Source organism: Corvus hawaiiensis, chromosome 13 (genome assembly GCF_020740725.1).
Source record: "Corvus hawaiiensis isolate bCorHaw1 chromosome 13, bCorHaw1.pri.cur, whole genome shotgun sequence".
In the NCBI taxonomy this organism is placed as follows: Eukaryota; Metazoa; Chordata; class Aves; order Passeriformes; family Corvidae; genus Corvus; species Corvus hawaiiensis.
This window is the reverse complement of record NC_063225.1, coordinates 11,436,803-11,579,957: the sequence shown is the minus strand read 5'-3', so window position 1 is coordinate 11,579,957 and position 143,155 is coordinate 11,436,803. Positions and strand designations below refer to the sequence as shown.

The 143,155-nt window shown below is 49.5% G+C and overlaps 1 protein-coding gene and 1 long non-coding RNA gene across 3 annotated transcripts in view; both read right to left on the bottom strand.

Moving 5' to 3' along the window:
* The window catches only part of LOC125332393, an 8,673-nt gene extending 5,770 nt beyond the window's left edge, over nucleotides 1-2,903 (bottom strand). The window contains exons 1-2 of the long non-coding RNA XR_007206473.1: nucleotides 2,738-2,903; nucleotides 1,142-1,303 (exon numbers count right to left, since the gene is read on the bottom strand). This is a non-coding gene — a long non-coding RNA (uncharacterized LOC125332393). The remainder of the gene's footprint in view (nucleotides 1-1,141; nucleotides 1,304-2,737) is intronic.
* Nucleotides 2,904-98,612: 95,709 nt separating this feature from the next.
* Nucleotides 98,613-142,693, bottom strand: SMAD6 (SMAD family member 6). Of its 2 annotated transcripts, none has more exons than XM_048317926.1 (4): nucleotides 141,253-142,693; nucleotides 138,553-138,609; nucleotides 136,748-136,858; nucleotides 98,613-104,700 (listed from the first exon to the last, which is right to left on the bottom strand). In XM_048317926.1, the coding sequence occupies exons 1-4, from the start codon at nucleotides 142,007-142,009 to the stop codon at nucleotides 104,159-104,161; spliced, it is 1,467 nt and encodes a 488-aa protein (XP_048173883.1). In that variant the 5' UTR covers nucleotides 142,010-142,693; the 3' UTR covers nucleotides 98,613-104,158. The 2 variants fall into 2 exon arrangements, with proteins under 2 accessions (XP_048173883.1, XP_048173884.1); XM_048317927.1 differs by having other exon boundaries at nucleotides 136,781-136,858; nucleotides 141,253-142,692.
* Nucleotides 142,694-143,155: the final 462 nt, after the last annotated feature.

The window sequence follows — 143,155 nt, the reverse complement described above, 5'->3', positions numbered from 1 at the left end:
GTTGACTAATTGCAATTACTATAGAATTTAGTCAGTAGTTTTTATGTTGTGGTGGATCCCCTACATTAAAACCAACAGTAAAAGGCCACTTCTTCATTTTTGAGGTTTACTTAATTAAGTTACTCTCTCTCTTTTTTTTTTTTTTCTTAAATTCTTTTAACCTAAAATGCATTGAAGGCCTCATGAAGGGACTCTCATTCTCATCTGAACCAAGAATCCTCTTTAAGGCAGCAGCAGCAGCAAGGAGTGGCATGGAATTATTTGCCCATGAATAATATGTTAATATTTATACATAGCTTGCTTAGATAAGGGAAACAACTTGAAGATTTATGGGAGAAGCTCTGCATGGCCATGCTCTGTGGAGCGACATTTCAAGCTCCACGTAGAATCCCAAGTGTTGATTTTGCCTCCTGACAGTTTAATGTGTAACCCAAGAAAGTGCATTCTTCAAGATAAAAAGGGGAAAATCAAACCACCACAATCTGCCTGCTCTTCCCTTCCAGGGGTTTCACTGCATTTTGAACAGAGCACAGTCCCTTTACTGTTGGGATCCTCAAACACAGCTGAACGGGAGAGAGTCCACAAGCTGTGCATGTAAACATACAAAAAAACTTGGGTTTATTTTTTCCTTTAAGTCATCTTCTGAGTCCTCACTGTTGCAAAAATGCAGCTTTGCCTTTTCCTAACATTTTCATAAAGCTCAAGTCCTACTTGGCCAGTAGAAATGGCACAAATGGGAAGAGAATGACAAGGAAAAGCTCCGTGTGTGTGAGAGGAGGGATGTTTACCCCTTGTTTGTTTGTTCTGGGGAGAAATAAAGTGCTTTGTGTGAAGGCTCTTTGCAAGTGAGGCTGAAACGCTCTCAGGGCCCTGTAAAAGCATTGCCAAGTTTGTCAGCAGAGGGGAAAGAAATCTGGGCAGGCTGCCCTAAATTAAAACTAAACTTAAATCCAATTCAGTTTAAATACACAGTGTAGTGTTTGGTGTGGGGGCTGAAGGCAGAATTACCAACTCAAACATTGCAAACTCCTGGGTTAAGACCCTTTCAAATGAGTCTGAAATTGTAGCAAATAAATTAAAATAATAATGTTGTTTCCTTCCTTCTGCTTTTGCTGCGTGTCAGAGGGGTCATGTTTCCTACCTTGTCTTGGCCCAGGTGAGAGCTGAGCTGAGCTGAGCTGAGCTAAACGTGGAGGTTCTGATGCAATTCTGTGCTTCTGGGAGTTAAGGATTTAAGGAACATCACCTGTGTGAGTTTGCAGTCAGCTCCTGAGGGGAAGGGACAGTGCAAAAGAAACCAGAGCTGTGGAGAAAATCCAATTAATTATTAATTTACCTGAGATACTGAACAAATTAAGGATGCTGCTTTATTGTAACACATTGGGATCGTACACATTTATTCTTTCTTTTAGGATAAACTAAGCAGCATAACTTGGATCTGAATCAAGATTTCAAACCAAACTTCAGGGCTGCCTGCATAAGGCTTCTTGTTGATTTTGATATGAGATTTAGGGGATTTTTTTAAAATGGAAATGTCACGTCACTAGTTATAAGGCTTTCTGTAATGTATCAAAGTAATTTTTTCAATATTGGTGGTCTTTCCCCTCCCAAGCTGTTGAGAGTAGAATTGAAAATCACGTGCTCCAGCACTTAGAGAGACCCTGTGAAGTGAATGGAAGCCAATTTAGACAGCTGGGTACAGCCTTGAGAGAAATTTTCAAAGGCACACGTGGTTTTTATGACCTTAGGACTATTTCTTGCCTTTAAAAATCTCTTTCATAGCTTAACTTCAGACACCTCTTCACAAAAGCTCTGTCCTCTGTTTGTTATCAGCACTTACAGATGTCCTTTATAGATTTACCGATTTGAAAGTCCCTGAAACAAACTGTGAGTACTGGAGGGGGGAGTGAAAAGCAAGGAGATAATTTCAGTTACCTAACATTTATTTGACTTAGTCATGCAGAATGGGATCAGTGCAGCTGATACAGAACGATGATTAAACCAAAGCCTGAGTCTTTATTCCCATGTGATCACTGCCATTATCTCTGCTATCAGGGTTGATCTGACAGAAACTTTTATTTAGAATCAGCCACACTTCTTTTCCCCACCTACCCCAAAGGCACCAGAGTTGTTTGCAGCTCCCCAACTTGCAGAAAGTAAAATGTAATTTATGCCTCCAGTGCAATGAGGGAGCTGGGGAAAAGAGATCTGGCTTCTTTATTTTGGGAGGCCTGATACAAAACCCATCACAGGCAGGAAATCTGGGTTTGTAAAGAATCCCAGAATCCCAGAATGGTTTGGGTTGGAAGGGACCCTAAAGTCCATCCCATTCCACTATCCCAGCTTGCTCCAAACCCTTTCCAACCTGGCCTTGGGACACTTCCAGGGATGGGACAGCCATAGCTTCTCTGGTTGGTGGAGAGTTTGAAGGTCCTTGGTTTGAAAAAACCAGAATGCTGTATCTCAGTTACTAAATGTTCATTGATTCCTCACTTTCTCATACACATTCATATTTCAAAATACATATATATTTCAGTATCCCTTGCAATATTGCATAATTGTGGTGTAAGCCCAGAAGCCTTGACCTTTTGTAGGCAAACTCCTGAAAGTAAGGATATTTTTATAACAAGAAGTACAGAAAATATTGGTAATAATCACTTTAGACTAATTTCACTATGCTAACACTTACAGGATATGGAATGTGCTGCTAGATAAAGGTTAATGGACAGGTCCATACCTCAGCTCTGGTCCATAGGGAATGACCTCCTGGCTGACCTTTCTTTTAGTGAAGCTGCCTTAGGAGAAGAGAAATGGTCCCCTCACCTCCTGTGCCATCACTGTCTCAGTCCAGATGCAGCAATGACAAACCAAAGGGTTAACCGAACTTGCCAAAGGGCTGCTCCATTCCTAAAAGAAAGGAAGCCAGGTTAGAAATGAAATTTGCAAAGATGGCTGTGTTCAACTCTGATTTCTGGTTTGGGGTTTGCATTGCTTTCTGGCTTGTTTCTTAAAAACCAAGCTTGCTGAGGTGGAGATTGAGGCATGTTTGAAATGAGTCAGCTTGTTTTTAGGTCTTCTGACAGTTCTGAGAGTTACCAGTTTTCATCAAAGACTGTTGAGCTGTGACCTGAGGATCTCCTGGGTCTGAAACATCCCGACCTCAGTGGTCCCCAGTGGCTATAGAAAGGGGGCTGGGGAGCAGGGGGGAGGAGGCTGTGAGGGTGCTGTGAGCAGGGAAGAACACCCAAAATCAATGTCATTTCTTCATCACCAATTTGGGCTTTGATGGAAGAAGAATCCTGAAAAGGACCATTGCTACTGAGGCCTGGAGAGCTCTGCCAGGCAGGATGACCCCAAAGCTGCTGCAGTGCAAGGCAGGATTTGAGTGGATTTATGGAAACTGAGAGTTCAGCCTTTGCTCTGCTTTGGGTTGGTATTTGGTAACCTGAGGGACTCTTCTATAGAGCAATTTGGATATTCTGGGCCCTTTATTTTATGAATTATTGGCTTCATTTTATAAAATACCTCTGAGGCATGAAGGAAAACGGGGCAAGTTGTGAAATAATTCTCTGATTGGCCACTCAAAGCCCCATGAGATCCATTATTGTGACAGCAGATCTCCCTGTGGTGTGTGCAAACTCAATCCCCACTTCTGTGCTGTCATGGCAAAACTCACATCCAGCACATCCTCCCAGCCCCTTTGGGCCTTGGCCCATCTTGGGGCTACCTGAGGTGTGTGAAACAATGTTCTTTCCCTGCTTTTGGGACATGGAGAGTCCTGAAGTCCAGGAAGAAATGTGAAGGCAGCCACCCAGATGTTGCTGCCACAATAAGGGAGACAGAGCCTTTTGTCTCTGCTGTCACTAAAGCTACAGAACAAATTATCTGATTTGTGCATGGAACAACATTATGTGTCTTTCCATTGTGTGCAAACATTTCTCTTGCTTAAAATGCTACACTTAATGGAGAGGTTAGTCCTGAAAGCTACAACGTTTTTCAGTGTAATTAATGCTGGAAGAGACCGAGTCAACAGTTTGCAAGTACAGAGGATTAAACTTCCTGTTGCTACTTGTATAACTCTATAGATTATGTGCAGTGCTTTGCACAAGCACAGTAAGACCTAAATACCTTACAGTCTATTCATCTCTATCAGATACAACTCCCTCCTCAGCCTAAATCATTAATAAATGCTGTGAGAGTCATTAACTCACCAAAACTGATGAACACTGGACAGTTGAGATAAATTCAAGGAGCAGAAAATTGACAGCAATTCAATTCCCATTCCCATCCACCCATTGTCACTCTCCCAAAGGAAAAAAAAAGAAAAAAGGCAACTAATTGTTCAAATGACAATGGGGTGATGATGAAGGCATAAAGCCCTTTGAGAGAGAAGAAATTCCTTATGAATAGACTGGAAAGGCTGAAATTCTGCAAAGGGAGAAGGGCAGGGCTGAGATGCAGCTGAGCTACAAAGAACCACAGAACCATTAAGAAAAGACCTCCAAGATTGTGGAGTGTGAGTGTTAATCCAGCACCATAGGAAAAGGCAGAGGTGAGGAGGAAGGGAAGGACAAGGGAAGTCAGGTGCAGCCTTGCAGGAATGGTGGTGGGATGGTGCAAGGCAAGGGCAGAAGTGGAAAAAACACCGTGGTGGAGGAGAAGACCAAAGTCAACAGAGCCCCTGGTAGCAGGGCAGGAGGAACTTCTCTGGGGGAAAAAAGATGTGTAGATACAGAGGAAAAGAGATGCTGAGTTTTTGCAGTGCTAACAGTCTTCATTGGCCTGGGGACAGGGGGAGATGGACTGACAGGAGTCACAAACAGGAGTCTGACAACAGAGAAAGTCCAACCTGAGGGTCCCTGTACACAAACAGGAAGGTGGGTGCAGGACTGAAAAGCAGAGAACGCAAAAAGGCAAAGGTGAAGCTGAGAAGGGGTTGGATTTCTTTGCCTTTAAGAGATGTTATAGCCAATGATGTTAATTTTGTGTGGTGCCAAAGTCAATGTAAACTGCAGAGAAAATCAGATCTGTAGTGGTCGAGGATGTGGAGAAACAGTCTGTTGTATATTTAACAGGAAGCCAGGGAGATCAAAGAGTTTTCAAAATGGTTTTGTTTTTAACTGATACCCTGGCTTTATTTTGTTTAGATTGAGCTGGGGGCCTCTCTGAAGAGGATGAAAGGAGAACAGAAATGTGTAACAAAGACATTTCCCCTCTCCTTAATAGTCAAGGGAAGTTGACATCCCTGTCAAGCAATAGCACCATTATATGCAGGGCTGCAAGAAAGGAAGCTATTTTATCCTTGGGAGGAAAGAGAAATGTTATCTTCTAGCAAAGAGGTGAAGTTCTGCAGAAATTCAGGGCTGTGAATAGACTGTTATGACAGGGTGCAATTTGATTTCCAGTGAACAATGCGTGTCCCAGGCCTGAACACTCCTCAGCACAGATCAAACAGAGCACAGGGACAGCCTCCTCTCTGGAAACATACCCTTCCAAACACTCTGCTTGTTTTAAGAGTTAAATTATATTTTTGCTTTTAGCTATTTTCAGCTCGACATGAAGGGATGGTTTTGCATTAATGGAAGTGGCAAAGTCTAGCCTGTAATGAATTAAGATAGAATAACATGGGACTCTGCAAAGAGAATTCTCTAAAAGATCTTCTGTAAAAAGGAACATCTTGTAACACTTTTGGAGCAGGCCTTGGACACAAAATTTTTGAATTAATTAAGTGTATGCTTAAATCTGCCTTTGCTGATCAAAACACTGAATCATCTTTATATTTTTTTTTCCTGATGCAGAATGGGTTTGAGTGAATACTTGAACATGTATTTGTTTTGTAGGACTTTGAATCTGATGTGCATCAATGCCATGCTTCAGTTTCATCCTCCCAGTTTGTAGGCAGCCTTATGAAGCTAAAATCTTAACTTCCAGTTAAAACAGGATATTGAAGATGACAGATTAGAGGATACAAGAGGAAGGGGCTGTGCCACAGGAGGCACATAAGCCCTCTCTGCGTCAGAATGAGGAACAAACAAGAGACTGTTTCCCATTTCTGCAGTCGCAGCTGATTTGAGTACCAGTCTCAGCAGCCCCTGCCAGCGTTGCTGCAGTTAAGGTGGTGCCAGTCTTTCAATCAGAAACCATTTAATAACTTGGCCACAAACACCTGCTTCAAACTGAGACTTAGCATTGAAAATTATCAGTCCTTCAGCAATTCTGAAGACATTTCCCTCCTCCCCTCCCAAAATCCCACAAGTATTTTCATGCAGAATTATCCGTGATAGATAAAGTTTCCTTTTGGGTCGGTATCCCCATCATTTCCAAACCCTTTTGTACCTCTGTGTGAGCTGTGCTACCATCCTGCTCACGGAGAGCTGCACTCCTTAGATGAAGCCTTCAGTGCACAGAGCATGACAGGAATCATTTATGGTAGGAGTTACAGCCTCTCAGGTAGATTCTAAATTCACGTATATTCATTATTTCCCTTTTGTTGTATCGTGCAGCTGACAGAGCAGATCAGAGCGATCTCAACATCATCTTCACCACCACAGGCCTCTTTTCTCTCCCTTTTCTCTCTCTCTCTGTTCAGGCTGCCAGCTAAACCTGTATCTTCACAGTTCACCCAGTTTGTTCTTTTTCTGCTCATGGATGACTTTCCATTTAATGTAACGGCTTTAGGAATGTAGGAGTCACCCATGCCTCAACACCTTTGCCTGCTGGCAGAGCCCTCTATCCCTATCCTTATCCAAATAACTCAACCATTTGGCTCCATCAGAGGAATGGTGCAAGGCTGTGTCCCAGCCCTGGGAGGTGATGCCAGGGTGGGAGCAGTGTGGGTTACCCCTCCTTCCCTGTGCTGTGCAGCCCTGATGTGAGAGCAGAGAGGCTGTGAAACCCCATCTTCCTTTCTCTACCACAGCTGTGGTTGAGTTGATGAGTTTTTGTTCCCCTTTCTGGCATGTGCTCCTACTCCAGCTTGAGCCTGGCTCGGAGGGATGGAGCTGTGCTTCCCTCTGCGCTCCCATGCCATGGTGGCACGCTGGAGGCGGTGAGTCAGGCAGCCTTTCTCACCCACAGGCAGCTGCCTCTTGGCTTTGTGGTCTCTGCTGAAAAACGTGAGGAACCTTCATTTCACTGACCTTAACCCAAGGTTTTCAGTGCTCCCCGTGTGACTGAGCTTGCCCTCGCTCCGTCCTTTTGTTTTCAAACCCTAAAGCCTCTTTAGTTTCGGGATTACCCGTGGCTCTCACTGGCAGCTGTTGTTGATCACCTGGGGATCACCCGCTTTCCTCCTCGAGGCCGAGCCCATGGATTGTTTGATCCATTTGATCCATGCTCGGATGCAGATGGCGCATCCAGACCTGGTGAGAGGGCAGAGCACGGGGCAGGAGCCAGCAGGAGAACTTCCCTGCTGCAGGGAAGAGATGGCTCTGCCCTGAACCAGGGCCAGCACCTGCAGAGCCCAGGCTGTGCTCAGGAGCTCCCATCCCTTCCCAGAAGGGCATTTCTTCCACACAAGTACTCAACAAATGTTTTTGGCCATTAGCCATTGGTTATCAGCTGGAGGGAGGGGGAGGTGAAATGGCCCTGGAAATCCCACAGAAATGCTGAGAAAAACGAAACTACCCTCAGAATACTTGGCGCCTTTTTTTTTTTTTTTTTGTCTGTCTGAATAAAGGAAATTTTTCTACTCTCATCAGAGAGAGGAAGAAATTACATTGCCTGTAGTAATGGTGCCCAGAAGGAGGAACTAACCTGGTTCACTCTGGTGGAACAGAGAGCAGAAAGTTGTTGAAGTGTGGAGGACTCCTGTGCTGCTCACACTGGCTCCTCCGAAACAACATTCACCAAATCAGCACAGAAAAATGCCTGGCACCAGGCACTAACCCAGGATAACACAGCCTAGCAGGAATGCAGCCCTCAGCCCGACATTCCTCTGAAGATGCGCAGCATTCCCTAATTCACTTGACTTGATTTTAAGGAATAAAAAGTAAATTAGACCGTAAAATACACAGTTGTGTATACCTAACACCTCTCAGGGGCTCCGAGCAGTGACCCTCGCTGCCTGCTCCTGTCTGACTCCCTCCTCCCAGGTGGAATTTCCCCAGTGACTGCACAGGCAGCACAGCTGTGCTTGTGCCCGGGGCTCCCTGCATGCCTGGGAGATCCTGCTGCCTTGGGAAGGGTTGGATCTACCATGGGCACGATGCTGAGGCAGAGCAAACACGTGCCTGGAGTTTCCAGCCCTCCTGCTGCCACCGAAAGGTCTGGGGAGCCCCACGATCCTTCCCCATCTTAACCAAGCCTTGAGGGATGGCCATGCTTTGTCTGGAGGGGTTTTACAGCTCTCAGGGCCCAGCTGTGCTCCCTAGGGACCAGGCAAGACTGAACAGGTCACAATGTCATGAGGAGACCTGTCTGGAAGTCAGGAAGGGCAAAGGAGCCCATGGTCTGGCCGGAGGCTTAGGAAGATGACAATCTGTACACTCAATAGTTTATAATTTCCGAAAGAACACCTTACTCTATCAGTTCCCCCTCCTTTGTCATCAGAGAAAAACTCACACTTTCCTAACTGAAAGTTCAGTCTAAACATAAATGTCACTGAAAGCCCAGCGAGACCTTTGCTTCTCTGGTTTCACTCTCCTGAGCTGTGGGGAAGATTATGCAACAGGAACACTGGGGTGACTCATCTTCTGGCATTGCAGTAAATTAGGAAATGTTTGCTGCGATGTTGTAGGGCTTTCTACCGGCTATTTGTGGGCTGCTTCTTTCTTTGCCAGTGTCTCCAAATCCCAAGTGTTGCCCATTGCCCTTGTCTGAGCTAGGAAGAGACTCCTCAGTAGGTGCTGCAGCTCAGCTCTGGGGCAGAGGGTAACAACAGCAGCTGTTGGAAGGAAATGATGGTAAAGAAATTCTGAATGTCCTTGCTCAGCATTTTTTTCCCGCTGTGAATATTTCTTGCAAGTCTTTGAATCACTGGCTTTGTTTCTGTGCTGTAACTCTCAACAACACTCTCACCCATCAGGCACTAAGGGGGTCAAGGAGATTTTCCTCCTGTGTTTGTTCCTGAAGCACGAGGCTTGTCAAGATCACAGACACTGTTCTAAGAGAGTCTGAATGTATTAGAGGAAGGACAAATTGAATGTAAGAAAAATCATGTCAGTCGCATCCCTCCTTCTTTGCATCTTCTTTTGGTGTAAGGTTCAAAATACATATATACTTGTCTTGAAGCATGAGAATTCACACGGTGAGCTTTCCCTTGTGAATTCTCATAATTCTTCCTAATTTAGGGCAAGGATTAATTTTTGGAAGGAAACTGCAAAATAAAGAGAAATACTAATATAGTGAGATTGAAAGTAAAACCATGAGGATTGGAAACACTATGAAGGACATTAACCAGACTGTTGATTAAGATATGTGATGCCATAAATAACCCTGATGTAAAGATGTGAGCCTTTGTCGCAATTTCATTTCTTGAATGTATTTGTGTACTTGTGGTACATATTCTTTAAGGATTAGAAGAGAGAAAGTCTTGCAAACACTTAAAGCTACATCAGAAATTCCACAAATGCCCCCTGGTTGTTTGCAAGCCCAGTCCTGAGTTAAGACTTTTCTGAGCTACACAACCTATTATGGTTGATATAAACTGAAATTTCAGGCAAATAAAAAGGGGCATGAGCTTCTCAGCTTGCTCATTTTTTCCGAAAAAGAAAGTATGAACTTATCTTGCCATAGAAATCAAATAAGGCATCAAAGCCCAATTTCCTAAGGATGGTATCTATCAGTTTCTTTGAAGCAGACATTTTTATGACCAGCAATGTTAACAAATCCAAACTAAGTATCCAATCTGTCAAGGAGAAAAATAAGTTTAGAATGAAAGTAAGTATCGCTCGTTAAACTTTAATAGTGAGGCATTTAAAAGAAGAAAACCATCCATTATAATGTTGGTGGAATAGTGTGTTGTCAAATTCCCCAGAGAGAACTTTTATCATGATGTTTAAATATATTATATTAAGGGATGGCTGTTACTCTATTCTCTAAACCGGAGACTTTCTAGAGGAAAAGTTTAGGAGCAATATATATCCAGAGGTGAAAATTTCCCTATTGCCCAGCAATTAAAAGGAACTATTGGATATTAATCCCACCTGTCCCAAAGGATGTACTGGGGGAAGAGTTGTGCTGAGGCAAAGCTGAACGAAGCAGTGTATATTCAACCTTGAAGAGGTTATTCCATTTTTTTTTGGAATCTGCAGGATCAAGGACTTTTGTGATTAGTACCTGCCACTAGAAAGAGAGCCGTTGTTTTAGGCTTGGTAATGAGTTTAGACCCTTGGTGATAAATCCTCAAGGAGAACCTTTGCCTGCTGATCACATCCCAGTTTTGTGTCCTGATTGATCTCTGGTTTGTGCAGGTGCACACGGCCATGGCACATCACCAGCATCTCTTGAACAGTGTTTCCTATCCTACTGGAATGCTCCCCTTGCCATGACTGCATCCCCCATGTTAAACACACCCTCTTCCCTGACTCCCATTGCTTTTTTCAAGGCAGAACTTGTTCCACGTTTCCTTTCCTACCCCCTCACTTCAGTGACCACATCACGACTCAAGTCAGCCCCGCTTCTACCGAAGCAGAGCTTTCCCTTTAAGGCCTGTTTATTTTTAAAAGATACATGGGAGTGATTCCATTTTTGTTGTCAACTACTTCCACACCCAGAAATCCATCATAAGAAATGAAAGGGAAGAGCTGCAAAGCCTTGGTCCAGCTTTCTCCCCGGGAATCTTGGCGCTGTAGGGGCCAAGAGCCCCAGGCACGGTGGTGTCCCAGCTGATGGATGCAGTGCTCAGCCCTATCTCCAGCAACTCCACCAGCCTTTGAACCAAAGATTACCGCCTCTGCAATCTTTAAGGATTTAATACTTTTAATATCACTGTCTCATCTCATTTTCTTTGGTTGCAAAACACTATGAGGTCACTACAACAGTTGAATGTGGCTCTCAGAGTTGGTGCTACAGCTCTGCCCTGATGCCAAGACTTGCTGAAATCTTTGCCAAACTTTCATCACTTGAGCTGAAAATTTCATGTCAAAGGCCTGCCATAGTGTGGTTTGCCTTGAGGTTTTATTTACTCTTTTGATTTAAATGAATTCTAGTGAAACCATTCTGGAAGGAACCAGAGAAGACACAGACCTTATGATCTGTCTGTCAGTTTACTGTGGCCCCCACAAAAACATTTATCACAGACTTTATTGCCATGTCCTTGTTTTCTCCTCAGTTTCTATCAGCATGCAGGCAAGACATTAAGGGGTGAATAAAGGCTGCAAGGTGATGGAAGCTATAACCTGACAGCCCCTGCTCCATTTGCTGCAGGAGATGGGAAACATGAACTGAATTAAGGAGGAAATTAGAAAGAGAATCAAGTTAATGCATCTGAAAAACAACCTGGAAAAAATGTCTGTAAAATCTTTGCCTCTGTCATAGAATTTTGGAGTAGAATTAGGCAAGTCACTTGGATGAAAGATTCCCACATCATCACTAAATATACATTCCACATTCACCAAGTTCCTGCATGGATCTGAAGACAGCGGGGCTTTGAGAAGCTGCAGCACTGCAAGGGACCATGATTGCTCACACATCATGTCCAAACCCAAAGCTGGTGAATACCCTTAAAGTTGATTTCTCTCTGCCTCAAATGTCATCTATAACCCAAGCAAATGCCACCCCCACACCTCATAGGGGAACGTGAAGAATAAAATTTGCTAATGCCTGTCATCAGTGCCCAAAGAGCACTCCCAAGGAAATGAATAATTCTGTGTTCGGAGCAGGATTTGAATAGTGAGCAGTAAGTGAGGCATGGGGGCACACATTGCACAACCAGGAAGAACAGGAGGGTGAATAATGGTTCACTGAGCAAGTTTGTACATGCAAAGAGACAGGAGTCCTACCAGGAAAATTGTGCAGAGCCAGAGTAGAGAATAACACCGTAACACAGGGGCACAGGAATGTTCAGACTTAGGGAGCATCCTTCTTTCTCAGTGGCCCTTCCTACCTTTTGAGAACCAGACTGCTGAGTGCTTGATTTTGATACTTAAGTGCCAAAATAAGTCTTTCTCTGAAAAAGCAGCATTGCTGAGATCAGAGACAAGGTTTGCACACAACAAAAAGAGTTGGGGTCACTTTGGGCTGGAAAAGATTTCTTGCTTTTCAGTCTCTGCCCACAAATGGTGCCCTGCCTACACCTCTCTGAACAATTGTCTAGAGAGTTTCCTGTTCTCAGAGCTGCCACAGACCTGGGCACAAGCTGCTGTGTTTACCTCCACTTGTGTCACTCTTCCGGGGACACCAGCAGGCAACGGACCCCTGGAAATGTTCCACACACGGATGAGAATAAAGGCCCACAGCTTTTTGGTCAGCAGCAGTGACTCAGGTTGGAGTTCACAGCAGCATATTTCATTTCTTCTGCTTGAGATTTGAGTAGCTCTGTTCCACCTCCATCCACAACAGCCTTGATTCTGCCCATGGCAAATGGCAAAACTCCCACTTGTTGCACAGGGAGTGGTGTTGGAGCACTAGATTTTTTTTTTTTTTTTTTTTTCAGCTGGGTTGTGCAGAGACTTTTTGTCAGGCTCGGCAGGAACATTGGGAATATCCAGTCATCTGTGTGAGTCCAAGAGCAGCCAGAATATGGGTAGGCAAGGAATCTGCTGCTGTGACCCACTATAAGGCTGTGGACCTTGCCTTTGAAGCAGGGAGTGATGCCTCCGTTAGAGCACCATCCACGGCAACTCTGGAGCTGTTCCCTCTGCAGCTCCCATTGTTTTAAATGGATTTCAAGGTGCTCATCATCTGCCAGGCTTGCACTTCTGGTCCCAGTCAGCTGACTAAAATAAAAGCATGAAAAATGGAGTAAATTGGAACTATTATTTGTCACACACCTGGCAGTACAAGGACCATCTTTCAGAATTTGAGTCCCTGGAGAATGTGCTTTCCTGCCCCACTTTCCTTGGAGATGCACACAGTGAGTCCCAGCCACTTACATATGTGGAAAAAAATTGAATTTTAAAGCAAGTGATCGTAATCCAGGGAGACCTGTCAACCTTGGATGTATCTCAAGTTTCCCTTCCAAGGCTGCTGCAGTAATCCCCTGTTCATAAGGCTGAAGGCCAGGGAAATCAGAAACTTGTGGTCCTTGTGCATGGCCTCTGCACAGCTGGGTTTTCCCTCCTGGGTCAGCCTTTAAAAGGACTTAACCAAGGCTGACAAACCTAAAATTAGATTTACCAGCTCCAGAAGGAGTGTGAACATGTCCCTCCTGTCTCAAGGTTGCCTCTGTATCCAGCCAGGGCTAACTGGAAACCAGAATTGTTGCATATCAGGAGCTGTGGGGACAGACAGGCAGGAAGGGAGCACAAATAAATGTTGGTTTGAGTTGTGTCCGTGCTTCCACTGACTCCACCAGGTTTTGGATCAGGCCCTACATGGGAATAAGGGTAGTGGGAGACTGTCCTTAGCACAGAAGTGCCGTTACACTCACAATGAATGCTATTAAATGACAATTTCCTGTCCGCTGTGGTCCTCTGTGTGTCTTCTCTGCCAGCAAATCCCACGGGGAAGGGAGTGTCTGTTATTCCATGTTTGTTTAGTGCCTCGTACAATGAGGCTCTCTTCCAGTTGGGGCCACTTGATGCTGCCACAATACAAATAATAATGATTCTAATAATAAAATGCAGACTTCAATGGGCCAAGCTGCTCAAAAGCATTGGCCTTTCTTGCTGACTTGCTTCCTTCCCACTTCCTCGCTTCCTCCTCTGGTAGAAGAGCTCTTCTACATCATCAATTCCCAAAGGTGGTTGTCCTCAGTGTTGTTTGGCTCTGCAGGAAGCACCATTGCTTAAGACACTTGGCTTTGTTGTTTTTTTTTTTTTTTTTCCCACTGACACGTTGCAGAAATTCTCCTTCCACCCCCTTCACTTCCGGGGAACATCCATCCCTTTGGATCATCATCTCGGCCATGGCACCACTTGCATTTTCTCCAGCCCTAAAGACAGGAAAGAAGTGGAGATACCAGCCAGGGGCACAGGCTGGGAGGAGCTGGCAGAGAACAGAACAGAATCATGGAGGTTGGAAAAGCCCTCCAAGCCCATGGAGTCTAGCTGTTCCCCCAACACTGCCAAGGGACACTGAGCCATGTCCCCAAGTGCCACATCCCCATGGTTAAATCCCTCCTGAGATTCCTGCAGCCCCTCCAGCTGCACAGTGGGGTTTCTCAGCAAGGACAACACCCTGGGCACAGGATTAGGGAGCAGCGAGTGCTGGGATAACTCCTTCCCACAGCACTTTGTAGATGCAGCCAGTTTAGCTCTGTGTACAGGGCTGGTTTCAATTTGGCTTCTCACAGAGCACTCTGTTGACAAAAATGGCTCTTGGCTAAAGTTCTTCTTTGTTTTGGTTGGAATTTTCCAAGTTTTCGGACAAAAATGCACATGAGGAGGGTTTTGATTTTCTGTCACTTAATCTGTTCCTCTGTTGGAAAAACGGAAGCTCAGTGGAAAATCTGACAGCTAAATGTATGTGAGCCCTCAATAAAAAGTTACAAGAATCAAGGAACAAAATTCCGTGAAAAAATTTTAATGGCACAACCATTTTTGCAGAGAATATATTTAACATTTTCCAACCAGCTTTAGCAGTGACCTGTAATTAAAGAAGAGTCCAAGCCACAGGGTTCAGAACCAGACTTTCCCAGAATTTATGCATGTCTGGGTTTGGTTGAGTCCAGTATGAACCATGGCAAGAGCTGGGATCCAACTCCCACTTCTCCCAAGGCTGGACAGAGGTGGTTTGGAGGCATCTCTTCATTCAGGGCATCCTGCTCTGGCTCAGAGGAGCTGCCACCCTGCCCGAGCCCTGGGCAGGGACAGCAGGACAGACAGAGGTGTCTGTGCAACTCCCAGTGTCATCTGGGAATGCTCCACACCCTAATACAAAAACCCTTTGGAAATTAAAGCCAACTACAGAAAAAATTAAGAGTGAAAGAGAAAAGGAAATAAGGAGAGGAAAAAAAAGGAATTGCACAGGTATTTTTCAAGAGATGACAGGATTTGCTGTCAAACCACAAGCTGACTCAAGGATAACTCAAAGAGATTCCTCACTCACCTCTGGCTGGGAGTAGGAGAGGTCATTAGCACTGCCAGGCTGTGTCCAGGGTCTGGAGAAGGGTCTGAGATCTCTTTGCTCTTGGTGCAGTGGGGAAACATTTGTGCCACCCTCAAGGTATGTATTTCTCTGTTAGATATTCTGGGACAGATTTCCACGCTGGCTCCACATCTTGGGTGCTGACCTCCTTAGAAAATCTGTCCCAGCCAGGTGCTGCCAAGTTCCTGAAACACTGGCCCTGGGCGATTTTGGAAATATGGCCACACCTGTCCTCGTTTCGCATCACTATCAACTCCAGCAAATCTTTAGATTGGCCTGATTTCAGCATTGTTTTGAATCCCTGCTGCCAGGTGTTGTTTGGGGAAACACGCTGTCCTTGCCACAATGCATTCTGTCTTGGAACAACTTAATCTTGTGTTTTGGCCCCAAACCAAGGGGCCATTCCTAAAGGCTAATAGAACTGCTTGGTTTATTGTCTTGCTGGGAACACACTGGGGTGGTTGGAAAGGGATCCCAGAGTCTGATAAAACCAGGCTACCTGTCTTGCTCCTTGTTGAGACTGGTTGGGGCAGGCTGCCAGCAACAGCTGTTTCTTAATTGCACAGACACTTATCTTGTTCTGACACCACATGCAAACATTAATGTCTTTCTGCAAATATGAATTTGGAGATTCATTCTGTGGGCTTTCAAAAGCTGTGTGTATTTCTTGGTCCATCAGAAGAGACAGATGGAGGGGCAGAGACTTGGGGACACATCTGAGCAGAGACACACACCTCCTGTTACCTGGTAAGCTGCTGACACAAAATGGTCTTGTAGCACTATTTCCAAGCAGAGGTGCCAAAGGCCAAATGCCAAAATCAAAACAATATGGGTCAATGTATTTGAAGGAAAGAGGTTGGCACTAGTTGGGCTAAACACAGCACACACCTGCCTGAGGCTGTGGGGGATCATCAGATTCCAGGATGTTTTGGGTTGGAAGGACCTTAAAGATCATCCAGATCCACCCCCTGCCATGGGCAGGGACACCTTCCACTACCCCAGGGTGCTCCAAGCCCCATCCAACCTGGCCTTGGACACTTCCAGGGATCCAGGGGCAGCCACAGCTTCTCTGGGAATCTGTGCCAGGACTTCCCCACCCTCAGGGATGTTTGGTCCAGCCAGCAGCACACGGCTCTACAGCCACCCACATGGCTCTCCCTGCTGCCTCCAGGGCTTCCCCCTGGACTGCCTGGGCCTGGCCAGCCCCCCAGGCCCTGCTGGTGCTTACACCAGTGTAAAGCACTGGTTACTGGAGCCCTGGACGTGTCTGTGTCAGGGCAGCCTTGGTTTCTGCAAGTCTTCCATGAGTGCCCCTCCACCCACGCCTGCTCTGTGCCCATCTCTAATTTTCCACCCGAGGAAGCCCGTCTGGCTGTTTGGGCGGGAGCCTTTCTCAAGGTTCCCAGCTCTGCCTGGCTTTCAGCAGAGAGTTTTATTTTTGGTGCTAAGCCCTAAAGCCAAAACCCCGCTCCTCCCTTTGCTCTGACCACCGGTGCAGGGAGGCTGCTGTAAACAGGCTGGGGAGGGAGCAAAGCACAGCCCCTGCTGCAAGGAGGGCTGCAGAGATGGTGTGATACACCCCTCTTGCTGTTCCTAGGATTTGTAATTAAGGTCTCCCTGGTGGAGACATGAGATCAGCAGGAAAGGGGACCTGGAAATATCTCTGTTCCTTGGTTGAGGCATGACATTTAAGATTGCCCCTACTAAAGAGAGGCCTTGACGAGAAAACAGCAGCTGGAATAGTCATTGTTGGTCATCAGCTGTCTGTCTACCTCTCACTCATCCTCAATCCCATGAGAAATCCTATGGAATTTAACAGGCTTAAACAATAGCTTCCACATAGATTAAATTGAGGCACTGCTCTAAAAAAATCCCCACAATGTATGAGAGTGATCTTTCTAAAGCTTCCTTTCAAAAATCTGTAGTGGGTTAATCCTTCTGCATTACATTAAATGTATGATTTAAATGATTCATAAACAAAGGTCAGGTCTGCTCTGGAAACTTTCCCTTGCACAGCTTCTCTGCTTGGGAATATGGATTTTCACCACATTTATGGACCAAAACCCTACACAGTACTCTTGCCACCAAGCTAAGACAGATTTTTGGTCTTATGGTGTTCTTCCATAAGGAAATATTTCCTTTATCTGTTCAAAAGGCAAAGGATCTGATAAAGCCATTTCCCTTCCAGACCCTGACACATGATGCGTAACCCTGGTGGGCCTGAAACGATCTTCACTCAAATTTTATTTCCCTGTTTCTGTTTTCTTAGTTGCACTGGGTTCTTTTGCTTTTCCCTTTCTTTCTTCTAAACAAATGAATGAATGAAACCCCACACATGGCACACTCTGTTTGCACAATGTACAACTTCCTAATTTCTCTTAAAAGCAAGAGTGAAACTTCGCAGCTGGAGCAGAATGGGGCTGGGCAAGCATAGAGAGGAAAGCAGGCCAAAAGGGAATGGCACATACAGCAAATGTATCTGGTGCCTGAGCCACACTGAGGCACTAAAATAAGCAATTGTACTTAACTAAATCTTGAATGCACTTGATGTTAAACATACGCTAAAGGACTTGGTTGGACTTTGTGATCTTGAAGGTCTTTTCCAAACTTATTTGCTGAGTGCCCTGGATGACACGGGGAAGCAGCAATTTGCTTTATTCCTGCCCAGACTGGCATTTGGTGGGTGGCTGGGAGCTTGCTGCCCACTGGTGATACTGCTGTCCCTACACCACCAGTGACCTCCCCAGCAGCCCATCCCATTGAACAGGGACTGCGTGCTGGGAGCAGAGATCTGGGATTGCTCTCTGCCAAGCCACAGGGAGCTGGTGTTTCTGAATGGCTCCACTGACCAGATACAGTGAGCATTGAAATGCAACAAGTTGCCCAAAAGCTTGGTTTTCCTCCTTAACCCAAATTTCCAACCCTGATAAAAACTGGGGTGTAACACTTGGGCAGTTTTAACCTCCCAGAACCACACTGTGGTGGAAAAATACCTGGGCACTGGCTGCAGCACAGCCTCAGCAAGGCACAGTCATTCTGGCTGCTCCTTCCAGGCTAGAAAAGGTGCAAATCTTCAGGTGCAATCCCACTTGGAAAGCATCGGGCTGTGCTTCGAAGCCTTCAGCTGGGGCCAGGAGCCGGTGTCAGCGCATCCCCAGCAGTGCCAGCAAAGCCTCTCTCACCTGGCTGCCCGACACACTTAGAGGGAATATTATTGTTGTGTCAGTCAAATACTGGGGCTCCACTGAGGAATATTTTCCGTCTGCAAGGGAAAAAAGCCTCTGTGAGTTCCAGCCAGCCTGCTCAGACGGAGGGGAGTGATCCAAGGTGCCGGGTTTCCACATGCGCATACTTCCCTCCGCAGTGCCCTAGAAGGGACAGGAATTATCCTGGGCTTTGCCACGAGTGTGCCAGGGGAGTGAGGAGAGTACGGGCAGGGCATGAAAGGGATGGGAAACAACTCCTCTTTTGTATTCACAGCATTTATTTTCTGATGAAACAGTAAATCTGTCCCTCTCTCCTGCATTCCCAGCATCACACAGGCTCGAGCTATGTGGCTTACTGGAACTGGCTTGCCCAAAAGATTTTCATTAACATTTTACTGTGAAAAAATCCACACATCAGCCACACAGGCATGTGGTTTCAATCCCTTAAAACACTGATTCATTATGTGTTTAGCAAACATTTTCTCCTGCATCTGCAAATAATAGCTACTTCCAGACTTTCACTGGCCCGTGATTGCTGCTGCTGTAACGCCTTGGCTTCCCTAAAGCCAAAAAGGTGAAATTTCTTTCCAAAAGGCAGCTGCCCCTCTGAATGGGCCTGTCCTGCTGCTTCCCAGAGGGGAATGCAGCCATCCCCAGCAGCTCAGCGGGGCTGGGATTTAACCCTCTGTGCTGTCACCCTCAGAAAATGGGAGAGTCACAACTGTCTTTGGGATATCCTTTAGGGCTGCACTGGGTGAGAGGCTCTGAGAGTGCTGAAAAGGGCCTTGGTCCATCTGAAATCCTTAAAAAATAGAAGTAAATAAAAAGGAGCCTGTGGCCAGGGTCAGGCACACACCTCTGCCCGTCTGGGGTAACCAAGCACTGGCAGCACCCCTGAGCAGGTCAGCCTTTCCTCCTTGGCATCCCCGTAGGGTCTGTGCTTTGTCCTTGGCAGCGGAGGTGAGTCACCGGCAGTGCTGAAATCCCAGCTCCCGCCTGCACCCGCTCAGGGCAGCTGTTCAAATAACCTGAGATGAACAGAACCATCCATACCCTGAAAAACAACAACAGCCTCTTCTTCAGGGCTGCTTTCCTGCAGGGGTGAGGTGGCACAGCTGATGGCACAGGCACCAGGTAACCCCTGAGCCACAGCAAGGAAGGCCCAAAGGCAGCGAAATTCCTACATATTCCCTAAAAACCTGAAATCCTTCTTCTCTGCACAGCACAGACGCACCGAAGCAGATTTTACTCACTTCTCTGAGGAGGCAGAATTACTCACAGGTGGTTCTTTTCAAAAATACATATGGGCTGAGGCTGAGAACATATGGTCTGATAGCATATTAATAACAGAGAGCTGAGATTCCCTGTTACTCACACGGCAAAAAACAGATTGAGGCAAGGACACCTTTCAGGAGGAATTCCTGCTGCCCTGGCTGCATGAATCACTCCTCACCAGGTCACCCTGTTCCCAAAGCCCTGCCTAAGAAAAGCAGCCATTTATGGCTATGCAGAGATAAGGGGGTTTTTATCCCTTGTGTAGATGCCAGGGATGAAACCACAGACTTTCTCCCCCATTATTCTGGGATGAAAGCACATTTTTGTGGGATACACATAACAAAGGCCATGATGTCTGGAGGAGTTTTGGTCACTGCTCTCCTATGGTCATCCCCCAGTGCTGATGGTTGTGAATGAGGAGGATGCTCCACCACAATTCTCTACGGGGCTCACAGCAGTGCCAACCTGGGCATTCCTTACTCCAGATTATCCTTCCTTCCCAGCTCCCTGAGGATCTTGCTCTTATCTCTTCAGTCCTGGAAAAGATCAAACATGCTGCAGCTGGGAGCAGCGCTGCTTAATCCAAACAAAGCCTGGGAGGAGATGCCTCAGCCAGCTCATGCCTTGCAGCTGGGGCTGCACTCCTTCAGTGGGATAAGTACTTAGCAAAGCCAAGGGGTGGTCTGTGGCTCTCCTGCAGGAGAATTGGGTCCCTCGAGGGATAGGGAAGGCTTCTCCCTGAGGATGGGCCCAGCTCATGCCAGCAGTACCCACTTCTGGATCCATAGCTAAGAGATGCTTCTTGCAACTGTGCCCAGGATCTCACTGCTGCCAATAAAACCAGCTCAGGGTTGATGTCTGAAGTGCCCTGGTGTGCATTTGCTAAATTTATAAACTGAATTAACTGCATTGGAGTGGGGAAAGAGAATGGGGACTGGAGAGGATGCAGGAAACAATACAGATTTTATTTTTTCCTGGGTTAAAGGCAATGACTTGTTTCAGGTTGCAGCATAAGGCAGGAAAAATGAGGAAAGGAGCTGTAAGCTGATGTTTGCCGTGGAGAACCTCAGGGACACCCAGACCAACCGAAGCAGAAAGAAAAGGGCCCCCAGCTCCAGAAACAGCACCAGAAATGGGGGCGGGGGTGAGGTGAGGTGCTCCCCTCATTGCTACAACACTGGACCAATATCCCCTACTTCAGCTTAATGTGCCTGCACAGCCAATTGATTTTCCTAAAAATAGTCAATTGGAAATCACAATTTCCAATTGTGATTCCAATTCCAACTGCTTTCCAATTCCAGCCTAAAAAAGAAATATAGAAATCCCTGCCCAGCATCCTCTTCTAAAGGTCTGTATTTCCAGGGATCTGGAGTGCTGCTGGTGGGACTGGGCTTCAGGAGAGCAAAGCATAGCAACCTCCCTCCTGTTTGATCCATCCTGTGGAAAACTCAGTGTGCCCAGGGTGAAAATCCAGCTGGATAAAATAAATGTCTAATCTCTTAGAATACCCAGTAAAACAAAGGTGCACGGAAGATTGACTTTTATCGCAAATTTGCCACAGTTGATTTTTCCAGCTAAGGATGTTCCTTCTCTGCTGGGCCTTAAATTTGTCTGCAGAAAGGACTGTGGAGAGGAAAGGCAAATGAGTGAAGGTGTGAAATCAATGTACACGAACTCAATGGCCCTGAGCCTCGAGGCTGAGGCTTTAGTTGGCTGCACTTCATGCAAAAGGAGCTGAGACCCCTCTATTTGTCTCCAGGCAAGCCTGCAGACAGACCTTTCACCTTCCACCTCTGCTAATTCATCTTGGCTTTGTGATAATGGGACAACAAATTCAGCTTTTTGTCCCCAGAGTAGCTGGAATCATGGCAGGCGTGGGAGAGGCCGGGCCTGCCATGCTCTGCTGCCAGCCTGGGAGGACAATCCCTGTCCCAGAAGCTCAGGCAGGATATTTAACTTTGATATCAGCTCAAAAGATACCACAGTATGTCCACATGTGTGCTCTGAGCTGGAATATATCTGTGAACTCCCATGACTTTTAAAGGACAGGTGTATCCATTAATGTTCTGGCTTAATATTAATTCATTTATTTCATTTGTATGAGTGGCTCAGCTTTAAATAACTTATGTTTGTTACAAGAACTGTGGGCAGGAAGAGAAGAGCCAACAGAGAAGTTTCCAAGGAGACTTTGAAGTCTCTTCCAGAGCCTAAAGGGGCTCCAGGAGAGCTGGAGAGGGGCTTGGGACCAGGGATGGAGGGACAGGACAGAGGGAATGGCTTCCCACTGCCGGAGGGCAGGGTTAGATGGGATATTGAGAACGAATTCCTCCCTGTGAGGGTGTGGAGGCCCTGGCACAGGGTGCCCAGAGAAGCTGTGGCTGCCCCTGGATCCCTGGCAGTGTCCAAGGCCAGGCTGACCGGGGCTTGGAGTGCCCTGGGGTAGTGGAAGGTGTCCCCGCTCATGGCAGGGGGTGGCACTGGATGAGCTTTAGGGTCTCTCCAATGTAACCTTTGATTGTTTAACTGCTCCAAAAGCAGCCGGTGCACCAGAGAGAGCGAAGCCGAAGGCCCCAGCACTCTGTGAAACCCCAGCCCGAACTCGCCCTCGGCCGCTCCCGCCCCGCGCTCAGCCCACCCTGAGGACCCGGCCCGCCCGCGCCGTTCCCGGGCTCCGCGCGCCCTCCTGTGGCCGCCGGGGCGCAGCGCAGCCGGGCTCGGCTCGGGCTCGCTTCGGTCCCGCTCCCGGCTCTTTCCAGCGCCTCCTTTTCCGGTTTTTCCCCCTAACACAAAGGGCAGATCTGCTGCTCCCCGCTTTTCCAGGCGCTCCCACCCCTCCCGGCTGCGCGGCAAGGCTTGCCAAGGCAAGGCCAGAAAAAGAAGGGAGGAGAGTGGCTGTTCTTTTTGTCACTACACAGGCCTAGAAACGTGTCCCCATGAGGGAGGACAGCTCAGGGACCCTCTCAGGGGGCTTAATGCACCAAGCCAAGGGGATGAAAGAGGCTGCTGAGAAATGAACAGCAACAGACCAGCAATGGCAGCACCTTCCAGGGCCGGGACCTGCTGACCCCCGAGCTGCAGCTGGGCCTGAGCTAATTCAAGAGAAAATAAACAGTCCTGAAGTGCCACTTGCCCAGGCTTGGAGTGAGATGAGCTCTAAGGTGGCTTCAACTCAAACCATTCTGTGATTTCCTAATTCTCTACAGCACCAGGGAGCTGGGGGTGATGCAGAGACATCAGTAGCTCCTTGTCTCCTTCCAGATCCACAGAGCACATCCTTCCAGCCCCGCTCTTCCCCACTCTGGGTCAGACAGAACAAGCTGCCCCTCAGAAGATGAATTTCAAAGCCAGGACAAGCTGCCCCTCAGAAAACGAATTTCATAGCTGCCCAAGTGCCCAGGCTGCTCTTCCCTGCTCACTTGCCATGAACAAGCTGCACTGGATATGCCAGGTGTCCCCAGTGCCATATGCAATACCAACAACATTCCTGTGCCTCCATGGAAAATACCTCACTTGATGTGCCCTTGCTTTGTGTTTTCCCAGCCACAGGCAGGCTCAGAGCTGCCCTGGAGCTCATGCATCCATGGATGGTCTTCCTGTCCCACTATTGCTCCCAGCAGAGCCTTGCAGGAATTCATATCCACCCCTAAGTGCTGCATTTCCAGCACTATCAACAGAATCATAGATATGCTGAGTTGGAAGAGACCCACAAGGATCATTTAGAAAAACTCCTCGCTCTGCACAGAACCCCCCAAAAATCCCACCATGTGCCTGATAGTCTGTAGTAGGAATAACAACAACAACAACAACAATAATAGTAAATAATAGTAGTCCACATCAGGTCCCGAGAGCCCCAGGCCTCCCTCCTGGCACCCCTGAAAGGGTTAACAGCAGGGCTGATGCCCAGGAAAGGTAGAAGGTGCCCACAGCAAAACAAGTGATGTTCCAAGATAGTTTTGTTTGATCAATGCTATTAGACTGATAGATTGTTTGGGGAAGCTTTTTATCTCAGCCCTCACATCTGTTCTGCATTTGGAGGCAGCCTAAGAGACTGGGGGTGCAGAGCAGGTGCTGCGAGTGTCTGGTGAACATTAGGGAACGTTCACTCAGAGGCTCCAGAGCTGCCAAAAAGTGCACTGATTGGACAGATGTTACTTCATTACTGTCAACTCGTCATCCTGGATGTTTTAAGGGAACAGTTGTTTGTTAAGGAAACAGCTGTTACCAAGAAATGTGTTTTTCCTTTCCTTTTCTTGGCTGCAGGGCAGCAAAAAACCCAGGGTACCTGGGCACCTGCAAAGCTTCTTTCTGGGCAGCTCCCTGTGGCCAAGGAAGGGGCATAGGACTGGAAGGACCTTGCCTGGTTACCTGCCACCCCATTGCCCCAGGGATGATCCCTGTTAAACTCTCCTGGACGTGTTTTCCTTACCTGGTCGTCAGAATTCCCAGCACTGGAAGTTGTCTGGCACTGATGTTCCAGTTGTGGGGTGACTGCTGGAGCCTTGCAATGGAGGTGGCTTTGTCATGGGCTCCTGGGTGCTAAAACCTTTCTCCCGTCCAGCTTCAGGGCAGATCTTCCAGAAATTATCCCCAAAGTATGATTTGATTCAAGGAACTGCATGGGAGGGGAGTTGGAGCACAGTTTGCCCCACAGCTCTGCCACCTGGAGGGCACACACAGGAGGATTGGATCAGGTTTATCTGATTGGATACCTTCCAAAAAATGGGTCTGTAGGCTTCCCTCTGGTGTTCAAGCTCAGTTTCATCCAGAAATACTCATTTAGAATGTCAAACCTGTGCCTTTCAGGGCAGCCTGGATTCCTGTCTCCTCCCACAACAGCTGGGAGCACCCTGCAAAAAATGGGAGCAGCTTTGGTGCACAGCTGATCTCCTGATCTCCTCTCAGTGAGGTTCAGGAGCAACCAGGTCTTCTCCATCCTCTGGATGAGATTCAGGTACTTCACTGTCCCTGTGCCTCAGCCTCCTCTCTCCTTTGGACAGAGCCAATTCCAGCCCACAATTGTTAAGAATTAATTATTAATCCCTTGATGTCCTGTGGTGCTTTGGTGGGAGGCAGAGGTTGCTCTAAACCCTCAGTGGGGTTCTCGGTGGAGAAGGTGGGTGACACGTGGATACAGCAACAGCCCCTGGATCCAAGCCATGCAACATGGAGTGGACAGTGGATATCTGCTGGGGTACCGGGAGCACTGATTAGCAGACTCCTGCTTTTTGAGGGATCTCACCCAAAGCCAGGCTCATTTTGCTCTTCCCTGTGCTCTAACATCTTTGTCAATAAACCCCTGCAGCTGAACGGGTTGGGAACTGTGCAGCTGATCCGAGCATCCCTCTGTGACATCTCCAGACCAGGATTCTGGAGCCACTGAGTTATATCAGCTCAGGCAGCCTCTGATCAATTCTGAGTTATCAACCCGCCATCAATTAGCACAATAACTGATTGCCCTGCTCCTGCCCAGCTCTGTCTATACATCTTCCCACAGACCCGTTCTCCCTTATCGATTTTTTACCCTCCGGCTTTTCCGCTTTGATCGATTCCGAGAGGAACGTGCAAATGAGGAGTCAAACATCTTTATGACCTGAGAACTTATCAAAGGAATTCACTGCTCCTAATAACCCCCCTCCCAATGCTGGGTAAGCATTTAACAGCTGATATGTGCTGTCAGAGGGAGCAGGCTGCTCATCCAGAGGGATGGAATAGATCCTTCTTTCGGCTCATCCCGTGGCTGCAGGCAGGGAAAGAAGGTGGCTCTGCTTTACACCTCTTTATAACCTGTTCCTGTTTTTGTTTTCCCCACAGTCTCCAGCTCAGGTGCTGCTCTGGGGGGTTATGTGGCCGTAAGTCCCAAAAAACAAGGTTTTATCACTGGGGTGTCCTGCAAAGCTGCCGGGAATGGGTGGGCTCCTGCTGCTGCCTGAAAACAGCTCCCTGGTATAAGGAGAGGCTGGAAGATGATCCCATATATCAACATTTGTGCTTCAAACACAGCAGGAATCAGCCTCTGGAAGGAGATGCTGAAAGAAGAGAGAAAACACCGACAGAAGTATCGTGCAGTGCTTGGTAATCATAGAAATGTCGAGTCATAAAATCACAGAATCATAAAATCACAGAATCACAGGATGGTTTGGGTTGGAAGGGACCTTGCAAGGTCATCTGGTCCAACCCCCTGCCACGAACAGGAACAGCTTCAACCAGACCCTCTACACAGACGAACCACTGAGTGCTTTGGTGGGATTCCAGCTATGCTCAACTTCTCCTTGCCAAGCAAATCATGGGTTTAAAGGCTGCTGAAATTGATGGTTTTATAGAAATGCAGAAATTTTGATGGAGGCAGAAAGCTATCGATTAAATGAATTAATTAAATCTCCTTGAAACCAAGACACAACCGACCAAACCTGCCATGGGAGCAGCTCCTGTGGCAACACAAGTCACCTTTCAAATGTGGACCTCAGCCAGGTCATAGCCTGGAGAATCCCTCTCCTGGAGCACAGATTCCCTTCTCCTACAAACAACAGGGAGAAAGAGCCAGGAAAAGAATCCCAGCAGGCTTAGAATGAACAACAGCCAGAGAGGTCACAACCCCCTCAAACTGCTCAAGATTTGCAAAATCACATGGGACTTTTGAGTTTTAGGAGTCCCCAGTGGTTTCCTATTGAAAATAAACAGGACACTATCAGCCAGTGTTCCTCTCCAGTCCTAAAAACTGGGAATTACCAGCCTAATGTTCCCTCCTGCCCATGTCCCTGGCAAGGTGCTGCAGTACTTGAACACCAGGATTTCCTTGGGTTATTAGTGTTAAATAAAAGTTGAAAGCTCTTTGCAGTTACAGCTGGAGCCAGAGACTTTGAGGAGGAATCTGCTGAAAATGAGTTTTATATACTGACTGGCTGAATGGATAATTAAACAAATAACAAAAGTGAAATGCAATTTTGTTCTACCTCCTGGGAACATTATTGTTAGTTTATTCTTTTTATCAAAAGACCTAAGAAAAAAAACCCTAACAAAACAACAATGCAATTGAACAATATTGCTTTTGTAAACAATTTGAAAATCCAATAACTGTAAAACTTATGACATGTTATTAAAATGTCTTACTTTTTTTTCCCCTACAAGTGAGAAAGCAATTCCAATCTCAGATGTTATAATTTAATTATACACTTTAGGTTCTGAAGAGACCATAATTCTTAGCACTGAATACATTCCATTTAATGTCCTTCTGGCATGTTTGAGAAGCTCAGGCGTTGCTGAGCTTGTTGGTCCAGTCTCCCAAAATCTCTGCTCACTGGGTGCCTGGCTCTTCCGACGGAGAGCAGGAGGCCACCACACCTCCCCAGCCTTCCCCACACCTGGCTGGGGACACACACACAGCCCTGGGCTGTCATGGGAGGAAGGTTTTTGGGTTTTTCCTAAAACATCTGACAGGTAGGATGGTGGGAGAAGGTGGGAGGCACCAGAAAAACGAATTCAGTGCTGACTTCTGGTGCTGCCATTACCATGGACATGGAAATGTTGGAGCAATTCCAGAGGAGGCCATGACATGGATCAGGGGGCTGGAGCATCTCCCTATGGAGACAGGCTGGGAGAGCTGGGGTTGTTCATCCTGGAGAAGGGAAGGTTTTGTGGAGACCTCACAGCTCCTTCCAGGATCTGAAGGGGCTACAGGGAAGCTGGAGAGAGACAATTAATCAGGGACTGGAGTGACAGGACAAGGGGGGATGGGTTCAAACTGAAAGAGGGTAGGTTTTGATTAGATGTTGGGAAGAAATCCTTCCCTGTGAGGGTGATGAGGCCCTAGCACAGGGTGCCCAGAGAAGCTGTGGCTGCCCCTGGATCCCTGGAAGTGTCCAAGGCCAGGTTAGACAGGGCTTGGAGCACCCTGGGGTAGTGGAAGGTGTCCCTGCCCATGGCAGGGGGTGGGACAAGATGATTTTTAAGGTCCTTTCCAAGCCAAACCATTCTATGATTTTATGATTTGGGAAACAGGAGTGGAGGAGGTGACAAGCCCTGGCTCAGGTGGTGATGGGCCCTGGGTGGGGATATGGTGGCCTGGCTGGCAGGACAGGAGAGCTCAGCCAGGGCCACTCAAATTCCACAATGCCAGGTCCCTGTCACTGCTGCACAATCCTCGACCTGGCTGTTCCCAGGGTCTGCCATCCCTCTCCCTTCCCACTCCCACCCACTTGGATGCAGATTTGAGGGTCTTCAGCTGAGCACGAGCAGGACCCACCCCTGCAGCAAGAGTTACCAACACAAGAACTAATTGGAACAAAATTTAAATGCTAACAAATAAATAAAGGCAAGCTACAGTGAACTAGTAATAAGATACCTTCGGATGTTCATTATGCTGGATTTCCAGGCAGTTAAATAGTTTAATGCATTTCCCTTTGGCTTGCATATCAATCTCAGAGCCTGTCTGGAAGCTGTTTCCCATCCTCCCCAGTCCTACATTACTGGAAAATGTGTCGGTGGCACCAGCAGTGACTCCCACCAGGTAGGGGCTGTGAGGGCTGTGATCCACTGACAGCAGCAGTGTGGGGATAATTGATGGCAAGTGATTGCCAGCATGTGATGATTATCTCTTCGGGTTGTCTGCAAAACAATTAATGGCAATGAAAAGAATTCCTTTAATTAATCATTTCCTGTAAAAAATGCATCAGAATCAAATAAATCACCGAGTTGTTGCTAAAAATGGGTTGCTGGCAAAGGCTGTCACATGTTAGTGATGGAGCTGATGGTGAGAGAGAGGCAGCAGAGAGGCTGAAATGTAAGTGGGTGTCAATTGTCCTCCCTCCAAAGTTTGGAAATGTGGGAATGGACTGTTCTTGGGAATGGATCCACTTTAGGGGCTCGGAAATGAGAGGGATGATGGGGCCTGGGTGGCTGAGCCATGAAGCAAGAGCTTCTCACCTTGGGGATGAGCTCTCCTTGCCCCTCTCCTGTGGGAAGCAGGGTTTAATGGAGACCCAGAGGAATGTTCCTCACTGGTCTAGTCTCCGTGGCAGCAGAGCCCATGGGAATGGGAGCACAGGTTGGTGTTGGCTGCTGGACCCCACAGGTTATTTGTGCCCTGACCACAGAACCCCTTTGGCTTCTGGCCAAGCTCCAGGTTCTTCCCAGGACTCAGATTTCCACCCTGTGGTGGTCTCAGCCCAGATCCTGCTGCAGCAGAACCCCTGTAGCTGCTCTCTGTGCCGCTGATGCTCAGCCTTCAACCCTCACAGCACAACCTTGTGCCATAAACCCTGCCACACATTCCCTGGGAATGCTGTATATCCATGCTGGTGCCACCTGGATGAGCCTCATCCAGATGAGGCAGCACCATCCTGCATCCCCAGATGGCATTTAGGCGTTTGAGATGCCTGAAGGGCTCCTGCTTCCCAAAAAACTCCTTATGAGAAAGCATCTCCGAGGGATGAGCCCACCTTCAGCTGCTGCCAGGTTATGGGGTGTAAATCAGGGCTGAATTCAGCCTTCAGAGAAAACAATGGGCAAGAGAAAAAAAAGAAAACAGGTAGGTGTTAAAAATAATCATAAATAATCCCAAGCAGAAAACCACGAAAACGTGTCACAAACCGAGAGTGTTTTAAGAATGCTGAAAGTTTCTAAAATTAATTTTCTTCATTTTACTTTATTAAAATTGCTTTCATTTATCTCCCATGTTAAATATTTTATTTTTCCATATTAATGGCTGCAATTTCTACTGCAGCTTGTTTCTGTCATTAACACTGTACAAACTTAATATCATTAGTAGTTTTTTCCCTTAATTATGTGAGTGGAGAAGAAAAACATCAAAGTTTCCGTGAAATTGGAATAGTATATCTAAATTGCCTCATGTTTATTTTAACATTAACAGTAAATGAAGCTAATGGGCTTTTATATTATTAAAAGCAGCCATTTGTGTCCTGCCTGCTGTAATATATAGCAAAGCTTTAAAAGATGTTAAATAATTAGTTATTTAATAGTGATGCGCAAAATAGATCAAACAAAAGGCAAACTTCCTGGAAGCAGCAACTTCAGATCAACCCTGGGCCCCTTTGTGATGCCTCAGAACTGGGTTTTTCCTGCACGCAGCTCATGTCCCACTGTTATTCTGATTGCTTTCATCTCCTGTAGGCCCACAGGGGCTCCCGGCGCCAGCCTGGGGACAACGGAGCTGCGTGCCCGGAGGCGAGGGAGTGATGGCATTGATGGGAGTGATGGCATCGATGGGAATGATGGCACTGGGAGCAGCTCCTGCCCACACCAGGCCTCTCATGGAGAGCAGTGACCTTCCCTCATCCCTGGAAAAGGCTCCTCCACTCCAGGAGGTGAAGGGGAAGATGCCAACAAAAAGCCCTGCTGGTTTTCCCTGCAGGATTCCCAGGGCAGCCTTGAGCTCTGGGGGTGCTGGGTGTCTCCATGCAAGGCAATGCTTGCCAAGGATAATCCAGGAGTTATTTACTCCAAAACTCACACCAACAAAGGCATTCTCCCTTCCTGGGAAAATCCTCTCATGGTGTGAGCAGCAAACATCAGCGGCAGGATCACGGATGTAACGAGGAGCAGCAGCAGTGCTCCCTCCATCACTCCTCCCTTGGATGAACCTACAGATTTCAGCACAAGGACAAGCTCCAGAGCAAGCTGATGACTTATGGTCAAATTACAACATCTTAAGATGATATTTGGGTGCTTGGGCTGTCTGTCTAATGGGGAGTAGCTGCAGAATCAGCACCACTTTGCTGGGTTCCCATAACCCATAAGGGCAGCACAAGCTCGATTCCCTTATCACCTGTGATGGCACAGGATGATAATTAAACACCTCCTGCTGTCACCTCTCACCCCCTCACACTCACACTTCAGCACTTTAAACCCACCATTAACAGCCTTTATCTCCCTCTCCCATTTTTTTTCTGTGCTGGGGAGATGGATGGACTTAAATCACCTCCAGAGAGAAGGGGTGTGCAAATGAGAGCACTTCTCTCTTCCAGCCTATTAGTGCTGTTAAAAATGTGCCTGGAATTAATAATCATAACAAACTGCTGCAGCTTAAATAAAATCAATAACAAATGGCAGATTAGCAGAAGGCCTCGGGAAAAGGCTGGAAGAGGGGAGGGAGGACACAGGGAGGGGAGCACACCTGAGAATGACAGAAAGCTCCGGTGCTCCCTGGCTTAATTTAAGAAGGGATTGACTCCCAGGGGTTATTTTCAGTTTGCTGCTCATCTCACAGCATCTTCCCAAGGGTTTTTTGAGCACCAAACCACCCCCAGCCCCAGCCTCCAGCATAAGTCCAGCCCTGGCAGGCGAAGCAATGCTATTTCCTGTGCCTTGGAGAGATGGAAAACCGTCGGGATAGGGATCACTCTGCCTCTCTGCAACATGGGCTGCACATGTAGGGCTGGGAGAAAATAAATAAACTGGCCCTGTACTGCAAGCCACAGGAATTTGTTATGTGAGGAGGAGTGGAGAGGGGAGAAATCACTGTGTGGTTGTCAGTCCCATCAAGGAAAAGTAGTTCACACCAGCAGAGCATGAGTTTGCACCCAGCTGAAGGGCCCAGTTGCTCTTTCATCGCTCACAGGCACATGGCTGGACTGGAAAAAGGAGCCCCAGAAGGCAAACACAGCTTGGACAAAACGGTACAGCAGAGGAGGGTGCTGGGGTATGGATGCGGAGAGAGGAGGGGTTGTGCCAAGTGGTTTTGCTTTAGGGAAAGGAGGAGGTGGAGTGGGAGAAAAGAGGAATTACTTAGGGAGAGATGAAGTTTCTCTAAAACTTCCAGATTACAGATCTTGGGATGACACCACACTTGGAGCTTGCAGGCCAGAGAGTTCTCTGAGCCTTTAGCCCTGCCTAGAGTGCAGCAGGGTCAGTGATGCCACGGCCTCCCTCACTGTGAGCCAGGTCACGCTGCTGAGGTCCAAACTTCAACCCAAGGGACCTCCAGAAGCCAAGAAGAGCCCAGGAGCAAAAGGACAAACCATCACCCCTGGCGTGAAGCAACACTAGGCACCCTGGGATAGTGCAAGGCGTCCCTGCCCTTGGCAGGTGTTGGAATGAGATGAGCTTTAAGGTCCCTTCTGACCCAAACCATTCCATGATTATGACCTGCTCCTGTTCCCTGCTGCAGTTTTGGGGAGATCCTACACCTCCAGCAGCATCCCTGCTCTCCACCCTCCCTGTCCCACAGTGGGTACCGCTGTTCCCTCACCCAGGACAGCAGTGTCCAAGAAGCCACTGAGGGAAGGCAGATTTGTCCCTCTCTGTCCTGCATCTCCAGCCAGGAGCATGGGAGGAGCATTGGCCAAGGGAGAATAATTACAGGGAAGTGGCAGCTTTCCTTCTGCTTAACTTGCTTTGGAAGGAACAGTTGGGGGTACTACAGAAACTAATGTAAGGTAATGTAATCATTTACAGAAGATTTGTGGTAAATGAATGTTTGGCCTCTGTCCAAGCGCGCAGCCAGGGCTCATTACGCCCGAGGAGATGGCAGGGAAAGCTTTCCACGGCCACTGTTTGTCTTTCATTTCATCTCATGTCTGACCCGCCTGACCTCGCCGAAGCCGCCGAGGACTTTGCTTTTCTAGGGCTGGATTTCAAACGGGATTTCTAAAGGACAGCTCTGCAAAGGCTCCTTGTGCCGGGCCCTTGGCACAGTAACGAGCCACAGCTTTCCCAAACTCCGCCACTTCGGTGAAGAACAGATTTTTTTTTATGATTATTATTATTTTTTTTTCCACATGAAAACAGCAGCAAGGGCCCTGGGATAGGGTAACTTAGCAACTCCACCGCAGGGATTAGGAAAATTGACTCCAGACCAAACTAAAACAGCAGAGTTTCCTGTTTTGAGCCACTCTGGACTATATTAAAATTATTTATGAAAAGAGTAAGAAGGAGGGGAAGGATGGGGAGCTGGGGCTGCTGCTGGGGGAGATGAGCCTGGGGGGATTTTTTCATCCCACTACTGAGCTCGCAGCAGAGACAAGAGGAGTATCAGGGGATGCTGAGCAGGGACCTGCCCGTACAAAGGTCGGGCCAGCAAATTTGTCCCTCCAACCCAGTTAGAAAAACCCTGGGAAGCATCCCAGCACTGTTGTATGGGGCAGATCCACCACTGTGGTGAAGGAGGGGAGACTGGATGGATCTGAGTTTCTGGGATAAAATGGATGAAGCCCATGAACAAACACTGTCCCTTCATCCCATGTGGGGATTCCACCACCCCAGGGCCTGCTTTATGTGGCAGTATTGAACCAGGGGCTGGAGGAATGGGGCCACAAAGATTTTGAGGGAGCTTTTACACCTTCTTTGTCTGTTTCCATTCCAGAGCCCTGGAGATGTGCAGGGAGAGCTGTAGCTTGAGCCCTCTGAGCTGCAATTGTTCCTGGGAACCCCACCAGATCCCAGAAAGATTTTGTTGGAAGGGACCTTAAAGCTCATCCCGTTCCACCTCCTGCCATGGGCAGGGACACCTTCCACTATCCCAGGTTGCTCCAAGCCCTGTCCAGCCTGGCCTTGGACACTTCCAGGGATGGGGCATGTGGGATTGCCCACCAGTGGAGTGGCACAGCCCCCATGCTCCCTGTTTTTCCCTGCTGGAAGTTGTTCTTCCACTCCTCCCATGGTGCCCTTGTGGTCAGGATGTGGCAGCTCCATTTTTTTGGCACTGCCTTTTTTTTTTATTGTTACAGTTTTCAAAGAGCAGCTCTTGTTGAAGGGGGTTTTTTTGGGAAATGAAATTGAGCAAAATGCAGTTCTGGTTTCAAACTTCCCAAGGGGGGAAAGAAAAGCCAAGGGGACCCACAGGCAGCAAAGAGTTTCCTTAAAATTATCAGAAAGTTTGAACCAGCCTTTTCCCAGGAATGTCCATGTCCCAAACCTTCCTGTGAGCTATGGGAGACTCTTCAGGGTATTTAAAAATGGTCCCTGTTCTGGGAAGCTCCACAGATGAGAAATTAGCTGGAAAATGTCATTGCACGTTGGTTAAAGTGGGCTGAGGACCTTCCCAGCATGGTCAGAGCCCACCTGACCATGGATCACTGCTGGAGTGTCCAAGGCCAGGTTGGACGGGGCTTGGAGAAGCCTGGGATCATGGAAGATGTCCCTGCCCATGGCAGGGGGGTAATGGGATGGGCTTTAAGGTCCCTCCCAACCCAAACCATTCCAGGATTCCATGATTTCTTATCCTGAAGGAGCCATGCCTTAGACGTGGAAGAAGCAAATCCAAAAGGCAGAGAAAAAGTCCCTTGTCAGAGCCCAGCTCTCCTGCCATTTATCTTCTAGTCCTTAAGACATATTAAAATAGATTTAAAAGGATTTGAAGTTTTTTTCTCTTTAAAGAACACATTAGTGGTTTTTGTTTTAATTAAAATAGGTATTGAAATCCTCCATGAAGCTTCAGTGGAATTGTTAAAGGCTGCAGTTTCCTTACGTGCAGTGCAGCCAAAATATACTGTAGTTGTTATCTTGCAACAAGGCAGAAGCCTTATTAATTTAGTTCAATCAAATCAAAGCTGCTTTAATTTACAAAGCAATAAAATCTGCAAGCATCACTTTAGATCAAAGAACTAAAAATAGCCTAAACACAAGCAGAATGTTTATTTTGTACAATGGTCCATAACTGCATTTATGTGATTTAAAAGCTTTTTGAAGCATGTGATAATATTACATGCATATAGAATTGTGTCCTTGTTGTGGATCATTACTCCCCACAGAGACCAAAAAGCATTTGCTGTTCAACTCCTACCTAAAATATTTCCTTTTACATTATTTTTTCCCCCCCTTGCCTTAAATGGGATCTCTATGGTAATTCTTTTGTGGGGTTGTGATGCAAAATCATTTACTAAAAGGGATGGGGATGCAGGATGGCATGAAGGAAACTCAGCCAGTTTTCCAACTTTGGATGAAGGGAATACTTGAGATTTTCAGAGGTTTCTTTAAAGGAACACAACCTTTCGGAGCCCAACACCAAGCAAAAAGCAAAATTCACTGTTCTGGGGCCAAATTCCATCCTCCTACGGATCTCAGCCATATCTGAATGAGGTTCAGGAACAATGGGGCGAGCAGGGTGGTCCCATCCTGCTGGGATGAACTGGGATGTGCCTGAGATGCTCCAATCTCCTGGTGTTCCAAGGGCCTTTGATCTGGGGAGCAGCCCAGTGTGGCCACCAAAAAAGGACCAGAAAGAGCTCTGTGTTTTAAGGTTTCAGCCGAATGTCTGTAAATAATTTGGTGCAACAATGCCCCCTCTACTGTACTCGGGAAGGAATGAAAAGTATTTGCACGGTAACAAAGGAATTTAATGGCTTGGAAAATGACTGTCGTTCCGAGCATCCAACGCTGGATTTGAGTAAAAACTGGATGCTGGTTCTCACCTAACCCTTAAATCCTTCCAGATGTGGGCAGGAGGCGATATCTGGAGTGCCGAATGAGCCACCCCAGCAGACTAGCAGCATTTGCCAGCATTGTTTGTAACAGCAGTGTATCATTTGCTCCCTGCTCCATATTTTTGTAGATTTGGGACTATTTCTGCCAGAGTTTCTTGGATGATGCTTCACACCAACATCCCCGATGGTTAAGAACCCAAACCCAGAATTAAACATTTTCTCCTCCTTCTTTCCCTCAATGTTTTCCTCAGACCAGGAGATGGTGGCAAAAACAGGGACTGCCACGAAAAAGAGTTGAAATCCAGACCTGAGTGTTTATATATAAAAAAATGAGCACTGAGAAAATCAATTGCAGCCGAATGACGGAAAACTCATGGAACTGCCACGGCTTTCTAAGAAAAAACCCGACTCAGCCAGAGTCCTGTGTGCCATGGCTGGGTTTGTGAGCAGTAACTCAGCCTGCCAGAGCTGTAATAAAGGAGAATATACAACTAAAAAGAGCTTTTTACCAGTTTTTAGCAAAGTTCAGTGTTTTTGTGAACTGTTCCCGACTACCCCGACCAGACCCAGAGCTCCAGACGTGCTGGTCCGTGGCTTTTGCTCGTGCCGCCGTCCCTCGCTGACATCCCCACAGCAGAAAAAGGCAATTAAGCCAACTGGATTTTTTAAATTTTAGAGTCACTGTAAATAATCTGGAGCATGAGTTACGCGACAAGGGCGGCAGTAATTGCCGGCTTCTTCACTTTTTATTACCGGCAGCACCCTGGGAGCTGTTTTATTGGCCCATTCGGCTGGGTAAGAGCCCTGCTGGGGGACGTCCTGCCCTCCCTAAATCTGCCTCCGGGGCTGGGCTCTCCGCAGCCTCCCGCGGGCTGCGTTTACCTGGCTGTCATCACTCCTGTCCCCAGCCCCAGGGGTGATTTAAGCACTTCAGGCCTCGAGCTCTGACCGTATTTTCCACAGTGAGCCCTGGAGATCTCCGGGCATTTTCATCCCCATTTCTCCAGAATATTGACCTCGAGTGCTGCTTCTGCTGCAAATCCAGCCTGGCTGCAGTCAGTGCACCCGATGGGATTGCATCCAGCAGGAACCGAGCTCCCATTCACGGATCTGCTGCGAAACCAGCGTCCATTCAAATCCAAACCCTTCATTCACTCCTCCTGGTTTGGCTGAGGAGTGAATGAACCGTCAGCACGATCCTGGTGTAAAAACAGAGGAGCGTCCCCCTGCTGCACCTACAGCTCCAATGCCTCTGCTGTGCCTATTCCCCCCTACCCCGTGCCAGTGTTTGCTCCAGAAAACACTCTTCCTGTCACGGTGACCAGATGTAAATCCCAGAAAATGACGCTCTCCGTGGAAGTACCCAGTTGTTTACAACACTCAACCTCGTCCTGGTCCACTACCTATTAATAAAAGCAGGAGCATCTCCTCCCTCCCCCTCCTTGTCCTTGACTCCGTTCCTTTCCTCGCGGCTGCCGAAGATGGCTTTATAAAGGAGAGGAAACTTCAATGGCAGCAGATGGCAGATAAGTAGGAATGGTAAATAGTTTTAATTACTGCATAATGTAAGTGAGACAATAAAGGGGAGAGAGTGGGAACAAGCTGCTGCCATGGCAGCCCTGGAACTGTTGCGGGCCCCAATTTGTCTGGGAGGCAGCATGTGTTGCTCAGAGTCTTAGGAGGGCTTTAAAAGAGGATGCCGAAAAATATTAATTGCATGGCTCATCTGCCCATCCATCTTCACAACCGAGTCACACGCTTCCTTAATTTCAGGGGAATCGTTTTCAAATGGGAATCATGCAAATGAGTATTTTAGCTATTCATTTGTTTTACTGCAAGCGCTTTGTGAGCAAATGGCCTACAGCTTGCAATGAATTAAAAGACACGGGCACTGGAGACCGATTTTTAATACAAAGTCTTGACACAGAGACGACCCCGACCGGCAACACAGAAAATGTTGGCATAGCAACTTTGGGCATTTTCATGCAAATTGGCTCCTATATAGATGATACCAATGCAATGTTTTCCTTCAACTAATCATCATAAAATTAGTTTCACTATATTTAAATGCTCCTACTTAATGCATTATATCCATATGCATGAAATTGCCTCAGCTAATGCAGTACATAAAATGCCAAAGATACAATGAATAGCCAAATTGCAAACAGTTATGTTATCTCCCATAAAAACTCCTTTTCCTTATTGAATGTGTGGGCCCCAGAGGCATCTATCACAAATTGCTATTAATGCACATACACACACACACACACACACACACACACACACACACACGGGAGCCTGCACCCACACACTAAACACCTACATTTAAGTAACATTGAGGCTGTTATGCAACCTAAGATAAGCCCAAAATCTAAATTCAGGCTTTTTGCTTAGTGTTGTCTGCATCCCGTGTGGCTGTGTATTTGTGAACGTGCTGCTTATCAGCTTTGCAGGGTGATGAAGCTGAAGTTCTATTATTATAAACAGTTTTCTAAACTTCAAGAAATGACATTTTGCATGAAACTACCCCTGTGCACATCCCTGGGTTGCATCCCACTGCTTCTTGCAATACTCAGGTTGCTGCTGCTGCTGCATTTCCTTGCCTTTGATGATTTTATTCCAAAATCTGCTGCTAAAGTGCACTTAGGGGCTTTTAAAAAAGTAAATTTATGTTTTATACCTGGACAACAGTGACTGAAGGACAGGTTTGTCCTCCACATGTCTTTGTTTAACACTTGCTCTTCAACTGGGGACAGGCTCTGCCAACAGAGAATTCCCAGTGACTTCCCAAGGGGCTCCTAGAGGTCTTACACACAAGATGTTCCTCTCTTGTGGAGGGCTCAGTGCATCAGACAAGGTTTGCAGTGTCAGCCAGGACAGACTACAAGCATGTTTTGTCTGTCTAAAGCACTGGGGACAATAAATCATGAAGAAAATTTACATCCTGCTAAATGCTGCTGGGGGAGTTCTGCCTTCGGAAGCACTCAGCATTCATCTCCTTCTCCAGCAGGAAATCCAAAGGGAAATGAGTGGGGAAATCTCTGTCCCACCTAGGAGAGGTTTGGGATGGATGTCTGACTTCTGGGGGTGCAAGTGTCACCGTGCAAGGGACAAAGGGGACCATCACACCCACAGTGGTGTGGGGGGGTGACATCCCTCTGCTCCTGGGGTACAAAAAAAAGTCCCCAAAAGTGCAAAAGAGGAGCAGAGCCCAAGTCCCACAGCTGGGAAGGTCCCAAAGGACCAAATCCAGCATCTACACTCGATGTTGTGCATCCTTCTAATCTCAAAACATCTGATTGGTGGCATGTTTTAATTTCTCTGTGTATTATTCCATAGTATCAGGGCCCAAATACACTTCCAGGAAATATACATTTTCATGGAGTCGGTCTGGATGCTGTAAACTGGGGTGGTCCCAGGCCAGCAGCAAAAGTAACCCCAAAGAGGTGTTTGGAGGCTTTTAGGAAATCTCCAATTGTTGAACAACTCACCTGATTATGAAATCATAAAATCATGGAATGATTTGGGTTGGAAAGGACCTTAAAGCTCATCCTGTTCCACCCTGTGCCATGGGCAGGGACACTTTCCACTATCCCAGGGTGCTCCAAGCCCTGTCCAGCCTGGCCTTGGACACTTCCAGGGATCCAGGGGCAGCCACGGCTTCTCTGGGCACCCTGTGCCAGGGCCTCCCCACCCTCAAAGGGAACAATTCCTTCCCAATATCCCATCTAACCCTGCCCTGTCCTATTCCATTCCCTGTGTCCTACCCCTCCATCCCTTGTCCCAAGTCCCTCTCCAGCTCTCCTGAGGGACTGGAAGGCCGCTATAAATTCTGGAATTCCCTCTGTGTGCATCTCCTCAGTGGTTTGGTGCCACTGCACAGAGATAAACCACCTTTACCTCATCACTCAAGGACTAATTGTGAGATGATTTAATTAAAGTATACCTCTCCTTCCCCCAAGTTAGTTGTATTTCATACTGCTCTAGTAGGAGTAATTTGCAGAAATTAAGCATTGCATGTTGCTGGAATGGTACAGGTGCAATGGAAGAATAAAAAGCCCTTCCTGCAGCAGCAGGCAGTGCCACCAGAGCTCAGTGAAATATCTGTAATGACTCATTAATTCAGCAAATGCTGCACTTTGCAGCAAACATTCAAATTAGCCACAAAGAGGCTGTTTTTAAAACTTGCAGGTTATTCATAATTGCTCAATGAACACTTCATGCGAATGTATTTTAGCCCATTGGGCAAACTGTTCCCTTTGAGTATTTCCTGCAGAACGCACAATTAGCCCCAAGAATTTATGACATCATGGAATTTTTAAGGCCAAGAGCAGGATGAGGAGAGGAAGAACATGGATAAAGGGATACTGAGAGCTCTTTAGGAGAGCAGGAAGAGGCACAGACCCAGGATAAATCTAGTTTTGGCCCAACAGTTGAGAAAGGAGTTGGGAAGAAATGACTTTGTGGCTGCTCACAAGTGGCCTGGGGATGCTCCAGGACCAACCTGTGACTGATTTACACACCCACAGATCTGTGCACAACTACATTTGCCACATATTAAACACTCCAACACCCATGAAGAAGAGGGAGAGGAGAAATGATTCCTTGTGGGAGCCAGAGCACATCCCACTTGCACCATCCCCTGCTGAGAGCTGTGGCACGGGGGAAATAATCCCAACATTTACAGCTTTGCTTTCTGCCAGGGCCAACAATTTTTCAAGCTGTTAATTCGCTTCATCTTACGACTCACAAGTGCCTCCCAGATATTGGCAATCATAATTTTTATTGCCAGTTATTGTGAGAGTGAAGTGATATTTGTCTCCATGTCACCCCGGAGAGCCACGTGGCAGCGAACGAACATGGGGAACAAAGCAGGAGGGGCAGAGGCTGCTGGGGTGATGCTGCCACTGCTCTCAGAGCTGCCAGCTCTGGCAGATCAAGTGGTGGCACTGCCAGTGTCACCTGCCAGCCCTCCAAGGCCACCAGCACACAGGGGGCTGTGCAGGTGAGCGGAGATGGGGGCCTGGCTGGGAGTTCAGTCTCATCCCACAGACCAGGAAAGGGCTTGTGGGACTTTGGGGGATTTCCCAGTCCCGGTTTGCCCATCGCAGCTCATGAGCAGGCACAGGAGGAGCTTTGCCCATCACTGATGCCTCCTCTTTGCTCTCTATGTGACACAACATTAATTCCTCTCTCTTCTGCTCACATGTTACAATGGATCTTTAAAGGCCATACGAATCAGAGCCAAATCTTGCTGAAAGACAAAAGAGAGCATTTCTTTGACTTGATATAAACCACATTTTGTCTGCAGGCTGCACCAACTGAGAGAGCTTGGCAGTCACCTTTGCAAATAATATTAAATCCTGACACAGGCTCAGGACAGGCTGGAATTGCACAAACCCAGGAGCAGGGTGCCCCGTCCCACAGCCAGCCCCCTCTTTGCCCAGGCAGATTCCCTGCTCCAGGTAGGCATTTCGGCATATGAGAATATTTCTGCATTCCCAAGCACTTGATATGGGAGCACTTTCACAGCTTCCATTCTGTAGGGTTGGGAATGTGTCATTTTCCAGACCCTCCTGACTGTGGGCTGGGACACCAGATCTGTGACCAGGTCATTTGCACAAAGAATGTGCCACTGCCACTTACAGCAGGCAAGGAATGACTTTTTGGGGAAATTTGACACAAAGAGGGTCACTATCTATAAGATCTCCTAGGCTTCCCTGGCTGGGGAAAGCTTCTCTGCTCTGAAATGTGCTGGTCAGGCTCTCCCCACAGAATCAAGGCAATGGGATGGAGAAGGAGCCTGGAAAGGGAGGTGCTGCAGGCTGAAGATTGAGACCCTGAGCTCTTCCCACCCAGCAACCCCACCAAGGGGTATCCAACTGCTGCTGGATGCTTCAAGAGGCACTGGATGGTTTCCTCCCTGGAAAGCCTCTTTCCTCATAGGCAAAAATAAGCAAAACTGAGCCAAGTCTCTCCCTCCCAGCCCTCTGTTCCCCAGCCCAGGTGATGGGAGCAGGGCAGCTCCCAGTAAGCCCTCTCTGTCACTCACTTAAAGCATAATTTGATATCTAATAGCTCATTAATCTATTTTTTTTTTTTTATTCCCGCTCTCCCCTCCCCCAGATGGGGAGTGCTTATGCTTCTCCTCAGCTAAATAACTCAGGTCATAAAAGGTAATACCATGGGTAGCAGAATGTAAACAAACACATTCTACCTCAATAAACATGCTAATTTCCAGCTCTAATATTCACAAGTAAAATATCCATCACACAGCCCCTATTTGGCGAAGGCAGCAGCCCTCATCAGTCAATGAAGTAGGCTCCTGCCAGTTCACTGCAGGAGGCAAATAGTACAACTTAACTCACTTGATGATGCCCTTGAGGGGAAAACATGAGCCTCATAAATGAGTCTGGAAATGTGATAAAAGGATAATCTTGCATAAATGAGCCTAGATCATCATTACCTGCACAAACGCGAGGTTGTTTGAATGATGTGGCCACGTTTGATATAAATTAAGGCAGGGAGGAAGCACTGCACTGGTCTGGGCGTTTCTGGGGATGGAGGAGTTGGGATGTTCCCCTGGATCCCCCAATGCCATGGCATCCCGAGCCTGGGAGCTGCTGCTGAGGGGCAGGGCTTGCCTGTGGGGCTGAGACCCTTTGGGTGGGATGGCTGAGGTTGCTGTGGGACCAGACCAGGCTCCTCCTGGCTCTTGGACATACCTGGATGTGACTTTGTGTTCTGCTCCAACCAGGGGATAAACAAACGACCTCCCCAAATGGCATTAATGGATGGAAACAACCCAAAAGCACCTTGCTAGGGTGGTGAAGCTCCTTAGAACAAGAGATGACACCAAATGGCCAAAAATCTGTAATATGGGGGTGGTGACTTCATCTCCCCTGCAATTCCAAAGGCACTTCCTGCAGCACCCTGGGCTCTGCTGAGCATCTCTGATCATCTGCCTGGTCTCAAGGTCCACCCGGGGCTGGTGGGAAGCTGGGGTGTCCCAGCCCCCTGCCATGGGACTGGATCACCTTGAAAGATCCCTTCCACCCAAAGCATGCCCTGATTCTGGGATATTCTCCCAATTTCAAAGCCTTTAACACACAGGAGCTCCACACTGGCACAGCACTGTGCCAAGGCTGCTGAGGGTCACCAATCCCATGGCCAGGGGTGCACATTTTCCCAGTGCTCCCCAATAAAGCATCTTTTCCACCAACTGTGCCCCTTCCCAAAGGCACACGAGGATTTTTCCCATCTGAGCATCCCTCTGTGTGCGTGGGGATGGGCAGCAGGAGACAGGACAGCTTTCAAGCCACCTCTTTATCAGGCTTGATTTTCAGCCACTTGCTGTGGTTAAATCCCTAAAAGAATAGCCAAATAGGATTATTTTCCCACGGGATGCACAGCTTTCCAAGGAGAACACTGACGTTAGGGAACATCCAGTTCATCCCACCAGGCTGCTCGGCTCGTTCTCTGCTGGAGCACTTGGGGGATAAAGTCACTCTTGGGAAGGGTTTTAGTCCTACTGAGCAAAGGAAAAAAGAGGCAAGGAGAGCTCAGTATTCCTGCTCCCCTCCCTTAGCCTGTCCCACAGGATCCCTGTGCCGCAGTTTCCCCAAATAACACAATGTTCAACTCATGTAGGAGCTACAAAAGTTTAAAACCACTTGATTCCTCCAAAATCACAGAACTTTGAAGGATAAAGCCCAAAGCCTTCAGAAGGATAAAACCAGTTGTGCTTTACTTTCCTTCCCAGGTTCACCTCTTGGATATCACACAGTGATGACTTGTGGGGATCCCCCTGGAGCTGCCACAAGCCTTTCACAAGCACAAGGCGCTCGCTGGACTTGTTTGGATCAGTCTCTTTGCAGCTGCAAACCAAAATCTCTCACAACTGCTCCCCACATCAACAACCACGCAGCTGATTTAGGGAGCATTTGAAATGCTTGTTGAAAAAGCACAATTAAAAACACGATTCTTAATTATTTGGACTATATATTGATCTTATGGTTCCATCTGTTGCTCAGTGCTACTCGGAGTCAGTGAAAACCCGGGCTCACATCAGACCTATCGTGTTCCTGGGAAGCAGGAACAGCAGGAACCACGGGGATGGGGAAGAGGGGATTTACTCCCTGGTTTGCAGGGCAAGGACTTGCTTCCAGATGTGTGACATTCCCAAACTGTGCCCTGCAGCCACCCAGAGACAAAGCCAGGAGCCCCGGGCCCTGCCCTCTGTTCTGCTGCTCGGGATTGACCCAGCTGCTCCAGCGAAGCTTTGCTGCCTGAGCTCCACCAAGGATGCACTTCCCTCGTTTTGGTTAATTCCCAGGCTGGGATAACAATGAACATAGGTGTGTATTTATTACCTGAGGCCACAGAGTTCTAAATGCAGCAGAGAAACCTGGAAAGCCCCTAAACTACACACTAGGGTTGTGTTTTATATTCCATGAGACAAAATATTCTGTGTGCAGGAGATCACTGAACCCACTCCATTTCCAACCACAGCAGCTCAATCCCATTCGTCTGGTGGGAACTTCCTGTTACAAGAGCCTTGAACAAATACAGTGAAAAATACTGCTCCATACTCCTTTTCTTGTTGCCTTTTTTTTGGCTGCTATTTGCATTTGCAGTCACAATCCCCCTTTTAATTACATGGTGCACTGAAGGCTACAACACTTGAGAAGCTCCGAGATCCCTGGAAATGAGATGCAGGATATAAATTAGCCTGTATTTCCTGAAGATTCAGACCTTTCTATTTGAGAAACCCACATTTGCAACTGGGAAAACCCAGGACACCTCGTGTGGAGCTGCTCTCACCCCAAACTGAGGGGAAGCTGAGAAACTTCAGCGAGCACCACCATGGTATTGGGAAATCCTCTGGATTAGCACAAACTCCAAGCCCCAAGGAAGCAGATGGAGCAGCTACTTAGGGGTTAAATCTATTTTTGTTAAGTGGCTATTTGGGCTTAATGAAAGGAAAAAAAAAAAAAAAAAAAGAAGAAATCAATAAAATAGAGGAGCAGAAGTCTTAGTTGGAAGCCTTGGCTGAGAAATGAGGTGGCCGTGCCAAAAAGTGACACATTTAAGCTGGTGTGTAATTTTGATCTGCATGTTTAAAATACTTCTCCCCGTTTTTGTAAATGGAGGGGTTTGAACGGGGCAGAGGGAGGGGAAGAACACTGAAAACTCACATTTCTAATCACGACAGCTCCGGACTGTAAAATGTCCTGGCTGGAAGGGGGGGTTAAATAAGACAGGGTGGAAAAGGTGACTCACGAGTGCTGGGGATGCTGGAAGGCTGGGATGAAATGCTAACAGAGGGCTCCTGAAGGAGGTGTGAGGCTTTGAAAGAGAAGCCCAGCAGCTGGGACAGCCCTGAGGGGCTGGGGGTGACCTGCAGAGCTGTGGGTGCTGCTGGTGGTGCTTTGGTGACCCTTGGGTGGGTCCCTCTATCCCAAGTGTTCCATGCATGGAGTTCATGGTCATGGGATGAGGATCCCAGAGAGCAGCATAACACAGACCCAGGTAGAAAGAAACCACAGAGTCCCCTCCTTGGTGATGAGGATGAGCTGCAGACAGCCACCAACACAACACTCTTTTGGGTCACTCAAAAAAATGAGGCTTTTCCCACGTAATTCCCTGAGATTCCCATGCCAGCAGTACCAGTATGGATGGGGTTACTGGTCCCATCACAGCCCAGCCACGGGCAGGGTGCTGGCACAGGGTGCCAGGCTGTGGTGTGTGACACCAGACTCTCCCAGGGTGCTGCACACACGGTGACAGAGCCAAGCCCTGCACCAAACCTGGAGCAAGGACAGGTCAAGTACTGAGAATTTTTTAATAAGAAGAATTTGCAATATGGAATCATCCCGAAATGAGATTGACAATGCTGCGCTCTCATCCTGCCATAAATCCCCAGCAGCTTTTACCAGGCTTTGAATTCCTCACACCAAGAGCCAAACCAAGCCAAAGGGAACTGCCACTTCTTTGTCCTGGACATTCCCCAGGGCTAATTCCTACTTTTCATTCCCATGTGGGCAGGATGTATGTGCTATTTCTCAATGAATCCTTCCTTCTTGAGACGTTAGTGTATTTTTTTTTAAGTTATCTCTTCTCCCAGTATCTCCCATTTATGATGCCCTTTGAGTGCTGCTACTTCACCCAAGTGGGTTCCAACAAAATTTTTGGAGGTGCAGCTCCATGGTGCCCATCACCACAGGATGGAGATTGCTCGACATGGAAACATCCCAAAAAGGCTGTTTGGATTGGGATCCCAATCAGAAATTCGCCACCTGGGCCCATCTCTAATTTTATTATTTCCGTTGAAATAAATTATGGACTTAATTGGAATTTCTGGTTTGATCTGTCTGCTCCCCATGCTGCATAAATATCCCTCAGCATTTATTTTTCCCCTTGCCCATAGCTCATTATATTTTCCTGTCTTGGGATTCGGGGTTTTTATAGCAATTTTCTTCCATCTGTTGGGGAAAGTCCTTGAGGAAATGAAGATATTTGGGGGCTCTGCTTCCTTCCCCGCTCTCCAAGGGGCTCCCCAGGAATGTGCTGGGACAGGGAGGTCCCCGGGGAGCCCCGGCCCTGGCTCCTCCTCATGCACAGCCACGATTAATTACCATGGAAATGACTCTGTGCCAAAACCAGCCCCATTTTGGGAGCTGGTTCGTGGCTCTCTGCAGCTGCACCCCTGAGTTTGCTCTGTGCTTTAAGGCACGTGCAGGGAAGTTGTTATTTTGGGTACCAAAATACCGATTTTCTCACCCACTGCTGCTTTATTGTCGGAGCCTCATTCTGCCTGGCAGACACTGCTCACTTTAACTACCCACTTCAGTTCTAAAATCCCGTTCAATGCCTTTATAAAAGATTCCCCTGTGCCTCAGGAAGCTGACAATGCAAAGCAGAGGGTAGCAGGGGTAAGGAGGACAATAAAAATACTTTAAATACTAGTTTTAGAATCATAGAATGTCATAGAATCATAGAATTTCGTGAAGAAACCCACAAGGATCATCTAATCCAGCTCCTGGCCCTGCACAGGACCACCCCAGGGACCCCATCCTGTGCCTGAGAGTGTTTTCTGCTCCCTCATTCCTGCACAACCCAGGGGTGGACCTGCCTTGCTGCTCCAAGCCCCACATGGCCACCACCCAATGCCATTTTCCCTGCAGGGTGTGACACTGGGCATTGTAAAAATCACCGTTTATCCCACCCAGACCTCTGACCTTTCTCACAACAGTTTTGCCAGCCTCAGATCCTGCAGGCCTCTCATCCCTAAATCCCCTCTCTCACCCCCATCATCTCACTGGGTCCTCAGACCTCCCCAGGTCTTGCAGGGATCTCGATGATGTCCCCATGGAAGCTTCAGCCTTGAATTGAACCTCCAGACCATCTCTCCTGCTCCTATTTAAGGCACCAGTGCCCTGGCTCCACATCCCTTGTGCTCCCTTTTACCCAGGACACGACCCCAGCCGGGAATTCTTTGGAATCAGTGCAGAAACTGCACTTTTTCTAGGCTGCCTAATCCACAACGCCTTGTTTTGCTCGGAGCCTCCACTTCGTGCCCTAATCCCACTGATTGCCCCGCCTCAGCCACCAGCAGCACCCAGAGCCAGCCAGAGGCAGTTTTTGGCTGAGCACGGCGTGTGACAGCTCGGCCTCACCAGCAGCTTTACCTTGTACAAACCACACATTTCACCCCATCTCTGTGTTTTACTGAGGCAAAATTCCAGCTGTCGGGGCTGAGAAGTGCAGAAAGGGGTCGAGAGGCTTTTTTTAATAACAAATCCATTAAAATAATGGATACAAAGCAATGCCAGCAGAGCCACGCTTCTCAGCCTTTAATCTTGGTGCGCAGCCCTTACGGAGGCCTGACGGGGTATCTGGTGTTCCTGGCATTTTTCTTAATGAAAAATTAGCTAGCTGAAGGAATAACTTGTCAAAAAGAGAGGGGAGCATGTCATGCACGACAGATTTTTGCAGACGCTGTACCAGCAAGGGAAGCCAAGACAAATAGCAAGAAGAATTTTCATTGCCTCGAGTTGAATATGATCGGGATAAACTGCAGCCACTTTTCCAGGAGAAATTAACGTGCTGGCAGTAATCAGGCAGTTTGAGCTCTCAAACCACTGCCCCTTTTCCAAATGAAAATCCAATTAATTAGTCCATTTCCCCCCCTCAGAACAATCTGTGACACAAAGCTAATCCTCAACTCCCCTTTGCTTGGGGATGAAACGAGCTCCCTGAGGCTGCTCAAAGTGGTTCTGGGCATCTCTCCCTTGGTCCTGTTGCTCAATTTTCCTTTTCAAGAGGCTTGTCTTGTGATCTAAAGAACATAGGGGCTAAGCTGGACCTGGAAAGTACCAGTGTGGATGGCTGGGAAGGGTTCCTTGGTTCAGGAGGAGGCAGGAGAAGCTGTCAGAGCTACTTGAGCAGAAGCCTTTGGACTTCCCACAGATCCATCATAGACTCAGAAAATGCTTAAGGTTGGAGAAGACTTTTAAGATCATCAAGTCCAAATCAGAAATGTCCATGTGACATGGAGAAACACCCAACCACCCCTTCTGGCCCAGCACTGCCTCTCTTTGCTTTTCCAGGTTGAAGGAGAAGGGTGCAGACACTGATTTTCCTGGGAACAAGAGGCACACGACCTCTTCCCAGCATGTCCAAAGCTGTCGGCAGCAGCCAGAGCTGAGTCTCACATCCTTGCTGAGATATAAATCATGGGATGTGACGGTCCCACCAGCTCCCCACCACGGGTGTGCAGGTCCTGCACTGCCCAAACTGCTGCCAAGCCCTATTAATGAGTCTCTGATTAACCTCACGGAGTCCTTTGAACCAGCTCTAAATCAGATTACTGAGATCAGTTCTGTTAATTTTTTGGGTTCTTCACTCCCAGCTGACAGAGGAGCCTTTGTTTCACCCCAAAATGTTGCAGTAAGACCTGGGGTATCACATCCCTGTGCCTCCCATGCCAGGCCACCACGGCCCCATGGGCAGGATCCCACCAACACCCGCACAGACCCTCAATTCCCAGCTTGGAGGTTCTTCCAGTGTCCTTTTGGGTGGCACATTGGGTCGTCAAGGCCTGGGCTTTCCCACTGCTGGAAGCACTTTTGACTTCACTTTTGCTCTCAAGCATTATTCCTTGGGAGCAGCAGCACTCTGTGGGGAGATGAGCACGGCCTGGTCCGGCTGATTGATGCCATTCCTTGGAAGTGCTGGGCGTGTTCTGCCAGTTTAGTAAATAAGGATCCACCATGCCCATGAAACTTCAGCACAGCCAAGCCTGGCAGTGCCATCTGCTCCTCGTTTGGTGCCACGTTGTGGCATGCTCTGGTGTCAACTCCAGCAGCTCCCAAAGGGCTCTCAGGGCTGGGGAAGGCAGAGTCTGAGCTGCTTTTTCTCCATCAGCCCTTGGAGGACATCACTGGGTCTCAGTGGCTCTGCCTGGCATGGAATTGAATTCCAAACAGAGCATTTCTGCAGTGGGAAGGCAGGGCTGGAGTCAGGAGCGAGGGCTCAGGATAACACATCCAGGCAGGAAGATTGATTGGAGTTGTGTGAGATAGCCCTTCACTCACCCGCGATTATAATTACATTAAATTGCTATTTAATGGTTTTCACATCATCTTTGACAGTAGGTTATTTTTGTAATCTTTATTTTAAATAAACTCTTTTTCTGCCTTGTCGCTGAAACCCTTCCCTGCTTCCTCTTGTGCTTGGTGCACGAGGAAGTCAGTTTGTTTTCATTATCCCCAGACTTCTGTGTCATTCCATTATTACCACAAGATTAGAAAATAAGTAGCTCCCCCAAAAGGGCTTCTGGGTGAACAGACTTTCTGGTTAGAGCAGAATGAAGTGGAGCCTTTTCCCAGTGCTATCCCTACTCCACAGCCTGTCATTCCCTAATGCTCCCCTGTCAGAGAAGCAGGAAAAGCTGCGCTCAGAATATCCTCCCTCCAGCTCCAGCAGAGCCGCTGTTGTGGTGTTCCAGAGGGAGCTGGGAGCTGTGGGAAGCTCTGCCAGCTCTCGGGGTGGAAACAGAATCCAGACCAACGAGTGGAAAATTAATATTTCAGCTCCAAAATGCAGTGTTAAGGGCTGGGAGCTGTGATCCATCCGTGCTGCTGTGACATTCAGACCATCCCAAGCAAACTCTCAGTACTCCAGACATCCCTCCACCTCAGGGCCTGGGGTTTGGATAAAGCCCACCTCAAAATCCAAAGACCTTTTGTATCTGTCTGAACCAAAATGGAAGAGGAAAAACCTCTAGGTGGATTTGTTGGCTGGAAGCTGCTGAGTTTGAGAAGCTGGAGCATCCTCATTGAACGCTGAATCCCCAGCAGCGTCCCCTCGACTGTACCACGCTGTCACCTGCTTTGGACCAGACTTTTCCCACATCCATTCCTTCCTCAGCACGGACCACGCTCTCAGCTGGGATGGGAACCTCTCAGACCAGAAGCTTCATCACTTGTTCCCACTCAGGGAAATGGAAGATCCTCTTCTCGTCCAAAGTTTAAGAATGACTTATTTAAATAACTTACCAGTAATGATGTGATTCATTTAATATGCAGCAATGGTTTAAAAAAGGGAAAAATAAGCACTTATGGTCTAAGGATTTTACCCCCTAATTCCTAATAAAAGACCCAGATTTAAGCAGTAATTTTCTTTTAAAAGAATTACAAGGAAGTGTTTATTGACTCCCTCCTATGACCATGCGTTTTTGCAATGAACAATTTATAGGGCTGAATATCTCAAGTGACTGGTGAAAAGAAGACACAACTATCTGACACCTCAAACCCAGCTGAGAAACAAGAACAGCACATTCCATGGCCTCTGGGGTGGAAGATCTGAATTAAACACTTTCTGTCGCCACTCAAAGACACCCCAAGAGAAGCAGCAACATTTCCATGGTTACAAGAAAAGACGTAATGATTTTGCCCATGACGTTCAACAAAACAAAGCAAAAGGAAGGGTCTGTAAGCGGGTCAGGGATTTTGCACCAGCAGGAAAGGCAGCACGGGGATGCCCGGCTCATCTGGAGCTCCCACATCCCAAAGCCCTGTGGGGAAACAGACGTGGGATGGCTCCAGTAGAAGTTTTTTACAGTGAAGGTGGTAAAACACTGGCAGGGGTTGCTCAGAGAGGTGGAGGCTGCTACATCCCTGGAAACACTCAAGGCCAGGCTGGATGGGACTTGTTGAAGATGTCCCTGCTCACTGAAGAGGGTTGGACACCCTGAAAGGTGATTCCAACCTAAGCCATCCCACGATTCCCTAAGGAGGGCGATGTTCAGGAGCACAGAGCCGGCCCTGGTGGGGAGTGTGGTGGGGGGAAGGCACCTAAGGAAGCCCCGTGACCCAGCCCCGTCCCTCATTGTCCCAGCCCAGCCGCTGCGGTGTTGTTTAAACACCGCCTGTCAAACCCTGAGCTCCTGGGACAGGGCTGACCCCGGGGAGACACACGCGGCTGGGAAATGCTCTGGGTGTAATTAAGGGCCCGTTCCCAGAAAGAACAATGCTGGATCCCCGCGAGCTGGGCAGCCCTGAATCAGCAAACCCAGTCACACTTGTCACCCACACTTCGGGCTGGATCAACAGCCCGGCCGGACTAATGAGCCCGACTCCAACAGAAAATGACCTCATACGGGGCAGGACCCCGCCGTGAATTTGCTCTTTGTTGTTGCAGCCGCCTCCCTCCGATGCGGAGTAATCCCCTGGTATCCCCGCGCTCTTATGTGTACTTTACATCTCTGAGAAATGGCCTTTGTTTGTGCAGCTCAGGGCATGTTTAAATTGCCGGGCTCCACCATTAACAGTTTGTCCAGCCAGATGGAAAAAAGTGTTTCCCACCTGTATGGAAATGTGTGGGATATACACGGCTCTTTCTTTTCAGGTTAATGATTAATTTATCACTTCTCAGTCGGGCTTTTTTTTTTTTTTTTTTTTCTTTTTTCGTGATGGAGTAATTAGCAGGGCTTTTTCCTAACTAAATGTTTCTCTGTGCATGTTCAGTGAGAGCAGCTGAGCAGATAAATACCTGAGATACCAATAGAAGACAGTGAAAAAACTGCTAGACTGGAAGAAATATTTAGAAATATTAAATATTTCTAAATCCCTGTTTTTCGTTCCATAGAACCATAGAATTCTAGAACGTTTTGAGTTGGAAGGGACCTTAAAGCCCATCCCATTACACCCCTGCCATGGGCAGGGACACCTTCCCTATCCCAGGTTGCTCCAAGCCCCGTCCAACCTGGCCTTGGACACTTCCAGGGATCCAGGGGCAGCCACAGCTTCTCTGGACACCCTGTGGCAGGGCCTCATCACCCTCACAGGGAGGAATTCTTTTCCAATATCCCATCTATCCCTGCCCTCTGGTAGTGGGAAGCCATTCCCTGTGTCCTGGCAGTCCAGGCCCTTGTGAATAGAATAACATTCCTGTAGAATAAGAATTCCCTACACTTGGCTCTCAAGACACACAGAAAAGAAGCACCCCAGAAATGCACTCTGTCCTTTGGGGAGCTGGTGGCTCCTAAGGAAATGTCTGAGGATCAGGTGAATTTTGCTCTGCATCTACCAAGGCATCAGAGTTGGGGGCACCTGTGGTTCCACACAAATAAGTAATGAAACAAATAACCCTCCATGGACCATGGGGGTCAAAAATGGACACCTGACATAACTGGGCTGGGCTGGAAAGCGTCTGACCCACACAAAGCACAAGCTTTGGTGTTAAAGTGGCACTGGGACGCTTGTCACTGCACTGGGATTGTGACACACAGCTGGCACAAGACATCTGAGCTGCCAAAACCTGGGTCACCCTTCACGCACTTCTTGAAACCTCCAGCCTTGGCATCACCGAGGCCATTAGGGTAATGCACGAGATAAGGTTTCACTGCACGTATTTGTCCTCAGACTTAATGAAAACACACTGGTGTTACATTTATAGCTCTAGAAACCAGGCTCAAAATTCTATATGCCCTGGAGAGACCTTATCTGCAGCCCAGGAAGCAAAGATAACAATCACATTTAGATATTAACTTCCCCTCGCACAGGATCTCTCACTGCTGTCACGTTTTCCGCTCAGCCCCAGGGTGTTGGTGCTCTGTGGCCATGGGGGGATCACATCCAAAGGGGAAATTTGAGGCTGTGGTGGCTTTGCCATCAGCCACTGTGACAAAACCCTGGGCACGTCCCACCAGATTTGTCAGTGAGTCCTCCCAGCCGCCGCTGTCAATTCCCATGCAAATACACCTAGAGAGGGAAAAACCCCAATCACTGGATCATTAAGGTTGGAAAAGACCTCCAAGTACTAAGAATCATGGCATCCTAGAATGGTTTGGGACCTTAAAGCCCATCCCATTCCAAAGGCAGGGACACCTTCCACTATCCCAGGGTGCTCCAAGCCCTGTCCAGCATGGCCTTGGACACTTCCAGGGATCCAGCGGCAGCCACAGCTTCTCCGGGCAAGGTCATCAAGCCAAGATTTGACTGAGCACCACCACACCCACTCAGGCACAGAAACCATCAAGCAGGCCCACCAAGGGCTTTGCTGTTGCTTACAGGAATCCCCTTCCTTACCCCAGAAGCACAGGGAGCTCCCAGTCCTGCTGCTCACACACAGCCCCCTCTAGCCCCCACGATTCAGAGCCCAACACCAAAACTGCCCACTAAAATCCACACGAGCCCAATTTCATCAAGGGCCAACCACAGGCAGCACAAAGACTTCAGGTGGTATCAAAGCACCTCCTGAAGGCAACTCAACAGGATCAGAGCTGCTTTTCCTTAAACACCTGTCATTTAAGGTACGTCCTTGGCTCCTGCTCCCCAAGCACAGGGAGCATCCAGGAGAGCTGGAGACCCCTTTGGTTGATGGTTTGAACTGGACAGGTCCATAAGCAAAAACCCTTTGGTTTGATCTTGGCTTAAGGGGCTCCCCAAGGCTTTGAGCCCCCTGGACTGGCTCTCAGACCCCGCTTTGGACACGGCCCTGGCTCACACCCTGCAGCTGCACTGTCTCAACATTCTCCTTGTAACCCAGTCCTGGGGACTCCCTGGCACAAATAAACTCCCTGCTCCTTCCTCCCCTTGGCTGCAGACCAGGAGCAATCCCAGCCCCTGCCATCCCCCATTCCCTGTGGCCCCTCCAGCCCAGCTGACAGACCCCCCTGGCTGAGGGGAGGCTGTTCCAGCTCACCTGGAGCCATGAGCTCCATGCTGAGAGCACTGCAGGGATGGAGCAGCTCCCACCCCTCACCTGTCATCCTGAGGCGGCGAAAAATGGGAATTTGGATGTTGGCTGGGCCCTACCTGCTGTTTCTCAGTTTGGCTTTTGAGTTTGACAGGTTCTTGTATTTCCACAAGGCTGGCAGGGCTTGTGCTGTGAGCTGATCCACAGCTCTGCAGGAATAAATTTGGGATTCTCTCTCCATCACCCACTGAAACTCCACACTGCCTTTTCCCAGGTGTTACACTCTGTGTTCCACAAGGGATCGTGAAAGGACATTCACAGCTGAAAACTCCCATGCAAGGCACCAAAACCCCCAAATTCAGCCATCATAAAGGCATTTGCTTTGCAGAGGGGATGTGTTAGAGCAGAAAGCTGAAGGCTGCTGAGTGAAGCTGGATGAAAGAATTCCTGTGCTGGAGCCTGAAATATGGGATGCTGGAGGCTCAGGAATCAACAGGGAAGGCTCTACCAGTGCGCGTGGCCACAAATTCTCTGTTTCCTTGGGACAAAGGCCTTAAAGGAAAACCCTCATATTTTTTTCCCACCTGCTCATGAGCTGTGGACCAGTGGGGCCTGAGCTGAGTGGTCACTGGATTGGGATGTGCGCTCCTAAACTATACTTTGGGAAAAACAACGGCTAAAGTTTGTGTGTGCTGCAGAACCTTCATCTTTCAAAGCAAACCCTCACCTCTGCACATCCAGAATGAGAGGTTAAAAGCAGTGAGGCTGAGCTGGAGCATTTCCCCCCACCCACAGAGGCTGTAGGGCAGGCACACCACCACATCCCAGTGGGCACAGGGAGGACAGGGCTCATTCCTGAGAGATAAAGAAATGATAACCTGGCTCCACTCATTGCTAATTAGTGCTTGCAGGGCTGAGTGCTGGGCTGCTCTCAGCTCCATCAGTTGGGACTCGGATTAGAGCATGACTTTGGCTGTAAATCTCTTTTTCCAATAAATTTAATTCATTTTTACACCACGTTCCTACCATTTGGGCAACAACCCCCCCCCCCCCCCCCCCCCTTATTGATGGGATCCTGTCCCAACACCCCCAGCAGGACAAGGACCTTGATTTGTTTCCTTTTTGGCCAGAAAATAAAGTCATGGTTCAGCCATGGAGCCACCACCAACAGGTCTGGTTTTATCTCACCTAAAGTCCTATTTTGGGACAGTTCAGCCTCAGCAAGGTGCAAACTTTGCTGTTAAAGCACAGAAAGCTGGGAAAGGGAATGGGATGTTCCCTGGGGCAGCCAAGGGCGTAAAACCAGGAGAAAGCCTTTGAAGGAAAATTTCTGATGGGCTTGAAGGGATCCTTTGAGGATGGGGGACACAAACCAGTTCCTATAAAAATGTTTTTTCAATCTATTTTGCAGACTGGGCCCGTTCACAGGAGCACCAAGAGTGCTGTGGGAGATGAAAGCCTCTGTCTCCCTGGTCCAGCATCCTGTCTCCAAGAGCAGCCAGCGCCGGATGCTCCAGAGGAAGGGATAAAAACAATGGGAGCACTCAGACTCGGGATAATCCAGCCTCTTTCATCCAGCCCTCTAAGAAAGATCAGTTCATATCCAGAAACCCAAGATGAAATGTACTTTAATAGTTTGCCTGGTTCTCTTTACTGACAGATCCCTGTATTCCTGCCACAGTATTTTCCATTTCTATTTCAGAGGAGTGGATTGGGGTCACAAAGTAGCAATTCACTGTTTGATTTTGGGGGAAGCCTGGCAGTTTTGGTGCAAAGGGGGGAAGAAATGTTTGCTTGCAGGAGCCTGAAGGGTGACGCTGTGGGCTTTTAGCGGGATAAAAATAGGAATTGGTTACTTTCCAAAGGGAAAAATAAACTGCTAAGTTTCCACTGACTTGGAGTTGCAAAAATGCATCTTGGATTCTGGAGCACTTGGTAAAATATTGTGGTTCAGGCTCAGTAAATAGCAGAGAGCATTAGTTTGGAAATAGCAGTGTAAATACCCAGCTTAACGGGATGGTTTGTTTCGGGTTCTTTTTTGGGTTTTAGACTCAGCAACCTGTTTTAGCCTTGTGCTTTAGGTTTAAAGGCAGCCCCTGGCTGGCCACACACCTCAGGTGCTCATCTGCTGCCCCAAAATGAGCCCAGCTGCCCTGTACCAGAAAGATAATTTATCATGCTTAGGGGAATACAGGGAAAAGGGTGAAACTGGGAATCTTTGCACATTGGCTGCCCTGCAAACTGCTGCCAGCCCCAGGGCCCTGCCCTCACCTCTCCAGGTGGGACTGGGGTTTGTGGGGGCTGGCCCAGCTCAGGAGCTCCATCCCAGCCCTGGGATCAGAAGGGTCAGGGAAGCTCCACAGGAGGCTGTCCCTGCTGCCAGCCCTGCCAGGCAGCAGTGACTGCTCTGTGCCCACAAAGGCACACCCAGGCTTTTGTTTGAAAGCCTAAATTAGATCTCCAAACTCAAAGATCTTCCAGCACTTCCAAGAAAAGTTGAGTTCAAAGGTTGTCAGAACTCTTGGCTCCTCTGGATATTCTCCCCACCACAGGTGATGCCCACCCTGCAGCCCCAGAGACCTGCCCAGTGCCAGGGCCCCTCCTTTGTCACCTGCTGCCAGCTCCAGGTCACACAGCCTCCCCTTCATGCCGAACTGCAGCCCAGGAATGCCAGCTGGAGAAATCCTCGTGGCTGTGCAGGGCAGTTATATATAAATTCTGGGTTGTAATATAGAGCAGAAATTTAAAATCTTCAAATCCTTTTCACTCTCCTATCTCAGCACGTGCCCAAGGCAGATCTGAGGGGTGCTGGGATGCTGCAAGGACATGGACAATTAGAGCAGGGCAGCTCTTGCCACTGCTGGAAAAAGGGTTGTGGCCCTGTCACCAGCAGGACAGGGAGCAGGAGGCCACCAGCATGTCCTGGATCCCATCTCTTCTCTTCTGTCTCTTCAGAGACAGAAAATGAGACAGGGAATGGTGCAAAGCCCAGATTGCTACATCCAACACCTGGAGTGAAGCTTTCTGCACAGGAGACCCCCCCCGAGCAGCACCCAAAGGGCTCCCCGGCCCCGGCTGCCAGCAACCCCGGCTGCTCCAGCAACCCCGGCTGCTCCAGCAGTCCCGGCTGCTCCAGCAACCCCGGCTGCTCCAGCAGTCCCGGCTGCTCCAGCAACCCCGGCTGCTCCAGCAACCCCGGCTGCTCCAGCAGTCCCGGCTGCTCCAGCAACCCCGGCTGCTCCAGCAGTCCTGGCTGCTCCAGCAACCCCGGCTGCTCCAGCAACCCCGGCTGCTCCAGCAGTCCCGGCTGCTCCAGCAACCCCGGCTGCTCCAGCAGTCCCGGCTGCTCCAGCAACCCCGGCTGCTCCAGCAGTCCCGGCTGCTCCAGCAACCCCGGCTGCTCCAGCAACCCCGGCTGCTCCAGCAGTCCCGGCTGCTCCAGCAACCCCGGCTGCTCCAGCAACCCCGGCTGCTCCAGCAACCCCGGCTGCTCCAGCAACCCCGGCTGCTCCAGCAGTCCCGGCTGCTCCAGCAGTCCCGGCTGCTCCAGCAACCCCGGCTGCTCCAGCAACCCCGGCTGCTCCAGCAGTCCCGGCTGCTCCAGCAACCCCGGCTGCTCCAGCAACCCCGGCTGCTCCAGCAACCCCGGCTGCTCCAGCAGTCCCGGCTGCTCCAGCAACCCCGGCTGCTCCAGCAGTCCCGGCTGCTCCAGCAGTCCCGGCTGCTCCAGCAACCCCGGCTGCTCCAGCAGTCCCGGCTGCTCCAGCAGTCCCGGCTGCTCCAGCAACCCCGGCTGCTCCAGCAGTCCCGGCTGCTCCAGCAACCCCGGCTGCTCCAGCCTCAGCCCCAGCTCCGGCTCCAGCCCTGCTTTGCCACTAGATGGCACAGGCCATTGAGAAATGTTTAGCTTCCTCAATATCCCGTATTTTCCCAGAGCCCACTGCCCTGGTTTGGGATGTAGCCACAGACACCTAAAGCTTGCAGCACGGAAGAAGGGGAGAAATCCTTGCTCAGCCGGGGGACGGATGGCTCCGAAACACACAGGTGCTGCACTCCTCTGCTTCAACACCTTGCCCAGCGTCATGTCACTGGCAGGAACAGCAGGGAAATCTCTGCCGAGCTGCCAGCCAGGACACCCTGGCTCAGATATTACAAAGCCCTTCTAAAGTTAATTTTCACGGTGCAAAATCCCAAATTAACAGGTGAGTACGAAGCTGGTTGTTTTGGTTTTGGTTTTTTTTTTTCCTATTAATTCTACAAATTCCAGACTTCACATGCACGAGTTGGACCCGGGGCTTGGTGTGAGACAGGTCCTGAGTGTCACACCTGAGTCACTACCTGGCCACAGCAAAGGGGAGCAGAACTGCCCTGGCTCTGAAATGCTTTGTCCTGGATGTGCAGCCAGTCCCTCTCCCAAGGGAGACAGGCAATAGCATTCCTTTGCTATCGGTCTGGATTTCCAAGAGAATTCCCCTCTCCCTCTGCTCCCAGACCCTGCTCCCACCTCCCAGAGACCTTCTCAGGATCAAGTTTTACCAGAGAATGAATTTCCAAGCCACATGGATTCATGGAAAATTCATTCCAAAGCTCGTGCCTGAGTTCTACCCAGCATCTAACTGTTCATCTGATCCGGGGCTGGGGCTGCTGCTGTGGTCAGTCCCGTTCAGCCCAGCACTGACTGTTCCCCAAAATACTTCTGGGAACTTCAGACAACCCTAAAATAAATTTTAAATTAACTTCATAAGTTAATTTCATCTTTTCATTCAGTCAGCTCCCTGCTGACATCCTGGCAGTGTGTGCACTGCCCCGAGCTATTCAGAGTTTGCAGGGAAATGCAGATAGGGTATGGTGCTACTTCCAAACACCTGACAGCAGCTGAGTGGCACATCCAGGTGTTGCCAATGTTATGGGTTTAAAACTTGTAAATACTGCAAAGTAGAAACAGCTTTCTCCTCCATGTGGAAATGAAAGGGAAAAAAATAGGATTTGATTGGATGTGTTTTGGATTTTTTTTCCTTTGTCTCTCTGTAAGCACAGCCAGCACCCAAATATTTCCCTTTGCCAGTTTTGCTTTACAGGACTGAAGGAAAACGTGCATTTTGGGTGATTTCCATGAAGGCCATGTCCCAGGGCAGTACCTCTGCCATCCCTGCACCACCTGCATTTGCCTCCCCAGGACAGGGCTGTTCCACCCTGACTCTGCTCATCTGTCCCTTCCAGCTCAAACTTTTCATCTCCTCTTCCCTCCAGCCCCAGTTCAGCCTCTGACCCGAGTCCTGTGGGCAGGAGCAGCTCTCTGGATCTTTCCACACGTTTTTTTCTCAGACCCAGCAGCCTGCAAAGGTCTTGGCAGAGCGGCTTCCCTGGCTGAATTTAGGGCACCCTCTGAATCTCGGTGTGATCCAGGTACCCAAGCTCAGCCCCACTGCTGGATTCTGCCCAAACCTGGCCTCGGGAGAGCACAGGGTGGATGAGGATCTCCCAACGCACTCTCTGGGATGGCTTTTTCTCTGAATTCCTGGCACCAACCACCCTTGCATTTAAAAGCAGCCTCCATGCATACGTATCCATCAATTACTTATGCATAACATCTCAGTGAGCACAAGAATTGGCTCATTTGAGCCCAGTAAACAAACACTGAGTAACCGAATTCCTGATATATCTGCTCTTCAGCTCCATTTGCATCACTAAAACAAGGCAAAACAAAATACACCAGTCCATCACTGCTGGAGCTCAGAGTCCCTCTGGACTCGGCTCAGAAGAAAATTCACCCAGTAACTCTGGGCCGTGCTGTAAATCAACATCTTTTCTGAAGGGTTTTTGCACTTCCTGATATTTGGCTGTAGAGCAAAGAAGCCCTGAGCAAACCAGGCTGGAAGGTTCTTGGTGATGCTCTGGTTCTACTTTGGGGTGATTGTGGGGCTGGGTAACTCTGAGACAGCCCAGCAGAGCTTTGAGGACTCTGCAAGCTTTGGAAAGCAATGAAAATATTGATTTCAGGCACCTGAAGAGCAATGTTTGCAGATATTCTGGACTCACAACTAGAAATTCTTCCATGTTCAAAGTGCAAATCCTCTTTAATAGAAAATAGCTTGGATCAAATGTGTTTCAGGTTACAGCTAGGTTTTGGGTTTGTTTTGCTTTTTAATAACCCTCCTGCCAACACCAGCCAGTGCCCCGTGAGAAATGTTTGTGGCATTAATTGCAAGTGAAAAAAAAAAAAGGGTGGGAGCAGCAATCCAAACCAAAGTCTGCCTGGAAAGTCTTGAAAGGCTTTAAAGGAGAAAAATCAAACAAATGGTTCGCAAGCTGCACTGGTTCCTTTTGGTGCCTCCGTGTGGAAAACATTCAGCACCTCCTGCCAGGTGTGCCAGGGGTGGAATTGTTCCCCGTGAGGGTGGTGAGGCCCTGCCCAGAGAAGCTGTGGCTGCCGCTGGATCCCTGGGAGTGTCCAAGGCCAGGTTGGACAGGGCTTGGAGCAACCTGGGATAGTGGAAGGTGTCCCTGCCCGTGGCAGGGGGTGGCACTGGATGAGCTTTAAGGTCCTTCCAACCGAAACCAGTCTGGGATTCTCTGAAATGGCACCTGAAGGCTGAATAGACACCCAGAGAAGGGGGGCACTGCTCATGGGGTGGCTCTTATTTCACCTGCCTCTCCAACAACATTTTCACAGCAATGTAATTGCACAGACAGCAAATGCAGGGACTGAGGAAAATCAAAGACCAGGGGATTAGAAATGACACAGCGTCAGAAACCTGGAATTCCATTAGCAAGCAGGGCAGAGCATTCATTAGAAACACTTTTTTTGAGTCACAAATGAATTTCTGGTGCTTGAACTGAATTCATCAGTAAATTGTAGAAGCAATTATCACAGGATGGTGCTGGATCCCCTCAGTCAGCACTGCCCTCAGTGCTGCCCACAGGTCCCCTCTGCAGATCCCAAGGCTGGGGCTAAACAACAGCACAAGGAACAGAACAGCAATTTCTGCAGCTTTGCATTTGAAACAAATTTGCTCCAATATTTCCCCACTGCAGTCACTGGCTGGGCTGCACAAACCCTCGGGAGAGCAGCTGGAGTGGGACTGCAAACTGCACTGCTTCCATCCCCGTGTTTGGGATGCAGGCAGGTTGGGAGCTCTGACCAGCTGTGCACAGCAGCCACTGTGGGAAGATCTCAAACCACCATGGAAACCCCGCAGCAAACACAGGGAGATCAGAATTTAAGTGTTGCACTGCTGCCCATGATCCCGAATCCTTGCCCATCCTCCATCCCACCCTGTCCATCGCTGCCCACCACAAGCACCAGGCATCTTCCAGCCCATCCCAGCTCTGTGCAGTGCTTCCTTAGCCATCATCCAAAGGAAGGATTGAATTGGGGGAAGGCTCAAACCCAGCTTTTCCAGCAGATTCCTGTTGGAGCCAGAGCAGGGAGATGCTGCAAAGGCCCCGTCCTCAGGCCACGAGCCCCCTTTTATTTTCATTTCTCTTCAGTAAAGCCAAAAGGAAAGAAAAGGCACAATAAAGGGAGATGTGAACCTCTCCCGAATGGGTTATTCTCAGCCAGTTCCTCTCAGATTTTCCCCTGCTGAAGCGTTGGAGAGGGAAAAGGGGCTTTGCACCAAGCCCGGCTGCGGGGCCAACGCTTTCCGTGGAGATGAAGGCGATGGCTGGGAGCACCACCAGTGTTGGGATTATTATTTTCTTAATTGATGCTGCCAAACATGGAATCATTAAGGCTGGAAAAGATCTCCCGGGTCGTCGAGTCCAACTGTTAACACAGCACTGCCAAAAAACTGTTGCCTGTTTTTTAACCAAAATAAGGTGGGACACACACAGGGAGCCTTGAGGGAAAGGACATCTCCCTTGTGCACGAGAACCAAGCGTGGGAGATGTTGGTCCATCACTAATCTGTGCCACAAGAGCCTGACCTAAGCTCTGACACCTCAGAGACCATCGACACCCACAGCTCAACCAGCACAAGGGGAAACTGAGGCACGTGAAAGCAAAGTTATCCCCTCCAGATCCCCCAAACCCAAACCCCAGCCTAGGGAGCAGCCCCAGCACCCTCTCCACAGCCAAGCTCTGATTGTTGAGAGGCTTAATAAGTTGTAACTTAAAACTGGTTTATGGCTGTACATAGGAAAAAAAAAAAAAAAAGCCCTGTCGTAAAGTATTTATTGCACTTCCTTTGGAAATGATGACAGTCCTCCAGTGAATGTTTTTATTGTTATTCATCATCTTTCGAGAGGGTTGGACAGCTCTGAAATACAGCTTTAATATGAGAGCCAAATGAGAAAGTGCAGATTTAAGGGAAACCTCGGCAGATCAGGTTTCACTCGGTGCCTGCAGCACTCCCAACATGTGTTTCTGATCTGCAGCTCCGCTTTGTTGTGCCCAAACTGAAACTGCATTAAATTCGCTTCGAAGGGATTGTGAAAGAGCGAGAAACACACACAAAACCCGGCTCGTTCTCCACGTGCCACTCCCGCCTAATCCATGACCTGGAGACGGAAGCAGGATTTATCCCGCCCCAGGCTGCACCCTGCCTGCAGATCCAACCTCAGCAGCACTGCTTCCCCATTTTACCGACTTTGGGGCTGCAGGTGAAGCCTTGAATCAGAGAATCTCTTTGGGAAATTACACCAAGTTTTCCTCCTGGAAGAAAACCCTGTGCATGCCCAGCCCAGGTCACCATGCCACAAACAGCATCTTGAAGTGCAAAGCCGAGGAAAAAGGGCTCACCTGTCACAAATCTCCTCTGTCCCTTCACACCAGCTCCCAGGAAAATGGGGCTGGAGTGGAAAAAACCCAGGACAACTGAAGCAACATCTTTGGGCTTAAGAAGCCATGACACGCTATGGCTATTTATTAAACAGATGTGTTAATTGAAGAGTGCCTCTCTGAGAAATGAGTTGCCAAGTCCTGGAAAGAAGTTTGCCCTGGCAAAAAAAAAAATCCAGAGAAAGACAGTTCAGCAGCTCCAAGGAATCCTGTTCCATTTTATCAGCCTCTACCCATCAAAGGCAGCAGGGGGGATGCGGCGTGTGCCCCCCAGACCCAGCCTGTGCCACCCACTCCAGCAGGTGATGGCAGGAGGCAATTCCTCCACACTCATTTAAATCATGGACATGATGGATTCCTGAGCTTTATAGCTCCTATAAATACTCAAAAACATAACCCTGGCCCCCTTTCCTGTAACATCCTGCAGTGATTCCTATCAAAGCAGTATCAGAGTAGCCAAACCTGACTGGCTTTCCTGTTACCTGGATGGATGAATACAGACCTGTATGGAACTTGAGCAGAGGATTGCCTGGGTAAGGAGGAGAGAGGAAAGGGAAGGGGAAACCCTCTACCCTGCAGAGGTTTGCTTGTGGGAGTGCAGAGTGGTGGTAGGAAAATATTCCAAGTGGATCGCTCTGTGTACTACCACATCCCAATCACAGCATCCCAAACCGCATCACTCGGGTTTATCCCTGCATCCCAGCTGCATCCACCCTGGGTACCACTGCCTCCCCAACACATCACCTTGTTTATCACTTTATCCCAACCGGAGCGCCCTGGGTACCATGGTAACCTGACCACATCCCTGTGGGTACCACCCCATCCCAATGCTTGTCAGCAACCCCCAGCCCACACCACACTCCCCAAAGCCCTCAGCTCTTTGCCCTGGTTTCCCAAAGGCCTGTCCCTGCTGGTGCTGGGGGAGGGAGGGTTCCCTGGATGGCCCTGAGCAGCAGATGCTGGGCAGCCCCAGCCCACTGTCTGTTTTCACTTTGTTTAACAGCTGCCCTTTGGATCCTGCTACTTCCCAGGCTGTGGACAGTGGGGCCGGCACAGGAAACACAGCCAAACATTTACCTACCCCTCTTTGATTTAAAACAGCTTCAGAAGGGCTGGAAGTCTGTACATCAACATCCAGCTAATCCAACCTTTCCTCCTGCCAGAGAGAGCAAGCACTGAAGAGTTAATGAAAATAACTCCTCTGCCCTAAAGAAATCATAGTTTGGATGTGGAGTCATGCAAACTCCAATCACCCTCACTTAACACTTGCACAGAATTATTTTAACATTTGATTTTAACTTAAATAAACATGCTCAGTGTTCCAGACAGGGGCGTGGGAGCTGCCTGCTGCGCCACCAAGAAACGAGGCAGGAAGTGTCTCCCCTCCCTGGATAGGAGAGGTCAGTGGCAGCTGCACTCCTGGGGCACAGACACCACCCTGAACTCAGTAACTTTGCTGTGGCTCCACTCTGTGACAGATGAAGCTTTTTTTTAGCTAGAAATGAAAAGAAAAAGGCTGCCTGGTGCTAGCCCAGAGTTCTGCTGCACTGATGAAAAGATGCAGCTCATTCAGAGCCACCCTGGAGACATCTGCAAGACGAGACAGGCCCCGGTGACTTCTGCGTCCAGGACAGTCCCAGCCCCAGTGACCCTCTGAGAAATGCTGCCCTGATGCCCTGGCCAGCAATTTGTCCAGGGCTTTTTTGGGAAGAAGAGGGGTGGAGGGCTCATCTGGCTGCCCCTGGGACTGGGCTGCTGGGAGGGCAGGTCTCGCCTCCCATCTGGGCTCGGGCTCCAAGTGGAGCCAGTCGGTCTGACGGCCACTGGCTCTTCCTTGCTTATAAATGCCGAGAACATCAGATAATCCGGGGAGGTCGGGGTCAGCTGCTGTCACTGCTTTATCTCAGCCCTGGAGCAGCTCTGCATGTGTCCCAGCACCAGCCTCTGCCTCTTTATGCTCAATATTATTTCAAAAATGCCTCCTTTATTAGCTCTTCTCACACAATTCTGCTACAACCCAAAGGGAAAAGGCTACAGCTGAGTGAGCACCAACCCAGGAGATTTCTATATTCTCCCTGACTCTACACAAGAGCAGGAATCCTGCTTCCCTCCCATCTCCCAGCCCTGCTCTTTGCAAACAAGAACTTGCTCATAAAACTTAAGGTCAGGCCCTTGGCTCATCTCATCCTCCCTGCTTCATCTCGCAGAGTTACTTTGCTTCACAGCATCCTCCCTGCTAGTTCAGGCAGAAGGTGACTGAGCTCTGCTGAGCCCAATAACTGCTTGATTTAAGTACTTTTTCCAAAAGGTGGAGGTGTTTGTGCTGCTACAACTCTGCTGGCAATTCCTCCAGGAGGGACAGCCTAAAGCCAGGGGCTGCAGAGGGATTTTTTTTTAGGGTGCAGATTACCTGGTGAAGCTGTTTTTCCCAGATCCTGTGGGTTTCACACATCCTTTCTCCATGCAAGCATGAGAGAATAATTGCTGTTTATTGGGTTCTTTTTTGTTTGGTTGGTTTTTAAAGACTCTCGTGCTCTTTAAAACCTTGATATGGATTTTTTTCAGTGTCGAGATGAACTTTTTGGGAGTACCCTGACCTATCCTGCCTGGCTGGCAGGGGGTGATGCACTTTCCCTGGACATATGGGAACCACAGCTTTAAATTTTGCATTGGACTGAGTGGATATTTAGAAGGGCCAAAGCTGAAAAAAAACAGGAAAAAAAGATCCCAGGCTGCCCCAGCAGAATGAAAACAAGCATCCAAACCTTGAAAAATTTCACAAAACCCCCAGAATTGTAATTCTACAGCCACCTGTGCTGCAGCATCACTTCTCTCCAACCAGTGCCTGTTCTATAAACTACTGCAAAGAGAAGAAGGAAAGCCAGGTTGGTGTCTGGGGTCAAAGTCACTCCAGCACCCACTTTTAATGCTTTTTCCTGAAAACAGTCAGAACAACATGTTTTTCACTCTCTGAGCAGGAGAGTGAAAAGCATTCCCACATGAGCTTTTCCAGGAGTCATTGGTGAAAACCAATCCTCACATGACCCAAAAACCTCCTGAAGAGCAGGCGAGGGGCAACAAGCAGAGGACAAGCCCAGGGCTACAAGTTGGAGGTGCTGCAGCTCATCCCCTCCCCAGAATCCAGATTATAAATTCATCTCTGCCCCATTCAGCCAGGGTTATCCAGGAAATCTAGAGCAGAGCTGAGCTCTCCCATGTGGCTCAGGCACTATCACCAGCATCCCTTCTCTCCCACAAACCCAGATCCTGGACAGATAAGAAACAATTCAAAAATATTTATAGCATATAAAAGCCAAAGGCACATTTACAAGCAGAAAATCAGGACTGAAATAAAGAGAGGAAGAGCTGAGCTAAGGGGGAACAGCAGGATTGGAACACAGTGGTACCCAGGCCTGCGTGGAAAGAAAACCTCTGGGCCCAAATCCCACATCCAGGGAACCTGTGCTCCAAGGAAACCTTTTTTCTTCTGAGCAATTCAGCACAGACCTGCTGCCCCCCATCAGCTCCCTGCCCGATGTTCTTGCTTTTTATGCTGTTAAACATCTTTGTTTGCACTGTTTTTCCCAGGATAAGTAAGAACAGGGCTGGGCAGGACACTCGGGATCTGCAGCCAGTGGGAGGGCAATGCTTTTGCTCCCAGGATCTCCCATGCACCAGCTGCCTGCATGCACATTCACTGCTTAGAAGAGATTTCCCCTGGAAATTGGCACAAAATCTGATTGCCACAGGATTTTTCCTTCTTTAAATAAACAGTGCAATGTGTGATAATTGCACTCTGTGGCTGGAAACTTCAAATGGCCAAATGCAGAATTTGGGGGATTTGTCATGTCAGCACTGGAACAGATGAAAAATTCACCTGGAGCAGTGGATGTGCTACATCCCAGGGAGGGTGTATCCCTTTATTTTTCCAAAGGGATCATTCCTGAAGGAAGCAGGGCTTTGTTGCTCTGCTTAGGTGCAACTTGTCCCCCATGGCTGCAGTTTTTACAAGGCTGAAGGGCACTTGGGCACACAACCCTCTGTGGGCATTTTTGGGGTGAAACCTCCTCTCTGCAGCATTTGAATATATGATAAGCAGGCAAGTACTTCCCAAAAAACCCTCTTTGTGCTGGGAACCTTCCCCCTGCCCATCAGTGTGGCCACAGTGAACAGATGGGCTCCTGGCTGAGGCTGCTCCAGTGAGGAGCTGATGCTTTGGCCTGGGCTGGAAGAGCCCAAGGCTCCATCCTCCCCTGCAGCTCCTTGCTGGAAGCAGATGGCAGAGGACTTTGCATTTCCATTGCAGTCAGGCGTGAAGGAGAGCGTGCACTTCACTAACAAGAGATCAGCTACTATTTATCTTACACGGGTGACTGCACAGGGGAAATAGCACCGAAGAGAGGTTTAAACCTTATTCCTCACCCAACCACTTCTCCCAAACAGCAGTTGGGAAATGAGCAGAGCTCGGAGAATAAAAAGGAGAACATTTTACAGACATGCACGTTCTCAAACTGCTCTCATTTCAGAAAGTTAAGCCCCTTTTTTATATTAAAATAGGGAAGGGAGAAGTTGTTTATCTTGCATCACTTTAAAAAAAACATTTTATCCCTGCTGTGGGTCCTCCAGTGGCAGTTTAGTTTTTATTTCTTTGTTTATCACCAAGTCCCAAGACATTTGTTCAAGTTGCCCCAAGTAAGGGCTTTTTACGAAACCAGCCCCGGATCCGCAGGTGCAGCAATTCCCTCACCCAGGGGTCACCCCATAGCTCCCATTATTGCTGTCAATGCTTCCTCAGAGCCCAGCAGGATGGGGCTGGTGGAGGATGCTGATGGATGGGGCTGTGGGCAGGAGGGAAATACCTGCTGCCGGTGCCTGGCCCCGGGCCAGCCTGCGGGATGCAGAGGGAGCAGGGAGGGACAATGGCAGGAAGTTGTTGATCAGTGACTCGCCGCTTGCTAACGACATTCGCTTCCTTTATTTCCCTTTATTTCCCACCTTTCACTACCTCGGTGCAGTGACAGCATCAGCCTGGCTGCCGCTGCCGCACCACAGCCTGGGAGAGTGGGGCTGAGAGCAGGATTCCAGTGGAGAGAGCAGCTTCTTAAAAAAATCCTACAAATCCTACAAAACAGGCAAAGGTGCTGGATCCAGACTGGATTTTGGTTTTGCAGGGAAGCGATACCCCAAAGTACAGACACAGTGCCAGCTCCTGCCACAGCAAAAGTGCCCTGGAATAAAGTCCCTGTGGCACAGGGACACCAATCATGGATTATCCTGAGCTGGAAGGTACCGACAGGGATCATTGGTCCAGCTCCTGGCCCTGCACAGACAGTCCAACAGTCCCACCCTGTGCATCCCTGAGAGCGTTGTCCAAACACTCCTGGAGCTCTGGCAGCCTTGGGAACGTGACCATTCCCTGGGGAGCCTGGTCAGTGCCCCAGCACCTCCTGGGGGAAGAACCTTTTCCTAAAATCCCACCTAACCCTCCCTGACACATCTTGATCTTCACGGTGAGATCATTGCCATGGGGTCAGGGGCTTACAGGGGAACTGGGAAAGGTTTTAAACCTTTTCCACAATTCAAGCCCTGGTGCTGAGTTTGATCCGTGATAAATCCTATTTACCATCCCAAGAGACTTGGAGGAGCACAGACAACCTTGCAACAGGTTAACCATTCACTGAGAGCAGAAGTTTGTGGAAGACAGAGATGAAAAAAAGAACATAAAGCAATATTATTACCTTAGGTATCATCTCCTTTTGATCTGGCTCAGACTCACACACTACAGGATACACAGTTGTGATATCAGGCAAAAAACAACTCAAAAACTGCTTTTAATGCTTCAAAACAGCAGCTCAATTTGAAATAAAGCTGGAGCAAGTGAAGAGCTCTGGTCCACCCTGCCCAAGGCTCACACCAACTGCAGATTCCTCAGATGGTACCATCACTTCAGGAGCAAGAAAAGCAGCTTGTTAGTATTTAAAAGAAAATTTATGAGGGGAAAAAAAAAAAGAATCTCAAAAAACCACAAGGATTTCAGCATTTTAGCAAAATCAAGCTGGGAGGAGAGTGAAAGCATGGATGTGTGAACACGGGCAGGCAGAGTTTGACAGCTCCATGGCACATTTCCTCCCCTGTTATTTCTAGAGGTGCCTTGCGTGGTCAGACCAAACCCTATAAATCTGTCAGTGCAGGATGCTGGAGAGTTTCCTGAAGGAAACCCTCCTATATCACCCTCAATTATCCAGCAAAATTTGGCAGCTCCACTTCCCGAGGTTAAAGGCATCACTGAGGTTTAAATGAAGACATCCTTGGCTGGACTCTGCTCTGCTTTAATTGAAAGATTACAGCCCCCATCCCTTGGGAGGGATAAAACCCTGGGTTTGGGAGGATGCAGAACTCAGCTGCCACCACCATGGATAAGGTCTGAGTGAGCAAATGGGTGAAATAAAGCTGGGAATGGTGTTTGGCTTCCTTGGCCAAATCCCTGCCCCTGGACTGCTATGGAAGACCCTACTTCCACACATCCCAGAACCTCAAAATCCACGTTAGAAATAACACGATTAGCACAGGCTTTATGCATCCAAAGACTTTTGAGGTCTTTCTGACTGCTGGAATACTTGGAACTGGCTTTTACATATTTTGGATGACCTATTTATCCCAGAACTGGAAAGGCTGGGGAGCAGTTTTCCTCAGCAGGCAGGTCTGGGTCACAGGGAGTTGGTGGGAAGGAAGGAAGGAGGCGGAAACTTTGTGTAAATAACAGCCCTGACCCCTCCCAGCTCCCTGCTCGTGCCCATTCCTTGGCAGGGAGGAGATGGGACACAGACCTTTGGTTTGAAGAAAGCTAAATTCCTTTTTCAACTGAATTACATAGCCAGGGCCTCAGATCTCTGGCCAGAGGACTGTTCTCACTGTCAGACAGGCTTTAAAAATAAATATACCCTGTGTCTGCCAGTAACGGGTCTTCTCTAATTAACCAAGTGTCCTGACAGCCTCTGCTGAGCAATCTACAGTCCCTGGTGCTGGGCACTGGTTGCCTTTAGGAGCTGCTCCCCATCACATAGGGCCTGGCTGGACTCTCTGGGTCCCTCAGGAGCCCAGCTCCTCTCCAGAACACTGTCCCCATTTCCAGATGGGAAGGAGATGCCAGGAGTATGTTAATGGGGTGGCAACGAGGCACAAAGGTCACTCCAACCCTTGGTCATGGTCAGCACCACCAGTCCCAGGAGATCTAAGGCATGACATGCTGAGCCTCCGCAACACCTCAAGGTCATTTTTACACACATGCACCGTATTCTTCTTGTAGATTAATTATTAAGAACAATTTGGCTTCCAAGAAGCCTCCACAGCAGGAGCGCACTGAGGAGAGGTGGCTGTGCCAGATCACACCCAACCCATACACCCCTCCCACCCCTCCTCCTGGAGCAGTCCTGACAGGGGCACAGGGAGAACTCCAGAAATCACCCAAAAAGGCAGGCCCAAACCTTCCAGCAAGCAGGTTACGGACCGCAGCACCCCAATCCAGTCCTGCCCCTGCCTTGCATCCCCCATTCCTTCTCCTGCCTTGGAGCTGCAGGAGACACACTGCCCCACCACATCAGCATCCCACTGCCCATCCTTAAATTGCTTCAAACAGCCTCAGACATGGTTCATGGTTCTGTCTTTAAAGGTTATCCCATTTGTTTTTACCTCCAACTCCACTATTTCCCTGTTCTTTGCTTCCTCCAAATGAGCCTGGGAGCTGCAGCTCCAGAAGAGCTGCTGGCTTAGAGATTTGCAAGCTTTGGCCCCTAAAACCAGTTTAGAGAGTTAAAGGAGTTGGTGAAGGACAGAACCCCTGCAGCCACACAGTGCTGTGACCACATCCTGCTGTGGCTGCCCCATCCCCACTCCTGCTAATTTTATTATATTCTGATTTAACAGCTTGTTTTTTTCTCACTAGTTACACTCAAGCCTTCCAGTTCTAGAAAAAAGCACTATTTTCTAGGTGATGAGGTGTTCAGCATCCTCAGATGATGGGGGAGATGGACACCACAGCACAGGGAGTGCACAGGAGAAGCCAGTGAGAACAGAGACAACCAAACTCCTGTTGCTCAAACACCCAGAACAGAGAGAAATTATAATCCCAGAGATAATAAAGAGTCTTTATTCCAGCTGTCAGTCAATCTGCCTCCACTCCTCGCCTGCCCTCTGGAGAATACTTTTAAAGGCCACAGCCTTGTAGGTGATGATGTTTATTACATCTCAAAAAGAAAGAGGGCAAAAGAAAAAAAAAAAAAAAAAAGACCAACACACAGAGGAATGCAGTTTCATTTGCAGTTTCCTGAAACCTGAGCAGAAAGTTTATAAAAACTTTGGGTTGTGTTTGGAGTTAGGAAGCAGAATGAGAAATCGCTCTCCTTTTCCTCTTTCTGTTTGCTGAGCAGCACCACCAATCCCACAACCTTCCCTCTACTTCTCCCTGTGTTTTCCCCAGCAGCATCACAGTTCCAAGCCTTGCTCTGTTGGCTTGGATGTAAATCAGCAAGCAAGGGGCTGAACAAGATCCTTCTTGTAGTTCACACACCCTCATTTAAAAAAACCCCACAGGATTAAGAAAGAAATTTGATTCCCACTTCCTAAGTCTGAGTTGTCTGGAAACGGCTGTTCCTTTAGGTAAAAAAAAAAACAAAACAAAGGAGAAAGCCTCCCCCCCCACCTCTGAACATCAAAACAAACAAACAAACAAACGACGTTTTCCTTAAAACGTAGGGGCTGGTGAAGACAGAGCCAGTCTGAGATGTTTTTCTCACTCATAACCCTCACAGGCCCTGGGCAAAAACAGACCCAGGAGAGCCTGTCCTGGAACCCCTTTGCACCAAGGACAGGCTGCACCAGCGATAGGAGGGAAAAGGGGCACTGCTGATGGGATTTGGGCACCGGCACACCAAGAATGACCAACCCTGGGCACAGAGGATGCTGGTGCAAAGTTTGTGAGGCTTCCCAGGAGCAGGGATCAGCAAAGGAAGCCCAGGAGAACAGCCAAGGGGAGCCCAGGCCTGAGCACCTGGTCCCTTCACCCTGGTGACTGAGCTCAGGTTGGGCATCACCCAGCCCAGCCATCCCTCTCCATATTCACTCCCAAAGAATCCTCCCACGTGCTTTGAAACCTCCCGTTGTCCCAGGGTAGATACACACCAGCCAGGAGACACATCTGCCCCCCTGAGCACTTCCCCACACGCAGCTGAGCTCCCCTCAGCATATCACACCCCATTCCCATGGCTACACTGAGGCCAACAGGAGCATCCCCCTTCCCAGCCCAGCTCCCAGCTGCTGGCAGCACGATGCTGCCAAGCATGAACAACAGCATGAAAAGGCCATATGGCCTCTTTTTCCATCACTTCTTCCACTGATGGCCAGCAGCAGCAGAGAGAGGAAAGCAGGCTGGAAAGCAGGGTAGGTTATTGCTCAAGGAGGCTGAAAAGTTTACAAAAGCAGCTTTATTGTGCTATTTCCCAATTTTAAGACCTAAACTTTGCATCCTTCACATTCTTTTTGATAGAGCTTTTTTTAAAGTGTGGTTTTAAAGCAAATACTTTGAAGGCAGCACTGGAGCCGGCCCAGAGAGGCTGTGCTGGGGTGAGCACATGAAGGACCTGTGATATTTTGTTTTGGGGAAGAATGTCACACTTCTCCTTCAGGCCAGGAGCACTTCATTCTGGAGACTGATCTGGCCAAGGAGGCTGAGCTACTCAGGAAAATTAATTTACTATTCCTTGTTAAGCCTTAAAGGCCAGATCAGCAGCAGCCACAAACCCAGAGCTGTACCAGTGCCGGTTCTACCTGCTCCACACTGTCCAGCAGCCAATCTTTTAGATAACAAGTCAAGCTCTAAGATGCCAACGTGCCAACTTTGGGAAACACTAGCTTGGAAATCCTTGGCTTTCCACTCCAGCAACTCACTAGCACTGGGACCAGTTGCTGTGCCCCTGGGCACATGCAGTTCGCTGACTCTTGTGGGGGATTTTGGGTCTCAAGTCCCAAAGCACCCCTGAAACCACAGTTTCTGGTGCTGCATGACTTCAGCCAGGACCACGTGAAATCCCAGCCAGCCTGTTCCAGCAGGTGGATGGAGAGTCCAGGTGCCTTTGGATTTTGTCCCATTTTGCTGCGTATTCATGACCACTCTACATAGGGAGCTAACAGACTTTAAGGACTCCTGTGATCTCTTGGTCCACAACCCATCCTTGTGGGTTAAAAAAAAAAAATCTGAGAATAATCCAGAAACTTGGTGCCACAACTGTCCAATCCAAGGAACTTAATGAGCCCTGTAAGAAAAAATGTATTTTCACCTCCTTTCCCTGCAGGAAGGTGCATCAGCCTGGCTCAGAAGCCGCTCCTTGGCACAAGTCCCACCAGCCTGGGCTCATCTTTGCTTTCCAGCTTCCTCAGGTTACACCCAATTTCCTCCTACTTTCCCACCCTGCCAGAGGAAAAGCTGGGCCTGGTGCTCAGGTTTCTGAGGACATCAGAGTTTTAACTCTGAGGAAGCCAGGCCAAGCTCAGCTGGAGAGCTCCTGGACACTGGAGAAGCAGAGGCAAAGGCAGAGCTAAGCCAAGCTGAGCAATTACAACACAACCTCTTTCAAATCACACCCCCAGCAGCCACATCGGAAAAGTCAGGATGCACCAAAATGTCCATGTGCCCAAACACCCACAAGAGACTCCAGCAACATCCAGTTTTTCACACTGAGGGACCTGAACTCCATGAAAACAGCTTGGAGCTGCTCACAGACAGCCCCTCTTCCACATGGGTTGAAAAACTCCAGCTGGTCTCGAGTAGGACCAGCCAAAATCAGATATCCATGTGGGAAAAGCAGCATCCATTTCTCAAAGTCCATATTTTTTTTATTACCACCCTGAACATCCAACTCACCAATGCAAGGAGCAACAGGGAAATGAAACATTTCCATCTCCTCCCCCCAAAGGTCACATTACCCCCTTGGCCCCCACGTTGACTCTAGGGATTTTCCAAGTGTTTTACCAGGTAGGGTTGGAAAGGCACTCAACCAGTGCCGTGTGCCTCGGATTGCTGCTTTCAGATGGACCACAGCTGTCTCCAGGAAACGAAGCAAAACCCAGCATGTCTTAAATGAAAAGTGCTTCTGACATGACAATATATTTTGCTTTTAATTCGTTTTTCATCTCAGATTAGGCATTGCCAAAAGTTCTGCCGCCTGAACAGGTCCAACCAGCTTTCCCTGCATACCTCTCCTGAAACCAGCTTGGAATGGGAATGGTAATTATGTGTTGAGGGCAGAGGAGATCATTAAAATAAATGACTTGGATTCTGAAGCCTATAAACTGTCCTCCTCTGCAATTAAAGTAATTTCATATTTCAGTTCACTTTGTCACCTTGTCTATCTTTCCCCAAGTCGTAAATTAAGCTCAGGAAGGTTCATTAAAAGCCTGTGAAGTTCTCTCTAATAAATGGGATTTAGCATTGGCAGGAGGAGCAGATGCAATGCATGAGTCACAGTCTGGGGGCTGCAAATCCCCTTGCTCTGGGCAGCTGGCACAAGGGCTACCAAGCTGGTGGCATTGGCCCCTGGCACAATGTAGGGCTCTGGTCTCACCTGATAATGCCTCACTTGCCTCAAGAACATGTCAGAGAATGTTGATGTCTCTGCAATACTCAGATCCACCTCAGAGCAGGGATTTCATCACATCCTCTATCCACAGGGTTACAAGAGCAGCTTGTACCATAAAAAACCAGGGAAACTGCATGGACATCTCTCCAATCCCACCACTGGGAATGGGGGACCCGGGAACGTTGAAAGGCATCAGGATGCACAATGGAATCAATGATGGATGGTCACATGGTTAAGTGAAGCCTGAGAGAAGGTTTGAGCAGGATTATGGGATCCTCAAAGCACCAACTAAAATGACATCTGTCACCGGCCCTGTCCATAGGAAACAGTTGGAACGGAATGATCTTTAAGATTGTTCCCAAACCAAACCATTCCAGGATCCTGCTCCTGTTGGCTTTGTGTGAGACCCGTTTTAGGCCACAAAGGTGGCACAAAAGGCCCACGTTCTCCAAGCCCATCCCACCAGCTCAATCCCAATGCTCCCACAGTGGCCTTCACCGCTTGGAGGAGGAGCGGAGGCCTCGGCCCTCATCTGACCTCCCTGTGGAAACCCAGAGTAAACATTTGACATCCCCTGGCTCAGCCCATTCATGCTGCCACAACACATCCCTTATTGTCTGCCAGACAAGCTCCACTGTGTTGGGTTTGCCCGGCCTTTCCAGGAGCCCCCGGCTGCCCCTGGTGACACCCCGCCCCGGGGCCGCATTCCACCCGTCCCCGGCCATAGTGGCGCTTTGTCGCCGGGCCGCGCCGGCCGGACGTCACCGCGGGCCGAGCAGGCAGTGCCCACAGCCCGGCTGTGCCAGCAGACCGGCCGTCGCCGGGACGGGACAGCCCCGCCGGGCTGGCGTGGGCAGCGGCCAAAGAGGTGCCAAGACCCCGCCAGCCCTGGGAAAGAAATGGCCACGGGTTTGAATGGAATCAGCAACTCCAGGCTGGCAGCGCGTCCATGGCATTTATTGTTCCAGCACAAGGGCCCTTTAGGGAGAAGAGTTCCATGGAGGTCTCTGCGGCGAGATTAGATCAGTTCCCTGTGCTGCTCGAGATAAAAACTGCCCATGGCGGCTGAGGCAGAGGCTAGCACCGCCTTTGTGTGCTCCGGCCCCCGCAGCAGGAGAAGTGACCCCACAGTTTGCAAAAAGGGACATTCTCCCCATGGGTGACAGCCAGGCTGCGGCTCTGGGGTGGCACTGAGAAGTCATGGCTTGGCCAGAACAAGGGTAACAGCGCTGCCGACATCTGAGCCGCTTTGGGAATCCCTCCCTGCGAGAGGAGACAGGAGCTCCTGGGAGAAGCTGCAGCCTACTCTGAAGGCTCAGGGGGACATAGATTCAGACGGGATTGTGCAGAAACCTCAAGATTTAGTTACTTTAGAGCAGTCACAAGGGTGATGGAGTTGGGTAGCTCCAACTCAGTACATCAAAACATTTTCCTTGTCCTGGGTCACTAACAAGCCAGTGATAAATCATTTCAGGCATTTCTTTCCTATAAAACAAGCACATCACTGACCTCCTTTATTGAGATTCATCACAAAATCCACTTGAGAGCTATTTTTTTTGGCTCTACCCACCAAATGATCCTGTATTTAGCACATGCTTATGAAATAAAGCACGCATCATCTGGGAGACACCAGCCTCACACCACCAGTTCAACTCCAAGCCACTGCAGGGACCGCAGAAGCAGAAGGACAAGAGATGAGACCAAGAGCAGCAGACCCAGAGAGCAGAGCCCTGCCAGGAGTCACTGCACCAGCACCATGCAAGATCCATCTTGCTGCCACCCACCCCAACATTTATTTTCTCCTTTCATGGTTTTGCCATTAAAAGCAATTACAGCCCAGTCATATTCACAGGGCACCCCAATGAATGCATCAAAGCCAGGGCTCCACACAGACCCATCTCCACCTCAAAGCCACGACACTTCCCCTTGCGTTCCTCGGTTGCTCCGGTGTGAACCACAGGGAGCTTGGATGTCTGGAGAACAAAAGCCCTACACAAAGAATTCCTGCCCGACTTGAATGGCAGCCCCGGGTGCTGATACAGTCTCAAACGCAGTAATTATTGCTGGCTTTGAAGCCTAACGTGTGCAGAGTGCACTTTCCACACCTATTTCACCCAAACGACACCATTTACCTCATCGCCCGAGTACCTGCTCCTCCGGAGATCTTTGTAGTCCTGCCAGGGCCGCTCATTACTGCTCTCAAATGCTGCTGCTGCTTCTGGAACAAGAGACAGTAACTTTATGCAGGGGAAAATGTGAACTGAAAAAAGGCTGCCCTGAATTACAGCTCGCATCACCATGAGAAAGCCTTTATTATATTATTTTGACCCACTTGATGAGGGGAAATTAAAAGATTAAGTTTCCAAATGAGTGTCTATTGTGCACAACTCCCACATGTCCAGCCCTGGCTCATCCTTGACCTGCCACCCTGAAGGACCCTTCACTCCCAAGTCTTTTCCCGTGCCCTTTCCAACCAAACCCTCTTGGTTTGCTTCATCAGTGCCACTCAGATAAATCCAACCAAATTCCTTGTGGAGATGAAGACTTCTTGTCATTTTACCATGGAAGTGGCAGATCCAGAGGAAAGCTCTAAAACCAAGGTGGGTTTTCCCAACATCAGCCTTGCAAGATGACAACCAGACTTAGAAATCCCCCCAGCCACATCCCTGAGGCACTGAGGAAGGTAAACTAACTCAGAAGAGATAGCATCAGAAAGCCCAAATAGCTCTGAGCTGGTGATGCAGAAGCAAAGCGTGTTTGCCCAAGAAAATGCTCCAAGGATATCCTAAAGATGGCCTCAACCACCTGGAGCTGAGCCCCAGCACGGTGTCAGCAGTGAAAACAAGCTCTGCAGAGCAGCCACACAGCAGCAGGGAGCCAGAGCAGGGTTCAGCAGCCTCTGCACAGCAGCACAACACAATTTCCCTTCCCAGAGTCTGGTCGGGGCCAGCTGATCCCACCACACTCTGCTCATTCCCACCCAGTGCATGTTCAGACACACAGGGTGGCCTCAGCAGACAAGGTACATGAGATAAAGTTCCTTAATCACACAAAACAGGACAGATAAATTTGGTTTATCTGGTTCTCCAGGAGCTGGAAGAGTCCCTCACAAAAGACTTGGCGTCCGCACACGGTGAGTGCCACCAGGAAGGGCAGGAGGTGACACACAACCAAATAAGGACCATTGGATCAGCTCCTGGACACCTGGGTTGGGGAAGACACCAGCTGGGGGCCACCAGCTCTCAGCCAACAAGCCAACCCCTCCAGCTCAGCAGCAGGAATCTGTTTCCAAGGGATTTTGGCAGTTTGGAGACATCAGCACGCAGGAGCAAGAGCTGCTTTGCCACATGGCACTGTATTCCCAAACCCAGACACCTCAATCCATGCAGGGAAACCCTTGGGAAGGCACTGGCTGGGTGTGCAGCTCTAATCTCTGCCCATCTGCATTTCTGTGCTGGTAAAGCTCAGATTTCACTGGTTTATCATAAAAAGCAACAAGGGCTTAAGATGCTCTTTACTCTGTTTAGCTCTCCAGTGGGATTGGAGCTGGGATCAGGCTTTGCCATCTGCTTTTTTCCAGAGAAAAGGACCTGGGAAAAGGGAAAAACCACAGTGATTTACCACCAGCAGTGACCCCTCCTCAAGCCAGGCCCTAAGGGAAGGAGAATTTTGGAATTTTGGTAAAAAAAAAGAGCATCACCACTGTTCACAGCTGATGCTGGCAGAGGAGCCACAGCGCCTGCCTGGCACCGGGCTCAGTGCAATGAACAAGGTTGTGTCTGTAAAGCTCTGATAACGTGGGGGTGACACAGGAACGACACAATCCCTGCAATTATTGCAGATTTTTTCTGGCCCCATAGAGCCCTGGTTAGGAAATAAATCCCACAAGTGTTTTCCTTATCCAGCCTGACATCTGGCATAGCTAAGAAGCACCCAAACGCTGCTTTGGGGCTGCACCAGCTGCCCTGGGTAGGTGTGACAGGTTTGGGATGTTGTGGTGGATTTTCCCTGCTCAGTCAGGAACAGAGGAGTCCATGTCCTCAGCCCTTTCCATGTGTGGCTCACAACAGCATCATGAGTAGCTGTAGATTGTGCTGTGCTCAGTGCAGGGGTCACAGAGCAGCACAATCTTCCCCAGATCCTCCTGGGTTCAGCCTCCCAACCCTCTGACTCCTCTAAAGATGAGTTCAAAGCCATGAAGGGAAGAGGCCACAGCTACTCTGATTATGAGCACTAGAGATGTTCCCAGACAGTTGTGCTTAGAGAGCTGAGCCCCAGGATGCTGCAGGGCTCAAGCAAGCACAGAGAGCACAACACTGTTTCCAAAAACCAGAAAGGGAATTTGGGGGAAAGCCCATAAATCCCTATTTAAATGGAAAACACTCCACACCGTTCTTTTGGGGGTTTTTGTTGGTTTAGTTTTTTTTCTGCACTGGGTTTTTTTGGAGATGTTCAGAAGGGCAGAGTCAATTGGAAGGGACCTTAAAGATCATCTCGTTCCATGGGCAGGGACACCTTCCACTAGACCAGGCTGCTCCAAGCCCCACCAACTCTCACCAGTTATACAGGAGAAAACAAAACAAAGCTCTTCAATATCATCATCTGTCCCCAGCATTAAGAGCTGCTGGGACATTAATGAGCCTAATTACCAGAAATGCTGCCCATCCAACATCTCCAGCACTTGGGTCCCCATTTTCAAGTCCTCACTGATGTTTGGTTTTAAAGCAAATTTAAACTCCCCTCCTAACCCCCACACACCAAGCACCCAGCATCTTATTCCAAATAGAAAAACAGCTCTGAGGCACAGCAGGGTTTAACATTTTAGGGATGGCACCTTCAGCTCTCAGAAGTCATCTCTGCTCTCAAAGCCTCCCCAAAGCAGCTCCCTTCCCTGCAGCTCTAATCCACACTGGCCAACAAAGCCTTAGGGTGTCTATCAATACAATTTTAGCCTTAATTACAGAGCACTATTAAGTAACACTATTGTTCCCTGACAAAGCCTGTCGAGTTATTTATTAGGGAAGGATTTGGCAAATTGAGCCAAACTGCCAAAGCTTTGCTAAACTGAAACCTCATTTTCCCTGTGATCTCAATGAAACAGATTTTCCTTTCCTGAAAGCTTTGAAATCTGAAGTCTGAGTAGTTGTCACTAAGTGACGATGACAAAGGGCTATTCTACTGCCACTCAGAAAAACTGAAATTTTGCTTGTCTTTACAGTGACAGATGACCAGGCCAAAGCCAAGTTGGGGACTTCTCTATTTCACATCTGCACTGGTCACTACACCCTGATGTTTTCCATCTGTGGGCAGGAGAAAGCACAATGCACTGTCACTGCTTTAGGAGCTGGGAACCACAGAAAAAAGAACCAGAAACCCTTTTTTCTGAGGTGGCCCCTTTCTCAATTGCAGTTTATTCTGACACACAAGAGCAGAGCTTTCCTTCATCAAAGCCCATGGGAAGCTTTGACTGCTGCTGTCCCCAGCCAGGACCAGGCATCTCCCAGGGACTCTTCTGGTGGCTGATACGGAGTCACACCGTGGCTGGCACAGCCACCTCGAGCCCAGACCTGCCTGAGCTCCTATCAGGAATGAGTCCCTCAGCCCAACAAGGAACCAGCCCACAGGGAGGATTTCCAGGTGACATCACAACCCAAATTGCTCCTGCTTCCACCAGCAGCAGTGGCTGGAGACCAAACACCACTTTGGGATTGCTGGAAAGACTTCCCAGCAGGACAACCAGTTATTCCATGGACATGCAGCAGTAAGCGAAAATTCAGCCTCCAGACCATTCTTTAAACACTTTTAGTTATAAGTTTATCCCACCCCCATCAGTGCAGAAATGCCTTTTCCCATCAGTAAGTGCTGGGATGATTATGGAATTCCTGAATGGCACAGAGCTGACACTTGTGGTTGATCCAGTCAGCATCCCATGAAGAATCCTGGAGGAATTGTCAGGAAGACAAGTGGTAAAGGCTGGATTTCCCTTCCTGCACTGCCCAGGACAGGATGGACCCTGATGGGCAGCTCTGCTTCCACACAAGGAGCTGCTTTGCACTGCCAACAGCTAATTCCTAAGCAAATTCTTTTCAAATGTTAATTACAGTCGAACATGCTTGAATTTTACTGACCCCATCAAATTTGACAGGCAACTTCTCATGTTACCCAGAGCCACTTAAAAGCAAAATCAAGCTGAATATATCTTCAGGCTAAAATATTTGTTAGTCTAAAACCCTGCAAGCTTCAACCATAACCTTGCAATTTCCCTTGCATGTATCTCTGTTGATAACAGGCTCAGGACAGCAATTACTGGGCTTGTAAATACAAGCAAATCTCAGGTCTCAGGGCCAAAGGCTGAAACCAGAGCGTGTCTGGTGTTCAGAACACTGAGATTGTGCTCAATGACACACAGACAAAGGATTTCCCTCCTAGATCAAGGCAAAGTACAAGACAAGAAATTGCTTGAAGATCAGGCAATAGTATTTAAAAGAGTGGGGTCTTGAAGTCAAATCTTTGCTCTTTTAGGAGCCAAAAGCCCCATGGGGTCAGGCACCTTCCCTTGGGGGCATGGAAGGGCCAAGGGGCAGATAGAGCATCCTTTTGGGGTTGTATTTTTTAAACAAAACTTGCCCTCCAGACACCAGCATCTCACTGGGCTGTGAAGCTTCAACATGGCAAATCCTGCAGGAAATACAGGGGGATAACTGGGACCTGACAGTTCTTCTGACATTAAACTCCACGAGACTGCCCAGGGAGAGAGGTGCACCAGGGACGCTCCAGTGCGTGCTGTATAAACAGGGCAAGAAGTCTTTCCCAGCCTGACAGCAGTAGGTGGCCCAGGGCCAAACTGGTCCAGACAGGCTAGCACATGCCCTTGCCATTCCTCAGCACTGGTCACACAGGCAGCTCTCCCACCACAACCCCCAGCATCACACTACAAACCCCAAAATGCCTCCAGGAGTTCACTCACGTGTCCATATTCGACACTCCCCCCCACATGCCAAATTGAGTGCCAGAATTTCCCTTCCTCCTTTTCCCCAGCTTTGGAAGAAGCTGCTCTGTACAACAACCCCAAACCCACCCCATGACCCTGAGGCTCACCCAGAGCTCCCCACACTCTCTGGGGTGCCTCCAAAGCCTCTCCCATGCTCAAGGTGCCAGATCAAACCCCAAAATCCCAACTGCAGACATGCCCTGTGCTTCACTCACATCTTTTACCCTTCCACAGGAGAAAGGTCTGTGCTGCTATTCCTAAAGCCCCCATTATTCTGACAGATGCAATAAAACCCTGCCCCAATAATTCTGCCCCAGAGCAGCCCCACAGCTGAAGTGCAGCGACAATTCCTCATGGAAATTCATGGCTGACAAAGGTTTGGAAGCAAACAGGACATGATACCACTGTAACAGCTCCTCTGTCTGTCAGCCTCAGGCTGCAGCCTGCAAATCCCTCCGTTCCCAGATTCTCCATCACTGGGGTTTGTGTGAGGTCAGCCACGAGCTGCTGCCCCATTCCAAAGGCTCTCCCACCCCAAGGGCAGCACGGCAAACTTGTTCCTTCCACTTCTCTTCACTCCCATCTTTTGGGAGATAAGAGCTGCAGGTAACTGCCATGACCTTCATCAGTCAGGTTTGTCCTGATGATGGGCAGAGCCCAAGCAAAGCTCCTGATCCCAGAGCCCGGGAATGCTCCTCTCCCAAAGAAAAAAGCACCAGCTTTTGTGAAATTGAGATTATTTTTCCCCCCAGCATTCCCAAAGTCTGGTGACCAACATCTGTCAGGGTCTGTGGAATCCCACCAGCTCCAGGCTCTGCAGCACAGCTCCAGTCAGGGTTCCCATCTCACCCTCCCCATTTGATCAGGATTGGAATTTAAACCATCTGCAAAGTCACCGACTGTGTGTTAATGGCAACTTGCAGAACACGTTCCTGTTTTATCTCAAAGGCTTCTGGTCTCAATGTGAGGCGTTGAAACCATCACCAGAGCTTCCCCCCAGGCTTCCTGCACCAGCTGTCACAGCACAGAAAAGCTTTTCCCACCAAAAAGGCAGCCCAGCCGTTCCTCTGCACATCCCCCAGCCAGGTTTGCTCTTATCCCTGCGCAGGGAAGTCAAGCTGAGGTTTGGAAGCATCAGGCAGTCAATGCTTTGCTTTCTGATCCCCTCAAAGTCTAATTTTTGGGCTGTCCCAGCCTAAAATCCAAGCTCCCTCCAGGCCCTAAAGGACACCTGATGACATCAGTGGCCATTCCCCTTCCCCACCAGGCAGAGGTCTCAGCAGAGCCCTGATCGATGGTTTCAATCAAAGCAGCCACACCAGAGCCAGCACCTGCTTAAAGCATTGCCCAAACAGATTTAAATAAATGACTGCAACTTGCACACAGAGGCGTGGCCTGAAAATTGTATTTTTGGCTTTCTGACAGGAAAAGGGAAATGCAAACCATGAGATGCCTGTTTTTGAAGCTTGATAGGAACAAATTTGGGAGTGGTTTATCAGACATATGCACGGCACGTGGCCTCTGGGTTTTCTCGTGGCTGAATCCCTTTCTTGAGGTTTTTGGTTTGGGCTGAGGAGCCTTTGAAGCTGCCAGCCGAGGCTGCTCAGCAGGAAGAAGCGTTCAGGACCCAGAACCTGGGGGAGCTGAACCCGTTTTGTCAGAGACACCCACATCAGACACATGCCAAATGCCACTTCCATCATCCCTCAGTCCTGCAGCGCAGGATGTCTCTGCCACCAGCGTAGGGATCCCTCCCTTTGTGCCAGAGGTCCCTCTCTATCCACTTGATGTCTTTATCCAAGCTTCCCCAAAGAGAGGAGAAAATGCTTGAGTTCATTTTCACAAGGCTTTTCAATGCTGACCACAAGTGAAACAGGGCAAGAACTCCCCAAATTTATTCTGGCTGGTTGAAGTGTTCACTTAAGGCTCAAGCTAAAAATGGGAAAACTCCCAGAAATCTGTAAGAAGTAATTCCACTTTGGAGTTTTCCTCTCTAACCCCTGACTGGCCTTTCTGGATTGTTACCCAGACACCCTTTACCTCAGGCTGCAGCTTGGTTGTTCACATTAAATATAAATGTGTCAATCTTCACCCCAGCATCTTTATTTTCCATGAGATCCAAACCCAGCCAAGTGCAGGGTGCAGGAAGCAGAAGTGGCTGCCTTCCTCCATCCTCACTGTCACTGCTTTGCTTTTTGACATTGCAGCCTCTCTGCACGAATAAATCTTGGTTCCAATGCTGCCAAAATGTTTTGTAAACAGCTTCCAAGAGAAACAGAATGTTTTTGCTGCTGATTTCATCTGGGCTGTTTGAACACATGAGCGAGTTCCTGAGAACTGCAGAGATTTGCAGCTTTAAATAGCCCAGATTTTTTCCTGTCAGGCCCACAAGCCTCAGTGAAGTCACTCCAGGGATGACTTTGGTCCAGGAACAAACATTTTAGACTGAATGTTTCAAAGCCTTTGGTAAGGCTTTGGGAATACCAGCAAGATTAGGATTATCAAAGAAGATATCTATATTAGAAAAGCCAGGTTTATTTCTCCAAAATCACAGAATCATTTAAGTTGGAAAAAGAGCTCCAAGATCATCAAATCCAACCATTCCTGAGGCTTGTGCTTTCCAAATTCTCCAAAAGAACTCAGGGGCTCATTAATACTTCAACCTTTTATGAGTTCACGAAAGAAAACCCCAAAAATCATAGAAGAGATTCTGTAAAACACATCAACTGCCTCATTTATAATGTTAGGCTTTAAAAATACCCAGGGGACACATAAAATTGTGAACAATCCCTGTTGGCATATTGGGATTTCACCCTGAGCCACAAAAGCCAAGACAGCACAGTTTTAGCCTAATTCACGTTTTCTCAGCCGTCATCCTGTTCAACTCAGTTTGGGCCAGTTTAAATTCATTTTGGAAACAGCATTCTCCGTGAGGCTTCATTTTTATCACCCAGATCCCAGCATGGATCCTGAGCTTCAGGAATCACCTCTGGAACAGTGTCAGTGTTCCTCTGTCTCTGCCACAGCAAAAGCGAATCCTGTAATTGGTGACCAACACATAAATGAAAAAATATTATCAAATAAACCTACTCGGGTTTGTCCCATGGGTTTGCTAATCATGCAGCATCCTCCAAGCCAAGAATTCTAAACCAAAGGTGGCATCCTCTAAAAACCAGGCAGGGCAGCATCCTTACCACGCACAGGACAGCAGCACCACCCTGACCAGGGGAAGAGCAACTTTTCAGGGCTCCTTTCCCAAAACACAGAAGTTGCTTCGAGCATAAATCCCTCCCTGCTGGGTCCATCGCAGCCTCTCATGCCCTTGAGACAACAGTCCCCCTCTCATCAAGGGTGAGCTATGCCCCATCTCCTTTCCAGCTAATCTGCCAAAGTCCTGCATTAGAAATTAAGAGTATTTCTCCTAACAAAAAGGATTTTTGCAGCTTTGTGTCAGCTGTGGAGAGGAAACTGCAATAAGGAGCACAGAAGGTCAAACCCCAGCTAAGCACGGGCTGGAGAAGCCACCTTTCCAGCACAGCTTTGGAAATCCGTGAGAAATAAGAAAGTTTCCAGTTTCCAAGCTGCCCCTATTCACCTACTGAGCTAAACAGGTTTGTAAAGGAAAAAAAAAATCCTAAAAAAAAATCAGGATTTCAAGCCCAGCACTGCCACAGCTCAAGAGCTGTGATCCCACCTCCCCCCACCCAAGTGCTCCATCAAGAGCAGAGCTGATGGGCAACAACCATGGTGCTTTTCACCAGCCCTGCACTAAACCACATCAATCTCCTGTTCCATTAGCCCCTTATCTTCTCTCCCATTTATTTTATACCCAGTCTGCAAACACCTTCAGGCACTTGTGCTACTCAAGGGTTAAAATATTTGCTGCTCACACACCTGATGAGGTTATGACAGAGCTTTTGGTGCTGATTAATCATTAGCAGTTTCCTCAGAATTATTTTTAAAAAAGTCACACCAAAGTGGCTGCTCTAAGAGCCCCTGTGATGCTTTAAGAAGTGAAACATCACAAGTGCAAAAGCAGCTTTTTGGGGATAATTTAAACAGCATTAACCTCCCTGCAGGGCCACATGAGGTGAAGCAAAGTTTGGCTGAGATAACACACCTTGCAGGAAGCGGCTGTTTGCTCCATGAGGGATTTTGCACATGGATTCTCATGGTGATTTGGGCATAAAAATGCTGGGAAAAGTCTTTCTGTTGCTGTATTGACATTGTTACCAAGGGCATTCCTGGCCTTCCAGTACAAACCTTGGCTCCAAAGGGGACTTTGAGCATCCCTGGAGGAGCAAAGCTATCTCAGTGGATTCCCATGATAAAATTAAGGAAAAGATCACTGGGGGCAAAAAGCAATGAGCAAAGGCTGGAGCCAGCACTGATAACGAGGCACAATGATCAATATTGTCACTGCCTAATGGTAATTTACTGCCCAAACCCACCCATCTCCAGGCTGTGCTGGGGCACTGGATGTACTAAAACCTGGGAGGGAAACCTGGGAAAGTTTAATATAAGCAGATATTTTGGAGTTAAAGTCTCAGGAGGAAACACAGGCTCTGGCACTGACAGCAGCACAGGGCACTCTGTCCCTCCAGTGCCTCAGGCGGCACACCAGGACAGAGCTGGAACATTTACCTGTCCCTACAGGCACAGGGAAAAGGAGGTGACTGATCTTATGAAATCTGCTAATTAATGTTTATGAAGATCCCAAGATGAGAGTCCCTAATTATTTCACAGCACACCCAATTCCTTATCAAGGGACCTGCTCATAACCCTGCAGCCCAGAATGCTGCTCTGGTTTAATCCAGCCCTTTTCCAGCCCAATTTGGGAGTGCCCAGGCTGGTGCAGTGCAGAACATGACTCAGCCAGGCCTGTGAAGAACAAACCAGGGTTTTAGAGCCCAGCCTAGACAGGAAGATAAAACCAGTTTTCAAAAGCAAGATACCCTCTCCATGAAGAGCTCTGGGACCATGTAACATCACTGATCCCATCTAAACCCATCAAACTCCTGCACAGCCCTCTTATCCCCGGCCAGCTCCAGCCTGGTATGACCTGGCAGCAATTCCATTGTGGTGTCTACCCTGGCATCCCTGGAAAACCTGCACAACTCCAACCCCAGCTGTTCCAGCAGCTAGCAACAAGAGCAGAGTCTGGAGCAACTCAGCTCCAGAGTGTTCCAGCAGGGAGGAGAGCCCACCCTTGCCTGGCATCTGCTGGAACTGCCAAGTGGGGAGGGCATTGAGCAGGATCCTTTCCCCTGCACAGGGAGAAGCACAGGTGTGCTCTCAGTCTGCCCCGTGCTGTAGGAACACAGGATGGACACCATGGGAATGATCAGCCCAGGAGCAGGACACAGCTGGGGTGGACACAGCAGCCAGGTGATTCTGAGGAGAAGGTGGTTGCTCGGGTTAAGCTCCTGATTCCCAATTAATTCTTCCATGCATTGCTCAGAACACCTCTCCCTCTGCTCTTGGAAAAACGGCAGCATCAGATTTTCCAGCAGGACAAGCCCTGTGTGTCAGGAACGTTTTCTTTCAGCAATGTGCTAAAGAAGTGCAAAGGGTCACGGGAGCTCTGGGATGACATCAGCCTCTTTACTATTAATCCTGTGTTGAATATTATCCAGGAGAGAGTAATTTTTAATGGGGCCCTGGTTTGTCTTGTTTAAACTTGCACATACTTGAGCTACTTTTAGGCCTAAACCCACAGAAAAAAAATAATGCAGCTTGGCTTTAGTACAAGCAAGAGAAGTGCTAATTCCACCTTCTTTTATCTCCACATTTACTCAGTAGTACAGAGTAAATAGACCAAAATGGAGATTGTTACGTTAAGGCACACCTAATAATACTACACCGTCCTTAATGCCAATTAACTCTGGGGCCTTTCAACACTGCACTCACTCAGAGCACACTTCAGATAATACAGCTGATAGAGGAGGTGAAAAAAGTGGCGTGATCAGCAGCAGCGGGGGAATCTGAGCTTCTAGGAGTGGAATGAAAGTGTTTCTCCTAGCTGCACATGGAATTTTTGTCCTGCAGGTCTCCAGGGCTTTATCAATCTCTAACCCATTTCCAACCCCGCCACACTGTTATTAAATACAAGAGATGAGCCCCAAGCAGCAGGAAAGGAATTCAGAACACAGTTTTGGTGCTAACCCCAGATTTACAAATAAAACTGGGTGTAAAGGAGCTGAGCAGCTGTGCTAGGCTTGCCCAGAGAGTCACAGAATCACAGAGTGGTTTGGGGTGGAGGGGACCTCAATAATTGGCTCATTCCACTCTCCTGTGGTGGGCAGGGACAACTTCCACTGCCTCAGGTTGCTCCAAGCCTTCTGCAACCTGGCCTCTCACCCAGCAGTGAGGAAAGGAGGGAATCAGGCATCCTATCCCCAGCATAGCCCAGAACTCTTATTCCATAGGAGCAGAAACTGCCAAAGGAGCCACAGCCATTTGTGTGAGCAAAGGACCAAACTCCAGCCCATGTAAAGGACACCAGGGATGGATTTTCCCTGCCAGGATGGAGGTTACCCAGCTTTCCAGCCCATTTATTAGCAATGGGCCAACAGCTCTCTGATGGTGCCCCAGGAAAGCCTATGGGAAGTGTAAAGTTGTATTAATAATCCAAAGAGATTTAAAAAGGATTTTTGTTTTTTAGAACCATCTGTCTGCTAAAAATGGCAGAGTCTCCCATGGAGTCCAGCTCTGATGCCCAGTTACACAGCTAGACACCAGCAGGAGTGCCAGCAGAGGAGACTCTGGTCCCCATGGTCCCTTCCTCACATTCCTGCTCCCAGATAACTCACAGGATGCCCAGAGCTGACCAAGAGGAACCTACAGCCAAGTGGGGAAACCATGGCTGACAAGCAGGCGGCTGCAGGGCCTGAATGCTCCACAGTTGGAGAGCGAATTTTTAATTTTCATGCTCTAAAATAAGTCATCATCGGTTATTTCTGAGATGGAAGGTATGATCTCCCTTTCTAAATATACACCTGGAAGGCTGCCAGGGAAACACGGGCCTCCAAAACCAACAGGAATCCAGCCTGGAGACCTCAGGAGCTGCTGGAAAGGTCTTTTCCACAGCAGGGAGAGGAAGCCTTGGTCAAATGGAGGATCAGGAGAGCCCAGGGTCCTGAAGCAGAGCAGCAGAGCCCTCAGGGCAGGGAGGAGCTGAGGAGGCACAGCAGCCCCGTAATTCAAAGGAGCCGCAGAGCCCGGGATCCAGAAGGCTCCTAGTCATGATGGGACCCCTCCGAGGGGGACGGGAGGAGCCCTGAGGGCTCTCACACCTCGCATGGGATGAGATCAGCTCCTTCTAAACCTGCTCACGGTAGGGCTGCCGCTGGCATTGACTCCCCAGGAGGACAGGAGCTGTCAGACAGACTCCAGGCTGTGACAAAACCCACAGGAGGAGGGCCTGGGATCCTCACAGGGGTGGGAGAGCCACCACACCAGGGGCAAGGCAGTGTTGTAGGCATTGCAGGAGGCCCCACAAAACAAAACTCCCAACCATTTCCTTGCCCATCAAGCCTAAAGAGTGATAATTAATTAGGAGAATGAGTACTAAGGAAAACACTTGGGCACTGGTACCACCCAGAGCACCAGAGGAAGACAAAGGTGAAACCCTCAACAAGGAATTCTTCTCACACAGCCAAGAGGGACATCAGCCCATGGGACAGGAGCTGCCTCCAAAAGGCCTTTCGAGCTTCATAAAAATTCCAGCTTCCAAAGTCACTCCGTCTCTTCCCCTTGGCCCAAAAATCCAAGGTTTCCAAATGTTGAGTAACTCGAAATTTTCTACTGGGAATCATAGACTTAAGGCTGGAAAAGATCTCCAGGATCAATTCCAACCATTAACTAAATGGTTAATGGTTTAGTTCCACCACTAAACCATATCCCAAAGCATCAAAAAACATTTAGGGAAAAAAAAACCCAAAATGAGGATTATTGAAAAAAAGCATTTGATGGGGTGGGGGAAGTGGCCTGTGACACTGATGCCAGGCACAGAACTGGCTCAGAGTTCACAATCAAGCTAAGTCACTAAATTAAGAAAACACCTTGTAACAAGTTATAAAGGCAATTGATTAAATCACAGAACCTGACACTGTGGAAAAATCGCTAATTGCTCTAAGGGGAGGGGAAGAATTTTTTTTCAGATGCAAATAAAACCAGGCTGATTTGTGCCAAGGAATTTTTGTTTTCCAACCTGCACTGTTTGTTCTGTGGCACAAACCAGGGAAATCTGGTTCCAGCCCAGATTTGTGTTTGGTGTAGCACCGAGGCTCAGGAGGGAAGGGCTGGACCAGGGGATGCCACCCCACAGAGCACGGTGTAAACCAGGCCTGTGCAACCAGAGCAGCAGGAAATCCATTTTTACCTGGATTAGCACATCGGACAAAGTCAATCCAACTCATTGCACCAGGATTTTCCCAGTTGCCTGTGTTTTATAGGGAAAGGAGCCTACCAGCAGGAGACACAAGTTAGAAGAGCAATACCTGTGAATTTTAAAGCCATCTGTGCTGCCTTTTATCTACATGTTGCTGAAAACATGAGCAGGATGATGGCAAATCAAGTCATTTCACACCACAGAGCCAAAAATGGCTTTCTGGGTGTTATTGCTCCAGTTAAAGCTGGTTCAGGCAGAGCAGAGGGACAATCCACCAGCCCTTCCCAGTGCTAATCACAAACAGCTCCATCCAACTGGGAGGCTCAAACCAGTCCCCGGGGCTGCTTTGCTGAAGGAGCAAAACCCATCTGCAGGTTTCAAGTGAATTTTTCACCTTTTCTATCAGGCTGGATCTAATTAGGAAAGGAACAGCACCGGCAAAAAGGCTAAAATTGAAGTGTCCCTCAAATGGTGGAATGTTACTGGGAAAGGGGAACCTCAAGCCACCGGTTTATGTCCATTTCTTTGGCTTGGCTCTCCAGGAGCACCAGGCACTCCCCCACTTTGTACCTGGATGATAATTTAATCAAATCAGGATTTCAGCAACAAAATTGGTGACTTTCTGGAAAATGCAGGAGCAGGGACAGTGCATGGGGCACTGCCCTACAGCCAGAGCTGCTCCTTCTCCAAGACATGAAGGAGGAAGGTGTGGATGTGGCACTTGGGGACACAAATCAGTGTTGAGCTTGGCAGTGCTGGGGGAACAGTTGGACTTGCTGATCTTGGAGTTCTTTTCCAACTCAATGATTCCAAGATCCTGAGGGATATAAAAGGATTGCTGGCCGTGCCAGTGCTCCTCTAGGCACGAGGAAGGAGAAGAGCCAGTCTGGACCCAAAGCACCCTCTCCCACCTTACCCCAGGAAGGAATCTACCAATTCCATGATAAAATCGTGGTGATTTCACCAAACCCACTACAGTCATGACAAGAGGCTGAACAGGTTTAATCACAGCTCCTGGATTTGTCTGGTGCTGCCAGCTCCTCAATCCTGCAGACACAAGTTCATCTCCACAGTGCTCATGAACATCAAAAGGCTGGAGGTGCCAGGGAAAACTGGGGATTCTGATGCAAATACATCCAGAGCCCCTTCTAGAGCTCCAAAGCAAAGCTCAACCAGAAATGCAGCTTCTTCAGACCAGGATCCCTTGCAACAGCCAAGCTTTCCTGCTTCTAGTAAGATCTGAAATTGCCCTGGAAGTGCCTTTCTGAGGATAGTTCAGAAAACCTTTTTATAGACTTTTCCAGACACACATCTCCAAAGAAGGGCACAGAAGACATCCCATCACCAACCTCTCCTTCCTTCCCCAAATAAGAATCCCCTCCAGATATGCTTGTCCCCAGGCAGGAATCATCATGGGAATCCTACAGAGATCATGAAATTCCAAGTATAATCTTCATTTTACAATTCCTTAAAAAGAAGGGACTTGCCTGAAAGCAGACTTAGGATTTGGACCATAACCCCTTAGTTCCCAGTTTACCAAACTGAGGCATGGCTCACTCCAGATTTCCTATCACAAACAGCAGCTCCCTCCATTCATGCTGAAAAAAATTTCTCCTTAATGTTTGAAAATGATTTACTGTAATGAAGAATGTGTCCATATTTCCATAAAAAAACCCCTATTCTTCCAAAAGATGGCTGGATTTATAAAAAATGGCCCCAAACATGGGTAAGAGACAGGGCCATTCCTGCTCTCTGCTAATGGGGTGTTAAATTATCCCAATTACAAGTGTTGCAATGTCACATCTTTAGCTCCGTAACAAGCAGTAAAATCTTGGCAGAGCTTTTGGCCAAAGGCAATTGCTTATCAAACCCAGTGCCAGAGAAAAATGATAACTATTTCCTAGTGCATCAGAGGAATGCTGCAGTGGGATGCAGAGCTTCATTAGCCAGAGACAAGCCCATTGTGGTGGCGTGGTTTTCATCGTGGCAGGGAGGTCTGCGGGAAGAGGCTCCTGTTGGAAACGAGATGAGCGGAGCCCAGCCAGGGCCCCATGCACTGGGGTGCGTTAATTCATTCCCTGCTTCTTCTGATTTATTTAGAAAGCTTTGGTTTTGTATTCACTGAGCTGAATTCAGAGAGAGGCCAGCAGCAGCATGGAGAGGATTTCTAAGTGGAGCATTTATGGAATCACAGAATCCTTTAGGCTGCAAAAGACGCCCAAGGCCAAGTCCAACCATTAACTAATGGCACCAAAAGCAGCCTGGCTGCAGGAGGAATCAGCAAAGCTGGGGTGGGTGTCCCAAGGGCTGTTGCCTCCAGCAATCCTACAGCACCAAGCTCAGCCCCATCCCTTCCAAGCACCACCTGAGAAAGGAGGGCTAAAGATCTGCTACCCTGAGCAACATCCAGGTCTTTGTAGGATACACAACACACAAATTTATCCTGTTTGGAGAGCCAGGAGCACATCAAGACTGCCCTAAGTCTCACACACTCTCAGATTTAGGTTAGGTTTGGCAATCCTACAGCAACAGCTACAGCACTCCAGCAGCTTTGCATCCCAATCCTGCCGGAACCTGGATGAGTAAAGCCTGCACTGAAGGGAAAAATAACACGGGGGGGGGTGGGGGGGGGGGGGGGAAAGAAAGTCAGCTGAACTTTCTTTAACCTCACAATGAGAGCAAAGGGATTTCTTATTTTCTTCCCTCTGGTTTGTCCATCCCTAATTAGTATCTCAGAGAAAGCCATGTCAGAGTTTCGTAACCCCACCAGAGCAGGGAGGCTCAGCCAGGACTGCCTGGGGTTGCAGAAATTCAGAGTTTATCGTCTGTCCTCCCAGCACTTCTCCCAGGCCAGACCATGGGGTGTGCCAGGGGCCAAACTGCCAGACATCACAGCACTCTTTGGCCCAAAAAGTCCTCAAAAGGCAACCAAAACAGGATCTGGAAGGTGGAGCTCCCTGGCCTGAAGCCAGCACTAGGAACATGCTGGATTGGACAGGCATGGAGGGATAAGCTCTTCACCACCCAAAGGCTGGCCCAGAAAAGATATAACTATGGCCTGCAGCTCCCAGTGGGGACAATTCCCCTACATTTTGTCCATTTAATCTCAAGGGTGAGGAGCTCAGCTTTGGAAGTTGCATCCACCTGAGACATAGCTCCTTGAGGTACAGGAGCAAGAATGCAACCCCCTCTCCATTCCAAAACTCCAGGGCCAGCAGCTGTCTCAGGGAATGCAAACACTTCTACCATCAACCACTAAAACTCAGGATTTCTCATCCCAGTGGGTATTTATAGATGCTTCCCAGGAGCACTGAGGCAGGGAGCCATGGACACAGCCTGGAAAGCTTGGGGAGGGCTGAGGCACGCTGAGCTGCAGTCAGGTTTTGAGGGCTATTTCCTGGCAATGGGTGTGTCAGGATTATTCATTCGTAACAGCCAATTCACACCAAAAATCCCAGACTTGCCATTAGATGTCCACAACAGAAGGCAGGGCTAAGAGCTCAACCAGGCCAGGGAACAAGATCAGTGCTAAATGATCCATTATCCAGCCAAGGGAGTTAACTAAAACCACCATGACTTCCTAACAAGCCAAAATATGAGACTGCTCATGTAGAAACCTTTGATTCTAGAGGACAACAAATGCTTAAAAGGAATCTCATCCATTCACCAATTCCTCCCACTCATGGGCTACCAAACCTGGCCAGGACATTCCTTTGTGGAGAGATGAAGATTTTACACCAGATGTTGGAGATTCATCTTCAGAGCGCCAACAGGGCTTTAACAACAATCAGAGCCTGGCTCTCCAGGACACTGTGCTGCCTGGAAGGTTCCAGGGTTGTCCCCAGTCCATGTCACCCCCCAGAGCACACCCACCTCAACAGGGCTCACGGCTGGCTCCTCCTGGAGCCATGAACAGCCAGAGGAGGGGGCTCCATGGGAGGGATTTACTCCAAAGGAGACACATCCTTCCTGATAATGGGTTCCAGCTTCCTTTTCCCTATTCACATCTGGGGTGTATTTCTAGGTAGCCAATTTAGCTCCATGGTTCCACACATGGTACCGCAGCATTGCCTTCCCCACTCAGAGAAAAACCTTCCTCTGCTGAGAAACCACCCCCAGCAGTTTATAAAGCTCGACAAGGAGTGGCCAACATGAAGAAACAACAGAGGAGGGGGGAAAAAAAAAAAAAAAGGAATAAAACACTGAAAAAAGCAGTGCGACAGCTCTGGAAAAAACCAAGAAGAAATTATCCCATTTGTATAAGATATTCCGAGAGCCGGTGTCAGTCCATCATGGTTTGTATTAAACCCAGATGGAGATCATCTCCTCTTCAAAGAGAAGTGGCTGTAGTTGTTACAGTCGGCCAGCTGGTTTTAAGCTCCCCTTTTCCCTGCAGTGTAATATATCCCGTGCTCGTTGGAGCTCACGTCCCATGGAATATCTGTGCAATTTGTAACCAGCACACAATGCGGCTCAGCTGTAATTCCATAAATCACCCCGCAGCCTCCGTTTAACAATAAATCTTCTGATAGCTCTGGACTGCAAAGGACCAAGTGAAGGTTTGAAAGGGTTTTGGTTTTTTTTTTTTCCTTGCCTTTCGAAGAGAAAAAAGAGATTCAAAGACATTTGCAAAATCCACAAGGGGTCAGTGTCTTGGCAGAAATCCTCCTCCAGCGCTGAGGAGCACAGGCATGGCCTCAGCTCCAGGATGTTTTTAATACTCCAAGACAAGGGCAGGATTTGTGGGGGCAGGGGGTTGATTTTGATGTTTCTCCCTGCCTCCCTTTTTAATGAAAAAAAGCAAGTCAAGCAGCAATTCTGCTTTGCTGCACTGTTTTTCTGCTTCGGCACGAGTGACCTCTGAGGAGTGGGAGAGCCCTGGAGGGGGATGCTGACCTTGGACCTGCCTTGCTCAACCAGGGTGGATGCTGGGGCCGGGCAGGGAGGGGGCTCAGCCCCAGCAGCTTTCCCAGTGCTCAGAAACATCCCCTGTGGGGCAAGGGCAGTGCCACAAAGGGACAGTGGGATCACAGCCCCTTGGATTCACTCAGTCCCTCCATACTGGTGCAGCTCCATGGTGAGCTCAAGGCTCTCCATGGTTCCCTCGTGCTCCCCAGTTTGGTGGTGTCACCCCCACCGTGCCTGGGGACATCAGCCAGCCTGGGCATGGGGCAGGATGGGGCAAGGCGAGGCTGCACAGAGAAGTGGAAAAGGGTCAGAACACCCCAAACCTCAGCCCAAACCCACATCCCACTGCGAGGCTGGTGTTGCACTGAACTTGTGCACACACAAAGCCTCAGAGCCTTAAATAAAGTCCAATCCCCCCATCCTTCCCTCTCCTGATCCACCTGAGGAGTTTGATACCAACACCAGGTCGAAAGGAGGGGATGGAAACTACAGCATCTTTAAGGTCCCTTCCAACCCAACCCATCCTATGGGGGAACAGAGCATTTCCCAGCCCATCTCAGAACAATGGCCCCAGAGGTGTTTCTGAAATAAATGAACATGTCCTCCAGCGTTGCTGCAGAAGTTTTCATTCTCTACCATGTAAGAAGTAGGCTGAGCTTTCCAAGTCCATCTGCTGCATTTTCCTGCCCACATGGAGGATTCAGAGTTGTTTTGCTGATTTTCCATTGGCTCAGGAGCTGCTGCTCCAAGAAGTGATGCCCAGAGGCCTCACGAGCCTTGACTTGGTCTCCCTTTCTCAGGTGTGTGGCACCAAATCAGCCCAAACCCCCAGGAGGGGTCTCTGAGGGGCAACTGTAGGTTGGTGAGAGAGGAAGGATTGCCCAAGTGTTACTCAAGGAGCAGCTCTGACCTCCCTCCCTCCCTCCACCACCACTTATCTTGGAGGAAACATTTCACATCATCACATTAAAAAATGTGCTTTTTTTTCAGCACTTTCTTTTATACTTAATAAACTAAAGTTTATTACCATTAAGCTGCTATCAAAAGCCTTCTGGAAACCTCATCTCAGCTTGTCTAATTTCAGGCTAAAAAGCTCCAACCATGTTGGTTAACTCCAAAAATCACCACGCAACCCCTTTCATCTTGCTTGATCCCAGCCCACGTGCACATTTTTGTGAGACGTTTCCTGAGCAGGAATTAGAGGCTATCAAGTTTTTTTAAGGGAAAAGCAATAGTGAGCTCAGCTCCCATCAGGGCACCACGCACTCAAAGCCACTGCAGGTGCTGGGAGACCCCTGCCCAAGTTCCTACACATGCACTGCAGTTCCACGGGTTACTGATCCCAACAGCAGCACAAATCCTGCTTGTCTAACCCCAGCACAGGGGACAGCTCTGAGCCAGCTGGGTGATATCTCTGATTTCAGGGATAGGTAAAACTGGGAAGCAGAAAGGAAAGAAGTTCTCCCATCACGTCCCCACAGATGGAGGGCGGTGTCAGAGGCTCCTTGCAGCCACTTTCTGCAGCAGAGCATGGATCCTATCGGGGATTTCTCTGCCAACACAACCAGCTGGAGGAGGGGAGGATTTGCCCTCGTGAAGCAGCAGAAGCCACGACCAGAGGGGATCTCATGAAGCAGAAACAGAGCTCAGCAGGGACTTTCCTGGTGGGAGATTCTGAGAGCGAAGTAGAACATCCTTTGTGACCACCCTCATGCACCTGCTCCTGCAAGGGCTGCAAAGAGATCTCCTGCAGACCCAGCACCAAACCTCACATGCAGGAATTCACAAGTTGGGCAGCTCCAAGAAGCAATAATGGGTTAGTTATGGACTTGCCAAAGCTATTTCTAAACTACTGCTGTGACACAAGAGCTGCACAAGCTGTTCCAGCACCAGCTTCCCTGGACTGATGGTCCCATTCAATCCCCACCATGAGAGCTGCACCATGGGCTGGCTTACAGAGTCCTCAGAAGAAAGAGAGAAACATGCTGAATTCCCCAGCATTTGAATCACGGAAGTGTTTGCCAAGAATGGGCCTCCCTCGTTACAGTTTCATAATTCTTCAGTGCTCTCAGCCCCGCTCAGACCCCGTCTGGGTAATAATTAACTGTTCCCAGCGCTCGGCGCCTGCTCCATGCAGCCCTGCGTGCTCCGGCTTGGCACTCAGACCTTCAAAATTAACAGCACTGAGAAGTTTATTTCTGTTAATTATGCTATTTTGGAAAGAGAAGAGGAAGGAAAGCAATTTCCAGAGACATGTGGGGGGTTTCTTCTCACCCTTCCCCCCAGCATCCTTCAGGAGAAGGCACTTCACACCCACCATGGAGCTCCCGCAGAAATGGGTTGTGGTTTCAATTCTGCATCCCCAAAGTGAACACAGATCCCTGCTGCCAGGGGAGGAGGCCCAGCACTGCTCCACACAGAGCCCACAGAGCCCTCAGGGGGTGGTGAGTCAGTTCCCTTCTCACAAGGGTTTGTGCCACCAGCCTGGAGAGCCTTGTGTCCCAAATGCCACCCACAACCTGACTCGCCCAGTGCTGAGACTGAGACCATCAGAGATGGACAATGACTGAGGGTGTTGGATGGAAGAGACCAGCAGGGACAAGGTGCAGAATCTTCTCCCTCCAAAACCTGCGAGGGAAGGTCTGGGGACTCTTCCCTTTGTTCCATCCCTGTTCTCTCCCACTGCACATGCTCTTCCCTGGGATGCCAGGCTGGAGGGCACAGAGCCAGGCTGTGACCTGCTGCCACTGCTGCAGAGTGACACAGGCAAGTCATCAAAAAATGTTCTGTGGCCATTTCATTTGGTTCCTGCCCCATCATGGGGTGCAGAGACACTGGGGACCGAGCAAGTGCCACTGTCTCCTGCACCACTATCACACGTTCTGTGGCACTGGCAATTTCAAACCCCATCTTGGACATTCTGGCAAGAGGCAAGAGGTCAGAGACACTTTATTATTAAAAGAAAATTTAAAAATCAATCAATAAAGGAGTTTCTGCAAGTGTTTCACATGGAGAGAACGATCTCCTTTCCTCTTTCCTGTGTCACAGGTTGATGTCCACTCTCTGTCAGCACAGTGGAGCACCCAGACAGTCCCACCACACCTGGCACAAGGCCACCAGCTTCTCACCCAACCCAAACTGGCAGCTGGAGGGTGCTGAGGCTCCCAGCATTGCCAGGGCTGTGGAGGGAAGGAGCTGGGAAGCACCAACACACAGAGGAGGAACCTCTGAGGAAACTCCTGGCAGCAGTTTTAAAGCAACAAGGAAACCATGAGCTCTGGGGTTCCTTTCTGTGACCACAGGACAGGGAGATGCCACCAGTCCATGGCCCTGGCACTCCCAGACCACCTCCTAGTGCCAGTGCTAACCCCTCCCACAGATGTGATCACACCAAATGCAATCCCATAAACAGCATCCAGATGTGATCTGGGAGGCTCCATAAACCTTCTCCCGACAATGGTGCCCAGAAGGATTTGGAAAGCTGACAGATAGCTTTGAAGTTTTATGCAATGTGCTTTGGACATCCACAGCAACAGCTCCATCATCCCATCCCACCAGGCTGAGCACCCTTCCCACATCCCAAGTGCTGCTAGGACAGGACACGTGAGCCTGACATTTGCTGCGTTCAGGAACTGGGGAGCTTGGAGGCTGCTCCGCCCTTTATCTCCATCCTGGGGGGCTGGAAATCACCCTGGCATTACCCGAGGAAGGCAGCACTTAGGACATTTCCTCCACATCCCTGTCCAGGCTGAAAATACTGTGGGAAAAATTATTCCCAGAAAAAAATTGGTAGCTCCAAGCCTGGCCCGGCAGCGAGTGAAAAGCGAGAGGCAGGAAAAGCAGCAGAGCAGCCCTTCCCAAATCCAGAGAGGAGCTCGGGGGGCGGGGAGGGGGGGGTCATTTCTCAGCTGAATTTCCTTAGGAAACATGGGAACAAGCCACCCTGCCTGTCCATCCCCACAATTCCTGAACCACTGCCTTGCTTTTAACCAAAACTGTGTGAGGATGAGCCGTTGCCAGAGACATTCCATGGGGTCTGACGTGCCATCCCACACCCCCTTCCTGTCCCTGCGCAGGGAGACGCAGCAGCAGGAACAAAACCCTGCTTTAAAAAGGAACTGCAAGAGATGTCCCAGCCCCAAAGCCCATAACCAGAGCCTGCATCTTCTCAGGCAAGCAGGAAAATCCAACCTCCAGGTGCAATTCCATGGCAGCTGGAGCCCCCAAGCCCCTCCTCAACAAACACCTTTATTTTCCCCGACGCTTTGCCTCTCCGCCAGCCTCCACAAGTGGGATGCACTACCCACCACCCTCCCAGAGCTCCATCCCACTTCTCCAAGGTCCATTTTCAGCTTCGTCCCCCTCAGCCCCGTGTCCCCCTGAGCCAGGGCTGGAGGGAGGCTGAGAGAGTCACATTTCCCCAAGAAATTCCGGGAAAAGCGCTCCTGCTTTTAATGAGAAGATTTTTTTTTTTTCTCTGCTCTCTTCCATAGCCAAGCTAATAAAAATGGAAAGCAATAAAAAATTCCAGCAGAAGGGAGGTGCAGGGGAGGAGCAAAGGGAAGATACCACTCATTGAAACCTATCCTAAACAGAAGATAATTAGCCACATATATTCCAGAAAGAATAGGAACAGTATATGCAATTATTGGGAATGCACACTTTAAGAGCATTTGCCAAAAATGCCTGTTTTTATTAAAAAGGAATGGTTTCACAAAGGCCCAACTGTAAGAAAGGTTGTAATTTGCCCAAATAAAACTTAATTTGATCCATGAAATAGCTGTGGTTTATTGTGTAATATATGTGCTATGTGTTTTAATTTAATAGAATCCAATATAATTGTAAGCCAGTCGAGTTTCAGAGCAATTTTGGGTTGTTCCCACAGTGTGCAGAGCACAGATGCCACTTTGTGCATCGCACCAGCACATCCATAAATCAGGAATATAGGAAGGATTATCCACAAAGCAGCAAGTAATGCCTCATCACACTCCAGACAGAAAATAAGACCTTTGAGGGAAGCAAAAGGAGTTATTTACAGGAAGTAACTCGGGATGCTCTGCACTCAACCAGGCTCCAGGATGCAGTTTCAGGGTGCTGGACCAGCCCCAGATGTCACCCAGCAGCCTGTGGTGCTGTGGGCCCCCCATTGCAGAGCCAGGTACCCCCAGCCCACTTCAAGTGAGGGGAGATGGAGGTGAATCCTTATTTTTGCTTTCTAGGAAGCTCGTGGTCCGTGTTGCCTATCAAGGAGACCAGATCTGTGTTCTCCCACCAGGCAGTTCCTGCTCCCAAACAGCTCAGGACAGGAGGGACGCGCTGGGAGGACGCACCAGGACCTCTCATCCCCCAGCACAGCTCTGCAGCTACCCAGCTCCCATTTCCTTAAAAAGCTGAGCTTAAAGCAGTCAGGGAGCAGCAGATTCAGCACCAGCCACTCTCCCCAAGCCCCCCAGGCCATGCCCTGCACAAGCAGCAGTTCCCCACAGCCCTGTCCCCACAGCCAGCTCCTGCCACAGGGCATTTAGCTGGACAAGACATTTTGTCCTGGTGTTTGTCAGGGAAAATCCCCACAGCCTGCTCTGGCTCCTGAGGCTCATCCCACACCCCTCAGAGGCACCAGCAGCTGCATCCCCTGACCCAGGACCAGCCCGTTAAAAGTTCTTCCTCCATTCCAATCCCACCCCAGAGCAGGCAGAGCCTGAGTCTGGAGGGCCACAGGTTTGGGAAGCACAGGTAGGTGTGTGAGCAGCTCTGCTGCTCTGTTAAAGGCATTAACCCACATCCCAAAGAGCTGGAGACATTCCACCACTCACAGCCCATGAGGCCAAGCAGCATCACACCCCCCAGCAAACCTCCACCTCCTTCCTCTCCACCAACAATGACTGTTTTCTTTTCCCTTGGCAGCCCACGCGTGGGGGGCAATATCCAGTTTTGAATTATGCATTGAACAAGCCCCTCTGCTTTTACAGGAGATAAAGCCCTGAGAAGAAGGATTATGGCCTGAAGACTGGCAGCCCCTGTAAAACTGCAGCTAAACCTGTGCCACAAAGGGATCTCAGCCTCTCTTTTTAAGAAGAGCTGAGAGTGGGTGAATTTAGCATTAATTTCTTTTCCATTCTGGCTGGTGGAAAGCATTTCTCAGTCACAGCAGCAATGAAAGTCAAGGACAGGGATGATGAATGTCGGCTCACAGGAAGAGCAGCAGCCTCTGGGACCCAGCAGCAACTGGCTGCTCCTCCCCAGCCCAGTGCACAGTTTTAAAACCCATTATTGCTAAATTAAGAGGATCTTATCAAATAAACACACTCTATACACCAAAGTCTGCAAGGACTCAGGTCCAATACTAGAATTATTAATTCAGGACTTCCACTGGAGCGGATATGGGGCGTATGTGGCACACACAAACTGTGCAGCCTTCAGCCCCTTGCTTGCACCCATAACACCAGGAGAATCCAGCTGATGCCTCCACCAAAGCCTTGGCACTCACAGAAAAAGGTGTCCAGCGAGTTTCACTGCTTCAGCACCACCTCGGAACATCTCCCTGTCCCACCACCCCCACAGATGATCCATAAAGCAGCCGGGTGAGTCAGGCCACGCATCCCAGGCTTTGCTGCAGCATCAAGATCTGACTCCTCACTGCCAAGGCAATCTGAGGGCTGTAGTCTGGGGCAGCTCCACCTGAGGAGTCACTGCCTTGGAGGGGTGACTCTCACCAGCCGGAGCCCAGCTGAGGCACCAAACCCACACAGCAGCCCTGTCCTGCAACAAACCATCATCTCTGCACAGCCACTAATAAGCCAGAGCAGCTCTGGGGTTAGTGCCTGGCTAGGGCCCTTCAGCACAAGGACAAAGATGTGTTTGCTCAGGGATTCACTGCCCTGGGTCTGAGTGGTGCTCCAGACACCCAGCCTTGGCACTAAAGAGCAGTAGAGGCAGCTCCCTGAGCTCAGTCTGACCCCTGGGTGCAGCACAATCGGTGTTCCAGCACTGCTACTGAGAAAAAAACCCCTCACTTCCCCACTGCACTGCCCAAAACATCCCTCCAAAAAAGCCCTTGGGGATTTGTAACCACAGGGGTGACCCAACAGCCTTCTCAGGACAAAGCCGAGCCAGCTCCAGCTGAGGAGCCACACAAACCCTACAGCAGCTCCCCAGCCCCGAGGCACCCACAGCAGCCGCAGGAGCTCGGACCAAGCACAGCCCAGCAGCCTCCTGCCAAGGGGGTACTTTAATTTATACCCTTACAATGCTGTAACACCACACAGACCTTAAAGGAACAATGGAGAAAGTGCCACTTACCTCGGGTGTTGGGAGACCACGATTCCTTCAGGAAGTAGGAAAAACCCCACTTGGAGAAGCTTAGGAGGCTGCTCAAGCAAAAGGGGGGGAGTGCGGCCATCCTGCTTTCCTGCTTTTATAGGGGCTGGGGCAGATGGGCAAACAGCAGCAGCTGTGGGTGCAGCACAGCAGAGACCCATCAGCTCATTAATCAAACCCAACCACGTCCAGCTGCTCCTGCAAACCGGGCAGGGAATTAACTCCCTTGTCCCCATGGAAGTGCCCTTCACCCACAGCCACCCCAAGGGCTGCTCCAGGTGCCAGTTTCCAGCCCCCAGGTCCAAACCCGGTGTGGGGGATGCACAGGGGAGGCTCCAGCTGAGCTCTGAGAGGGTCCAGTGTGAAGTTCAATAGCTTTGAAGTCCTAAAGCTCCTTTAAAGAGTTCCAAGTTTCAGTGATTATAAGGTATTAAAGAGGCAAAATGAGACTGAAAAGGATACTTGATGTCTTATTTCATTGCCTCACCATAAAATCCTTTTTTATTCCCTTTAAAGCCCTGCTGTCAACTGAAATAAAACTCCAGATTTATTCCTGGGGAGGTGCATGAGTAATGAAAAAAGGAGAATGAAGCACCATCAGTGGATTGCACAAGGGAAATCCCAGAGTTAACCCTCAAATCCATCCTTGGTGCTATTTTCTTCCAAAATATGGATGGGTAGAAAGTGGAAAATGATGGCACTGCTGCACGAGGAGGAGGAGAACAGGGAGCAAAGGTGTGAATGTGGTGGTGGGAAATGCTGGGAAAAAGAAAAGGAAACAAAGGAAACAGGAAGAAGCACCTTTTGCTGGTGCTTCCCAGGTAACATGAGGACAGCATTAACAAAAATCTCTTTAAAAAGTCCCCAAAACATAAAAATAGCCTCTTGATGGACTGTGTGAAAGCGATACAGTGAGGGAGGTGGGTGGTTTGGCAGGACCCAGCAAACCTAAGCCAAAGGGATAAAAAAACCCCTGCAAAGCTCTTGAAAGCTGCTTTAAATGAGAGTGACATGTTTTGACACCGTTCCCGAAGAATGGCTGTAACACAAACAAAAATTAATGATGTCAAGTATTAATACTGATGCTGCAGGAATTCAACCAATGTGGTCCCAATTAAACATCAAATATGGTTATAATTTGAAAAATGACTCCAGGAATGTCATTGTGACATTCCCTGCTCGGGTCTCTCCCAGCATCCGCCCAGGTCGCTGTGTTTCCCTGTGGGATGCAGCCCCCCCCCTTCCTCCATCCCTGGAAGTGTCCAAGGCCAGGCTGGACGGGGCTTGGCACACCCTGGGATGGTGGAAGGTGTCCCTGCCCATGGCAGGGGGTGGAATGGGATGAGCTTTAAGGTCCTTCTAACTTGAACCATTCCAGGGTTCCAGGATTCTGTGATTTCCCATCCTCACTCATGGCTGTGGCAGGAACACCAAGTCCAGATGCCAAAAAGCATGACTCGCACCAGGAGGGCTTTTGAGTAGTAAATTTAGGTTCTATTTAACTCTTTGATGTCTCATTGCATCTTTTTCTCTGGAAATATGAAGGTGACAAAAATATCCTTTGCAGCCTTGAAAGCTTCCCAATCACTGGGCTCCAGAGGCTGGATTTTTATGGAAATCAGAGGTACAGGGATTTGTAGAACTCTAGGACTTGGCAGGACTACTCCCTGGCAATAAATAACTTCCTTGACCAAGCAAAGCCTGTGTCCAACCTGCCCCTGCCAGGCCCAGCACAAGTCAGCAGAGGGGCTGATTTTATCCAGGATTTCCAGGGAGAGTAAATCAGCCAGGACAGGCACAACTGACCAGGACATTTTTTTGGCTGCAGCTGCTCCTCAGAGTAAATATATTCCTCCCAAACACTCCTGGATCATTTATTGCCTGGACGACAGACTGGGAGATCTATGGGACAAAGCTGCTCACAACTCCTCCAAGGCACCTCCGCCAAGGCACTGGAGACGTTCCCAAAATCCAGCGCACGCTCCAAAGGAGGATCCACCCAAACACAAGTTGTTCAAAACCTCCATTTGTTTCTCAACCATCAAACACATCTGGGACACGCTGGACTCACAGACAACCCCAGGGTAAGGCCGATAATCCAAACTGGTTCTGCTGGGCAGCTTTGTGGCCATGGAATATTCTGCTTTTCTGATACCCACTGATAAGCACTGATGAAAAATTATTTGTGCAAACATGGACGTGCACCCTCACCATGTTCCCACCACAATTATGTTATCAGAGAGATCAGAGAGCCCTGAGTGAGAACAGCTATGGGAGAGCTACCTCTCACCTCCTCCCAGTGCTCCCTGGCTCTCCAGCTGGCCTCACTCACCCTCACCTTGGAGCTAGCTGCAGCCTTCCAACTCATTTATTAGTTTTCCAGGGTCCTGGCTGAGATGGGAGACAGCAGCTGCCCTCTAGAACCCCCTGACTGCTGCCAACTTCAGCTGGGGGGGGGAAGAAAAAAGACAATTAAATCCCCCCCCATAATGCGAATACTTTATTATCAATGAGTGACTGTATTAGCTTTTTGTCTGGGTATTAATAATATTTCAAAAAACCATACATCAAAATTAGGGCTTTCTCCTATTTTTGCTGTATAATTTTTCTTTGTTTTTTTTTTTTTTTTTAAAAATCTGTATTGAAAGAATTATATAAGCCAAAGTGCATTTTCTGTTTTTTGTCCATATACACATTGCACCATACATAAATAATTACATTGTAAAAATGACTCCATAATTACAAGTATAATATATATTTTCATATAATATATAAAACTTTATATTAAATCTAGGTAGATGATATTTGGGATAGTCTGTGTCTTTTTTTTTTTTTTTTTTTTGTGTGTGTGGTTTTTTTTTTGTTGTTCTCCTTTTGCCAGAGGCTGACCGTTATCGGTTGTTGCTGAGTAAGATCTCCAGCCAACAAGGACACGACGTGATGAACTGTCTGGAATAACACGGCCCCCAGCCCTTGGCGAAGCTGATCCGGACGCTGTTGGGGTCGTAGGGCCCGTCTGCATAATCCAGCTCGGCCGTGTGCTGCAGCAGGCAGGACTTCTCGTAGTCAAACACCTTGATGGAGTAGCCCGGCATCACCTTGCGCACGATCAGAGTCCTACAGTTGGGGATGTCCAGTGTCGGGGAGTTGACAAAGATGGGATGCTCGCTGCGGTTGTAGGCCCACACCCCGTCCGGTTCCTTGCTCAGTAAAATCCCGTAGCCGATTTTACTTCGAGTCCTTCTCACAGTCTCGCTCCTGTTGTCCAGGTTTAGCTGTCCGAGGCAGAAGCCGTTTCCTTGAGGTAGGTCATAGAAGATACTGACAGACTGTTCGTACACTGTGTAGAGGCGGCCCACGCGCGTCCGGTGCTCCCAGTAGGCCACGTTGCACCAATGGCTCCTCTTCACGGCATCGGGCGACGTGCTGGCATCTGTGGGGAGACAGAGAGAGTCAGGAGTGCTGGGATCACCTGGGAAACGACAGGGATGGAGGCTGGGAAACAGCTCCTCCCACCCATCAGCTTTGCTCAGTGAGAACTGAACTTGTGCTCAACCCAAACCTTGTGTTCAACATAAACTTCATGTTCAACCCAAAGATGGTGCTCAACCCAAACCTTGTGTTCAACACAAACTTCACACTGAACCCAAAATTTGTGTTCAGGCCAAAACTTGTATTCAGCTCCAAACACGTATGTAACCCAAAGTTTGTGCTCAACCTAAAACTTGCGTTCAACACAAACTTCACGTTCCACCTAGTATTTGTGTTCAACCCAAAACCTATGCTCAACCCAAAACTTGTGTTCAACACAAATTTCACGCTCAACCCAAAATTTGTGTCCAAGTCAGAATCTGTATTTAACCTAAAATTTGTGCTCATCTCAAAAGTTCTATTAATCTGAAATCTGTGCTCAATCCAAAACTTGTGCTCAACCCAAAGTCCATCTTCATCTCAAAGCTTGTGTTCAACCCAAATACTGTCTTCAGTTACATCAAATGCCACCAAGACCGGCAGCTCAAGCCCAGGCTGGAGACCCCACAGGGCGCCCACCATCTCCCATGAGCTCAGCACATCTTCCTCTCTCCAATTTAATGTCCAACCCTGCATCCAGCAGCTGGGCCCCCATGTCCTCAGGATATCTGCATTCCTCCCACCGGAGCTGGCACAGACACTGCCCCAGTGTTGCTCTGCCAGCCCTGAGCCTGGCGGCTCCCCAGCACCACTGTGCTCCTGTATCCCCACTTTCCAAGCCCAATTTGTGCCGAGCTGACCCAAGGGGGATGTCCAGGACGTGCCTCGATGAGTGACCCGCTGGGTGTCTCTGCTGTGTAATATTCTCTGACAGCGATGCTGATGTTCCCATGGGGAACATGAAATCTGAGGAAGTGCTTCATGCCAAGGGGGAGTAGCTGCTATGAACTATACATGTCCTTCTAAAAACCCATTGGAACTCTCTCCAGACAATGAGAAACGTCTCTTCTTTCTAGGAATTACAGTCAGGGAAGACGGGAGGGACACAGGCTGCCAGAAATCTGTTTAATCTATGATGCCTCCAGAATTTATGATGTCTCCAGAAGGAAGACAGGAAAAGAAGGAGCCCCAAAGAGGGCAAATTAACCACTTGCTGAACATCATTCCTGCTCCTACCACACCGGTTAACAGAAAACTGCCGTGGAATTTCCAGCAAGGAGCTCTGCTCCGAGCCAGCCGCGCTCCGTGGCCGGCATTAAGCTCCTTGACAATCCCTCACGCGCCCGCGGCCTGCTGACCCCGGTGCCTCCGTGCCATCATGTCCCATTAACTTGCCCACGGGGTGATGCCATTATTTTGCTCCAGAGCCCCCATTGACACACCGGATTTCAGGCACAGCCCTCTGGCCCTGCTTCTTTTCAGCTCAAATTACCCCGGAGGGGACCGGGCTCCCCTCCCTATTAACCAGCTTTGAATTAAGCGGCTTTGTTGGAGTTTAACTGGAGTTGTAACTATACAAATTTAAGGGGAGGGCCATGGGGGAGGGGGTGACAGGGCAGGCGGGGAGGCAGCAGGATGCCCTTTGCTGTGGGCAATGCTCATCAGCCTGAACCAACCCCTTCACCCACCACAGGCCACATTTTTGTGGACACCATCTCAGTCCATCCCCCTGCCATTGACAGGGCCAACTTCCACTAAACCAGGGTGCTCAGAGACCCATCCATCTTCCAAAGCATCCAGTTTCCACAGGCATCTCTTCCCTGGAACATCCTGCAGATGCTCCCACTGCCTTTCCAAAGCTCTCCCCAAATGCTGAGTTTTGCTGTTGTCCCACTCAAGTTGGTCTGGGGGCTACAGACCAGCTCAGGGCCTTTCATGTGCCGGGGCCGGAGGCTGGTAGCAATTACTGAGCTCCGCATCTGTTTAACCTCCCCATCTCCTCAAAGCCCTCCATGCCCATTAGCTACGTCGGTTTTGTCACTTCGTTTTTGAGAAACTACTGCTCCGCCCCTGCATTTCCCTTACAGATTAAGGATGGGACAGCTCCAAACCTCCAGTGTCCCCAGCAGCTCAATTAATCTGGGGAACAGTCAGCAATAAACATTTAAATAGGAGTTTCCCATGGTTTACTGCAAATTAATATATGAGGTGGGGAAAGCAAAGAAAGCAAAGCCAGGAGGAAAACAGTGCCTATCCTACAAGAATATCATGCTGGAGGTGCCACCAGCCCTGGTGCCATCTCTGCTTTACAGGAACTTGGAATTATCTAGGCAAAATCATCAATGAAAACAGGGGAAGGGCTTTTTACACCTCCTGCTTTCACATGCATCTGAAATAGCCTCATTAAAAGCGCTTCCATGCAACTTATGGCAGGAACTTCACTCCATCCATCCATCCATGAATGCATCCCCCTGCAAATGTGCTCCTCATCTCTGTCATCCCACAGCTCCTGCCTGGCAGTGACAGCTCTGCCAACTCAAAGCACTCCTGGAGATGTCCTGTGCTTCTTCAAACAGGTGAGGAGATGAGTTTTAGGTAGCTGCACCTCAAGAAGTGAGAAGTTTCTTTTCAATCCACTTCTGGCCAGGGGAGAGAAAAGTCTTTAAAATCCAAAAAAAGCAACCCACAGGGAAATAAAGCCCTGAAAGGGGACAGTTACAGGCCCATCTGAGCAGCCCCTGCCTGCAGGAAGCTGTTGCAGGGTCCCTCTCCCAGCGCTCCCTGTGCCGTGGTGAGTTCCTCTCCCTCCTTTTATCTCCCAGTGCACTCAACCAAATCCTGCGAAGATGAACTCATCCCGCAGCCCTGACATAAAACAAGCACTTCAGCAAGCCCCCAAATCAGGGGGGCCTGTGCTGTGTCTCATCCCCTGCCAAGTATTACTTTCGCCTCCAGCTATTAGCCACTACCACTCTGCAGAGAGCAGGGGCGGCCGGCACACCACCACCTCCTCCTCTGCCTTTTAAATAAATGCCACTTTTCCCTTCTCTTTTTTTCCATGCTGCCCTTTCTGCACAAACAAGAAAATCCATTTTTTGTTCTGTTTTTTCCCCCTCCCACTTCTGCTGGAACAGAGGCAGGCTTGTTAGCCTTCTTTTTGAAGAAAGGAAAATATTTGAGTCCCGCAGTGGTACAGGACGGGTTTTTAACAACTATCATTGTAGGCAGCTACAACTTGTAGCAGCTCCAGAGGGGCTGGCGTCAGGGCTATCTCCTCCATCGAAGCCACCTTCATCCATCAGATGGAGGGGCTGAAACTCTGCCTCGTGTTTACTCCTTCCTCCACGTCGCTGCTTCCTCCACGGCAGCGATGCCTCGAAGCACATCCCGAAGTAAATTCAAACAATTAGAGATAAAGGAACAAGATAGGAGAATCAAACCCAGAATTTAAAGGGAAAAGCCTCCTGCATGGCTCAGGCAAAAGGAATCTGGATCTGGGAATAAATGCAGAGAGCAAACACTGTAAATCCTCTCAGCGTTAGCAGCACTGCTGCTGTCGCTCCCTGCAGAGTGTGGAGGTAAAGAAAATAACTTGAGGTTTGAGACTGTGATTTGACAGCGTTTTATGCCAGTAAAGTTCAAAGGAGTGCTTTAAAAGAGAAAAGAAAGATGCTTTTTTCCAAAACAAAATGCTGCACAGCCCCAATGCTTGATGTTGCGCTTAAAAGCAGGATGGAAAACATGGGCAGATCACGAAACACATGAAATAAATGGCTCTGATTCACTGTTTGGCTTTCCCAAAGCCACCAAACCTCCTCTCAGCAGGTCAAATGGACCCCTCAATACATGGCTGCAAGGAAGAACTTCTCAAAACACATTTAAGAGGTGCCCATAGGGAAGACCATGCACATAAAAAATAAATCACTGCACTCTCCAGATGTGATGGGGACTTGAATGCACATCTGGGCATCTGGAAATGAAGTAGGATATTCAAAAGTCCCCCCACACAGAGCTCACTCCCCATTTCCATGTTCCTCCCTCCTGTACTCCTGTGTCACAGGGCAGCCTCACAGTCCACTGGCCATGGAGCTCAGTTACCTCCTCTCTCCACATCTTTCCATTCAGTTTAATTCCACTTTTGGACTATTAGATCCAAGCTCAGTCTTTTTCCTCCCCTCTGCCACAGCACAGATCTAGATTTACACTGCCCAACACACAGGAGCAGGGAAGCAGGAAGGTTACAGCCATACACAGCTCACTGTGCACAAGGTGCAGATAAAAAGCCTAGCAGAAAGAACACACACATTTCTCCAAAATCTATTAACAGTTCACTAGGGAGCCATCAGTTAAAATAATCCCCCATTAATACCCCATGAAACAAGCACCAGGGTAAGGAAGGGGTTAAAACTTTCCACAGCAGAAATGGAATTTTTATGGCTCTGCAAAATAAAAAAAAAAAAAAAAAAAGAAATTAATTGTCATTCTGCCCCAGCAAAGCTCACAACCATTCTCCTTAAGCCAATATACTTAAAATACCTCTGCCTTACAAGTTTCAGCTGGAATGCATCACTGTGCCCCCCAGAGCCCCCCTGCCACCGGCACCGACCCCGGCACGGCCCCTTTGGCAGGGGAGAGGCTGAGAGCCGTCCCCAGCACAGGGGGCCCCTCCAGGGACACAAAGCAGCCACCTTCTGGCTGCCTGTCCTCACTGGGAGTGGCAGGTGGGACTCTGAGGGCACCTTGGAGGGGTTGGTGAGCCCTGTCTTGGCCCACAGGAGTGCCCCAGTGTTGGCCTCACTGTGTGTATTTAAGGCAACATCCTAATCCCAGCAGGGAATGGACACAGGAGGCTGGGCAGGAACTTCTCCATCCTGGTGAAAATCCTGGTGAGCACAGGACAGTTCAGTCCCCTTCTCTAACTCCTCCTTGGTTTCTCCAGGGAAGCAGGAAGCTGCTGTTACAGCAGGACAATGGACTCCTGAGGGGAAAGGCAGGTGGGTGCAAGCAGCAGGATGGGCAGCCCTGGTTTTCCTCCGGGACATTTTCCTAAAGACCAGGATCAACAGAGGATCCTTTAATGTCCCAGCTTTCACCAAGAAAAGATTCTCCCTGGCTCACAGAGACCCTGAAAAGCTGCCACCAGCTGCCCAGCCGATGGCCAAGGTCAGCCACAGGGACAGCCAGCTGGACCTTCCCATGCTGCAGAGCATCAAACTCTCCCAGATTTCTGGTTTACTCCACTGAATGTAAGGATTCAGCCCAGCTCCTATCTCAATTATGAAACAAGAATGTGGTTTTATATTGTCATTAATCTGGTGTCACCGCTGCCACTGCAGGGTCCCAACTCCTCCACCCTCACATGGCTGTTGGGCAGCCATGGACACCAGTTCAGCTCACTCATCCCACAAAAACCATGGAAAAACAGCTGAGAAGAACCCTCCCTACCACCACATCCACCATCCTCCTCCTCCTCTTCTTTCCACCTTTCCCTTGGAGCAGAGCTCTGCTGCTCCCCAGCCTCCTTCACCAGCAGATTGAATTTGTTAACCCAGGAGATGATTAACTCAGAAGAACACTTGCGCTGGGTTAATTAATTAAATTAGTTCAAAAAAAGGGTCTGACGAGCACCAGAGCCCATGCAAGAGGTGTGTGGAGAGGCCTGGGGGGAAAGGGGGACATTTCCATGGCAACCCAAGAAACAAAAGCAACACAGGACAAGGAGCCAATGCCAAGAATGAGGATGAAAACAATTTTCTCTGCATAAAAGAAACCACTCTGCAAAATCATCAGCTCATGCTAATTTTTTTTTATATCCTTCAAAGCAAAACACATGCCATGTTTAGTTCTGCCCGGAAATTTGGAAGTCATCATCAGTTAGCTTATTTTCAAGTTAAACTCAAGGAGTTTGCTTCTAATGGACCTTCCCTGGCCATTAAATCCACAGCCCAGAACATGAGTTTAAGGTATTTTGGCACTGCTTTTCCCCCAGCTCCCCTGTTTCAGAAAGGACATTTCAGCAAAGGGTGAAAACTGGAAAAACCCAACTCAGGTATTTTTCACTGGCATTTTTATGAGTTACTTCTAAATGCCAAAGTTTTCAGAGATTTAGGGGATGTTTTTAAAATGTTTTTGAGTCCAACAGTCTCCATTAACCTCAGTTTGTCTTGCTCAGAGCTTTCCCAGGCACGTCCATGGCTTTTCCAGCTCCTGGGCTGTGCAGGTACCTGCGTTACACCTGGCACGTCCGAGAACACAACAATGTAAATACAGCTTCAAAAGGAGCCTTGAACGTCACCACCCACGTTGGCTGCCACTTCTGAAAGCACCAGACCTGTCATCAACCACAGCCTGGCTGGGACTTCTTCCCTCTTGGAAACCAGCCCTGGATAAACCTAAATCCAGCAAAATCCCAGGGTCGTGCTTGGCATCTCTGGGACCATCCACCCCTGTACCCCAACCAGCTGGAAAATGGGGAGAAAAACGAGCTGATGAAAACCACAGGGGAAAAGGTGGGGAAGGGAAGGTCCCCACTATTGATTTTCTGTAAAATCCAGAGGTTTGATGAAAATCTGAGCATTGTCTGGTTGGGATTGGCTTTTTCCTCTGCCCGCTGCTGCCAGCTGGGCAAGGCACCAGCTCCACAAACAGGGGAGAAGGTTCATTCCCAAGTCCCCTCTGCAGTAGGGTGAGAGAAGCTGGAACAAAACTGGGGGGAAAAAACCCTTTTTTTCCATTTTTAGGTTGAGAACTTGCACATTTTCAGCTCCTCCACCCAGCCATGTGTGCAATCCTTCTTTTGTTCTCCCAGAGCCTGAAAAACGCTGAGAATCTGGGAGAAATCACCCCATAAATCACTGGATAGCAGAATTCCCTTCCAGCCGCTGCCGTGATGTCCAAGGCTCCCTTCCCTGCGCCGCTCCTGCCTGGCCCTGTGCCCACTGTTCATCAGCCCGGAGGCTGCAATCCCGGCCACGCCAACCACATCCCAGTGGGATGGCCACGGGTTGGGATGGCCAAGTGGGACCTCCTGAGCTCTCATCCGCCTTTGGAAGCCATTCTGGCTTGGCAGAGCAGCTCTAGGTGCTGTCAGAAACCCCTCAGGGAGTGGGACAATCCGCCCAGCAGCCAGAGCTGTGGCACGGCAGAGCATCCTGCGGCGGGGCCGAGGCTCTGGGAAATGGGATAAATATAAATAATCATAGTTTTCGCTCCCAGAGAAGTTTCGGCTGAGTGCTTCAAAGCCTTTTAAAAGCAGAAACTAATTAGTAGGTCCCTCAGAAGAGAAACAGGAATAACACCCCTTCCCTCCTCCATCGTGCCGCTTGGGAAGTGCACGTTGGGCGCTGGAGCCGAGCCTGGGAATCTCCTCAGTGGAGGGGGACGGGCCAGAGGAGAGAGGCTTTGGCTGAACCAAACCAAAGCCTGCTGGTTCACACCAGCACTAATCCCAGAATCATTAATGTTGGAAAAGACCTCCAAGGAAGGGGTGGAGGGGGCACTGAGGTGCTGGAGCTGTTTTGGGAAGCCAGAGGCCAAGCTGGTGAGGATGTCATGAAGAGGCTGCAGAGATGCTGCTGGAGCCTCCTCATTTTCCAAACTTCCTAAGAACATCAGGTGTCCCCAGCAGCAGCAGGAGCACTGACCCAGCCCTGGATGCTTTTTTTATCCAGTTGTTGGATAATCCATGGGCACCGAGCTCCTCCAAACCAGGAAGGCTGTCCTGCAAAGGCCAGACAGCACATCATCATCTCCTTGCACAGCCCAACCCCAAATTACAGCTCAGCTCCCTCCAGGAACAACCCAAATTTGCCATTTCCAGAGGGGAATGCTCAGTTGCCCCTACATGAGCTTCCCCTCCTTCAGATGTCCCAGCTGATCACAGAAAATCCACTTCCCAAAACACCAGGAAAATGGGAACTTTGGGCTTCAGAGCTCGCACAGGACACAGGACCCCGAGCAGCTGTAGCTGCCGCAGCTTTTTTTAGTTTCCTAACCAGAAATGAGCAGAGCTGTCTCCCTGGGAGGAAAACCAAAGCAATACCAAACATTACCATCAGACATATTTTGAGTGCCTGCACTGTGCTCCAGCCCCAGCCATTCCCTTCAGAGCAAGAGCCTCTCCCTGCTCTCACATCTGCATGGGATTTACTCCTGAGAACGAGCTGATGGCTTCCAGAGGTGACATGAGGAGCAGCAAATGGGCTGAAAAAACCCAAGGCCACCCTGATTTCTCAGCAGCCACAGCGGCACCTTCGAGGGCAGACCGAGTGTCTGTCGGCTCCATGCCAATACCACTGTAAGTATCAAGGACTGAGAAAGCTTTAGGAGTTCATCACAGACCTGGAAAACAACCTGTGACAGAGGAGGCTCCCTAAGGGGGCCACAAGCAGCAGCCCAACAAGTATTTTTCTCCATATAATCTGGGAATGAGCTGCTTTCCTCCTCCTCAGTTGGCTGGGTGTGGAATCTGGTGCCAGGCAGACATGAGACCTCAGCTTGGGAACTCTGGCTTTCAACCCAAACCTGTGCCAGAGAGTTCATCCCAGGCCAGCTGTGGGTCCTCTATTCCAATCCAACCCTCTCTCCAAAAGGGGTCCAGCCAAAGCCTCCCCTCATTTGATAATTCTCCCCTGCAACCCCAAAAAAAGGCGCTCTTTCCAGCATGGTATCAGTGCCCTCACATATAAGGGAAGCAGACAGGGGCTGCGAGTGCAATGGGAATTCAGGCTTTGTTCTCCCTGGCCAGAGCCCAAGATCCTGCTCCTAATAAAGCTCTCCCAAGCCTCTCTGCCTGCGCAGGCACCTCGAGACAGGAGCCACGGCTCCGGGGCTGCCACCGCATGTCACGACGCCCACGGCTCCTGCAAGTCCTCGTTCGTGGCAGATTTGCTGGAGTTTTACAGGGAATTAAAGGATTTTGGGTGCCAGCGTGGCCTTTGCAAGGAAACAAATCCCTCCGGTGTGCTGGCCAGCCTGGTCATGCTGAAAGGCTAAACCTGTACGGGGAGGTCTGGGGCTCCCATTTGACAGAGAGGGATTGAAAGAGCTGGGATGGGGTTGGGGTGAGCAGCCCAGGGAAGGGCCCAGCGCAGGAATCCCACCGGGAAGAGATAGAAGGGAGCACAGGAATGGCTCCTGACCTCCTGCTTGCACGCAACATGTCCAGGGCTGCATGGGCACCCACACACGCCAGATTTTCTGATAGCTGCTGCATGTATTGATGTGTAAACATCTGCTGGGGCTGTCACAGCCCTCGCTCCAAGCAGGCAGCTCGCTCCACTCACAACTGCTCGTGGCCAGCATCCACGGGCTCTTACTCCCACTTCAAGCAAAGACTAAACAATGACTTCAGCAACTCAGGATTTAAGCCCCAGGGTTGGTCCCTCACATCCACCGTGGAAGCAGTGAGGATGCCGTGCTGGATGTCCCGCAAAGCAGGAGGGTCTGCACTACTGTGAGCACCATGGAAAACAGCTCTCGTGCCATTTGTGTGCCATGGAGGGGCCCTTCTGGAAAATCCACAAATCAGCAGCTCAGAGAAGTGGATGCACAGAGCACCCATTTCTGCTAACCTGGAATAAGATCACCCCTGAAGATCAAACACATCTTTTCTCAGAATTATTGAACTGTTACAGCTGTAACTCTAAAATCAGTGAGTCCAACTGTCACATTTTTATACTCCCTAGGATGCTGCTGTAAAATCTACTGCAGTGCACACAAACAGCAAGAAAATTTGTGTGAAGCAGGGTTGGGGGATGAAAATCATTGTATTTGCATGAAACCCACAACACTGAAGAGCATCACTGCAGCCCAGAGACGCAGCAACGTGTGGCCTCTGCAAGTCCCCATCTTTCAATGTCATCTCGCAGATGATCAAATTCCTCACGCTGTACTTGCCCAGGGAGACTAGAGGTGACTCACACTAATTACCCTCCCTGGCCAAGAAGGACTTGTTTTCATTTCTACAAACCACAGTTTCTTTTGAAAAAAAGAGGGGGGAAAATAGGAAAATGCCAAAATACACAGAGAGCTCCATGGAATACATCCTGTGCTGCTGCACTAATATGAATCCCAGACAACTCCAGCTTCGTTAGGGATATTCTAGGAGAAAAGGATTAATGAGTTATCACAGAAATAGTTTGGGTTGGAAGGGACCTTAAAGCTCATCCCATTCCACCCTCTGCCATGGGCAGGGACACCTTCCACTACCCCAGGGTGCTCCAAGCCCCAATGTCCAACCTGGCCTTGGACACTGCCAGGGATCCAGGGGCAGCCACAGCTTCTCTGGGCACCCTGTGCCAAGGCCTCATCACCCTCACAAGGAACAATTCCTTCCCAATAACCCATCTGTCCCTGCCCTCTGGCAGTGGGAAGCCATTCCCCGTGTCCTGTCCCTCCGTGCTCTGAGTTACAGCATGGACACAGCCAGTGTAACTGTTTGGATGAAAAACTCTCCCACCTTTCTAGGATAAGCTCTCATCTTTGTTGGGAGCTGAATTTTCAAGCTAAAAATAACCTTTTCAGGACTGCTCTCGTGCAGGGTTTCTGGCTGCAACTCCTCCACAAGCTGTTTTGGGGCTGAAAGCAAAGGCTGAACTCAGAAACTGTAAATGAAGCACCAAATAAACGACCTTCCCATGGAGAGGAAAACGGGAAGGAGAGGAAGGGGAGCAGGTCGGGCTCTTTGTACATCAAGGCCAGGGAGATTACAGGAGCACGTGAAGGCATCCTCGGGGATAATGAGTTCAACACTGCACTCCCTCAATTCAGCACTAGAGGAGAAATATCAGATTCTTCCCCTCCCTCCAGGGAAATCAGTCCTAAAAGATAAAGTAAGGAATATTAGGAGAAACACCAGGAATTATACATTAAAAAGGCAGCTTGTCACCAGCCTAAACCAGACCCATTTTTCTTCCTCATTTCATATATATCACACATATAAAAAATCCACATGGATGTAGAGAACTCCCCTGCAAAAACCCTGAAGAATAACTGGTTATAAAACCAGGGTCCGATACTTTTCCAGAAAATTCACAAAGCTCCAATGAGCAGCACAAATTCTCACTTTGGACAATTTTTGCCCATTATTGAAGCATTCCACACTGTTTCTGATGGGGTTGTGGATGATGTGGAAGCCTCATTGTTCAACCCCACTCATACATGGTACAGATACTGGTGTTATAAACTCTGTCAAGTTCTGCATTAGAATCTTTAAATTGTTAAAAATAGGAAAGAAACTGCACAGTTCACATATTTTATAAAGCTGGGTTAAATCAACATCTGCAAAAAATATCCCCGTTAAACGAAATAGCAGGATTTCATTAAGTAAATTGCAAGTTGGCAAAAATTCTGAAAGAAAGGGAAAAAGCCACAGCCAGCCCTGTAATTTAAACCTTATTTTAACTGTGACAGCATGGCTGTGAGAGGCTGCATTTCCAAAGGAAAAAATAAAGTTTAAAAAAAGTACCTGTTCCTCCTGTACCTCACCTCAGCGTCTGCAGTTGTCACTCAAACGAGTTTTTCCACAGGGTGATGTGAGGGAGCAGGACACGCTCCCACCCCTGCATCCTGTGTGTCAGATCTACCAACCTAGGAGCACCCAGATGCTGGTGCGTGATGGGTGAGGGTGTCTGTCAAGCCCTGTGAGCCAAGAGGGCTCAGGGACACCCCAGTGAGGCTGCAGGCCCCCTTCCATCCCTTTCCCTGGAAGCTGAGCAGCTGAAATCTGGGATGAGATGGCTGTGGAGCTGAGAAGCAGCTCAGTCTGGGTGACACTTCATCACTTTGTGTGTTTTAAACACATCCTGCTCCCCTGCACGAGTCCAGGGGCCAGGCAAGCCCAGCCTGGGGCTGCGCTGGTGGCACCCACCCCATCCCCTCTGTGGGTGCCTCGGGGACACTGAGTGGCAGGCATTGGGCTCCTGGCTTGTGTATCCCAAAGAAGTGCCTGAAGGCACAGGATGGGCAGTGCTCACCCTGGGGAACTCTTCTGGGCTCTCCTCTGGGAACGCTGTTCTAGGGCGGTTGTGGCCCCATGTGCCCAAATCAAGGGTGCAGCTTTGGGGCACAGCTCAGCCCTGGGGCAGGCAGGGAGTTTCCAGCCAGTTTTCCCAACCTGCCGAGTGCCTTCCCAGCCCGGGGTGACTCAGGCAGGCTGGGCTGGGCCGCGTGGGGAAGCCGAGCTCTTCCCACAGTGCCGGCCAAGGGCCCTGCAGGAGCCATCCCTGCAGGAGCAGGGACAGGGACAGGACACCCCGAGGGCACCGTTCTGGAGCCACCTCCTCCAGGGCAACAGCCAGCATTTGGGGTCCAGATTTGAGCTCCAGAACTCCAGTAATGACAATTTTGCACCCAAAAGCTCTGCGTATCCTAGGGGAATCACCTGCAAGCAGCACTCTGGGAGCAGTAAAACCCCCCCATCTGGCACACACTGGATGTGTTTGCTTTGAGAAGAATTGCAAAACCTCAAAACAAAACGTGGAAAGAGCAGTTCTGATCTGCAAACTTGGAGCTGAAGAGGAGCCCTCTCACATAAAGGCCAATTATTTGCTTACAAGGTTTTGGCTTCGTTGTTTTTCCTGGCACTTACGCCACCGGAGTTATTTTGAAGGGCTGTTTGCTTCAGGAGGAGCCGAGCAAACAGCAATCCCATTTCCTTTCGGATCTAAACATCCGTTTGCCGTGTGAGCAGGAGGAAAAAAACCCAACCCCGAGTGCCTCAGGAAGCGCAAGGAAAGGGGAGGTGGGTGCTGATGGGGAGGGGAGCACAGCACCCACCCCTGCCATACAAGGGGGTCTCCATTCCCTGCTGGCCTAAAATGAGAGGGAATGGCCATCCAAGGGGTCTGGGATGTTTTCCTTGAAGCAGACCAAGCAAAGGACCAATGGCTGGACCCTCCCACCTTCCTCAACACACCCATGGGGGTTGGACTAGATGATCTTCACAGGTCCTTTTCCCACCCAAACCAGTCTAGGATTCCACTCTTACAGTGGGATGGAGCAGTTCCTGAGGGGAGAATTCCAGGCAGTATCACAGCCTGGTGCTGGATGAAGCAAGAAATAAAAGCTGCACAGGCTCCTTGTAGCTCCCTGGAGATGCAGCATCGGTGGAGCCTTGCAGAAGGAAATTTGGAAGCAGAAGAAAGGTGGTTGTGCCGGGGCAAGTGCAAGGCAAAGGACGCGGAGCTGCTGGAGCAAGTCCAGAGGGAGGCCACGGAGCTGCTCCAAGGGCTGGAGCCCTTTTGCACTGGAGCCAGGCTGGGAGAGCTGGGAATGTTCACCTGGAGAAGAGAAGGCTCTGGGGAGAGCTCAGAGCCCCTTCCAGGGCCTAAAGGGGCTCCAGGAGAGCTGGAGAGGGACTGGGGACAAGGGATGGAGGGACTGGGAATGGCTTCCCAGTGCCAGAGGGCAGGAATAGATGGGATATTGGGCAGGAATCCTCCCAGCTACGCTTTCCACCCTCCAGTGTGCAAAGGGCCAGCTCGCCGGCATGTTCCTAAATTTCCTGGTTTTTGAGGATACAAGCCAGGTCATTAACATTATTTATAGGTTCCTGTGTATGAGTTTCCATTTGTTTGCCTGCTTAAAACCAGTTAGGTGGAAAAAAAAGCAATTCCTGGAGGTCAGACAGTTAAAAAACGCTCATGTCCATGGTCTGATGGACCCAAAGGATCAGCAGCTCCTTTAGAGGCCTAACTGTTTCCTTAAATGCTTATTGTGTAAATATTTAAGCTACTTTATAAAACTTTTACAATGTACTTAGGAAGCATAAATCTCCCCAGCGGAGCACGGCAGGCCCTGGCCGGCGCACGCTCAGGCGGCTTTGGGAACACAAACAGGGACATTTCCAATGCTAATGCTGCACCCAAGGGGCCCTGAGGTCACAAGCTCAGGAAAATCATTACGAAGCTGATCCCCTCGGTTCACCCCAAAAGGGAGCGTGGTTACGTGCACTGAGTCATCGCTACGGTGTGACTTCAGCGTCACTGCTCTTAAAAACAGCCACGGATTGATGGCTAGTGGGTGGTGGTGTGCATGGAGCCCTGAGGTTTTTCTCTTCAAAGTGCAGCTCTTACATGCAAAAAATTATGTAATTCAAAAACAATCCACTAATGCTCACCCATTTTAAGAATGAAATGATTTTTTTTTCAATGCCTGTGGCAGGTTTGAAGTCAAGCCCAACTCGTCAGAGCCCACTCCTTCATCCCTCACCAGTCCAGACTGCAACCAAACCAGCGCCACCAACCCACCCCAGCCTCTCTCGTGGTGCTTTCTGGGGAGATGAACTTCCCAGAGGTGAATATTCCCTTGCATTAGGAAAAACCCCCATGTGCTGACTGACACATCTGTATCCAGGCTGGTTTCCATATGGAAAGCCGTGCAGCTTTATGGGATTTGCTTGGACACAGCATTTCCCTCCTCCAACTTTTCAAATAAATGAGACCTTATTTAACACAGGAAATAACATGTTTAGGATTTTTTCCCAAAAACAGCTTCTCTACTGTAATTTAGGTGCATTTGAGGCAACAACAAACAGAATCAGGGAACTGGAAGTTTATTCCCTTTGCAAAGCACAGCTTGCTGTTGTATATGATGAAGTACATAGAAAATCTGGAGAAAACTTGGATGGGAGTTCAAACACTGATGTTTTAAAGATGAAAGCGTGTTCTTCGATTAAATGTTTAAATAAAGTTTTCTGGTACTAAATCATTTAAACATTTTCACATTCCTCACATTTCTAGAAGCGCCATTGGCTTTTATTTATTGTCATAACCCAGTGCCCTTAGCAAGCCGCCAGGGCCACTTGAGGCAACCTGTTTGCCAAAGGGAAAGTTCTTTCAGGATGGTAAAAAATCAAGAAGAAAAGGGGAGACTGAGTCTTATTCTTCACTCCCCATTTACTCCCCAACCTCCATCATATTTTCCTTTTTTTTTATATAAGTAAATCCTCCCATGCTTCACATGGGCACAGCCAGGTCCTGCTCCAAATATTGACCTGAAATTTAAAGTAACTCCACTGACATCACCATGGTTGTATTTAGACAGCTGAAACTCAGGGAAGAAATTGGCCTGGGTGTTCAAATTGTCTTTTTTAGCAGCTCTTGGGCTGTTCCAGGGTGCTGTCAGTGATGAAGTCAGCCTAACTCATGGGGGAACAGAGCATGGCCCTGCCACCAGTGCCTCAAACAGCTCCAAGACGAGGAAAACCTGAAGTCCTTGAGCTTTTTGAGAAGGTACAACTCATGCAACCACCAAGCCCAACACTCCAACCCTGCAATGCAAGGAAGCTCTGACCTGGCCTCTCCCAGCTCTGCCACAAAGCTTCGAGGAACTACAGAGAGATCCAGGATAAATGGGGATAAACCTGCCATGAGTCAATTCAGAGTGGAAATGCTGGCAAGGTTTAATTGCAGGACAATGCAGCAGCAGAGGAACAAAAAGCTGAATTCCTCCTAAGACACAGCTCGATAAACAAAACATGGTTTCCAAAGCCAGAAGATAACTGGGCTCAGTCACCCAGCGCACTGTTACCGACCCTGATGTTCTTATTTCCTTGTAAATCCATCATTAAGGAATTAAAACAACAGCCCAGGCTCAAGGGGACATTCATGAGTCCCGAGTCCTGCTTGGCGCTCCGGGTACCCTGGTGGTTCCATCCCTGCTGCTCTCCACTGAACCTCTCCCCAGGAGCTCCCAGGGCTGTTTGGTTAACATGGCCCAGGATAAAACTCCCTATTTATTTTGGCACCATTCACTCCGAAGGCCCTAAAACCCAAATAAAGTCCATTCCCCTCTGTGTGTATCTCCAGCTATTGACACTGCTCAGGACCAATTTGCAAATCCAAACAAACGTGCGTTGTGTAATGGGGCTGGAAAAACAATCAGGGAGGGGCTGGGGATGTGCTCGAAGGTTCCTGCGGGGAGGGAGGGCTGGAAGGGGCGGCAGCCCAGGCGAAGATTACAAGAAATTCAACTTTACTCTGATAACAACAGGGGCTATTTTCTGCCCACGACATCACGCTCCCAACCCGCCATGAAGCAGCGGAGATGGTGCTGGTGGAAGTCACGGAGGACTTTGCTGGTATTTCCAGTGGCCAACATCCCACAGTTCCCTCTTTTAAAAAGAGCAATTTTTTTTCTTTTCAAGTGCCTCACAACCACCCAAATCCTCTCTGCTGGCTCAGCTGATCCAAGGATAAGTCACAGCATCCCAAGTCCATGTGAACAAGCCCAGACCCTCCCACCTGTGCTCCCCAGCAGGGAATGATGCAAACTTTGGGGGCACAACTTATCTGCCCTGTTTTAGCCCTGTTCTGTAGAGAGAAGATGAATTGTGCCCTTCAGCTGAGTCTTTCTCCCTGTTGGCTGCAGTTAAGTATCTAAAAAAACCACCTCAGACATGGACATCTGTATAAATCTAAGATTAAGTGCAAGAATTGCTACCCAAACACCATCCAAATGGCCCAAAGAACAATCAGCTCTTTAATCACATGCAAAAGCAACATCTCACTAAGGGAATTCAAATCTTAAGGGTAATGTGCAGTCTCCTGGATAACTCTGGATAGGAAATGGAGCTGGAAATGGATTGTGAAAATAAATACATTGGTGTATTCTACCTGCAGACACAGAACTGATGTGTAAGTGGTGGCATTAAGCTACCCCCACATAAGTGAAGGATGTCAGGGGCTGGACAAGCACAATGCTGTGGCGTGCAGGACAGGGTGAAGTTACGACTCTTATTCATGAGCCCATTATTTCAGAATCAATGGTTAAAACTAAGAGCTGCCACAAACTTCCCCTGCAGCTTGAAGGACCCTGTGATGTCCCAACCCAGAGCCCCATCCCAGCCACCACAGGGGCTCTGCTTACAGAAAAAGGCTTTCCTTTCAATGCAATGGAGAAGGCAGAGCAACAGCTCTATTTTAGCCCTGTTGCTATGAAATGTCTACAAAAATAAGTCCTGCTTGTGCCCTCCCTTAGGCACATCCCTGTCCCAGCCAGAGCCTGGCCTTGGCCAAACTCACCTGGTTTCACGTTTCCTGACAAACCCCGAAACATAAATACATCCCTAATTCTGCTGGGGAAGCTGAGCCAAGTTTCTGGCAGGGCTGTGCTTGGGATTGAAACAAGAGGGAAAAAAACCACAGCGGTTTTGACGCAAAACCAGGACTCCCCCCCAAACTTGGCAATTCCCACTGATTTTTATTTTGACTCAAAACTCAGGCTCCAACACCCCGTTTGGGGAAGTGGGATTTTCAGAGCCCTGCAGGACACCCAGCTCCCTGCCTGACACTGGATATCTTCATGGAAGTGTGCTACAGCTCTCCAGTGCAATCATGAGGAACTCCCAGCTTTCAATGCAGCAGAAGCCCCAAAACACGGGAGGCTGTTCCTAAGCCCTTGCTGCAAATCCCATCCATGCCCAGAGTCCAGCACTTGGAGGCTGCACACAAATATAGCTGCAGGCATCTTTCCGAGGGCTGCAGAGGCGAGTTTAAAAGCAGGATGTTTGGCTGAGCTGCTCTTCCCTCAAATAAACACCCACGACCTCACTCAAACAGAGAGGCACTGCTCTGGGAGCACTTGAGTTGCTGCATTTCCAAATAGCCAGCCTTGATTTCCCCCCCTGGCTGTAGGAGTGCCACCGGGCTGGGTGGCACCTTGGGAAGGGAGTGATGGCCACAGCTCTCCAAGGGCCACGCTGGAATCCTGACACATGTAGGGAAGTGTTTTCTCATGCCCCCCTTTCTCACAGACCTGCTGGGTTGAGTTAATCAGGAAAACCCTGTTTCAGAAGCTCTGAAATGCTGAATTGGTGAGAATTTCTTTCTGCATTACAGTCTACTGCATCACAGCACAGGGAATGAATCCAAGGTATCCATGCTGATGCTTCCAGTCTGGGACTGTATCTGCTGCCTTTGTAGTTTGGAGACCACCAAACCTCCAGTGTGTACAACTGCACCACTCACAGCAGGAGCCACAGTCTCATCCGTGTGCCACCACTTAACCCAGGATAAAGACACAGAACTTTGGAAAAACATTTCTGCTGCCTGCACGTTATACACCCTACACACTATTGCAGCTTATTCATGTGACACAAGCATTAAACACAATTTCAAAGGAGAAATAAGGAATAAAAGCCCCAAGATAAGCCTGTGCTGTTTCCCTCAGGTGGCTGCACTTGCCCAGGCACTGGAGAAATGTGCCTTCCCTCTGGTTAATGAACCAACCTATGCTCACCCTCACCACCATCCTGGGGCACCTAAGGATGGATGTGAGGAGGAGTTTGGTACTTACTGCAGCTGGCACATGTGAAATTTTACTGGTTGAAATAATTTCATTCACTTGCCTGCCTTGGAAGCATCCCCTGAATGCCTAAAACCTTCCCGGGTGTTTGAACAGGGTGGAAAATGTGACTCTAAATCCCAGTGGATGCTTCCTGTGCTCAACACACACCAAACACTCAGCCCCAGGGACCTGCACCAAGGCAGCCTGACCCACAGAAGAGCTCAAGAAACAAATAAAGCCATGTTTTAACAACCTCTAATCCAAGCAAGGCTGTGCTGTGATGGCTGGAGGTGGCTGGGCTGTGGCAGGGAGCTGGGAAGCCATGTGGCACATCCCAAATCCCGGTGCTCCCTGTGCCGCTTCCCATGGGCACACCGGCAATGCTCGAAGGTGGGATGGCTCCAAAGCCAGCCCCAAATCCCAGGAGTACAAACACCATGTGCTCAGAGAGCACAGAGCCAGGAGGAAAAGTGTTCTGGAGGCTGGGGGAGAGCCAGGCAGCCACGACCCACGGGGCTGAGCCTTCACGGTGCCAACTTCGCCCTTGCCCGGCCCCGCTCCGAGGGGAAACACCGCTGGAAGGCAGCTGGTTCTCATTGAGAGCCTCTGCAGCCAGCATGGGGGGAGAGAGCCCGCAGGGAAGGGCAGAGGGAGGAGGAGGGGTGAGAGGATCGGGATTAAAATAATATTGTGTCGAAATCTCAATGAGAGGGAGGAAAGGGGGAAGAGGAGAGAAACGAGCACTTTCTGCAAGGCAGAGCCGACGATCCAGCCTGAGGCTGATCTGGGATTATCTGCTGGCTCCCAGCAACGTTCTGGTGCTGGTTGGTTTGTCCTCATTTAAACCTGGATTGATCCTACTGCATATACCCAGCCAGGGCAGCTCCTTCCCCAAAGCCCATCAGGCAGCCTAAAGGCAGCACTGGAGCACACTGCTGCTCACAACGTGGCCAATGCACTCGCCGTACACAAAACCCTTCCACAGCTTTGTCTGGCCACAGAGAGCCCCTCTCTGGGGCAGCCCAAGGCTCTGGGAGGTGGCAGGCCTTCAATGAGCACCTTATATTTTACAATTTTTGGTGCTGCCTCTGTGTTTTAAAGCGATCAGTTCCAAAGTGCAGCCTGCTGGGATGTGTGTGGATATGCCAGGCTGGAGGGGAAAGGACTCCTGCCCCACTCCAACCAAACTTGTTTGGTGACAGACCTCACCTAAACATGCAAAACTCCAGGATGTGAGACAGGTCCTCCCATTTTCCCTTCTGAGATTCGATTTCCTTCGACAAAAAAGTAGATTTCAAGCCAAGAATCAGGAAGCTTGACAATATTACTTTTACACTTTTTTTGAATACTAGCTCTGGTCCAACTGAAACTCTTGTGTTTGACTTCTGACTGCCAAGATCTCAGCTGAATTTTCTGGGACCAACTATCCCTAATTCTCCAAATACACACAGGTTTCCTCTCACCCACAGGGAAGCGGCAGGGAGAGACCATGATATAGGCTGTACCAATGCAGCTCCAGCACTGGTTTCCTACAGGAATAAGCCCAGGGCATCCAGTTTCCTTGATAGCTTTGAAAAGCCACGCTCAGCTTTTCCTTCCTGCAGGTTTAACATGAGCTGACACTTCCCAGTGAGGCAGCGGAGCTCCGGGGACCGCGGAGCTCAGCACATAAAACACCCAGAGCTGCAGCCTTTGAAGCAGAGCCCTTCAAAGACAGGCACATACCAAATCTACTGAGGTTTTCTACACAAACAAATTCAGCATGGCAAGAGCAAAACTAATTTGCAAAAATCTTTAATGTTGGAAGTCTCAAATGACCGACCCTTTCAAGCACAGCTGAATCCAATCCGGCTCTGAAGGTCTGTACTGGCGATTCAACACGGAAAAGACACGGATATTTCAAAATATGTGGCTGTAATTACGTGGGAATAAAGAATGACTCCAATTTTCTTGTTTCAGTGATGAAGAAGCTGCCCAGTGAGCTCCTACTCTGTAACCTGTGAAATGTGAGTGACTTTTTTTTTTTTTAAACGTAATTCTGCTGACATTTCCTTTCCATTCAAATAACTCAGCAATGGGGGAAGAGCAGCTCCCTGTACTCACAGGATCTACCTTATTTTGTACTCTCACAGGAATTTCCTTGTTCTCCTGTGGGAGAACAAGGAAATCTCCCCAGACACACATCCCTTTGTGCAGGCACTGAAACAGGCCCGGTGTAAATGGAAAAGTCAGATGGATTCCCATGCTGGAAACCCCTGTGGTATTTATAGATGGGCCAAAGGAGACAAGGGCCTGTTCTGCAGTCTGGTCCTCCAAACAAGCCAGCACCTGGCTCACTGGGACACTGCCCTGGGGTTTGGTGAGGCTGGGATGTCCCCACCAGAGACAGGAGCAATCCCAGAACGGTTACGGTTGGAAAAAGCCCTCTAAGATCAGCAGCTACAATCAGCACTGCCAAGGCCACCATTTGTCCCCAAGTGCCACATCCACATGGCTTTTAAATCCCTCCAGGGATGGTGACTCCACAACTGCTCTGGGCAGCTGTGCCAGGGCTGGACAGCCCTTTTGTGGAAGAAATTTTCCCAAATATCCATCCTAAACCTCTGTCGGCACAACACTCAACAGCATCCAATCCTCCCTGCAACAGCCCTGCATCGGCACAGCCACACTGACCCAGCTCTTCCCCTGGCATCAGATGCAGGAACAGATCCAAAGTGCCATGGATGCAACTCCCATCCCATGTCCTCACCTGCACACCCACAGGAACCCACCTGAGATGGAGGAGAGAGCACCCAGTCAGGGCCTGCAAACTTCAGAGCTGCCACCCAGCTCAGGCCCCAGCCATTAAACGAGCTCCACAATAGCATTATTTATTTTTTTGGAGTCACAAATGATTTCCAGCAGCAGGAGGGTGAGGGATGCGGCGCTGGACCCGGCACCCGGCCAGTCTCATAAATGGTTGGCAGCCAGCAGAGCAGCAAACCCATTTCTATTGAAATGAGCTTGTTACTACTAATTTTTACTGGCTTCCTGGTCGATTCATAAAGTTTTGTTGGAGTTTCTTTTTTGTTCTGTTGGGGTTTTTTTGCAGATCTCAGAAAGCAATTCCATGACACTTGAGGAAAACTGAGCCCTGGCCTTGCCACCAAGGACTGCTCTGCACCCGGCCCAGGCGCCCACGGCCCCTCTGGAAACAGTGTCGTGTTTTCAGGGCTTCATAAAACCTTAGCAGAAAGAGTTCTTTAGAATAGGCCCAAATCAAAACCTGATGGCTTCAGTTTTACTGTGATCAGACCTATGGCAGAACAGCTCGAGCCCTCAGTGGAAGCTGCAGACACACAATTTATAGGGAGGGATTGGGTCTGAGACATTAAACTGCCCATTTTCACATCTGCTCCTTCTCTCCACAGCTGGATACCCTGAGTTGCTGCAACAGACAAACCCAACCAGATCTAATCTTGGAGTCTGAGCTTTTTATAAGCACCAGGGACTGTTTGCTGAGAGATTTAGCAAAGCTTTGCTTATGATGAGGGGATGGATCACAGAATCATGGAACGGTTTGGGTTGGAAGAGACCTTTAAGATCATCCTGTTCCACCCCCTTACACGGGCAGGGACACCTCCCACCAGACCAGGTTGCTCAGAGCTCCATCCAACCTGGCCTTAAACACTTCCAGGGTGAGAGCTCCTGTTGGGTTAATCACAACTTTTGCGGATTTTAAGAAGAAATGTTGGAAAAAATTACTTATAGTTCATTTTACCTACAACTCACTGCAGGGTTCAAAGAGCAACAAATACCAAGAAAATAAAAAGGAAAAAAATCAGGGCACAATGACTGTGTTTGCCACAGAGCTTGGGGGAAGATGCAGTGGTGCTTCCAAAGGAGCAACAGTTACTCAGGAATAAGGGAAAGCAGAGCCATGGGAGCTTCCAGCCACCACAGCCTGTGTTTGCCTTTCCTGTGCAGGACAGGGATGCTCCCAGACCCCACAGCCTCACACAGCGGGGGATGAATCAAGTGCCTCATTCTTCCCCGTGGACAAACTTGGCTTTTCCTGGTGCGGGATCGCACAAACAGGGCCTTGTGTGAGCGCCGCGCCCGCGCTCGGCCCCGGAACAGGCCGGGCTTTGGAGCAGCCAGCAGGGGAAAAGAAAGGCAAGAAAGGGAAGAAAAGAGATGTGCTCTGCACAGCACGTCCATCTCTGCAGGAGCCTCCGGAGACAGGTGGAATAAATCTAAAGAGAGCTCAGCCTTATCAGAGAAACAGAATGGGTTGGGTTGGAAGGACCGGAAAGCTCATCTCATCCCAACCCCTGCCCCAGGCACAGACACCGTCCCAAAACCAGGCTGCTCCAAGCCCAATCCAACACTTCCAGGGATGGGGCAGCCACAATTTCTCTGGTCAGCCTGTGCCAGGGCCTCATCCACCACTCATCACCCACCACCAAGTGCTACAGCTCCCTGCAGGTACCTCTGGGACTTTTTTCCCCTGATTAAACAGACAACAGGACTCTGCATCACTGTGTGTGAAAGCACAAAGCAGCTGGCATATTTTTTTTAAAGTCTTTAACATTCTTTGGCTTCTCTCATGGAAAAATCTTAGCAAATGAGACCTTAATAAATGGAAAGAGCTGAAAAATAGCCTTTCTGCTGGCAGGTTCTGCTCCTGCTCATGGAATATGCAGATAAAACCAACACGGTTGTGTCTCCCGCCCTTCCGTGGAGCCACTGTGAGAAATCCTGCCCAGGTATCCCTGGCATCAAGAGATGCCCCTGCAGCAGCATGAACACTCCAACTTCTCCAGCCTGGAGGAATGAGCAGCCTGATCCTTCTCAGCTGCTACAAGCACTTAGGAGGAGGGACATCTCCAAAGCCATAAACCAAACACAGGCACAGGAAAGGGAGGGCAGCTCTTCCCAGCTCAGGCGGGGAGATGGCCAAGCTGCAGTGGGTCCAGCTAAGCATCAGTGTCCAGCTGGGACAGCAAATGTGACACGAGGGCACTTCCATGAATTGCCATTTGGGGAGGGATGGCTTTGGTCCAGCTTTTACCCTGGGAACCACACTTGGAGTGGATGGGGAGGGCTGGGGGATGCTGCAGGACAGGAGCACGTGGGCTCTGCTGCAAGGGGTCCTTGAACCCTGAGCAAAGACCTCCTGCATCCCCCAGGCACACAGAACTGCTGTGAAGGGGAAAACAAACTCTCTACAGATCCTTCTCTCTTGCACTGTTGGGAATTTGACTTTTTGGCAGGTTTCATACATGGGCTTTTATAACCTGAAGGGCAAAATGCCGAGGGCAGGGAGCAGCATCCCAGCCTGTGTGTTCCCAGCCAGAGACTACACCCCTGTGGAGAGGTAGGGACAGGCTGTATTTTGTGAGGGTTTTCAGGTCTGAGCATCAGACACAATACTTATCCATTTAAAGAATAAAAAGAGGAAAATATGGAAAGCAAAAAGAGGGGGAAACCTGGGGTGCAAGGCTGTTTAAGGAGATGCTGGGGCAGGAAAAGGTCTTTGGGTTTAATGCTGTTTATATCCTCTGATGCTAGGGGTTTTTTCCCCACATATTTTCCCAAATCCAAAGCCTGGGATGAAGAACCAGCTTCTCACTGAAGGAGAAGCTTCTCTGGGAAAGGGGTGGTGGGACAGCAGCTCAGTCCAGCACTTCAATACTGGAGCCATTTGATCCCTGCTCCAGCCCCAGGAGCTGCAAAGGCCATTACCACTCAGCATTAGCAGCTCTGCAAGAGGTCAGCCAAGACAGGCATTTCCACGTGAAATGTTTTTGTTCTTACAGAAAAAAAAAAACCCAAACCCCAAACAGGAATCCAACAGTCGGCAGCATCCCAAGCCCAGACCCCAGTGCTGGAGATGTGCTGCACATCTTCCCCTCAATCTCCGTTCTCCCAGCACTCTGCCCCCGGGGTGATGCTTTTTTCCAGCTAAACACCCATTTTCTGGGGCTACAAGAAAGCTGGAGAAGGACTTTTGACAAGGTGGGGAGGCCCAGGCACAGGGTGCCCAGAGAAGCTGTGGCTGCCCCTGGATCCCTGGCAGTGTTCAAGGCCAGGTTGGACCAGGAGCAGCCTGGGATAGTGGAAGGTGTCCCTGCCCATGGCAGGAGGCGAACAGGATGAGCTTTAAGCTCCCTTTCAACCCAAACCAGGATTCAATGAATCAACCAAGTGAAAAGCACAGAGCAGGGGCAGAGCGAGTGCTGGGACAGGCACCATCCAAACTCAAACCCTCAGGAGCAAGGTGGGACCTCAGTGAGCCAGTGTCCCTCCTCCTCCATCACCACCCGACACCTGGATCCCCTGCAGCACTCCTCTGCTCTCTCCCAGGGCCCATGGCACTGCAGGACACACGGCAGAGCTGGGAATCACAGCCCCACGTGCCCAATCCTGCCGATCGCAGGCACTCGGGAAGCACAAAGAGCCGAGTCTGCTTTGCCAGTAAATTGAACCTGCGGTTCCAGGGGCTCGGGACACTTCAAAGCCCTCAGCAGCACTGAGGGGATGGACTTTTCAGCTGTTGAGCAGCAAAGCAAAATCCACACAAATAAGCAGTGTTCCAGAAAACCAGGTTTAACCATCAGCGGCTCCCAACGACGGGGGATGTTTTTCCTGAGGGGTTTTTTTTTCCCTCCTCCTTCCAGTTTGCCTTTTTTTTTTTTTTTTTTTTTCCCCTTTAATTTCTTACTAAAAGCCAGCTCAAGCTCCCACACCACACAGCCCTTTTGGGTCTGAGCATCCTCCAGAGGTAAAATGCTGAGTTAGGTCTTGGAGGCCGGGAAAGGAGGTGCCTTTGATGAATAGCAAATCTCCAGACTTCAATCGCTCTGGTGAGCGCCACACATTTAATAAGTTATTTCCGTGGAAAACCGTGGTAACTCAGTTATGAATCAAGACTATAAACACCTCTCACTCATCAAAGTGCCACAAAAAAATCTATTACTGGGACTGTGAACACAAGCCTCTCTCTACAGGTCCCCTATAAGAAGCCAAAATTCCTCCTTCAAAACATTCACCGTTTTCAAAGGTCATAAATACACTGTGTCCAGTATTCAGCAAATCCCTTTAAAAAGCAAAACACAGGCACAGGGAAAAAGGAAGGTTCAAAGCCGGATCCATCGGATCCATGCTGGTTAAAGGACACAACCAGAGCTACATCAAAGGAACTTTTACTACCTAGAAAGTCGTATCCAACCCCTAATAGGGTGCAAGAATGTAATGTTTAGGCTACAAAGACTAAACTAATTTACTTTTAAGTAACTTGCTTACTTCCTGATGTTTCTTTTTTTAAGAGTGATGCCTAGGCGCTTGGAGAAGTGAGGGATGTGATTATTCTGTGATTCAAGGCCAAACATCATAACTACTCAGTGAACCACAGACAAAAACACATTTTATCTGGGTGTTGTACTTTCTCCAAGAACTTCTAGGTTGAAAACATCCAGGCTAGCTGTGAAAATCCATCCCAGTTCCAGGTAAGAGAGGGAGAAAAAGCAACTCTCTCCTTCTCTGCTGGAATCTACTAAGAACTTCAGTGTCTTGCCTCCACGGGAACTACGCTCCCCAAATATTGCCCATGGAGCTGTCACTTCAGGGCATCATCCTGCCTGGCTCCATCACAGCAAATTCTCCTTTGGAGTTTGGGAGCTGTGTGTATTCACAGAAATAAAGAGGCATCATCTGCAAAGCAGCTTTAATCCCTGCATCAGGCACAGGGTCCAATATCGGTAAGACCAACCTTCTTCCATGCCTCGTGCAGGCTGTGCCACTCCAGGCAGATGATCCTAAGGCTCTGGAAAGCCAGTTTGGATTTTTTTCCTTCCTTTTTCTGAACAAGGGACAACTCCAGCTGTCCAGATTTTTAAGCTCTGATTGTCCTCATTTCTTAAGTGCTGCCTGTTGGATGGTTATAGCAACAAAGGGACATTTCCACCTCCCATTCCAGGAGACACCTTCTCTCCTGTCAGACCATTTTTGGAGGCTGCTGCTCCTTGCTGCACAGGATGCAAAGCCTCAGAGGATCCTTGATGTCCCTCCTCAGGAGACCTTCAGCACAAACCACCTCTCTTCTCACCTCCAGCAAATTCCTCAGTGGTCCCTCAGCCTTCACAAAATTAATTTCCCCCCCCTACATCACAGTCCTGGCTGAGCTCTGCACTGATCCCAAGACCAAAAGCCCTGCACTACAAGCCCATAGCCCATGGGGTATTTCATACAAACAGGTGTCACTTGCTTTAGAAACACCGCTACAGCTGCACAGCCACTGCTAGAGCTCAATCCTCCTTCCAGAGCCCCATGCTCTGCACGGACAGAGCCACAGGCACCTCTTCACAGGAGACACTGCATACAGGTGGAACCATGAAGGTCTACTGCCACCACAGCGTGGTCGCCCACCAGCTCTGTGGGAGCCTGCTCAGGTAGAGCTCAGTGCTCCAGCTGTTGGTTTGGTGGCCCAACATGAGTTATCCCACAGGGTTTTAATGGAAAAACAACCACATGGAGGCAATATCTCCCTCCAGCTTTGCTCTAGGGTGCTTCTCTTCCATTGCCAAGTCATTTAACTTTTTTATTTTAAATTTTTCTTAAATTGCTGCTTGCTCAATGCTCAGAACAACTTCTTCATCTGCTTATTATTTTCCCAGGTGGAACACTCTGCTGGGTTACTCTGCTTATGGATGAAGCACTGCTATCATCAGGCTTTAGACACAACGAGGAGCCCACCTGGCTACAGAATCAATGATCCCTTCCCTTCACCTTCTGCTCCCAAGGAATGTCTGAACTCCAGGAGCTGCCACCGGAGCCACCACCCTGGTGAGCACAAATGGGATGCAGAAAAACACACTGCCCTCCACAAAAAGAAAGACATCTTTATATAAAACAAAGGAGCACACCTGCACCTCTGTGAAAGGGACAGCACTGAAAGCCCAGGCATCGGCTCCCAGAGCTTCCCTACCTTCCCTTTCAGGGATTAACTCCATGATTCACCCTGCACTTGGAGAAGTTGCCTTTGATGTCAGCCCCAGGCAGGGCCAGGAGCTGCACATGAGCAAACCCCCAGGGAGAGCAGGTTATTGCTCTGATGCTCTCCCAGCCATCCCAGCTCTCCCATGGGGATTCCAACATCCATGGCCATCCACAGCCATGTGGGAAAAACCTCCACAGTGAGCAAAGAATTGCCCTCTGGTGCACACTGGAAAATAGATGCACTTTATTTCCCATTGGCAAACTGAAATTACGGAGGAAAACTGTTTAATATAAAAACATCTGACAAAGCACCTCGAGGATGTATTTTTTTGCATCAAAGAAGTAGCTCTTGGCAACAGGCTTGTTCCTCCGACCAGGAGAGGTTTTAGCCAAACACTGATTGTTCTAGACTGCACAGGGGAAGACAAGCCAGCAAACCTAAAGTTAAATATGAAAGAAAAAAAGAAACCAAAACCATTACTGGCCCAAACAAACATCTGTCTGTGATTAAACTGGATGCACAGATATGTTGTGCCTTTTTTTAAAGGATTTGTTTCTACAGGAGGGGGGGAAGAAGGGATGAAAAGGCTCCAGGGTGGTGCTGGGTCAGACCCAGCCTGCAGCCCCCAGCCAGCACTGAGACACACCAAAGCCAGAGCCCACCCTCAAAACCCAACATTTCTCCCCCCAGAAGAAACTGCTGCCCTATTAATGAGAAAAAACCCTTTTTTTCTATTAACAGGTAATTCCAGAATCTCTCCCCCAGCCTGGAAAGGGCAATGTTTGCCCAGTTGCCACACACATCCGCCTGACAGATTTAATGGGCTTTTTTTTTCCTACTCCTAACACACGGGATCTTCATAAATGTCCTTGTTAGCATAAATCCTGCAGTCTGTTATTTCTGGGGGGAGAGGAAGGGAGATGTTAACTTTCTCCATTCGGTGGGTTTTAAAACATGCTTCCTCCTTAAGTTCATCCTAAATATTCTGGGAGCAGAAAAAACCCTCTGGCTCTTGCATGGAGCCGTGGCATCGCCTCAGCAGGGCTGAGTCACCAGCTGGGATGGATGCTCCTGCCTTCTTCCTCCCTTTGGTGGTACAGGGACCCTGCTCCCCAGATCCAATGCTCCCAGCCCCACCACTGCCCTGCAAAAACTTCCCCATCTTCCCAGGCCTTAAAAAAAAAAAAAAAAATCAGAAATAATTTAAATAAGCTCCAGCCCATTCAGTGTCTGTGTTTCTTCTCTCTGTTAATTCACAGATTTCCTCCACCATCATCAATCACCAAGCAGAGCTCATCTCCACATGGAGCCCATCACCTTCTGGACATCAGCAGAGCTGCTGGGAATAAACTCATGCCTGTGCTTCCACTTTCAGGTGGAAAACACTTTCCTGCTGCTTTGGAGCACAGACAGGAATTCACCCCTCCTCTAACAAACCACCAATCCAACATTTCTTCTTTAGGATGCACATTTTCATTTACAAAAGGCTTCACCAGAGCTGAAACTCTTGGAGAGTTTTAGCACATGGGGAGTGATTTTGAAGTTTAAATAAACAATAAAAGTATTTTTGGAAAAAATAAACCAGCATCTTCCCTGGTGATGGTCAGGTCAGCACAGAGACCTGCAGGTGCAAGGCCACCTTTTGCTCTCCTACCTGTCCTCCCCTCCTGCACCGTTCTCAGGACCTGAAGAATTTAAAGCCACTACTAGCAAGAACTTTGGTCAACGCTCATCATGGGGCTTTTTCAACAGGAATGGGGATATTCCATGGGTTTTAAAAAAAGGTCCTTCCCAGGGCCAGTGAGGGAGAGCCCTGTGGGATTCAGGGGAAGGCAGGCAATCCCAAAGCCCACAGCAGCTGCTCCAGCACGTCCCCACCATCCCATCCCAGCTCCCGCAGAGTGGCTCAGCCCTCCACACGCCTGGCAAGTCTAACGGGTACAGCAGCTTCTTGGCATGTGCTGGAGGAGCCAAGTCTGAGGGGAAGGGAAAAAAAAAATTGCTACAAATGTTCCACCAATTATGAGTCACGAGGCTGAGCTTTTGTTCCTGCCTTGCTGGATTTTGCCCTTTCCCTGGTATTTCCCCACCTCCGGCTGGGAGCCACGGGGACGCCAGGACTGGCCAAGGCTCTGCCAGCTCCCGGGGGACAGACAGGCTCAGCCCAGCCCAGCCCAGGGAGCCACCTGGGTTTACAATATAACTCCCCAAACAGCAGGTTTTCTTCAGCTCTGTTCCCCAGGCAGAAATGAATCTAAGGAGGAAAAGATGGAGCCTCTCTTCGTGCTCTCACAAGCCTGAATGTGGCACTGCTTGAGCTCAAGAGGCAGAAACTTTGAGGTCAAACATCTCCAAGTGCCTTTTCCCACCGACCCAGATCTTCCCAGGCCATGGCACCTCACTGAGAAAACAGGAGCATCCCCATTCCAAGGGAAAAGCTGTGGCGGGACACTGATCCTTGGACAAAAAACTTCATTCCAAGACCCAAATGCTTTGAACATGAGATGAAGAGGGCTCTGGGGTATCATCCATGGATCCAGGTCGTATCCACCCAGCTATCCACAACTTGTGCTTCCAGTTAGCACTGACTGTTCTGCTGAACTTCACAGTGAGCCTGCTACTTCACTGAAGACTTTCCCTCTTTTTAAGGGCAATATTATAGCCATGAAAGGTTCTACTTCAAAAAGAGGGTTTGTTTTTTTTTTTTTAAATTTACACATATGACAGAGATCATCTTCTACCTTCATGCTATAACCTCCTGTTTAGAAGTTCATCAAATAAAGGAGCAACAGGAGAAGAATGGTTCTCTTTGTTACCCAAAATTGAATTTTGTGGTTTTAGTAGGAAAAGCCTTTTTGATGATCAAAGCTGAAGCAATAAATAGTAGTGGCTTGATGCTAGATCCAAAACGTACTTATTTTTGGAAGACAAGTTAGATGCACACTGTGCTCCCGCAGTACGCAAGAGGAGGCAGGGAGGACCATGTGCTTTGTGTATCACTCCCACAGACCCACACTTCAAGCACAGCTATTAAATGAGTTGAAATGGAGAATAAACAAACTAAAATGTGGCAGGTAGACTGGAGCCTAAGTGGGTTTTTCCCTTGTACTTCCCCGTGATGACATGTATGGGTTAACTTCAGCAGGGCTCTTATCCTCTTTCAGCAATTGTGAGCACTGGGGAAAAATAAATCACCCAGCCCCAGACTCTTATTAAAAGTTACACCATTGGAAACGGCACAGGGGGAGAGGAGGGATCCGGTTTCAGCACAATCTCAGTCACATGTTATCATTGTATCGTTCAAGGAAAAGTTAAAATCTCTCTTCTCTTCCAGCAAACCCACCAGATGTCCCATAAAGACTGAGCAATGAGAGAAGCGAAACCATTACATCCTTAGGAACCCCAGTTTTCCAACTCGGCTGCTGTAATTAATGCCAATTATCAAGTTACAACAAAAGCCACGGGCATGGGGAGCTTTAGAGACGTGTATCCAGCCCCAGGAATGTTTGCTAGGAATTGCAAACACATATTTATTAGAGCACAAGGCTGAATGATCCAAGTCCTGGCTATCAATTGCTCCCCTGCTCTGGACACTTGGCAGCACAACAAAAGCCTGTGGGCTGGCACATGCCGGATCCGGCACGCGGCAACCACGGCACCGCCAGCCGGCCACTGCAGGGGGACCTGAAAGGACAAGGAGAAGGGAAAATCCCCAGAGGGAAATGTGCCACCGTGCCACGATACAGACCCTGTGCTGTTTGAACACCCTTTGGAGCTGGCATCGGTCTAAACATCCCAAGGAAGGCGCAAGTCTCATCGAACTGGCTGTAAACTCTTGCAGGGAAAGAAAATGAAGAGAAAAGCCACGACCAAGGGACCAGTACCCTCAAGATCCCCTCCAACAGCTCCCCTGACTCACAGCATCACCCTCAAGAGAGCAGCAGATTCTATCCACGTACTCAGCAATCCAACAATGAGGCTTCTGAGGTGCCCAAGCCCCATCCCATCCCGGCTGCTGAAGGAGGCACGTGGGGCTCCACCAGGACCCACATTTGTCTGCCTTCACCCCAGTTCTCAGACCACGAACTAGGCAAAGAAGTTAAACCTGGTCCTATAGCCAGGTCCCTCCTGTCCCACACACAGTCAGCCCGCAGCCCGGGATGAGACACCAAGGAGAAAGATGTGGAATAATCGCTGCAGCCAGAGCTCAGTGCAGGGCCAAGGAAAGCCCCAACTCTACCTGCTGTCAGGTAAAACCACCCCAGGCCTTGCAGAGCCCCATTAAGTGAATGAAAGGTTGCAGGGTGGGGCAGAGCAAAAACCAGGACCTAATTAAGCCAAGCTTTGTTCAGGATCTTCAATGGCTCCGTAGCTGGGAGCCTGCTCATGAAAGCAGGGATTGCAGCCTGGGGCCAGGGCCCAACAGGTAACACCAGCCCAACGGACCCGGCTGGAACCACCACAGAGCAGCAGCACTGGAACGGCCTCACTGCCCCTGCCATGGAAATGGAGAGGGCCCACAGCCCTCCCCCACAGCAGCCCATGGCCCTGGAGCCTGGGATAGGTCCGGGTAGCTTCCACACGGGACACGCATGGCCCTGTGGCCACCTCCCAAATATCCCTGCTCATCCCACAAACAGCATCTTATCACAACATGCACAGCACAGACTTCTTTGAAAAACCAACTCAAATAACTGCTCTTTTTTCCCTTCTCTTCACACCGAGAGCACAAACCAAGAGCAGGACCAGGACCCCCGTCCCCTCCTGCTGTCCTGCCCCACCACCAGCCCCCAGCACGGACCTCGCGGGCGGGAAGGCACAAACAGCTGCCAACCTGAGAAATCTCCGGGCGTGACGTTGGGAGAGTTTGTAGCCTCTGTTTCAGTGTAAGACAACGTGGAATCTGATAGATCTGGAAAAAAAAAAAAGAAAAGAAAGCACTTTTAGTCCTGCTGCATTTGCCAGTGCTACGTGAGCACCCCTGGCTCCTCAGCTTCCCACCACCTCCCTGAGACAAACTCTCCACAGAGCCAGAAAGCAGCGATTAACTTTGTAGCTCCACCATGCAAATGCAAAGCTTGAATTGCCTCGACCACAAAAATAACTCCAGTTAAGTTGATCAAACAAGTAGGAACTTGGTGCTTACTGGATAAAGTTACATTAAGCCTCTAAACAAGTCAGAGTTACTATACTTAATTATCACCATTAAAATTCTTGAAGCTGTTTATTCTTGCTTCCTTCCTTCCTTCCTCTTTGCTGAAGCGAAGGAAACTTTGTTTTAACAAGTTAAGAGTCTTTGTTATTCTCTCTTGCTTACACCCCTCTAATTAAGTGCTCAACTGTTTGCTCACAGATTAACTATTATTTTTCCAATCAAACAAGCCAGTGAAGCAAATTTCAATCCCTGGCTGTTGTTGTAATAAAGTCACGTGTCGCTCACCATCATCTCTCCCTGCAGCACAGCAGTTTCTAAAGGGAATTAACTTGGAAGGGGGAGCACGGGGAAGGAAAACTCCTCTTTTTTTGCCTCCACACCTAACAAAAAAACCAGAAAAAAAGCCACCACCAGCCAGTTTGGCTTTGCAGGCCACTCTGGTCACAGCCCTGTGGCGATGAAGGCGCCAGGCAGAAAGGTGCACACATGGCTGAGTCGCCGGCAGTTCCCAGGCCTGGCAAGGCAGGGACTCACCTTTGGCAGGGGCAGCTCCTGCCTTCCCCCGGGGCTGGGTGGGACAGGCAGGCACTGCTGTCCCCTCCTACCGCCTGCCCGTCTGCCTCCTCCCTGTCCCTGCCCCATTCAAGCAAAAGCGGCTCCCGTTGGTCATTAACCCCAGTAAATCACTGACTATGGGATAGGGATAAAGGGAGAAAGCCCCCAGCTGCACAGATCCCAGCAAGAAATCCAAGAGGGATGTGGGATTCCTCCCTTCCATTCCATGTCTTTGCTTCCCATTTAATTGAGCAAGAAGGGCTGAGAAAGGATGGTGAGGATGCAGCTATGCCAGCTCAAAACACCTCCAGGCCAATGTGCAGCACACAGGACCAGGATCCAAGGCTGCCAGGCTCTCCAGCACCCTGCACTCCACACCAGCCTACCCACCCCAGCTGCTTTCACCAGTTTTGTTTGGAAAGCCTTTTATAATTCCCCAGGAAAAGTGACAGCTCATCCAGAAATGACACAGCACCGAGCTTCAAAGACTTTCCATCTCATTGCAAGGAGCAGAGGAAGGGTAATAGCCGGTTCCTCCATGGAGCAGCACAGCCAGGCCTTTATGGAAATGGCACCCAGGAGCTCCCACTCCCGCAGATTACACACGCAGACAAAACATGACGTCTGGTAACCTTTCATTATGCCTTCATTAAAAATAGAGCTTCATATTATTTTGGAAAATATGCATGTGTCTACACGGTAATTTGGTAGGATAAACCAGCATCCATTTACTTCTTAAAACCCATCAGCTGACGCTTGCTCAGAAATAACGAGCAGCCATAAAACCCCGACTTGTTGGCTTTTGCCTGACGTGCCAGGTAGGGCTGTCTCAGAACCAGCACCGGGGCTGCACCATGAAAGAGTTCCCGGGAGATCAAAAGAGACAAAACACATACCCAGTGGCTTTTGCTCATCATTAGGAGACAGCCGAGAGTAGGGAGGCGGTGGAGACTCTGGAAAAACAAAACTTTAGGTTAGTGCTGTGTTCAGTTCATCAACAAACCCTCTGGCTTTCTCTTTTGGGGTAGGAACTCTTCCAAGGTTATAAACACCCAGTGGAAAACAAAACACTTGGAAGTAACTGGAGACCAAGGTTTTCCCAATTTTTGAAGAATGGGAGTTCCACCTTGAACTTTCAAAGTGGACTTTGCTACTGAAAATGCTGCACTCCTCTGCCCCATATCTGTGCCTGGACACTCAACAGCTTGAGCCACACAAAACATCACATTATTCCCAAAGAACTACATTTCCATCATCTGCACTGGGGGATAACCTTCCACCCATGACTCCAACACACATGGCTTAATAAGTGCTCCACAAACACTTTGCAAGTACTGAACAGAGAAGTTGGGTGATGAAAAGACTCCTCTTGGCACACAGGGCTGACACGAGAGCCAGGCTGGCTTCAGCCACCAAGCCACCCAAGTAACTACGGTCCATCCCAACAAAGGCCTCGGCACAGAAGCGGCTCAGGAGCAGAGGCCACCATGGTCCCGCTCACCCTGAATCCACCCCACAAAGCTCCTGAGCTCGGCTTTAAGCAGCAGGACTGAGCAGTCATGTGCTCCAAGTTCAGCAAGTCCTCAGAGGTGCTTTGCTGAATCAGGTCATTCAACCAGCTCTCGCTGTCCTTGAAAGGGTCAAGACCGTGCAGAAGGCTGATGAAGGTCTTTCATCAACTCCACGCCGTGATTGGAGGGGTTTCTTTTCCCCTTCCAAAATATGACAGTAATGTTTCTTGAATTACAACTTGCCAAAACTGAGTGTGCAGCCAGCTGGGCTGTATCAAGGCATCAGCATTGAGCAGGCACCGACTTCAGTGAGAAACTGTATTGTGAAGTCAATCAGCGGCACCACATAGAGCACGGAAACAGGGGTGTGCTCCTCAGCTCCCACCTGCACCTGGCAGCACTCAGCCAGCAACTGCAGCTCAGCTTGGCTGAGTTCATCAAAAAGAACCTCAGCATCCCCCGTGTAATGGCTCTGGGCTCACCTAATGCTTCTCAGAAAAGGTTCCCCATTTCCCCTAATGGGGCAGGGTACTTATGGATCTCAAAATAAAAAAAAAAAATAGAGGTGCCAATGTCCCCATGTGGATGTAACTGCCCAACCTGGCTGTGCTGGTCCCATGCCAGAGCCAGACCTACTGTCACCAGGGGCTCGTTTGAAGCACCCCAGCACTTCCACACCCCTCAGCTACGTCACCCCACAGTAAACTGGGTGGGAAACACCAACAGGATGATCTCTGTAGGGAGCCACTTGTGGAAAAGGGCATCAAGGCCTTTTCTTGGCTCCTGTTACCAGCGCCCAGTCGGCGCGGGTGGGGTCCTGGCACAGTCACCCATTATCAAAGTGATAAGGAGCCACTTGATAACAGCTCTGCTTTCTACTACTCCCAGCACAGGGCTGGCAGCCGCTCACCGCTGGGAAAACCAGCACCGCTGCAGGAAAGAGACTGGGAAGCTTCTCCCGTTTCTAAAATAAATGCCCCGTTCCTAAAAACGCAGCTCAACTCCAACTGGAATAAAAAAGCTGCCTCCAGCCTCTAGTGATCTTCGGGAGAAGCACGCCCAGAAGAGAAGTTTCTTTGAAAGAAGTGATGCAAAGCGAGGCAGAAGCCCAGATTGCAAAAGAAATAATAAAATCAAAGCTCTTGCCAAAAAAAGGGGCAGTCAGCATAGATTCATAGGATGGTTTGGGTTGGAAGAGAGATTAAAGATCATCTCGTTCCATCCCCTGCCATGAGCAGGGACACCTTCCACTATCCCAGGCTGCTCCAAGCCCCGTCCAACCTGGCCTTGGACATTTCCAGGGATCCAGGGGCAGCCACAGCTTCTCTGGGCACCCTGTGCCAGGGCCCCGCCACCCTCACAGGGAAGAATTTCTTCCCAATATCCCATCTAACCCTGCCTTCTGGCAGTGGGAATCCAGCTGTCCAGTGTCATTGAAGTTTTTGTACAGCCTGTTAAGTATTATTTCGATTTCTGCACCTCAAACTCTAACATGTCTCTGCTCCGTGTAACTATTCCCTGCTGACACGGACACACGATCGAGTATTGCTGAAAGAAACAAAAAACTCAAGAAAACCAAACCCAGCCTTGAAAATGCTCACCTCTGCCCACGGTAAAAAATGCGAAACCCCCGAGAAATGCAGGAGCCCCAGGTGTCCCTGCGGGTTCGGAGATCCCCACGGCGGGGACATCCCCGCAGCCCCCCCGAAGCGCCTGCGGCTTTAAGCCGGCGGCGGTGACCGCCCGGCTCCGATACGAGCGAGCCAGGCTGGCGCCAGCGGGATGGAGCCGCCGATTATCGCCCCTTCGGCTCCCAGAGAGCGGGGAAACTCCGCGGGAAGGGAAAAAAAATTGAAGAGAAAGGGCTTTTCACGCACAACTGGAACCGCTGGTTCCAAGAGAGGGGGGATGCCCGGCGGGGACCCCGGGCCAGGCGAGTTCCTGCCCGGGCATCCCCGCAACACCGCGGGGCCGGGGCAGCGCGGCGCACGAGGCTTCGGATAAACCCAGGAAAGGGTCAGAAATCCCGAATCCCCAAACTGGTGGGTGTTTGTGGCGGGGGGAACCCAACTCGCCGCTGCTCACCTGGCCCACAGAGGCGGCTGAAGTGGTAGGGGTTGCAGCAGACCGTGGGTCCGTCGGCGACGCCGAAGCTCTGGCACTCGCAGAGGGGCTTCAGCTCGGCGGGGTGCTGCAGGTCGGGCCAGCGGAACAGCTTGCCCAGGAGGAGGTGCGGGGGCGCCGCCAGGCCCCCCAGGCGCACCTCGGTGCGGGCCACCAGGACGCAGCCGCCGGGCATCCCCCCGCGGGACTCCACCGCCTCCAGCAGGCTGTCCAGCGAGCGCTCCTTCAGCCGCTTCAGCAGCGAGTAGGTGACGGCCTTCAGCTCCTGCTCCAGCAGCAGCAGCCGCGCCCGCGCCTCCCGGCCCCGCCGCTCCGGGGAGCCGCCGTCGGCCGCGCCGTCGGGGCCGGGGGCGGCGGCGGGGGGACGCTGGGGGCCGCCCGGCTCCCGCTCCGAAAAGAGGCAGCAGGTCACGGTCCGGCCGTCGCTCTCCGGCGCGGAGCCGGGGGCGCGGAGCCGGGCCCCGCGCCGCTCTGCCATGGGGTCCCCGCGCGGCGCCGCCTCGCCCGCCGCCCCGCGCCGCTCCTCCGCCTCTCGCAGCAGCAGGCTGCGCGCTACCGCGCGGAGCTCCGCCGAGGGGCTTTTCTCCGTGATCTTGCAGCTGCCGGTGGCTCCGAGGTCGTGGCCGCTCCTGGCGCTCCCATCTCCGCCGTCCCTGTCCGGAATGACGCGGCTCCTCCAAAGTCGCCGCACCAGCCCTGAGCGTTTGGACCTGAACATACGACCCGCGGGCGGCCGGGGGTCGCGTCGCTCTCCGCCGCCCCCCGCCCTCCTCCGCGGGGCTCCTCGCTCCGCCGCCGGCTCTATCTCATCGCAGCCCCGGAGCAGCCCGGACTCCCCGCGGCGCTGCTGCCCAGCGGATCTCGGACGGCCCGCGGCGGGGCCGCACCATGGGGGGGGCGGCGGGGCGGCGCGGGCATAGACGGCGCCGCGGGGGCCGCTCCCGTGGCGGCGCTGGGGCTCGGGCGCGCCGCGCCGTACCCTACATCGGCTGCCAACGCGGGGCCGGGCGGGGAGCGGCGGGGGCGAGGGCCGGGGGGAGCCCGGGGCAGCGCTCGGCTGCGCCCCGCGGCCGCTCCACCATACAAGGTGGGGAGGAGTGGGGAAGCGCGCCCGGCGCGGGGGTGCCGCCCGGCGGGGAACCGGCGCCGGGGGCCGGTCGGAGGCGTCGGATCCCTTCAGCCAAAAATAGTATTAAAAAAAAAAAGTAAAAAAAAAAAAAATTTTAAAATTAAAAGGGAAAAAATTAAAAATCAAATCAGAAACGCGAAGAAGCAGCAGCAGAGCCCGCAGCGCAGGCCGGTGTCAGCGCGTCCCTTGTCCGCATCGCAGGGCGCGGCCCCGGTCCGGCGGGTCCCCGCGCTCCGTGCGCGGCTCCCGGGGCCGCCGCCGCCGCCCGCTCGCGCCCGCCCGCCCCTCGCCGGCTTTTGTGTGGCCGGGGCGCGCGCGCGGGGCCCCTCGCGAGCGGCGCCGCCATTGGCTGCCGCCCATCATGTGCCAGTCTAGACACTCCGGCGGCTCCGCGCGGCACCGGCCCTTGCGCAAACACCGGCTCGGGTTTCCGACCTCTTAAAGGGACACGCGCCCCGCTGCCCCGCGCCCGCCGCCCCGCGCCTCCCCGCCGCCGCAAGCCCCGCATACCCCCGCGCTGCCAGCGTGCGGGAGGGGGGGGATCGCCCCGCGGGGAGCGGGAGAGCGGGACGGGGGCGGTGGGAAAGCGGTACGGTGTCAAAGTAGGTCATGGCGGCGCGGGGGTTAACGCGCTCCCCCCGCGGGCCGCGCGCCGGACACACCCCCGCGATGTATCAACTTGTCCGCCGTGGCAAAAGTTCAGGCCCGGCGCGCTCCCATTGGCCCGCGGCCGCG

Bases quoted from the DNA above. Each gene is read 5' to 3' on its own strand.
- SMAD6 (XM_048317926.1), bottom strand. From the start codon at position 142,009: ATGTTCAGGTCCAAACGCTCAGGGCTGGTGCGGCGACTTTGGAGGAGC. The intron at 136,859-138,552 runs GTATGTGTTTTG...TTTTTTTTCCAG, and splicing joins TGATGAGCAAAAGCCACTGG to ATCTATCAGATTCCACGTTG. The intron at 104,701-136,747 runs GTCCGTGCTGGG...GTCTCCCCACAG, and splicing joins TGTGCCTTCCCGCCCGCGAG to ATGCCAGCACGTCGCCCGAT.